General features: G+C 36.8%; 4 protein-coding genes across 23 annotated transcripts in view; 1 reads left to right on the top strand and 3 right to left on the bottom strand.

The window, feature by feature from the left end:
- Nucleotides 1-10450: 10450 nt before the first annotated feature.
- On the bottom strand, nucleotides 10451-24136 carry LOC121430991 (N-acetylglucosamine-6-phosphate deacetylase-like). Of its 2 annotated transcripts, XM_041628442.1 has the most exons (10): nucleotides 23982-24136; nucleotides 21837-21938; nucleotides 20922-20960; nucleotides 17143-17309; nucleotides 16348-16514; nucleotides 15601-15729; nucleotides 13730-13837; nucleotides 12892-13010; nucleotides 11696-11852; nucleotides 10451-11176 (listed from the first exon to the last, which is right to left on the bottom strand). In XM_041628442.1, the coding sequence occupies exons 1-10, from the start codon at nucleotides 24085-24087 to the stop codon at nucleotides 11050-11052; spliced, it is 1221 nt and encodes a 406-aa protein (XP_041484376.1). In that variant the 5' UTR covers nucleotides 24088-24136; the 3' UTR covers nucleotides 10451-11049. The 2 variants fall into 2 exon arrangements, with proteins under 2 accessions (XP_041484376.1, XP_041484377.1); XM_041628443.1 differs by lacking the exons at nucleotides 20922-20960; nucleotides 21837-21938; nucleotides 23982-24136 and adding an exon at nucleotides 20544-20694.
- Nucleotides 24137-26989: 2853 nt separating this feature from the next.
- Nucleotides 26990-53583, top strand: LOC121431326 (fibropellin-1-like). Of its 19 annotated transcripts, none has more exons than XM_041628845.1 (42): nucleotides 26994-27311; nucleotides 27907-28080; nucleotides 30136-30312; nucleotides 31210-31467; nucleotides 31830-32021; nucleotides 32308-32586; nucleotides 34069-34212; nucleotides 34808-35005; nucleotides 35470-35646; nucleotides 36148-36261; nucleotides 36526-36639; nucleotides 36979-37092; nucleotides 37752-37865; nucleotides 38046-38159; nucleotides 38258-38371; nucleotides 38473-38586; nucleotides 38689-38802; nucleotides 38900-39013; nucleotides 39116-39229; nucleotides 39442-39555; nucleotides 39721-39834; nucleotides 40306-40419; nucleotides 40628-40741; nucleotides 42692-42805; nucleotides 42997-43110; nucleotides 43821-43934; nucleotides 44904-45017; nucleotides 45473-45586; nucleotides 45998-46111; nucleotides 46489-46602; nucleotides 46799-46912; nucleotides 47312-47425; nucleotides 47940-48053; nucleotides 48589-48702; nucleotides 49125-49238; nucleotides 49799-49912; nucleotides 50421-50537; nucleotides 50975-51088; nucleotides 51717-51830; nucleotides 52183-52206; nucleotides 52738-52819; nucleotides 53301-53583. In XM_041628845.1, the coding sequence occupies exons 1-42, from the start codon at nucleotides 27200-27202 to the stop codon at nucleotides 53488-53490; spliced, it is 5430 nt and encodes a 1809-aa protein (XP_041484779.1). In that variant the 5' UTR covers nucleotides 26994-27199; the 3' UTR covers nucleotides 53491-53583. The 19 variants fall into 19 exon arrangements, with proteins under 19 accessions (XP_041484796.1, XP_041484788.1, XP_041484797.1 ...); XM_041628844.1 differs by lacking the exon at nucleotides 40628-40741 and adding an exon at nucleotides 42389-42502 and having other exon boundaries at nucleotides 26995-27311; XM_041628854.1 differs by lacking the exons at nucleotides 39116-39229; nucleotides 40628-40741 and adding an exon at nucleotides 42389-42502 and having other exon boundaries at nucleotides 26992-27311.
- A 1896-nt stretch (nucleotides 53584-55479) lies between these two features.
- On the bottom strand, nucleotides 55480-101223 carry LOC121430559 (transcription factor AP-2-alpha-like). The gene is made up of 6 exons (XM_041627879.1): nucleotides 101146-101223; nucleotides 97684-97717; nucleotides 82756-82957; nucleotides 72695-72813; nucleotides 61024-61165; nucleotides 55480-60506 (listed from the first exon to the last, which is right to left on the bottom strand). The coding sequence occupies exons 1-6, from the start codon at nucleotides 101221-101223 to the stop codon at nucleotides 60170-60172; spliced, it is 912 nt and encodes a 303-aa protein (XP_041483813.1). The 3' UTR covers nucleotides 55480-60169.
- Nucleotides 101224-129919: 28696 nt separating this feature from the next.
- Nucleotides 129920-138725, bottom strand: part of LOC121430794 (transcription factor AP-2-beta-like) — a 19277-nt gene continuing 10471 nt past the window's right edge. Inside the window, exon 3 of the mRNA XM_041628197.1 lies at nucleotides 129920-131698. Coding sequence (XP_041484131.1) covers nucleotides 131588-131698 — 111 coding nt within the window. The 3' untranslated portion in view covers nucleotides 129920-131587. The remainder of the gene's footprint in view (nucleotides 131699-138725) is intronic.

The raw sequence follows: 138725 nt of genomic DNA, 5'->3' as shown, positions 1-138725 counted from the left end.
TTCTTTGTATAGATTATGTCATTGTAATCTACTTGATATCACAACTCATGTTCATGTTTTTATGTTTCTGTAGTTCTTGTAAAAAAAAATCTCCAATAGTATTTATAGTAGAAATGTTGATCATGTATTTTGAACGACTAGCGAGTTCAATATGTTATATTCTATCATGTAATGAAATTCCCTCACTAAAATATATATAAGTGAATGAAACTGGAAGTTATGTCAGAATTAAATTAGGCCTACCTTCACTACACTACCTCCTCTTTGTAATTCCTTAACACAGGGTAGGAAATAATCTATATTTTGTAGGGGCTATCTTTTTTTCCACGTTGGGGATGATTGAAGAATTTTGTAGGCCATTTCTTTTATTTTAAGGACCATTTTTTAGGGGCAACAAGAGATTACACAGTAAATGCAAATACCATTATTCTGCTATAGTTAGAATATTAATTTTCTAAATAATCTTGAATATTGCTTGTGACAAATCTTGGGGCGACTCTAGGAAGAATGGTCGCCTACAAGCGTGCATTTAGGGGGAATTTGAGGGGCGATTTGGGCTGTCATGAAGGAGAAATCACCTGTTGCCCTCGTGCATTTACGCTGCCTGAACAGGTCCCCAGTTTGTAAAGTAAAGTGCTATAAAGTCATACGTACAAACAGCTCAATGAAACCCCACTTTATACAGTGTATCTTACCAAGTGTTCAATATAGAGAGGTATAGGTAAAGGTACATGAAATTGAGTTGCAACTGTCTCTTCTTAGCTGTAATCCTTGGCTTCATTCACAAGAAAATGAGCTAGGCTTTAGGGACATGATTTGTCTGAAAAAGCTATGTCAAGGTTTTGAGATACAAGGTCACCCTTGTTTATATTTTAATATAAGTTTGTTATATTTCTACTTTATATTTACAATCACATACTAGTAATTAAAGGAAAAAGTTGTCAGAATTGTCCACAATAGCAGTTTGTATTAAAATGAGGCTGAATAGTGATATCGAGGTAAAATATTTTGCACAATGAATGCTACCTCTAGTAAAGATTGTATGAATTTGTACACCCTGTATACAATGCATTGTATTCACTTCCCTGCATAACATGTGACACTGCCAAGGACAATTCTGTTGGGACCACAGACATCAATTTGTTGGGGGCGTCGTGGTCTAGTGGTTATGACTGTCGTCTTTTAATCTGAGAGACGCGAGATCAATCCCTAGCCAAGGCACTTTTTTTCAGCGAGAAATCTGCCGACATAGTGCTGCACTCAACCCAGGTGAGGTGAAGGGGTATCTGGTAGGAATAAATTCCTCGAATGCTTGAGTGTCAAGGCAGCCCAGCTAAGCCAGGGTAATAATAATAATAGTTGGGCCCGCTGGGAGAACATTTTTTTGGAACTGAAGTGGCTACCATGGGTAAATATGCTGTTATTATTATTGCTATTCTTCTTATTATTATCTATTTGACATATTGAAGCAAAATTTTACTAAGAAGGTGAATATAACCTTTTGCATATTCTTGTCTGAAAAAATGCTTCGAGTAAATTCCACTTATGTATTGTCTACTGTAATTCTTTATCCATGATTCAATTTTTTTTCATTCATGCATTCGCACAAAGGGAGAATATCTCTACACTTCGATGTATAATAATACTAGCAAATGTCACTTTAACACATAAGTCATCAGATAAATACATTTTTTACCAGATGAAAATTATGAAGAAGAAATTTAAAGGTTTTCACAATCCCCTTTTTTGAATTAAAGTATTCATTTTCATCAACATGCCAATAGAATAGGTATATATTGTCTTCAAATGAGTGTTGGATTATGTGCTATTTGAGAAGAAAGTAAAAATAAGTAAATGCTGCAAGTTAGTTTATTTAACTTATGTAGATAGAGTAGCTTTGAATTTATTGAATGATCATGTTGTTTTTAAATGTCTTGACCCCCAAATTTCATGATAGATTGGAATACATGTATGGTTTGTTGTATAAAATAAGATTTATTATTCATAAATGTACTACATGTATGTAATGAAATGTTAAGTTTAGGGTGTGTTTATGCTTCCATTGCGAGGACAGAATCAGCGTTTTGCAAACGTCGATTCAAAACGCCGATCGTAAACGTGTTTGTGGGAGTGCTGTTTATGCTTAACTTTTCAGAGGCGAAATCACGATCTCCAGCTGGCTTTGCATCGTCATTTTCATTGAGCAGGAAAGCGAGGTCAAATTGGGCGTGCCTTTTTTCGAAAGTTTTTTTTCAGAGTGTTTTATTATTACGTGGTGATAACATGTAGCAATGTGACTGTATTTGCCTGCGGATTTTCATCTCACCGGAAGCATGCACCAAATGATGTCATTTAAACATGTTTATGATCGTGGTTCTGTTTATACTTCCCCAGAAAGCCTGATTCTGGTCAAACGAAGTTTACAAACGCACCTTTTTGTGAGTTTACGATCGGCATTTTGAAATAGCGTTTAAATAAAAGTAAGCGTGGACGCAACCGTGTTTTGGACTTATCACGATTGGAAACGCTGATTCTGACCTGAAAAGTGGAAGCATAAACACGGCCTTATTCTTCTCTTTAGTCTGTAGAGAATGTGAATCTGTTTTTTATTCAAACTAAAATGAAACTTTTAAGTCAAATTGTGTTTGTTAGAAGATACTCCTTTAAAAGCTGGAATCAAGTTATAATAGATTTAAGAAAAAGCAAAGAGGTGTTAAGCATTGGAAAATTTAACATGCAATATCTCTTAATTGTATTATCAGGGTTTTCACAAACAGATCGGTTTGATTTATGATTGGATGAAGATAAAGTCCATTCTTTGGTAAATAGTACACAATGCAACTGCATTGAACATAATATTCTCTCTGGGATACAAGCGAAAATATAGATATTGAAACTAAAGTGAATATACATGTATATATGAGCATTGTATCAACAAATATTTTAAACTCATTTTGTGTATGTTCTCTGTAATTGAAAGGCATTTTTTAAAATATTTTTAAGAGACAATAAGTATAATAATTATACTTGCTTCTGTAGCGCTTCGCTCGTACATGTACTTTATCAGAAGTATCTCGGCACTCTACAGTAATGCAGTTAAGTATTGTCAAACTTGAATGTGCATTGGAAAAAAAAATGCATGCTTTTAATTTCATCTCAAATTCTGTACCCCCCAGCCTTGGATGATGGTCTGACCTGGGACCTGTTACATAAATTTGCCAATATGGACATTACCATGGTAACAGGGCTCAGCAGCCAATCACAATCAAGGTTTAATGGTGAAGTTGGAATAGTAGTCTTTATGAAAACAACCCCCTGGATCTTGTTATACTGAGATTTTCCATACTGTTGAAAACAAAGATATACAGAATGATTGAGTGGTTAAGTAAATCAAACTAGAATGTAGTATTTCAGGGTTGATACTTTGTGCCTTTAAGTGATATGGAGATCGTTAAAGGCAGTTTTCAAGGAGGCAAGCAATTAGATCTAAACTTGATTCAAGATTTACCGGTATTGTATATATTGTAAATAGATAGATGCATGCCTTGTGGTATCTGGTATGATATTCTAAATCATAACTTCAGGATCATCAATGTGATGTAAGATTTTTTTTTTTTTTTGGGGGGGGGGATTTTAAAGAAAATTAAGGGAAATGTTTTAACAAATTGATCTATAGCAGAAAAATAACAAAAGAGATCTTGAAGGAATTCATATCTTTGAGGAATTCTCTGGGTGAGGTTTCAAAACAAATCCATGTTACTTGCACAAATATATCTGCAATTCTGAATGTTCATACACATATGACACAAGTTGATAAAGTGTCTGTTTGATCTTGTATGTATTCAACTCAATTTATTGAGAGAGTGGGAGGCTCACTCAATTTTGAGTGTTAGTTTCCTCTTGTTGACTACTTTTAGATTGTTTGTAATAGGTTTGTGAATTTTATGGTGACCTATTGACATAACAAAAACGCCTATATACTGCCCTCTATATAGTTAATGAAACACATTCATTTATTCCATAAGATGTTCGTAAAGTTAGTGTTGATGCACGCAGATTTCTTCACTGATGCTCATCATACCTCGTAAGAAGAAAATATAATTATCTCCAATACTTTTCATCATTTATTGTTAAAATTGAATAAGTTTGTTAAGTCTTTGTTGCCAATTTGCAGACTTGCCCCATTCCTGTAGAGATTTTATATGTGATTCGTTTTAAGGAAATTCCCCTGATGTGCAGATCTCAGGTAGCAACAACAAATGGTAACCCCCCCACCCCCCTGTGCGTTTTATGGGATACAACCAGAGACATCATTGGAGCAACCCATTACCTCACTCCCAGCTTATGAATTGTATCATACTGCTTGTTACAACAAATTAATGATCCTATGCCTCGTACGTCCTATACGAGCTTGATATTGTAAACCGTCTATGCTTCTACTATGTACATAATTATTATTTTAGAAATAAATTTATTATCCTTACCTACATATGTTTAACACTGGATTTGTTTGTTGTCTGATCTAGTTTCTGAATTTTTTTTTTACATATAATGGATTTTTATGAATCACTTCAAAGCAAACTGAAACCCAGTGGTTTCAATAACGAATAATAATGATAATAATGCAATTTATTGGGCGCCATATCCATCTCGTTCGAGATGCGCAAGGTGCACATTTGAAGGGGGGAGGAAAAAAAAGGAATGCAGAAATCATGGATAATAGGAGTAGACGCAAGTTTTAAGCTTAATCTTAAATGTTTCGAAACACTATCTGAAAGCAATAAAAAAAACTTCAGTTTCGACGCCTGAACGGGGTGGGGGTAGCTGCATAAGGCTTTTCATTATACAATTCATATAGACTGGGCTGTGTCAGGTTAATTGAATTTAACTGTGGACAGACAAATATTTAAGAACTATTAGTGAATTTTAGCAGATAATCCATTTGTACGCATTTTGTATTTTTTCCTCAAGCTCATCAGCAAGCTGAAGAACCAAGATAGTAAATCTGACAGCTTGTGATTTATTAAAAAAATGTTGATGAAAAGCCATGCGAATTGCATGTTCAGTGTTTTGAATAGGGGTGGGGATGGCACCAAGAAATAAGGTTTTACCCCCCCCCCCTCCCCCGGTGTTTCATGATGAAGCATCTGGTTGGGTATTTCAACTGCTCTGATTTGGATGCAAGAATTATAGTGGCTTTAATACAGAAAAAATGTAAATTGCCAATTCATGTACTGCCACTTAATCCACTCCCCACGTGGTCTACCTTCATTTAGTCTAATGCCATTCCATCCATCAACATTTCGTCTAACAAGCATTTGGTCCAATCGTCAGTTCGTCTAATCTCCCGTTTATCTATGACCAATTTGTCTGGTAATCGATTTAATATCCATTTTCTTTTCATTCAGTAGTCCAATTAGACCAAATGGCTTATGGCCTAAATGGCTATCGGAAGAACTGGTTATTAGACGAAATGGTGAGTGGAAGAAATGGCAATTAGACGATGTGGAAAGTGGACGAAGTGATGGTAAACCAAATGATAGTAGACGAGTTGGCAAATTGGACGAATTGGCAGTAGACCAATTGAAAATAACCCCCCCCCAAAAAAAAAAAGGTGGTGAAAATGTCTGGCTGCTTTTTTCATAAAATGCTCTCCACATGAAAATTTAGACATGTCCCATGGATTGTAAAGACACACAAGCCACGACAAATAAAATAGATTTCAACTTTATTTAATAATAAGATTTTACCTTTAACAACTAACTTTGCCTCTTATGAAATTTATTTCATTCTCAAGGAAGAACATATTTACAAAATTTAATAGTGCAAAATAATTGCCATCCTTTAAGTAGCTACTATAATGGCATAATAGATTTGAAATAAAGAAAATCTTGTGAAGTGATTATTTTCAACATTACATATTCTTCTCGTACATGTGCAATGCCAAGATTTCCTGGTAATAGATTGTTGAAATCTTTATCTTCTTACAACATAATTTTAAAATCATATCCTTCAAGGCAGAATAGCACAAAAAAGCAAGATTCAAGAGTTAAATCAAAGTAGGAATATACTGAATTATTTCAATGGAAACAAAATTTGGAAAAACATGTATTTCTATATAACATGGCAGTTCAGTCATCAACTTGAAAATTAAGTTAGATCCAACTATGACTAACAATTTCCTTAATTTCCTTCTTTTTCTCACAGAAAATTGTGATTTACACAGTCAAATGAATGCCCAATTCAAAATTTGACTTGTCTGAAAGAGTAAAATTCTGCAAAAATATTAATGCTTGAAATTTACCCCAAAGAAAAAACTGAAAATCTTTGACGGCCTTTAACAGTACAACATCTCATGTTCAAGTGAATTTTAAGCTTCAAACCCAGGCCTTTCCTGATATGTAAACTACATGAAAGTCACACTGAACCAAGAAGTTAGGTGGACTATAAGATGATAAATTGTTTATCAACTTAACAGAATTAGATACCATCATAATGGTAGGGATTAGCTTTTAAAAACTATATGGAAAATTGAAATTTATCTGGACCAATTTATTGTAGATTTTGATTTGGGCAGCCATGTATGTAAGTTTAAGTATGTAACAACACCTTTGAAAATTTAAATTCTTTACTAATTCCTAGAAATACTGGCAATTAAACACCCATCAAATATAATATGAGGAATATGCAAAATGATAACCTAAAAAAAAACTACTAATTTAATTCTTCAAGTCATTAATTCTGTGACTTGTTTTTTTTATATATTCATCCACAAATCATAATGTAATGAGGAAATAAATAATATTTCAAATGATAATTTACATTTTTTTGAAAAGTGGGAATTTGAAAGCATCTGCTAGCATATTGGAAATTCATGACAACAAGTGTACAAATAATTCTTTAAAAAAACCCATAAAAATATGAACATTCAAATGTCAATAACTTTGTTATTCTCCATCAGATCTTGGTGAATTGTCATGTCTCGTTATCTAATAAATATAAATAATTCAGATTAATTCAAATGCATTTTTCAGCCTAACATGCCCCTTTAATTTATCTAATATATAATTTCTAAAGCGATTACAAGCTAATGAGTTGAAGCCTAGTCATAGCACCAATATTTAAGGCAATCTAAATTAATCTGTTGAAAAATCTGTTTTATAGCTATTAAAGATAAAATATGAGTATTAAGCATATTTATCAATTCCTAACTAGCATCTATCCCTGCAATATACATATAGGCATTAATATTACTGTTTATCAAAAATTTACATAAAATCAACACCTAGAAATTCATTGGTAAAATAATTTTTACAGCATTGTTTGGTTATATCACAAATACAATCAAGTATACAAAAAATGTATTTCATCTGAACACAATAAAATATAGTTGTCTGTAAAAAGGCCTCAGAGCAATAAATTTGAAGTAAAACATAACCTCTTCCCCTGAATACTTGATCAAAACAATTGGTGAATTTTTGTATAAATGCAACAGATTGAGTACATAACTAAATAAAGGCCCAAGTCCATTGGAGGTCATTTCGAGAAAATTGAAAAAAAGAAGATATTTTTAAAATTTGAGCAATAAAACAATATTTGGCTAAAAGACATCAGAGAACATCATAAAACAAATTTAAGTGAATATTTTGTATGAACATTAATATTCATGTTACTTGTGGGTGGGGCCTTTTGTCTGGTGGGGGTTGTTTTTAGAATCATATGGACTTCGGTCATTCTTACATTTATATACATGGTAGACTTCTGTAATAAGTAGTAGAAGTAATGAAAGAGGGCGCTATGACATGAATGTCACTCGTACCAGATTTTCCTCCTTTATTCAAGGCATTTCTGAGATAATTTCAGATTTATCATTTATAAATAAGATGAGTCATAGTATAAGGAATAATTTCCCATATTTAACTCAATTTCTTTATATTCAGATACTCGATTATTTGGCACGGTACCCTGGAGACTTGTTATAATAATATATAGTGCGTCCCAGAAAAAAAGAAAACCCAAATTCCATTTCTCTTTAATTCAAAGGCAAATGAATTATGGTATTTCATTTACATAATCATATAATTCAAAAGCAGGTTGCGCAGAAAAATTGGACAAGATTGGTTGAACGATTTCTTTGATTTTTCTGTTTATGCACAAGCCATCTTGTTCCAAAGGTTTCATTATCCTTTAACAAGTGGAATGCCTCTGGCCGTCTCACCTGCATCACGCGGTTCAATATAGCAGCAGTGCTGACTTTGAATACTACTCTAACTCGCACAAGATGTTCAGTGATACATGGTTACTCTTATGTCCACTTTTTATGAACTAGACCAATAAACTTACAGAGATATGATGGTTATTCACCAAAAAACCCCAACATGGCCAAAGTTCATTGACCTTACATGACCTTTGACCTTGATCATGTGACCTGAAACTCAAACAGGATATTCAGTGATACTTGATTACTCTTATGTACAAGTTTCATGAATCAGATCCATAAACTTTCAAAGTTATGATGGTAATTCAACAGATACACCCAATTCGGCCAAAGTTCATTGACCTTGGTCATGTGACCTGAAACGTGCACAGGATGTTCAGTGATACTTGATTACTCTAATGTCCAAGTTTAATGAACTAGACCAATAAACTTTCAAAGTTATGATGGTAATTCAACAGATACCCCGATTCGGCCAAAGTTCATTGACCCTAAATGACCTTAATCATGAGACCTGAAACTTGCACAAAATTTTCAGTGATGCTTGAATACTATTATGTCCAAGTTTCATGAATCAGATCCATAAACTTTCAAAGTTATGATGGGAATTCAACAGATATCCCCAATTCGGCCAAAGTTCATTGACCCTAAATGACCTTTGACCTTGGTCATGTGACGTGAAACTCATGCAGGATGTTCACTGATACTTGATTAACCTTATGTCCAAGTTTCATGAACTAGGTCCATATATTTTCTAAGTTATGATGACATTTCAAAAACTTAACCACAGGTTAAGATTTCGATGTTGATTCCTCCAACATGGTCTAAGTTCATTGACCCTAAATGACCTTTGACCTTGGTCATGTGACATGAAACTCTAATAGGATGTTCAGTAATACTCGATCAACCTTATGGCCAAGTTTCATGAACTAGGTCCATATACTTTCTAAGTTATGATGTCATTTCAAAAACTTAACCTCAGGTTAAGATTTGATGTTGACGCCGCTGCCGCCGTCGGAAAAGCGGCGCCTATAGTCTCACTTTGCTTCGCAGGTGAGACAAAAACTTTTCATGAAACACTCCCTCATGCTTGGAATGGCAGCTTTTTATTAAAGGCACAGAAGTGTATACTCTTTGAATGCTTTCAAAAATAAAATTTCTCTCCAATTAGGCATTGGACAATCATGAAAGTTTCATATAAAAACCCCCAACAGAGATAGTCTTCTTATATATTTACATACATTCCTTATTTCCTTCATTTCTTGCAATGAATATTCAATGTCAATCATTAGCTACGTATCTAAACTTTTAATAGCTGATGTAACCTAACAGATGCAGAAAACAACTGGGCATGTGATTTTCATTTGATTAAAGTTGGTTCTAACTTGAAAAACAGCTTTGTACGCCAGCCAGCTGGATTGCTAGGGTTTGGGATTCTTTTCTAATCAATTTAATCATGTACATGTATGAATGAAATACAAGCTCCTATAATAGAAACTGACAATGGTCCAATATGTATTCCATAAACCTTAAAGTTGTAGTAGAAATTACATCATTTTTTTTTTACATTTCAGTTTTCAAAAATGTAAAATTTGATGGAGCATAGTGACAAAAAAATCAGTGTAAATAAGCATGGGATATCAATGGAGTGAATTAGGCATTCATCATTAAAGGGGAAGTTCACCCTGAAAAAAACTTTGTTGTAAAAATAGCAGAAAAATATTTAAAAATATCGGTGAAGGTTTGAGGAAAATCCGTTAAAGAATAAGAAAGTTATTAGAGTTCAAAGTTTTGGATTTGTGACGTCATAAACGAGCAGCTGCCCCATATGTTATGTAATATAAAATGCATGAATTTCAAATTTTGTATGGTTCCTGATGACTTAATTTTGTTTTCTATTCATGATCGGGTGTGAAATGATTTGTCTATTGATATACAAACTGTATAGTAAAAACCATTTTCAATTTTCTGAGAAAATGACATTTTATTGATTTTTTACAATTCGCTATGTAGGAATGCTGCTCGCATATGACGTCACAAATCAAATAATTGAAATTCTAATAACTTTTTAATTATTCGATGAATTTTTCTCAAACCTTCGGCAATATTTTTTATTATTTTTTCTGCTATTTTTACAATAAACTTTTTGTCAGGGTGAACTTCCCCTTTAAACCCAAGGCCACCAAGAATCATTTCATGTCAAATATGATGTGTGAAGGTTTTTTTCATCAAGTGCTAGGTTTCAAAATATTCTAATGAAAACGGTGAAATGGAGAAACAAAATGAAAATGAAGCTGGCGCACTTATGTCCTATTCAAGTTATGTGTTAACTGAGCCAAATCATGAATATTTCATGCAGAACTATATTGAAGTACTACATTATTCCCTACAAGCATGGGGGGGGGGGTAAATTGGCACCCTCTCAAACTTATTGCATTATCATGTATATGGTAATTTATTCATAATATCATCACAATCAATCCATACTGAGGGATTTCAACCAGGGATGATATTGAGCGTGGTCTTGAGGCCACATTTTGGTTGCCTTGGCCTGAGTCACATGTGCAACTTCTATGGGAGGTTTTCCACTCTGGCGTCATGACTCGGAAGTACCAGCCTTGACTACCCTGATGTTAACATAAAGATGTGATGGGCGAAATAGCACAATATAGTATCCTTAACTTTTCCTTTACAGCATAATTAGGTTACATCAGAATATATGGCAGTGGTTGAACAATCAATGCATAACAACAGAAATAATTGACTCACAAAACTGTTGTAAAATGGAATGCAAAATACCCAAGAAACCTACACTTATCATTTTTTTATTCTTCTCACGTTGCAGTGTATGCGATGTTACCACAGATAAACGTTTTCTTGAGATTGAGGTCAATGTCAAAGAGAAGAAGATCGGCTCGCTTTCCAACTTCAATTTGACCGACTCCTTTGAGTTTGGCGATCCTTTTGGACAGAAACATGGATGAGAAAAAAAGAGAAAAATATTATATATAAAAGTGAATTCCTATTTAAGAATAAGACAGAAGTTGAGTATATAACAGTGTTCTAGAATCTATCTGTCCATTTTCAATACTTTCATCCATCTAGCTATCAATAGATCAGTTAGTCATTCTGTCTGTCCATCAATCCATCCATCTATATATGTTTCTACCTATCATCTATCTATCTATCTACCTACCTACCTACCTACCTACCTATCTATCTATCTATCCACCCATTTACCCACCCTTCCATCCACCCACCCATCCATCCTTCCTTCCATCCACCCATCCATCCATCCACCACCCACCCACCAATCCATCCATCCACCCACCCACCCACCCACCAATCCATCCATCCTTCCATCCATCCATCCATCCATCCATCCATCCATCCACCCACCAATCCATCCATCCATCCACCCACCCATCCATCCACCCATCCACCCACCCATCCAACCATCTATCCACCTATCATTCTTACCTAGCTGGGTTCTCTGCTACCATAGCCACAGCTTTTCCTAATCCAACCTGAAAGACTTTGACTAGGGATCTGAAGGCATCTAGACATGAGCAGCATGATCCTGCTAGCGTCGTTGTACCGCTCACCACCAAACATTTACCATCAGCTGAAACCTGCACTATAGATAAACAAGAACAGATAGAAGAGACATCAGTGGATCCTCTCAGAAAAGTTAAGCCCAGCGCACACTATGCGACGTGACTGCACAAAGATGCGATTGCAACAAATGACAGAGTCTACGCCAACCTACAATGTGCTACAATTACTGCAACCCGCTCTGTTGCAGAAGGATCATAACCAAATCTCAGGTTTTTGACATGTCAAATCTTTCTGCGAATTTGATGATTCAGCCAATCAGATTTCTCCTAGACAATGACATCATGGCCAGTTTGCTGTGCTGCTGCAGTGCAGGCAACATACAAAAGAGGCGCCATGAGAGGCAGAGCTGTTGCAATGGCCTGTGATGCGATTGCACTGAGACAAGATTGGCAACTTGTGGCAATCGAATCTTGGTGCAATCATGTCGCATAGTGTGTGCTGGGCTTCAGAAAGTGATTTTCATGGTCTAATTTGCTCTCAGCCAATCAGACATAAGGATTTTCAGTAGCTTATAAAATCTGTTTAGTGAGAGGCACTAACTCTTCATAAAATGCCCCCTTGTTACGACATCATCAGTGGATAATTTCATGACAGTTGTCAGCACTGACAAACTGTCATCCAACAGTACTAATAGTCAGATAAGCATGTCTCTTGACCAATCAAAACCTAGGACAGTGGTCAGATCTGACAGCTAAAATTTGATGGAATGAATCCCTGGACTTGGTAATACAAGATTTCATACAAACCAGTTGTTGACAATAGCCAATCAAGATGATAGTTGCTAAAAACACTGACCAGGACCCAATCAACATTGTTCTTTCACACTTGCTGACAAAAATTTCACCAACTGAAGTTTGGTGTTCTTTGGGAACTACTATTTAATTCAATACTTCCACATACATTTTAAATCTGAAACATTTACATCTGAAACATTTACATCTGAAACATATACCTCAAGCTGAGCTTACTGAAAGCAGACATATCTCCCATGAATAGATTTCCCTAGATTTAGGACTTGGGAGCCCATTTTAGTTTGGCTTGCTGGTAGACATACTTACTATCTCTATTACTATATGACATCTTCATATTAGGGATTGCTTCAGCAGTGCAGTCTGAAATGAATGCAATCTGACTGTAATGTCTTGCACTTAGTACATTAGAAACAGCAAGTGGATGCCTGGAAAGGAAGTAAGAAAATAGCAAAAATAATGTCTAGGGGATTAAGACAAAACAGTAATGAAATAATAGTCCTATATTGAGGTAAGAAATCAATTTGATACCGATGACTTTTAAGCATGGGGGATGAACTATTGTTCATCCCCCGATTAATTATTGGAGCATTGTGGCCCAGTGGATAAGTCTTCTGACTTTGAAACAGAGGGTCGAGGGCTCGAATCCCAGCCATGGCGTAATTTCATTCAGCAAGAAATTTATCCACATTGTGCTGCACTCGACCCAGGTGAGGTGAATGGGTACCTGGCAGGATTAATTCCTTGAATGCATGAGCGCTGAAAGGCAGCTTGAGCTAAAGCCGGGGTAATAATAATTACAACGTGCCTCGGAATAGAATATTTCTAGATAGATGGCGCTATATAAATGCCTATTATTATTATTATAACGTCATGTATTCATGCTCATGCTTCTGATCAAGTGCATGTATGTACTTGGACTTTATAAGCAAGTATAATAACTTGATATTATCATTAAGACTCTGATAATGATTCAACCTGACATGCATACTCCCTCTTAGGGGTCATAGATATGGCTTTAAAATTTTGTCCAAGTTCCCCCCCCCCACATTTCATCAATATCAATGGGGATTGAAATGGACTCTACGACACCTGATAACATAATATTTAACATGGAATGACTGTAACACAATATAGGAATACTCACACATGACAGAGGTCACCTATGATTTCAATTGTGGGCGGGGCTAGATGATGGTACCCAGGCAACATAGGAAAGCGATCTGTCAGTCCAAAATTGACAAGACTGGGATTTCTGTCATTAAAAAATAAAATATGCGAAAAGCTAATTAGAATAACCTAATTAAAACAAGGCAAAAGCAATTTTGTGCCTCGCCCACTTATGAAAATAACCAGAAATATCGTGATTTGCGAGAGCACGCAGCAGAATTGTCTCGAAACTTCATTGTGAAATGACTGGGATGGAATAACACTTGTCATAAGCGAGTCTTGCATGTAAACTTTAAAGTTGACCTAAAAATGACCTTTGACCTTACCATGTGACCTCCAACTGCAGCATAAGATGCACGTCCCCCAAATCCATCTACCACCCAAGTTTAGTTGAAAAGTGACTTACGGTTGCGGAGTTAGGTGTCATAAGAGAGTCTTGCATGTAAACTTTAACGTTGACCTGAAAATTACCTTTGACCTTACCATGTGACCTCCAACGGCAGCATAATATGCACGTCCATCTTGATGATCTACCATCCAAGTTTGGTGGAAAAGTGAATTAGGTGTCATAAAAGTCTTGCATGTAATATTAACGTTGACCTGCATGTAAACTTTAACGTTGACCTGAAAATGACCTTTGACCTTACCATGTGACCTCAGACTGCAGCATAACATGCAGGTCCCCCAAGTCCATCTACCATCCAAGTTTGGTTTAAAAGCAACTTCCGGTTGTGGAGTTATGTGTCTTTGGTTCGACGGACAGACAAGTTACCGACTGAGCCAACACCGCGTTATATATTGGGCACATTATTAACCCCACCTCATCCCCCCCCCCAAAAAAGACAATTCATTCACAAGGCGCATATTTTCATGCAAATATGAAATAGTCATTCTTTTTTCAATATGATTTGAAAACAGCATGTATTTTCACACTCCTAGTACATGAATACACTAGCATACCCAAGGGGCGGGGGGCAGGGGGAGCAGACGGCCCCCCCTGACGAGTCACACCTGATCCAGGGGACGTACCCTCCCCCCTTTTGAGAAGCAAAATTTAAAATTTGTAATGTTCAAGTGCAAAGAAAACCGATGTGTGCCACTCTTGTGAACTTGAAGACCTTTTTTTTAATTTTGTTTTTTAAAATTTTATCCTGGTATGAAATAATATCCTTTATTTGCGGTTGAAGGCCTTTTTTTGCTTGTCAATTTTTATCCTGGTACGAAATGTCTTTTACTTGCGGTGGATAACATTATTTTTGCTTGTCAATTTTTTTTTCTGGTACGAAATCCTTTATGTGCGTTTGAATACCTTTTTTTTGTTTTTTTGCTTGTCAATTTTTATCCTGGTACGAAATGTCCTTTATTTGCGGTTGAAGACCTTTATTTTTTATTTTCCGCTAGCAAATTTTTTTCTGGTACGAAATCCTTTATTTGTGGTTGAAGACCTTTTTTGTTTCTTTGCTTGTCAATTTTTATCCTGGTACGAAATGTCCTATATTTGCGGTTGAAGACCTTTATTTTTTTATTTTTGTCAATTTTTTTTCTTGTACGAAATCCTTTGTGGTTGAAGACCTTTTTTTTTGTTTTTTATGCTTGTCAAATTTTTTTGAGGACGAAATATCCTCCAAAAAATTTGCTCCCTTTTGGAAAATCCTGGGTACGGCGCTGCATGAATATAATACTGAGAAAGAACTTCAGCCATGGTATGTCTTCTAATGCTCAGTATCTAATATTAGTATTACCTACACATATCTATCAAATATATATTTAAAAAGCATGTGAAATTCAGAATGGCTAAAATAGTAATGGGATGTAGATGATGAAAAATATGCATAATTCATAATTTACCTGTGATGGAAATTGCATACATTAAGGAGATGAGTGATATGGAATTGTTGAGATGTGTCTAATTTCAAAGCACCAAGGATTTCAGCTTCTTTCGCTACCCTGTCATGGCCAAGAGCAGGAACAATACCTCTGCAAATACAAGATTAAAAAGTAAAACGTTTTGAGGAATACAAGCAAAACATACAAAATATAAGGTAATACAGTACATTGGTCAATGAAAACAGTTTTACATATATAGATTTATCTTGCAATGGCTTAAACATGTTTCTCACAGTGAAAGTAGATCCTGGTACAAGAGATAGAAAATATGATATATCGTTGGATCACTTTTCCTGGTATCATCGCAATTTGCTCCACATATTTTTTATGCCTGCTACACAAAATTTCTTTCGGGTAGCAATCTTTTACATAGAACTATCCAGAACATAGTTGAAAGCTTTTCTTCTTACACCCTGAAATGCTGACCAAAGTTGAGAGGTAAAATAATTCCCCGGGTGTATCTTCACAACAGAAAACAACAGTGTTTCTTTACAAAATATTACGCAACAATGTGAAAAAGAAAACCAAGGCCAGGGCCCTGTATCAGAAAGCTAACCAATAGATTGCAAGATTTAATATGAAAGAACAATTCTGATAGGTTCCTCGTCTGCATTTTGAACTGCATGCCTATGCAACAATGATCTTGATTGGCCATTGACATATAGTGATTGATCAAAAACCTCTGTCGCCCATGACCCAGGTTCTAACCTTTGGAGGAGAATCTTTGTTCTTTGGTAGTCGTCCTGAGCATCTACGTGAGGGCTGATGGTCATCATCTTACAGCTAGGCATGGCATCAAGAAGATGGGTGAACTGATCTATAGACATCCTTTGATCACCAGGGGGTAGGCCACCAAAATCATTGACTATAGGACCCTGAGAGACAGAATGGGTGATTTCAAATCTGGTGTTGCCATTGGTGTTGGAATATGGATTGCTTCCCCCAGCTCCAAAATCTATTCCGAGTTTGTAAAACTGATCCAGATCACATTATGGAAACCTCAAGAACGAGTGAATTACTTTTCAGGACCATCTTCATTTTATATTTGGTGTTATACTCATGTATTGACCTAACACCAACACCAAAAGGTCAACACTGAACTTGAAATCACCGAATGAGAGAGATAGAAAGAGATACAGGGGGGTTGATGGAGGGAGGGACAGAGAAAGAGAGAGAGATAGCCATACAGACAGAGTTGAAGAGTTATACTATTACTAATGGTAAGTGGAACTGACAATGTTGATGATGGCAGTGCTTCTGGCTCTTTACATCAATTATATTTCAAATAGAAAATGATTAGTTATTTTGTGAATGATGATAGGATGTCAATATTGACGACACTGTCATCATCGGAAAGCTATACCTATAGTCTTGCTTTGCTATACAGGTGAGACAAAGACAAATAACAAACAATAGGAACCCATATACCAAAAAATATACAGTTGGAATCTCTGCTATTAATGTCATCATAATGTAGTAGATTTCCAAACAATCATTCTCTACCTCTGCATGAATGCCTTCACATGTTGATCCTCGATCCGTCTTGCCAACGATACCCTCCAGAATTCTGAGTGTTTCAAAGACTTTGCCACCCTCTAAGTCCTCCGGAAAGACAGTAGATGCTAGGAAGGATGTCACACCGTACTTTGGCAATCTCTGCTGGGTATACTCTGGCCACCATAGATGCAAGGAGAATGAGGAGAAATAAAAGTCAATTGTTTAACACGTTATGTGAGATATTTGTGGTTTGTTGAACTCTTTTGTTTTTTTTCCATAATAGATAGATTGATAGATAAATGGTATATATTGTTATAAAAATTCAATTAGCAGCCAAAGGCTGAATTACATGAATTTGTACAGAGTAAACCTTCAGTAAACAAACAAGCAAACGGTAAAAAAAAGAAAAAAATAACAAAGTATACTAATGTATAATATTGGAAAGGGGATGCAGAAAGTAAAGTATACAGAGGGAGAAGGAATGTCAAAAGCAGGAATGGGGAAAGGTTAGGAATATACTAAATGCATCTACCTTTAACTTAATGAACATTGTTCAAAAGTAAATACTTCAGGCCCAAAAAACAAACTGGAAATGCAACTCACTGTTGCAATGTCTTGCCAATAATTAATGGGATTGACTGGGTGAATTAGTACCTGTTAAAAGGAAAACCATTGTAATGTCTGAGAATGAGCTGAGTCTGTGAGCAATGGACTATTGTCCAGTATGCGAATGCAAGAGATGGCTTGGAATCTATTTCCATTTTAAAGAAATTTCATGTCTCTACATTCGAACAAGACTGGATGAATGAGAAAAATTTGCATCACTTAACATCCGATGTTCAATTCAAATGTTTAAGCCAAAGTGAAAACAACAAGAAATGTAACATTTTGATTTTCATTTCCCCAACAGAGTTATATTTTTGACAACAGAGTCAGCATTTATGATATGGCTTTATGATAAACTTGCTATTCTTGCTGCAGCTCAGATCTATGTCATAATAGATAAATACAGCAAGCGTGTACTTAGGCATGATATTCCAGTCTGAAAAAAATCAGAAAATAGCCAAGGGTCCCTAAGTCACCGCTAAAGTCAGAGAAGCCCTGGTCAGGGTTACAAGCTCTTGCATAGTACAGAAATCGAAAGTGATTTTTCAAGGTGAGTCTGCATGATAGTTTGATCATTTGACTTTAAAAAAGCAGTAAAAAACAACATGAGAATGTTTTTGGGCAAAGGATTTCACATTAAAAAAATAATGAAAATAAAAAAAAAATCCCCCCCAAAAAAATTAATAAAAAAACAAATTGGGAAAAAAATTATTGAAAAATCAGAATTCTGATTTAAATCGGGAGAATTATTGAAAAATCGGAATTCTGATTTAAATCGGGAGAATATCGTGCCTGGTAATTCATGCAACTGACACGTACACACTAGTGTGTACATCAAGCAAACTACCCAATTTCGCAACTTTAAAGAAGCAAGTGACGTCACCTCAGTGAATGCACCACAGCCGTTTACAATACAGTGCAGTTATATTCCTTGAGGTGACGTTGAAATCTAAATGTTGAATATAATATATGTGATGTGTGCAGCTACATGTACGATCTTGGATGGCGTGTTGACATATCACTGAATTGAATCGACATAATCACACAAAATAATCATCTTTAAAGGTATGTGTATACATTTCTGATCCTAATTCTGCAACAGGTTCCCACAACTGAAATACTTTGTTGATGTTGAATCTACTAAAACTTATATCTTAAGCTAATAATGTGCTATTAAAAAAAGATGGGGGAGAATACAAGTGCATTTTTATTCATCAACATTTTAGAATCTATCTGTGTGGGGTCTGTCACTTCATTACCCTATCTATGGTATCTAACTGCCTTCTATCATCTCTACAACTTACGTCATATCCGAAAATATTTAAGCAGCACATGTACACTGGTCCATGCATTTGTAACAAGCAAGTTGGATTATTGTAATGGACTACTTTTTGGCTTACCAGATTCTCAGATAAACAAATTACAGCATGTTCAAAATGCAAGTGCCAGACTCATTTGTAATTCCCCTAAATTTTCCCATGTAAGGCCCCTACTCAACGATCTACAGCGAATCAAATTCAAAATAATGCTCCTAACATATAAGATACTACATGACATGGCCCCCACCTATCTCAGTGAACTCCTTAAATTAAAACCACCCACCCAGTCTTACAGGCTTCGTAGTTCCCATGACACAATGCTCCTCAGTCTCCCACCATATAAAACAAATATCACACTAGGTGACCTTGCCTTTATCAGTGCTGCACCCAAACTCTGGAATAGTCTCCCTTCCTCAATAAGAAATGCATCCTCTGTCAACTTATTTAAAACCAAACTGAAATCCCACCTCTTTCAAGAGAGTTTTTAATAAAGAAGTCACTTTTTCATGTTTTTGGTTATGTATTTTGTAGAAATAATTAATCTTTACTTATTTTTCTTCGATTAATTTAGCGAACTTAATTTTACTTTTAAAATGTTTGCGTATCCTGTTAATAATTGTTTTTCTGCTTATCTGTTATGTATTGTAATGTGCTGTTGAGTATCCAAATACAAATTGCGCAATATAAATTTACAATTATTATTATTATTAAAAGAGGCAGACCATTTTTTTTTCTCATTGTGAATCATCTTAACCCTAATTCTCCGGGGGGGGGGGGGGGGGGGGGGGGGCATAATGTACAAATCCAATGCAAATTGTGCATTTAGCCAAAATTCATTAATGTATCATTATTTCTACTGTTACAGATCAAACTGTTACAGATCAAAATTAATTTGCCTTGTTTATGATCACAATTAAGTCTGGAACGATTTTCATCAAAAAACAATAAAAAACAAAAGTAAAAAAAACCAAGGAAATACATAAGAAATTGAAAAAACAATAAAATACATAAGAAATTGGTCTTGGTACCAAACTTTTTTCATTCACAATTGTTAGGAATGCTTTAAAGAATATTTTCACAAAAAATAGCATTCGAGGAGCTTTATGTAGTGAATCAGACTAAAAAGTATGATTTCATGAATAAATTAGCATAATTAATTAATATAAAATAGAAATATATGAATTAAGTGAAATTTACCAAAGCAACTTAGGGTTAAGGATACCAGTTGTTTTCAAAGCTCCTTCTATGGTTCAACCCAAATTGTTTTCTAGGTCTTCCAATCATTGCTATATGAAGATCCCCTCTTTAAAACAGGTGAAGTCAAATAATCTAATTAGAAAAAAAAACACTTCTTACATGGATTCATACAGCCAGTATTACATTTACACAATCTTTTCTCACTTTACAAGCTTTACTTTTGTCTTACACTATCTATTTTAGAGGTGCAAGATCCCTGGCGCTGCTAGATGTTTTTGTACTCACCAACATCTTCATTACAAAGATCACCGACATCAATCATCAGCCCTTCGCGCAGCAAGTGCAGTCATGCACAGTAACAATATGCTACGCTGCTTTTGGCTAAATCGGCAGTGGTACAAACATCTACTGAAGTCACTTCACACTGGAGAAGGCGGAGCAAACCTGGCAAGATCTTCAATCAGCAGCCGAAGCGTACGTGAGCTAAGAATCGCCAGATTTTGGGCATTTGGAACGTGACATCTGCGTAATGTTGGTGTCAATGTGCAGCTAGCGCCAGGCAGGCTAGTGCCGCAGCAACCTCTTGAATATGGGGATCGTGCACCTTTGAAATAAGAACAAACCTATTTAAATTACAGGAAAATAATTAATGAAAATGCTAACCAGGATGTTGCCAGAACATCAAAAGATCATCAGCTCCACCTGTATATAGGTAAAATAAAAAAAATAATACCAGTAGAAGTTTGCAAATGGATTGTTATTTATTGCACGTTTTTTTATTGCCAAGATACATATAAAAATTTTTTAAACAAAATATGTTACATTATAGCAATAACATATTAAATGAGGGGTCAATCCTGTTTTAACGTTCTTGGAGAAGTAAACAGGTATCAAATAACAAAGTTATGGATTGCTAAAGTTTTAATTTGCGTTGTCACAAGTAACCAAAATTGAGCATTCATAACACCGGTATATAACATAAGAGGCAAATGCTAACAAGTGACATCAAAAATTGAAAAATATGTAAAAAAAATTCTGAATTTTTGTCACAACATTATGAATAGTTGTTACCTGATATTTTCTTTATCCGAACCAGCTTATGTCAGGATGAGCTACTCCTTCAATACATCTAGATAGCATAATGTATCAACCCTTTTTGTGCTATTTTTATTATAATTATTGGTGGGGGGGGGGGCTGGTCTGGAAAGTGAAAACTGTATAATTGCCATCTCATTGAAATTAAACATAATTGTAAAATATTTTACTCTGTGCTCAGCCCCATAGCCAAGATTATCAATTACGGGGTTTGATTCCTTCTCTTCTTTGGCAATTTGACAAGCAAAAAAAAGTGTTATTAGACAAAAATGAAAAGCAAAAAAATATATATATGTAAAAAAAATGAAAAGGTCATGTGTCAAAATTGTTGGGCATTTCGTCCAAGAAAAACATTTTCCTCCCTATCTTTTCTTGCTTTGGAAAATTCAAGTTGGTTCAGTCAACCCCCCCCCCAGCCTCTGGCTACTTGGTACTAAAGAGAGAGATCAATGATCTTTTAAACATGATCAGAAATTAACCTACCTAATCCATGGTGATGAATATCAATAAATCCAGGAGTAACAATCTCAGCATAATGTCTATCTACAGCTCCTTTCACAAAGTCTGTTTCTTGATCCAAGATCGCTGACAAGGAAAAAAAACATAAATGTAATAACGGCCAGAATTTTAGGTGTTTCTGATTTTAAAGGGACAAAACCATGGATTATAGATGAAGATTTTCTGTAAATAATGATACTTGTTTCACCGTATGCACTAAGAAAAATCCAACAATAAAAGAGTGTTTTCAGCAAGGGCATTATAAATTCATGCTTGAATGAAGCACAGGAATCTTAGAAATCTGCATTGTCCATGGTTTTATACCAAATAACCAAAGTATTACTGAAACCACTATTGTGAATTTTGGGCCAATATGTAAACACATGTGGCATCTTCACTCACAATGTTGGCACCATATCACCAAGATTGTCTCTCCTCTATGCATAATTTTTCCAAGGACATTGCTCAGCACAGATACAACACATTATTTCACAAGTTAGACTAAGACTGCCAAACAGAATTCTACTATAGATCAACAAATATCTGTAAATGAGGCCTTATCATCATTCTGCCTTTCTGTAATCATTTTTTTTTCAAAATTTGATTTGCTTTCAACCAAAGTGGTTATTTCCAGATGCCATTAAATATTCTGCACCAAGTGAACAACTTTAATTTCTTGATTTTATTGTTTAAATTCTGTATTGAGATCCATTTGTTAAACAAAGCGAAAAAAATGTCAATTTATAATTTAAAAAAAGATATAAAAAATAGCTCAGGATTCAAACCCATGCCATTAAATCACTACAATGAAGGATTCTCTCTGAACAAAAACTTTTATCACTATAAAACCAAGACCAATGACATTTACTCTGTGCTTTATTAAAGACTTATTTACCTTCACTCTCAAAATTCTATATCTCTGCCCATTAACTTTGTTTAATTCATACACACCAAGCACCCAGCAGACACCACTTGTTCACTGCTACCACCCTGCCTGTGTGGGGAATCTACAGGTAGGACTATGGTATGCCAATGTTGTACAGAACACACACTTTAAAAAATCATTAAAATATCACTTTTGTGACCAAAATTACTAATTTCCGTACAGTTGCAATTTAATTTTCATTTAGTAACTTGGAATTATTTTTTCATTCACCAGAGCGCTCAAAAACTTGAATTTTGGGCATATATTTGTGTACGCCCTCTATTGGTGGAAAGTAATATGGCAAGAAAATTTTCATTTTTTGATCTCTATTTTTAATTAAGAAAAAAAGGATTTAAAGAATCAAATTTAAATAAGAGCCAAGTTGTATGAATAATAGATGTAATGGAAACTGTCAGTGTAAAAAAATCAAGCATTTCCCCAAAGAAAAAGACAAAAAATAAGCCAAAAATTGCCACCCTTATTTTGCCACACATGGAGATATAACTGAGAACAAGGTTATATTATAACCTTGTTCATTGAATGAGTGGCAGACACCACTTGTTCACTGCTACCACCCTGCCTGTGGGGAATCTACAGGTAGGACTATGGTATGCCAATGTTGTACAGAACACACACTTTAAAAAATCATTAAAATATCACTTTTGTGACCAAAATTACTAATTTCCGTACAGTTGCAATTTAATTTTCATTTAGTAACTTGGAAATATTTTTTGTATTCACCAGAGTGCTCCAAAACTTGAATTTTGGGCATATTTTTTTATACACCCTCTATTGGTGGAAAGTAATATGGCAAGAAAATTTTCATTTTTTGATCTCTATTTTTAATTAGGAAAAAAAACGATTTAATGAATCAAATTTAAATAAGAGCCAAGTTGTATGAATAATAGGTGTAATGGAAACTGTCAGTGTAAAAAAATCAAGCATTTGCCCAAAAGAAAAAGAGAAAATAGGCCAAACATTGCCACCCTTATCTATATAACTGAGAACAAGGTTATATTATAACCTTGTTCATTGAATGAGTGCATCATACTGCATACAGTAGATCTGCACAGGACAACTACGAGGAGCTTACACGAAGTTGAATAGGTGGGCACACGAATTTAAATTCTGCAACTGCAAGTGTTTACGTGGTCAATATTGAATAAAGATACTTTTAGGCAGTATTTCGAGAATAAAACACATACCAGTTATTTTTCCATCTTCTATTATAATGTGAAGATTCCCTTCTTGCACTTCTCCTCCCGGCAGAGCCAACTGTTTACAGGAAATACAAGTGAAATCTTCCTCCATTTTTCAAGTTCAATCGCAACGATTACGGACTGCTATTGTAGTAAAATTGTGGCGTGCCATAGTGTGCTATGCTGACTTAAAAAAGGTAAAAAAAGAGAAGGAAATAATGAATGGATGAATTAATAAATTCACTCATTCATTTATACCAATTAATTTGGTCCACAAGTGTATACACCCAGATCATAGGCTTGAACCCCCAAACTTAAAGAACGATGAAAATAGAACAAACTATGAAATATCAGAAATGCACTTACATGTATATAGTGGATTGGCAAACGAATAAAGTAGCTTAAGGGCCTAGTAGTGGTTATACAGTAGATAACATTGGCGGCGGAAGCCAAAAACTTTAGGGGGGGGGGGGTCCACCTGAAATTTTGGGATGGACACAGGTAAAAAAATTTGACAAGCAAAAAAAGAAAAAAAAAAGATTATCAACAATTTTTTTTGGGGGGGGCGTCCCCCAACCTCAAATTTAGGGAGGGGTCCACCTAAAATTTTTGGATGGACACAGGTGAAAAGTTTGACAAGCAAAAAAAAAGGTTATCAACATATTTTTTTAGGGGAGGGACCGTCCCTAACCTCCAATTTAGGGGGGGGGGGCAGGTCCCCCGTCCCCCCTCGCTTCCGCCGCCTATGGTAGATAAGGTGATCGGTTGATTAATTTTTAATGCAAAAAATAAATGAATGCATAAACAGATATAAACTGAATAAAGAATAAACATTTGTCCGAGTTACCCATATACGATGTATCAAAATTTTCAAAATCGGGAAGAAATTGAATGCTTTCCTATTTTTAACCCTGATGCATGAAAATGATTATCGCCACACTTCATGGGTAATCCCGAACGAGCTTTAATCTGCAAGTTATCTGAGCGATGTTGTTTCGTAAATTTATCTCTACCTGCTTCGAAAACGCCTATCCACCGCTTGATCTACATGTATATTGTCTCAATAAATGCAGCGGTTTTACTGGGTGGGGCTGTGAGGGCGAGGCAAGAATAAATAAACTAAACTAAAGGTGACGTCACTTTATTTCATGCACCACCCAGACCTCTCTTTTTTAATCCCCCAACCATCTCTCACAGTCTCTAAATTGCTATCTCTCCCTCTTTCTCTTATTTCCTTTTCCCCCTCGTTTTATTTTCTTTCATTAGGCTTGGAAAGCTAATATTGGGGGCGGCCGCCCCACCTGACCCATTGTGCTGCGCCCCTGTATCTAACTCTTCTGCATTTGACAGTTACCAATTATCATTCTTCAAATTGGAAACATAAATTGATTCACGGTCTTCAAGTTCGATCATAGTCCGCATTTGGTGCCTTGTGATTTTTTTTTTTCATTAAAATGACAAAATGCAGGAGGGCTAGCTTGATGTTTTGTATTATTATAGGGGCGCAGCGTTGCACGTGGGGTTGGTGGGCGGCTATCCCAACAGTTATTCAAGTAGTGAGAATATTTCAAAAGAAGAGGAAAGGAAGGAAAGAGAAAGAACAAAGAAAATTAATCAACTAAGATATAGAGAAAAAGAGAAATATGGGGTATTGAGTGAAATTTTAATGTTATCACCCCTGTAGTTCAATTGAGATAAGTGACATCATGGTTTCGTCTTGCTCTACCCCTCACAGTCTGCCCTGCTGCATAATTATATCGAGACAATGATCAATGTAAATGAACACTTAATGGATCAATCATTTTAAGAAGCAAGCACAAATAAAATTATACTATGAAGGGCATCATGTATTACGTTTGAGTTGACAGAAAAATGGTCCTATAAGAACGTTACACAAGCTTTGTATCGGTATTGCTACTTGTTTACTTTATTTCAGTTTTTAATACTGACAAATGGTGCTCCGCAGTACACGATTTTACGCCAACCGGTAGGCCTAATACACCCCGCCCCTGCCCAACTCAACGTTTCTTGCATGGCTATACTACCCTGTTTGCCATGATGAAAACTATATAACAAAGGCATAGTCGTACGTAGCGGGAATGGGGGAAGGAGCATGACCCTGGAAGGGGGGGGGGGTGTGCTGCGTGTATTATTTTCCATACTTAGCACCCCCAGGATTTCAGGGGCCTGTTTCATAAAGGACTTGCAACTGTTGTAAATTTACCATCATGGCAACTACAAAGGAAACCTTGATTTTGATTGGTTGCTGAGCCCTGTTACCATGGTACTAGTAGTTGCCATTATGGCAAAGTTACAACAGTTTTGCTTTTCAAATTGGCATCAGCACCCCAGTCAAAAATCGTTTCCATGGCCCTAGGAAGGAGGGACATTTGACACCCCCCTCCCCTCAGAAGTTTTGAAATTACATTCTTTACTGATTTTTTTTCACAAAATGCACAAAAACTGTGTACAAAATCCTTTAATTTCACTTAGTACAAAATGCAAACGCTTTCCCCACGACAAGTTCGGTCGCTTCGCTCTCTCACTTTCCTTGCCCTCTTTCAAGAAAAAAAATTGTGTTTGGTCATGGACGAAGAAGTGTTAACCAAACACCTTTTTGATCCCCCGTTAAATCCCTTTATTAAACATTTCAAATTGCGCTGCAGCAATACCGTCAAAAGAAATATTTTTTAATGATCTTATGAAATGATTAGCCTTCTACAACTTGAGGTAAAGACAAGAAGCAAAGGAAGTGGATCTTATTTCTTTTTCCAAATAAAACCATTATGACTTTGACTTTAAATAAAAAAAACATTTCTTTGTATGTGTAACGGTAAAACTGGTGTTTGACCTTGTTGTTAAAGACAAACATGTCATCATTGATCTCTTATCTTGAAAAACCAAGATCTACTGTGTTTGGTAAACGTGTATAGATAATACTAAGACACGATTGATATCAACTCGGTCACTTTACGTAACACGATTAACAAGATAATTAACCAACGCTAAGAAGATAATAAACAACAATGCTCATGAGCGTGTGCTCAAGCATTTAACTGAATTTTACAGAAAATTATTTGGAAACAAAATGGTCAGATTTAATTCATACAGCTATCAGTAATCACCTTTAAGAGTATGGTTGCTTCTAGCGAAAACGATGTTGAAGTTTATTTGGAATATTTGAAAGAATCTCCTGCTGCGAGCTAGACAATGTTTCCGTGACCATGTTGATATTCACTAAAAGTGAAATGGTGACAAAGACTATGAGAAACGCGACACTATTTCTGTTTCTCCTAGTTACTTTTCTCGGTAGAAGAAGTAACATCTTCGCACAAAGTGAGTATATATGATTTATTGTGTTGAGTCGAATATTATACTTTTAAACATTTAACATTATGATAAAAAAAGTTTTGTTTTTATACCCCCAAAATCTAGAAATTGGTATAGAAATGATTTATTTTTGTTGAAAAACCTTTAACAATGTTGCGCTTGGAAAAATAGATAATGTACTTCAAGCCATTGTAAATAATTTATACATAATTAGACAATTCTAGCACAATTATTAAAGCATAATTTGGATATTTCAAAAGAACAGATTATATACGAATCTTATCTCACTCCTTCTCTCGTGACAGGGTAGTACATTATTTCCATTTAAACCATGCCTCATTTGAAAAAAAAAGAATCCATTACATCTGGAATTTCCTCTATACGACATGTAAGATGAGAAGATTGACCACATGTCAGTGTGTATTTATTCAATACATTTTAAACCCTGTTACAAGCCGCAATTATGAGTATCATCATCGTTGCCATTATCAGTATTAATTTACAATTATCTTCACCATTGTTATTATAATCATCGAATTAAGAAAACATGTTTCATACGAAAAAGCCTTAACATGTTTGATACATTTTGTTGAATCTGAAGGTATTTGTGGTACACCGCCTTCCATACCACACGGAACACATACCATCCAAAATGACTACTATGCTCTTTACAAATGTAACGTTGGATACGTCATGGATGGCGTAAGCGATACCTTCCTTCTCATGTGTGACGCTCTTTCTTCATCCTGGATTGGGACCCCACCTCAGTGCATTCGTGAGTTTATATCTTTTGTTCTTATTATGTGTCTATAGTATACTCACTTATTCATAAGCGGCGGAAGCGTGGGGGGGCGTGTCCCGCCCTAAATTTTAGGTGGGGGGGGGACGATCCCCCCTAAATTTTTTGTTGATAACCTTTTTTTTGCTAGTCAATTTTGTTTCCTGGCCCCCCCCCTAAATTCACGTGGACCCCCCTTCTGAAACGTGTGTGGTCCCCCCTAAAGTTTAGGTTGATGACTTTTTTTTTGCTTGTCAAAAAACTTTGGATAGCCACTTCTAAAATTTAGGTTAATAACCTATTTTTTAGGGGGCTTGTCCAATTTTTTACCTGTGTCCATCCCACAATTTTAGGTCGACTCCCCCTAAATTTTTTGACTTCCGCCGCCAATGCTTACTATTTTTTAAAAAATGTATACGACTTTTGTAAAGCAAATCGGATAGAGCAATAAACACGGATATACTTAAGTTACATGAGTGTACAAATAATCTCCAACAATGGATAAATAAATCGGTATTTAAAGTAAAATAGAATTAAAAAATAATGGCTGCAGTATGGGGGATGGAAAGCTTTAATAGATGGAATTCATAATTTTGATTCTCACCCTTTTCAGTAAATATGTATACAAAAGCGTGTAAACTACCGGGGACATCACGATAGTCCGCGGGTCCGATAGTCCGCAGGTCCGATAGTCCGCGGGTCCGTTAGTCCGCATTTCCGATAGTCCGCAGTGTATGTAAAATTATGATCAGGATATTGAGATCAAATGTCATCGAGAGGTCAAAAGGTCAAATGATACGAGACCATGGGGTTCTATCAGACGCGGATTCATAAAATGGGAAAGGTAAAATGGCAGAGGTAAAAATGACAGAGGTAATAATACCAGAGGTAAAAATGACAGAGGTGTACATGGTCAGTCTTAAACCCCATGCGAAAAAATCTAATAACCCCTCCATGCATAAATAAGTAAGGTTCTGAGAAGAATATTGGAATTATGTTTGGTTATTGGAAATGGTAACATTTTTTAATGATACTTTGGATCTTCTGCACCAAATTAATAACACTTGAGCTGGTATTTCTTATTTTCCCTGGACTAATATGCACGTCCCTCTCATGTCAAATCGCTCTTCTACTATTCAAATTTGAAGCACACTTTGGATCCCAAGTGTTATGCTTAATTCATTACAGGGGAAATTCACATTTATTGTAGAAATAGCAGAAAATAATAAAAATGATATTGGTTAGGTTTTTAGGGAATCCAAAGATTTTAAAAGCTACTAGAATTTTACATTTTAACGGTGACGTCATTTTCGAGCAGTTTTCCCCACATATGGTGCAATAAAAATATCTCACTATATTCTGATCATAACTTTACACACACCGCGGACCATCGGACCCGCGGACCCGCGGACTATCGGACCTGTGGACTATCGGACCCGCGGACTATAGGGCTGTAACGGTTTTGATCTCCGGAATTGTTTATGGACACTCAAAAACTCATAGGGTGGTAGTTTGGTTACAGCCCGACAGTCCGCAGGTCTGATAGTGATCAAAACATTAATTGGGATTGTTTCATCAACATTTTGTCCGACAAGTTGTCGGATTTGACAATTTCCCTTTATATTGATTGGCCGAGGAGCAATGTTACTACGGTTAATGAACGATAACATGGATAAAGCAGACTTTTCGGATAAAATGTCCGACAGACGGGTCCTTTCATGAGCGCTCTCCAGAACTTTCATGCTAGATTACATGCAGGCGTGGATCCAGGGGGGGGGGGATTACAAGGTTCACATGCCCCCTATTAGGAAACACGTTTATAAATAAATATCCCCTAAGCCTGTATGATAAAAAGTGCGACTTTTTTAAACTGATATTTGACAACCAAATGAGGATATATCTTTCTTTATATTTCTTTGTAGCGCCTTAAGATTTGTAATAGAAATTTGGCACGTTTACTGAGTGAAACTATAAAACCATTCTGAGATGACCTTCAAGAAAAGAGTACGACATTTAATCTATTTTTGATTAATTTAATATTTACTTCTCCAGGAGTGAGTTGCCCAGAACCTCCAGTTCCAAACCATGGCTCAGTATTAGGAGCAGGTCGTTACTATGGTGACGTCATCACATTCGTTTGTGACACCAAGTATCGTCTCTACGATTCGTCGTACTCTCGAACCTGTGGCGAGGACGGGACGTGGTCCGGTGAAAGCCCCGAATGCTTCCGTAAGAAGTAGAACAGGGGCCCGTCTAACAAAGAATTACGATTGATCCGATCATTCTTAAGTATATGAAAATCCAACAATGTCATAATTGTTTCTTTAGGAAATCTGCACAATGTGCTTTCAAAACAGAAAGAAGCATACGAAATTGACAAGAAAACAGTGAATGTATGAATATATGCATCATATCTAGGAAATATTTTGAAATAAATTGTATTTAGATGTTGACGTTGCTGGCTTTCCATAGTTGTGATTGATTGAATCAATCGTAAGTCTTTTTTAAGACGGGGCCCCGAGGAGTGCTTCACGAAGCATCTTGTCACTGTCTTTTAATGACAAATTTGCTCTTAATCAATTAGGAGCGACAATTTCTGTAGCTTATAACGCTTGAGATGTGAAAGTTAATTGTTTGGATTGAAAATAAATCAAGTATTAGGCTAGTCACTATTCACAACCAATCTGGATTTATTTCAGATCCTTGATATTTAGTGTAGAGGCCAGATATTATGGGCTCAGAGGTATGAATGAAGATGTAAACAGGCCGTTAGACTATAAAGTTAGCATGAAGTATATAGGGATCAAGACATTAAGACCCTGGAGAAATTCAATGACATCTTATCTTCTTTTTTGTCACCTTCACAGAGTAGTGTTTGGGTAAGTGCTTCAATATACCTTAGTCTTTCTATAGTAAAAAAGAAAGTAACATTCCATGGCAGTGAATTATCTCTGTAATGAGGGTTAGGTTCGTCCAATGGTAGTGGGTTATTCATGTATATCATTTTAAGACTGAGAATCTCCACTTTTAGTAAGGATATTAAAGCGAATATACATTTCTGGCGACATTTGGGGAGTTTCGCCATGCCTGCATGGTCATTATGAATACTTTTGAATTACTTAATAGCTGATCTGAGCAGTACAGAAGTATGCCCATCTGGGAGTTGGGAATACGGAAACGACACCTGCTTTCGAGCGTACAGCACAACCATGACCTGGACGGATGCCCGAGACGACTGCGCCAGTGGTAGTCCCGTAGGCAAACTTGCTATGGTGGCTGATGGTGACGTCCAGACATTCTTGGAGGAGAAGTTGGAAGAATCAGGAAGCACCGATTCGCTTTGGATTGGAGGGTCTTACGGATACGTTTGGTACTGGGATGATTGTAAGCCATCACTGCGTTTTAAATCTAGTTTTCAAGAAAATTTTATGTGTCTAAGCTACTTATGCTCAAACTGTTCTTTGTTGATTCACTGTCCCTATCAGCCTAATAAGCTTTGGTTATCCAGAGCGTCGAAAGCAAACGTATAAGGGGACACTTTCTACCCAATGTTGAAAACGTCATCTTTTCTTTCCCTTTTCCGATTTCTCACAAAAATCTCTTGAAGCTAGCTACTGAGTCATTGCCATTGAGCAACCAATTCTAAATATTCATTACGTCGTAGTTGAGAAGGGGGATTCTTTGGTTGTTTCTCCATGCATGCTGCTGATAATAACGCCTAAGAAATGTTCATCTTCCATCTGCAGCTGGAAACCCACTACAATATTTTTCCTGGGCTTGGGAAGAACCAAGCAGCACCAGTGACACAATCCAGTGTGTCTTCTTGAGTAGTCTGCCAAACCCGAGCGGTGATAAGAATCATGACTATAACTGGAATGATGAGGATTGTACCGTAAATATGGTTTCAGATATCCCAATCTACACTATCTGCGAGTATGGTGAGTTTCGCTCTACTAGCAATCAAACCGTCGCAAGACTCTGAACTGATACAGAATAATGTACATTGGCAATGAATTGAAATCACAAATTGATGTTTATTTCCTCCTCGTTTTGCTGCTGGCTTATTGCCACTCTAATACGAAGCCATTGGCAAGAGCTGGTCCAACTGACTCAGAAAATCAGTAATTATAGCCGGATTAAAATGTAAATGACCACTTCTTTACCAGCTTGTTGTTGAGATTATCTATCCTTACATGTTTTTTCCCTGAATTCTGTCCCACCCAGACTTTTCTTGCTCATCGATGATACCACCGGCTATTTCCGCATATCCAAAATATGAATATGATGGGAAATGCATAGTGTTCGTTAAGGAGGAACGCAACTGGAACGATGGGAGGTCATTCTGCAGTGTCACATATGGTATAGTTGTTGAAATCCACGACAGTGTAAAGCAGAACTTCCTGGTCGAGAAAGCAAGGGATGTAGACGGTTCATCCGGTGTGAACTGGTGGATTGGAGCAAAGCGAAAATATTCAGGAGGCAAAAGTTGGAATTGGGTTGACGGTAAGTATATACCATGGACCTATTACGATAGGTCCATGGTATCTACAGAGTGTGGAACGATTGATATACCGGTGTAGACCGTTCAGCATTGTAAGGGCATGGAGTTTGTGATAGGTCCATGGTAAGGGTAACATAGCTCTTGATTGGAATGCTGCCCATGGAGTTGACAACGTATTGTGTGTGGAAAGGAGCGCAAGAGTTGCGTTTAAACGTAAGTCAAAAAATCAATCGCAAGTCGAAAATGCGCGCTGTTGATTGGTTGAAAATGAAATTGCGCATGATTTTTTAAAGATGTGTTTGACTGCCACTCTTTCTGCAAGGGTCCCTGATGACATGAAAATGATAGCCTGCAGTTCTGTATAGCGCCGAGAGATTAAACCTTTTATTTCTGACGGCGTCCTGTTTGGCAATATAGAATTTTCGCATTTACTACGGAGCCGCTACCTACACTGCACTAATTCCTTTGAAGATGCAAGTGAAATCGCAATTGGGAGCTGAGAGGTTTTTGTCGAAAGTTGGTTGACTGGAATAGCAGATCAACCAAAGATTTGCACCAGACGAACAACTGCAAACATATCGTCCAGAGTCAAGAGACTACGCTGCTGTCATTATCCACCAACTTTTGACAAAAAGCCTCTCAACTTTCCATTGGGATTTGACTTGCATTTTCAAAGGAATTCGTGTCTTTAGTTGTAGAGAGTGGCTCCGAAGAAAATGCGAAAACTCTCTGATATAATTTTTGGAGCGTTGTGGTAAGGTAGTTTCCACTCTCGCCTTTGAAACAGATGCTCTTTGGTTCGAATCCCAGCCATGGCGTTATTTTTTTCAGCAAGAAATTGATGCATATTTTCCGCCTCTCAACCAAAGTGAAGTGAATAGGTACCCGGCAGGATAGATTCCCTTAATGCACCAAGCACTTTATGAAATTCGTTTTTTCCATTCATCTGGAATTTGGTCCAACATCATTGCATTGTAAAAAAAAGGATGTTAGGAGTTGCATAACCTATTGAAAGTGTTTTTTATTCTTCTTTGGAAGACCCCAAGATGGCCGACATAAATTGCAGTGATCTAAAATCGGATTTTCTACAGATTTAGAACGGTAAAAAGCCTGTCATATAGTAATTCCAAATGATATTTCTGTTATGTTAGATTTTAGGGACATAATTTATAATATTTGCCAATTATGATAAACATTAAAATCAGCAACAAATTTAAAAATAGGATGACAAAAAGATGCATGATTTTGTAGTAATCATGATGACCTACAGCAACGGAAATTAATTTTAGAAAAAGTGAAACTTTTTTTTGAGAGATACTATCATGATGGCTACATTGCTTTATCATGTATAAAAACATCTTTATTGTCACTTGAAATATCTAAATTAAGATAAACAAATGCATTGGAAAGTTTAAAGAGTGACAGACTGAAACAACGTGGTATTTTTTTTTACTCTATCCCCATTTCCCATCGACTCTTTGCAGGAAGTCCTATCACTGATTTTCATTGGGGACTTAACGAACCGAGTAATCCTGATATTGAAGAGTGCGTTGATCTTCTTGTGACTAGCGACTTCAAATGGAATGACGATAGATGTATTTTAAGCAGAGATTATATATGTCAATATAGTGAGTATATTAGGAAAACCAGATTGAAATTATGTTTATGCCGCATGCATGTATTTTGATAAAATATTTCACATAACACCGTTTTATGCGCTTGCCTGCAGTCAATATTTTTTTTTCTGAAAATTTAGACAATCAGCTACACAAAGGTTAATTACCATATCATGGAGGAAAAGTCCTTTGAAATTGTGAAAACAGTGCAAGGCAAGTACGTTTTAAATGAATGCATGAAATATGCCTTGAAATAGAAATGTAAGCGGAAAAACTAAATTGATGTATAAAATTTGATGAGGATAAGGACGAAACGATGTATAAATCACCTGACTATCAAAACGTAAAATAAAACGTATATAAATGTGTAAATCTCAAAGTAATTTCTAAAACAATTGTCAATCACTCTCTCTATATGGAGGAAATTTTCATATTTACCTGCTCAATAACTGATGGGTTTACCATGAACATAGATAATGTGTTCAATGCCAGCTCCTAAGAAAAAAAATATTATTGCAAACATAACATTGAACCTTTTAATTGAAAATTATTTCTGCGTTGATATCAGGTACTATCTCGTACAATCGCATTCTGTTATCTCTTTTAGCTGGTCCCAAAGAATCCGAGAGATGCTACGACCCAGGAGAACCAGCGCATGGCTCATACTCACCCTCGAATCCTGATTGGCTGTATGGCTCTCACGTGATCTATTCATGTGATGAAGGGTACACACTTCACGATAACATCAGTCGGATTGAATGCAACCTTGATGGAACATACAATTCACATATTCCAGAATGTATACGTAAGTTCTAAATGTTATACTCCTGCCTGTAATTGAAATTTAATCATCAGAAACAACTAAAAACGAAATGAAGAGGAAGAGAGGAAGCTTAAACCATATAACATATAATAGGAATCAAGTACGACACTCCCATGAAAAACATGAATGAAATGAAAACCAAATCGGTTACATTTATTCATGTTTCATTACCTAATCATGTTAAGTTTGCTTGTACTTTTTTAAACCTCTATTAAATCAATTTTTCCCCAGAGACGAACCTTCATCATGATATTTCATTTAGTATAGGGGCCTGTTTTAGGATATCAAATCTTGGTTCTCGTTGCTTTTAATATTTATCATTCAGATATACATACACATAGACTTTTCTGCTTTAATCAGCGTGTGTTGATTGACTGATTTTTGTGACATGCAAGGTGGTCATTAAGAAAACTTTTAAAATTCCTTATGTTTTCTAAATGTGTTAGCTGTTTCTTGTGGAAGTGTTTATCCTTTATTCGACAACGCAACTCCAAATCCTACTGGATCTGAATTTCGTGACATCGTAGTCTATGTATGTGATAGCGGATACTATCCGGTTGGCGATATGTCCGCGGTTTGCCAGCCTAATGGAACGTGGAGTCAAACAAGTGGATATTGTCAAGGTCTGTGTACTTTTTATAATTGTTTTTAGATTACCTTTATGAATATCTTCGAGAGAAATGCAGAATACTGATGACTATAAGCAAAGCGATTGGACATTTTGAAAACGTGAATATCAGATGGTCAATTTTAAAGAGAAGATAAACATCTCAAAGCGTATCTTATCGAAGGTGGTCAAACACAATCTAATGAATAATTGATATCGCTTTATATCTTGGGCGATTAAAAAGTCTGAAATGTTTTAGAATTCAAAATATAAGTCAGTAATGGGAGTACCATAATAAGAAATTAGAAAGTACCCAGGTGAGGTAAGTGGGTACCTGGCAGGAAATTATTCCTTGAAATGCCACCGCGCTGTAAAAGGCTGCGGGGCTAAAGCCAGGAGCGCATAGGGACGCATTTGGCAGTGATATGCGCTATATAAGCATGTTGGTATTATCATTATTATTTTTTAAATCGGAAATGACATGTTTTAAAAAGAGATGAATGAAATTTTTTTCCAGAATTTGATGAATGCTTAAGCAACCCTTGTCTACATGGATCTTCGTGTTTGGACATGATAGACTATTATCAGTGCGACTGCGTGGATGGTTACACTGGAACAAATTGCGAAATTGGTAAGGCTATATCATTTCAGAGTGATATTTTCGATAAATAGACCGGTCAAGTAACCCAAGGGCAACCTCGAAGTTAAAGCGGAAAAATTGGTGAAAGGACTACTTAAAAAAATAGTTTTGTTATCCATATCTATACAACGCTGGTGAAAAATCACGATCAATATATATATACAGCGGTTGTTGGCACATGTAACATATGTTTCATCACTCTTTTCGAAATCCAATCCCTTTCCGTTACCTTTCCTCTCTGCCGATATGTTACAGATATCGACGAATGCTCTAGCAATCCATGTACACACGGTGCTACATGTCATGACGTCATCAACGGTTACACATGTTTATGTACACCAGGATATGAGGGACCTCAATGTGAAAATGGTAAATTTTCACTTTCTTCTTGAATATGCAAGATATGATTATAGTTATTTTGGGGTCATTATGTTTTAATGATTTTAGAGCCTTCTGTTTAAAATGCCATTGGTTTGACCAACATAACGACAGTATTAAATTTAGGACAAACAGTAGTGAGGTACATACATGTATTTGAAATGATGACATTAAACACAATAATATATAAAAGGAATACAGAATGTAATCTTTTAACTAGAAGTCCAGTTTAAATTATCACCGATTGTAAGGCATCCAAGGCTCCCAGCCTGTCTTGTTCTCTTCATTTGTTATATTAGAAGAATCCATTCTTTCTCTTCTATTTCCCAGAAATTGACGAATGTTCTAGCAACCCTTGTCACAATGGTGGAACCTGCTCTGATTTCATCAACACGTACAACTGTACCTGCCTCCCCGGATATAATGGCTTGAACTGTGACAATGGTAATATCACTGGCGGATATAGGGAGCCGGGGGCCACAGTCGGTCCGCCCCCCCCCCTTTGAGAGGCATAATTAAAAAAATGTAAAAATGTAAAAATGCCGTTAGAACAAAAGTGTGCCCCCTTTTTAAAGGTTAAGACCTTTTTTCTTTTTTTTTTGGCTTATCAAATTTTTTCTCGGGAAAATGTGTCCCCTTTCGGAATAGTTGTCTTTGTCATGTTTGTTAAAATTTATTATTTTATTAAGACAGGAATATGCGCTGTAGTGGTACCATGACTGTCAAATATCTTTTACTAGAATTGTGGCTTCTATTTTACCGTTTTAATCAAGTGGCATTGAGCATAAAGAAACCTCTAAAAAATATGGACAGCATAAACATGATAAAAACATTGATTTCAAACTCATCGACATAGAAATCAAACCAGTTTGTAAGAAAATAGTCCTTAAGCATGTTAAGTTTCTTCTGGTAAACTACCGCATCCGTGTCGAAAAATCCTCTATCAATGGTCGTCGAGTTAATACACTGCTGCGAATTACTTTGTTCCAATTCCATAAGCTAAAAACGACAACCACAACAATCACAATTCAACAAGGACAATATCATGAATATGAAAATTAGCTACATATTTCACATAAAAAAATGCGTGCTTTTTGTTACAGAAATTGATGAATGTTGGAGCAACCCTTGCCAGAATGGCGCTACCTGTCTGGACAATATTGATAACTTCAACTGTACCTGTTTATCCGGCTATGAAGGAATCCAATGTGAATCTGGTAATAAAATTACAGTTTCTTCGATTTGTTTTTATAATCGTGATTCTGCTTTGGTCCAAGGCATATAAAGATTTGTCCGACAAAACTAGAACCAGAGAGTTATTACAAATGATTAATGTACATCCCGATTACCTTCCCTAACTATTATTTAAAGATAACTAATGTTTGGTTTCTTCTCAGAAATTGATGAGTGCTCGAGTAATCCTTGTCAAAATGGTGCTACCTGTTCGGACTACATTTATAGCTACAATTGTACCTGTTTACCTGGCTATGAAGGCATTCATTGTGAATTAGGTAATGAATTATGATTTGTTTGATATCGTACTGTCTTCATTAACATTCCTCTACCCCCTACTTTTATTCATTGATAACTTTATCCGGTTTCGTTACAGAAATCGATGAGTGTTTCAGCAATCCTTGCCAAAATGGTGCTACTTGTTCGGACTATATTAATAGCTACAACTGTACCTGTTTACCTGGCTATGGAGGCATTTCTTGCGAATCAGGTAATGAATAATTTTTTTTTTGATATCGTCATATTATCTTCACTAAGATTCCTCTACCCCTTTTTTTATCAATAAATACACTTTATTCTGTTGCGTTACAGATATTGATGAGTGTTTCAGCAATCCTTGCCAAAATGGTGCTACCTGTTCGGACTACATTGATAGCTACAACTGTATGTGTTTACCTGGCTATGAAGGCATTTCTTGCGAATCAGGTAATGAATTATGTTTTGTTTGATATCGTCATATTATCTTCATTTAAGATTCCTCCACCCCTACATTTATTCAGAGATAAACTTTATTCTGTTTCGTTACAGAAATTGATGAGTGTTTCAGCAATCCTTGCCAAAATGGTGCTACTTGTTCGGACTACATTGATAGCTACAACTGTACGTGTTTACCTGGCTATGAAGGCATTTCTTGCGAATCAGGTAATGAATTATGTTTTGTTTGATATCGCCATAGTTCATTAAGGTTCCTCTACCCCTATTTTTATCAATGAATAAACTTGATTCTGTTTCGTTACAGAAATTGATGAGTGTTTCAGCAATCCTTGTCAAAATGGTGCTACCTGTTCGGACTACATTGACAGCTACAACTGTACATGTTTACCTGGCTATGGAGGCATTCATTGTGAATCAGGTAATGAATTATGTTTTGTTTGATATCGTCATATTATCTTCATTTAATATTCCACCACCCCTACATTTATTCAGAGATAAACTTTATTCTGTTTCGTTACAGAAATTGATGAGTGTTTCAGCAATCCTTGCCAAAATGGTGCTACTTGTTCGGACTACATTGATAGCTACAACTGTACCTGTTTACCTGGCTATGAAGGCATTCATTGTGAATCAGGTAATGAATCATAATTTATTTGATGTCTTTGATAAATATGGCAACCTTGATATTGTTATTTTTATAATTTGGTCTATAGCATATTTGCGACTTTACCTCTCTCTCTCTCTCTTCTTGAAATCCGACAGTCTAAAATATTGTTATTATCTTCAATCCAATTCCTCTACCCAAAGTTTTATTCAAAGATAAAGTAATTTTCGGTTTCTTTACAGATATTGATGAGTGCTCGAGTAATCCTTGTCAAAATGGTGCTACCTGTTTGGACCAAATTGATAACTACAACTGTACATGTTTGGCAGGCTACGAGAGCATTCGTTGTGAATTAGGTAAGAAATTTAACTGATCGATGATACAATCGATGATCAGTTTATGTATGTACCTAGTTCCGAAAATGTCACATTCGCATTTAATGAAATGAAATCTCTGTTTGATCCAGAATATAGGTTAAGTATGAATTTTTACTCCTTCGAAACCTTCTTCCTCTTTTACAGAAATTGACGAATGTTCTAGCAATCCGTGTCATAATGGTGGAACCTGCTCGGACTTCATCAATGCGTACAACTGTACCTGCCTCCCTGGGTATAATGGCATGAACTGTGATAATGGTAATATTGTTTTATTGCTAAAAAAGGGATTATGACATTTTTTCAGTCCACAGATTGATGCTCTGACAGTAAATTGTAATAGGTAGTGTTACCAAGAGTGTCAGATATCTATAACTAGAAGTCATGTGGTGTGAATTTTGATTTTTTTATCACGTGATATTGAGCGTAAATAACCTTCATGAAATGTAAACAGCACAAACAACATTGATTGCTTAAATCATCTGAATATAAATCCCACCACGTTATAACGAAGTAGTCTTTGGATATCTTCTAGCATATCGCCGTTTCCATAAAAATCCATTATCAATGGTCGAGAAAAAAAAACCTGCTACGAATTACTATGATCTTTGTTTCTAGTCCATATGCTAGAAACTGTGCTAAGTTAATCACGACATTCACAATTCAGCAAGGACAATATGAAAATAAGCTACATATTTCACGCAATAGACATACGTGCTTTTTCGTTTACAGAAATCGATGAGTGCTTGAGCAGCCCTTGCCAAAACGGCGCTACCTGCGTGGACTACATTGATAACTACAACTGTACCTGTTTACTTGGCTATGAAGGCATTCATTGTGAATCTGGTAATGAAATTTTAATTTCTCAGTTTATTAGATTTTCCGAGAAAAAAAACCTGCTACGAATTACTATGACCTTTGTTGTAGTCTATATGCTAGAAACTTTGCTAAGTTGATCACGACATTCACAATTCAGCAAGGACACATAACACAAGGACACATAACATAAGCCACATATTTCACGCAATAGACATACGTGCTTTTTCGTTTACAGAAATCGATGAGTGCTTGAGCAGCCCTTGCCAAAACGGCGCTACCTGCCTGGACCACATTAATAGCTACAACTGTACATGTTTACCTGGCTATGAAGGCATTCATTGTGAATCAGGTAATGAATCATAATTTGTCTCATGTCCGTGATGAATATTACAAACCTAATAGTGTTGTTTTTAACATTTGGGGTTTATAGCATATTTACAACTTTACTTCTCTCTCTCTCTTCTTGAAATCCGACAGTCTTAGATATTGTTATTATCTTCAATCAAATTCCTATACCCAAAGTTTTATTTAAAGATAAAGTAATTTTCGGTTTCTTTACAGATATTGATGAGTGCTCGAGTAATCCTTGTCAAAATGGTGCTACCTGTTTGGACCAAATTGATAACTACAACTGTACATGTTTGGCAGGCTACGAGAGCATTCGTTGTGAATTAGGTAAGAAATTTAACTGATCGATGATACAATCGATGATCAGTTTATGTATGTACCTAGTTCCGAAAATGTCACATTCGCATTTAATGAAATGAAATCTCTGTTTGATCCAGAATATAGGTTAAGTATCAATTTTACTCCATCGAAACCTTCTTCCTCTTTTACAGAAATTGACGAATGTTCTAGCAATCCGTGTCATAATGGTGGAACCTGCTCGGACTTCATCAATGCGTACAACTGTACCTGCCTCCCTGGGTATAATGGCATGAACTGTGATAATGGTAATATTGTTTTATTGCTAAAAAAAGGGATTATTACATTTTTTCAGTACACAGATTGATGCTCTGACAGTAAATTGTAATAGGTAGTGTTACCAAGAGTGTCGGATATCTATAACTAGAATAGTGGAGTCATGTGGTGTGTATTTTGATTTTTTTTAATCACGTGATATTGAGCGTAAATAAACCTTCATGAAATGTAAACAGCACAAACAACATTGATTGCTTAACTCATCTGAATATAAATCCCACCACGTTATAACGAAGTAGTCTTTGGATATCTTCTAGCATATCGCCGTTTCCATAAAAAATCCATTATCAATGGTCGAGAAAAAGAACCTGCTACGAATTACTATGATCTTTGTTTCTAGTCCATATGCTAGAAACTGTGCTAAGTTAATCACGACATTCACAATTCAGCAAAGACAATATGAAAATAAGCTACATATTTCGCACAATAGACATACGTGCTTTTTCGTTTACAGAAATCAATGAGTGCTTGAGCAGTCCTTGCCAAAACGGCGCTACCTGCGTGGACTACATTAATAACTACAACTGTACCTGTTTACTTGGCTATGAAGGCATTCATTGTGAATCTGGTAATGAAATTTCAATTTCTCAGATTATTTATATAATCGTGATTTTCCACTTTGGTCCACGGCATATCAATATTTGTCATAAAATGGAACAAGGTATTTATTGATGATCTCTACACCCGATTCCCCTTTCCAAACTCTTAACTTCAGTTCATCGCATTAACCATTTTTTTTTTATTTGTTCTGATTATTCATACATTTTGTTATTATTTGAGGCTCTTAAAAACATCCCCCCCTTCTTTTTAAGCTTTTTCTCGTCATATTGTATATTCTGTTATTGTATGTAATATTCTCATTCTATTTCTATTTCATATTTTATGTATATATCAATATTATGTTGCTTTTTATTATGTTGCAGGGCCCCTTTGTAAATCAGTTTCCTAACTGAAAGGGCTACCCTGTTGAAATGAAAGGTGAATAAATGAATAATAATGTTTGATTTCTTCTCAGGAATTGATGAGTGTTTCAGTAATCCTTGTCAGAATGGTGCTACCTGCCTGGACCACATTAATAGCTACAACTGTACATGTTTACCTGGCTATGAAGGCTTTCATTGTGAATCAGGTAATGAATTATAATTTGTCTCATGTCTGTGATGAATATTACTAATAGCGTTATTTTTAACTTTTGGGGTTTATAGCATATTTACAACCTCTTGAAATCCGACAGTCATGGATATTGTTATTATCTTCATTCCAATTCCTCTACCCAAACTTTTCGTTAAAGATAAACCAATGTTCGGTTTCTTTACAGATATTAATGAGTGCTCCAGTAATCCTTGTCAAAATGATGCTACCTGTTCGGACCAAATTGATAACTACAACTGTACATGCTTAGCAGGCTACGAAGGCATTAATTGTGAATTAGGTAAGAAACTAAACTGAATAATAATGGTACCATCGATGATCATTTTATGTATGTACCTAGTTCCGAACCGTGAAAATGACACATTCAAATTTGATGAAATGAAATCTCAGTTTGATACAGAATATAGGTTATATATAAATCTTTACTACTTCGATCGATTACAAAAAACCCCAAACCTTCTTCTTTTACAGAAATTGACGAATGTTCTAGTAATCCCTGCCGCAATGGTGGAACCTGTTCTGATTTCATCAACGCGTACAACTGTACCTGTCTCCCTGGGTATAATGGCATTAACTGTGATAATGGTAATATACTTTACTTTGTTATACATGCTAAAACTAATCCTTACTATATTTTTGGCATTGTTTGATGCTATGTAAGAAGGAGTTATTATTGTTACCATGATAATTGATATCATTTCTACGGACTAAAGAAGTTGCTTGACATTGTCTTTCCTCTGAAACAATCAAAACATTGGGTTAAAGAAATCTCTACAAAATACTAGCAAATGAAACAGAAACGAAATAACGTATCAAGCATATATCCGACCACTTTGTTATGAAATTAGTACCAGTGTGTTAGTAGTTTAATCACGGTCTCTCCATTAAAATACATTTCCATACCTTAAAATGGTCATAAATGATAGAAGTAAAAGTATTTATTTTCTACTAGAAACCTGTTCTTAACAAAAATGCAAGGACTATTTAAAATAACCAATACTTGCGTGCTATATTTCGTTATAGAAATTAATGAGTGTTCGAGCAATCCTTGTCAATATGGTGCTACCTGCCTGGACCACATTAATAGCTACAACTGTACATGCTGGCCTGGCTATGAAGGAATTAGTTGTTAATCTGGTAACGATGTACATTCTGTTTGAAATCCTTGATCAAACTATTCCTCCCTTTTTTGTTCCATTATAGATGAATGTCGACAAAGATTAATTGCGAATCTACACCACAATTCCTGTCCCAAGCTTTCATTTACAGACATATTTGTTCGGTTTTGTTTACAGAAATTGATGAGTGTTCGAGTAATCCTTGTCAAAATGGTGCTACCTGCCTGGACGACATTAATAGCTACAACTGCACCTGTTCGACAGGCTATGAAGGCATTCATTGTGAATTTGGTAAGAAACCTAACTGAATAAAAATAACTTCGGTAACACGGATGTCAGTAATTTCTTTACTTCGTTTCCGAATGCCAGACTGCCATTTCATACAATTTAATTCCGGTTTCATCTAAAATATACACCATAGATTCTCAGTTCTTCAATATGTTCCAGAATCCTCACTCTCACAGATATTGATAACAGCCATCCACGTCGCAAATCCTATATTTGAGGTTGAAGACCTTTTTTTTGTTTGCTTATCAAATTTTTGGGCGGACGAATTTGCCCCCCCCCGCGCGTGAAAAATGCTAGGTACGCCACCGTAATTGTAAACGGGTGTAACTGTATCTGCCTTCTCCATTCTGGGGATCAACTGAACTGTCATTACGTTAATATTTCTAAAGATTTTCCCTTTCATTCCGATTCTGTGATAATCACGTACATGTAGAAATTATGCATCCAGATTTAAATGATCCTGTGTAATTGATAACTAGATAACATGTAACTTAATGATATGAAAACATGGCAAAGTATCTGTACCATCAGGATGTACTGTACAATTTACGTAAAATGCAAATACTATTACATCCGAGGAAACATATGTTAAATATGAAACAATATACAAAACCTTTTGTTTATTATTGGGAATCATATACATATACCTGTGTAATTGCTCAAATAATTTCGACAAGGAAACGTTATTTAAAAGATATTTTTGTTTGGTTCTGTTCGGACCACACTGATAGCTACAATTGTTCCTGTTTGCCTGGCTATAATGGAATTCAGTGTGAATCTGGTATTAAATTTCAAATTGTTTGATATCTTTGATAGTATTAGGAGCTTGATTACGATTTTTTCGTGATTTGGTCTTTGGCATATCTACAACTTTACCTCCCTCTTCTTGAAATCAGGGGGTCTTTGATATTTATTCCGATTCCTATACCCGAGCGTTTATTTATAGATATACTTTGTTCGGTTTCGTTACAGAAATTGATGAGTGTTCCAGTAATCCTTGTCAAAATGGTGCTACTTGTTCGGACCTCATTGATAGCTACAACTGTACGTGTCTGGCTGGATATGAAGGAAGTCGTTGTGAAAATGGTAAGAAACCTAATTGAATAAGTACATCGTAAAAACTAGATATCATTTTTGTAATTCCTTCTCAAACGTCAAAGTTTCAAATCCATAAAATTCAATCCCAAATAGAACTGAACTGCACCCCATAAATCCACAGTTGCACGATCTGTTCCAGATTAATGAAATGTTATCACTCTTTTACAGAAATTGATTAATGTTCAGCAATCCCTGTTAACTAGCAATAGTACAACCTGTTCTGATGTTATTTATGTGTGTAAAAGTTGTTGCCTTACCGCTTATGCTCCGGGACAAGAACTCTACAGGTCTCTGAATTTATTTCAGTAATTGACACATATTCATTTAATCCGTGTCAAAATTTTATGCGCAGATCTAATCGACTTCTTCAATTTTACCTTTATTCTGTACATAGTGACAAAAGCATTTTCTCTGATATTCGGATAATGTTTTCATTTCTTCAGAAACCGATGAATGTTCCAGTAACCCGTGCATGAACGGAGCTACATGTTTTGATTTAATTGACTTCTACAACTGTTCATGTGTACCTGGTTACGAAGGTTTACGATGTCAAAACGGTAAGAAAGATTTTCGGAAAAGAGGTGTGGTTGTTTCGTTTTATCTGACGGGAAAGTGATCTTAGAAAATGTGCGTGGCTTATGAAATCCAAAATTTTCAGCCAATGAAAGATCAGAAGATTGACATTAGACTTACTCCACTTAATCCGGTGCTATCTATGTCGGGCATTCATTGTGCAGGATTAAAATGAGTTTTTTTCAGATAAATTTTATTGAGAAATATAGTGTGTTGTCTACATTGTTCGGTGTAGGAAGTGTAAGAAATAATTGGAAAAATGATCTTATGAAACACATGATTATACCATGATGAAAATAAGTGTTTTGGTTGTTGCGAAAACATATGATGATACAGTGGTGGAATTAAGTGTTTTCATAGTTGTTGCTGTTTCTCTTTTACATCTTTGTTACCAGAAATTGACGAATGTTCTAGTAACCCCTGCCAAAATGGGGCTACATGTAATAGCTATACTGGGATTTACAACTGTTCCTGTTTAGCAGGTTATGATGGAAGCCATTGTGAAAACGGTAAGCAGATAGCTATTGTGGTAAGTTATCTTACCAGATTCACCGTTGAAAATGTTATATCTTCATTACAAGGTTTAGCAAAGACATGGCTTTATAATTTTACCCTCAAAACCAATGTAAACAGAACCAACCATAAAATCCGACCAAATCTGGGCACAATTTCAAGGAGAATGTCAGCTATTACTTTCTGACAGAACTATCATGAATATAGTAAGACAAGTGGGAGACCAGTGTTCTTCAGTCAATAAAAACTAACCATTCTATTGAAATTGTTAGAGCTGATAATTTGGTCAGGGCTGTGAGCTTTCATGATACGCCCCTATAAAAATGCTGACTTTCTATTCACCATTGTTGTATTTTCAATACATTTTCCTCAGAAATTGACGAATGTTTCAGTAATCCCTGTCAAAACGGAGCAACTTGCATCGATTCTGTCGATTCTTACAACTGCACATGTCCCGGAGGTTTTCAAGGAATTACCTGTGAAAACGGTAAGATAGGCTTATTCATCACATAGATATCATATTTTCTGGGAATATGGGCAATTTCACCCGGGAAATGCGAATACGTAACTTACATTTTAAAAGTTTGGGTGCTTGTTTTGTATCTTGTCTTTCCTTTTACTTTTAATGCAAGGAAACTATCAATGTATGTTCTATCACCCAAACTATTTAATTCATTGTGCAGAAACTGATGAATGCCAAAGCAATCCATGCCTGAACGGAGGTAGCTGCTTTGACGGAATAAATTTTTACAACTGCACTTGTCATGAAGGGTATCACGGAACAATCTGTGAAGCTGGTAAGTTGTTGAGCCATTACGCACTAACGCAAGATTTGATAATACGGCAAGAATTAACTAGAGTGACTTTTAACCTACCACTCAGAATAATTAAAGTCAATCGTAGGTCTACGAAAAATGTCACTGACAAAAGATTTTCTCCGAAACATTAATCGAATATATAATGTATAATCGTCATATAAATATCGCTTGGTCATATTGCTGCAGTCACGCAGTAACAAGACTGATTCTATATTGAAATTTGTATCGCAGTATACAATTCCGGTTGGACTGAAGTCTAGCATTGTTCTTGTTTCTGCTGCAAAGGATGAAACTTAAAGGAATGAGCTATACTATTACCATGATACTGAGATACGCTGGTCAACATATCTATATCGCTATTTTGCCTACAATCCACAGAGGTAAACGAATGCACTAGTGATCCGTGCATGAATGGAGCTACCTGTAATGATTTCGTCGACTTCTACAACTGTACCTGTCCGCAAGGATATGATGGAATTAATTGTCAAAACGGTATGATATGATGAAACAGCAATCAACTTGTAAGAGGAACGTCGACAAAATATCATTTGAGATTCATAAAATGAATTCCCTTGATAAATATCAAGTAATATATGTACCATCACATTGTTGTTATTGTCAAGAAACTTATCGACATGAAATTAACAATCGGCTGAAATGTACCCCCGTTCATCATTTTTCGATAGACGTTTGCAAACTATATATAAAGGAATTCATTCCTCTCTTAGCAGAGAAGTAAAATTAATTAAGTCCGTTTCTGAAATTCTCAATTCATGTTTTATCAATAATGAAAGTATCACCAGCGGATCTTGAATTGTTATCATGGTCATGACTGTGGTTGTACACTTCGATTCAAGTGATATGTCTTCATGACTGTCATGAATTTATATCTTAACTCTTAAAACCATACTGAAATGGATAGGAATATAGTGATTTTATATGCATATGCTAATAAAATTAGCTGTAGTCTTGAGACATCTTTATCAGAATATATCATTTTCAACAGATATCGACGAATGTCAAAGCAGTCCTTGCCACAATGGTGCTACATGCTCGGATTATATCGATGCCTATAACTGTTCATGTAATCCTGGTTTTAACGGTCCTAACTGTGAAAATGGTAAGTCATATCCAAAGAATAATCCATCAAAATGGGAATCCAAACATAACAAAACAACACAAATTCCAAAAAGCACAATTAAATGACAATAAATCATTAAGAACTTAAACATTGAAAAAACTTCTAAAATGAAAATAAATACACAAATAAACATGCACAGTGAAAATGTAAAATATGGCAAAAAGGGTATTGGGTTTTGGCCCTTTATCAATCAGGTTCTTTGTCACCGAATTGTAATATGATTCTTGAGTTTAATATTCCTTAAGCCAGCTTTAACATTGGGTGATTGTAAGACCGTGAATCGCGATATTTTTTTTCAGATCTGTTGTAATGTTAAACTAACAAGTGATGTCCTGTCAAAAATCATGTCTCTAAGCTTCTATCTCCACGCCAAAATGGTCTTCACCCGAATTAATGATTAATTTTTTTTGATGCAGTATATTTTTCTAACCTCCCAATTTTTTTCAATGATTTTAGGTACGAATTTCCGTCTCCCTCTAACTTATTATTTTTCTTAAATGTGTGATGTCGACAGATATCAACGAATGTCTCAGTGGGCCATGTCTCAACGGTGCCCCTTGTTCTGATGGCATCGATTTCTTTAACTGTTCGTGCATGCCTGGTTATGACGGTATCAACTGTGAAATTGGTAAGACATCTTAATCATTGCAGGAAACGAGAAATAGATTCTTAGCCACGAGATAACGAATGTCTATTATTATATTGATACATTTACTTAGTGCATCTATACAATGATATGTTGAAAATATCTTTATAGAATAATGCACCTTAAACCTCTTATTCCAATTCACATAGATAGCCGATCAATCTTACATTCAAAGTTACCATATTTAAAATGAATTTTCTTAAAAATGTGCTCTCTAGTTCAAAGTTGTATGAGCTCGTGTTCAAATTGTAATCGACAAATTCTTCGTTTCTTTGAACAAGTTGAAGGTACATGTACTAATAATACTGTCTTTCAAAATAAATTTCTTCTTGTCTTGTCTCCAAATCCATGCGCGATTCGATGATTTTAATTGCACTCTCATTTTGCCCTTGTCTTACTTACAGATATAAACGAATGTGTTAGCAATCCTTGTCTTAATGGTGCTACCTGCATGGATGAAATGAACTCGTACAACTGCACATGCACCCCTGGATTTGAAGGTGTCAACTGTGAGGATGGTGAGTGTTTAAGAAGTGTAATCACAGACTCTATCATTTTTCTCTTATTCGGACGGATGGAATCTTGTAAAAATGAAAAATATATTTTTTCAATCGGCTAACTTTTGGAACATAAAGTACATTAAGTCGGTGAGGTTTGAATTCATCCATAGTAGCGGTCAATGCTACTTGACGGTATTAAGGTTCAAACAAATGATTTATTCCTAATACATCACATAAAAGTCATGTCAGTGATTTTGAAGGCCATTTAGAATTCTCCATTCACTATATGCATATATGATATATTCAAGAAATGTTCATCACGTAACAATTTGAGCAAATATTTCTTAAAGCTAACTAATGAATGGAGTAATGAATGATCTTTCAACCTCCCTTTATATATATATTAGATATGTAGAATTCATTGAGTGGAATTCACTTTAATCATCAATCAGGCTTAAATTACACAGAGTGTAGACAGTATGATCTAACGTGCATCCTCTATTATTTTTTCCGAACATGACCATAACACAATGTTTTTTGTAAAATGATGAAATACTTGGCCTTTAATTGCTCTACAGATGTCGATGAATGCCAAAGCAATCCATGTCAACAGGGTGCTACTTGCTTGGACAAAATCAATTCCTATACCTGCTCCTGTAGTCCGGGTTATGAGGGGATAAACTGTGAAAATGGTAAGATGTGGATGAGGACTATGTGATAGATCCATTGTGTTAGTCATTAGTTCCTTGGAGTTCATATGTTCCTTTGCTTTGTAAACATGTTATTTATGTCCAAGCAATTGTGCACTGATCTTTTTCATCAGTCCATCCTGCAGTTATTAATAATCATTTTGCTTTCCAAGTTTCCATCATCTAGATCATCGTGAATGCTTTGGCATTCATGGTAACTGTTTGTATGAATAACTTATTTTTTTCAATAAAAAGTACAAAGATGTCAATAATCAAATAGATAGTAATGATAATCAGATGGGTTGTAGTGATAACTATAATGATAGTGATATTGATAATGGTGATGATGACGACGACGACTGTGATGATGATGACGATGACGTTGTTGATAGCAACGATGATGATAGTCATGAAAGGGATGGTAATAATTAGGACCATAATGATGCTGATGATTAATGTCAGAAAAATAAATAATACTACCTATATTGTCATCTTTTTGTTTTTTCCAAAGCATCATCTGACTGTTACAACAGTAACCCGTGTTTAAACAACGGTACATGTGTAGAATCAGATAGCTCTTACAATTGTTCATGTCCAACTGGTTATCAAGGATCCCAATGCGAAATAAGTAAGATGTTGAGTAAAATAGCACTGTGGCAGAATGCTAATAAATAAGAACAACTGAATTTTTCAAAGTAACATTAAAAGTTACAGTACAGTGTAACCTAAGTTAAACCTTGTGGAAGGGGGAGGTAGGCTTTATTAATTTACATTAATTGTAATATCTTTAAGCTAATTGCTCACAAGGTGACCGCCCTGAGCCTGTCCTGTGAACAGTTAAAAATCCGTCCTTTTAGGAGGATAAATTCTCAGAGGGAACACGCTTGTTAATTTGGAGATAACCTCTGTATCTTTCCTAAAATAACATACGGTTGGTAATGACTTAACTCACAATCATTATAAAGGAAAGTTGAATATTCTATCTATGAAAAATTTACAGCTCGATGTGTTTTGAAACCATTTTGCCACACACCGATAAGTTTTTATTTATTTCTTTTTTTCTAGAGATTGACGAATGTCTAAGCAACCCTTGCCACAACGGAGGGTCGTGCTCAGACTCCATTAATCTATTCATTTGCACCTGTCTCGGTGGATATGAGGGGCGCCAGTGTGAAAAAGGTACTAAAAGATTGTAAACATCAATTCAATTCGAAACTAAATCAAATAACTAATTTCATTACGAAGGTAAATATAGCTGTAGGAATAACACACTGACAACTAATTTTGATAAAAAATGCGGTCACTATTCCAATGAACCTTAGCAGAAAAACTGGTTCCAATCAAATGCAACCCCTCCCAATTAAAAGGCAAATGAATGAATAAAATAAAACACAAATAAAAAATTAATGAAACAGTAAATGGAATGGGATAAACAATCAAACTGACTAGAACCGTGTACTTTACATTTGATTTTGTTGAGTTGCGTTTGCACTCTTTCTGTAAGTGACGAGTGTAATAATGATCAAATTTATCAGCAGTGTTATGATGGCAATTACCAACCGGTTTACAAATTTAGGATAATTGTCCCTTCTGTGTAACTGGCTCAGGGAGTTTTATTCTTTCCACTCAAAATTTGAATTTCATCGCATAGTCTTAGGATACCCAAAGTATTGAATGCTTGAATCATAATGAAATGAATTCATTGAGAAAGAATCGGGGAAATCCAAATTTAAAAAAATGGTTATATACTGTATTAGTTATTCACTGTATGCCCATCATTACTACTCCACGATTTCCTCTATGCCAGAAACCAACGAGTGTTCGAGCAACCCCTGTCAGAATGGAGCGACCTGCAAGGACTTCATCAACGGATATATCTGTACATGTCCAAAAGGATTCTCGGGGACTTATTGTGATGAAAGTAAGCTGGCTACAATAACATTACTGCTGTATGCAGATATCGAGAAACGCTTATTCTTAAAGATCAACCGAACGTAACTAGTCAGGGATATATAGTCTCACCACTTACATTACGGCTGAAGAAGTATTTTATTAAAATATAGTGTTAGATATGTTCAATCCTAAATTGAATCTTAGAATTAAATTCGCTTGCTTACAGTACTCAGGCAAGGTGGGATCTAATCTACCACGAAATTTTTTTGGCAAGGGGTATAAGATCTTCCAAAATTCATATAAGCGAAGCTGACGATATGTACCCCATTAAAGTTGGTGAACTGTTATAGATTAAAACATTTTTCACCTCCATTTTTCAGAATCCCCAGGCGACAAAGCTAACGGTGAGTTTTTATATCTTGATGTCTTTTACAGGAACAAATATTTTCACAATCGTTATTAGTATCATAATAATTTATTTTAATTATAGTTATACTATTAAATCTTCATAAATACTGATCATAACAATTGTGACAAAAGTGGTGGCTTATATCAAGATGTAATCTGCAACGTATAACAGTAATGCCGCTACTACAGGCATATGCAATGAGCCATTAATACAGAGTTCGGCCAACCCGATTCAATGTGTTAACAATACAGCGCATAATGCTTGGTTAGGCAAGCCCAACTAAAAATATATTGCGCCATGTCGGTGACCCATTGAAACAGGATTGGCCGACCTCTCTCTATCAATGGCTGTATACATATGTACATAGAATGCAAAGAAAAAAATGGTATGACTGACCATGAACCATTAATCTTTTATTTTATTTTGGTGTGACCTTCTCGTTAAAGGATGAAAATGTATTTTTATTGTAAGCATAATAAATGCAATTAACCTTTTTTCTTTATGTTTTTCCTATTCAAATGAACAGTTGCCCTTATTACCAGCCTGTCTGTCGTTAGTTTTATCTTTCTGGTTGTCATCAGTATCATCTCATGGTTGCTAGTAAACAGGTGGGTATCCTTACACAAACCATATCATATGTTATCATTCAATATTGCTGAAATAGCACTATATGAATTAGAACATTGAAAGGTTTTTTGATAAATAAATATCGGATTTTTTATTCAGGCATATATGCCACAATCACGGCAATAACGACTATAACAATATGCACACAACTTATAGTATTACAAATTGGTCAAAATAGATTGGAGTGTACCACCATATTCTTTTATGTCAAGATGCAAATTTCTCAACCCCATAACAACAGACCCGTTGATAGACACGATAACTAAATGGACTTTGTGACACGTTTTACGTATATTTTCATCTCTTAAGTTTCCACGTCTTCATGTATTTATTAATAGTTGACAGATACCTGACCAAATTACTGCTTTCTTTATGAAATGCAATGAAATAGGAAATGACACTTGTTACAAAATGAATGTTAAATTCTAGATGATCTTGTTTCAATATCTTATGTGGACACAGGGGAACCAAAGTTGTTCCAGACGAGGTCGAGCTCGACCCTTCTCCGAAGACCGATAAGAGTTCGACAGTTGCTTGGGACGAAGCAGGTGACGGTGATCGACCTCCGTCCCCAATGTCTGTCGTAATGCCAAACGGTGATCATGCCTACATTCTAGACGTCGAGGAGAACATGTATGAAAAGTGGATTTGAGAACATCAGGAATGATGAAGATCAGGAACTCTTCGATAACGAGCTTTGATGATATTTCAAAGTGTTTGCGTCATGTAGTTCAATTGTGTTAAATATCACTAACGATTCACGTCTTTTAGGGTGCATTTATTCGACACTTTTTTACCCTAGAATCATGATTAGAATCATGATTCAAATCACGATTCTGCAGAATCACGATTGCGTTTAGTCGAAATTGAATATAATCATGATTAGAATCACAAACATGAAACACGAAAAAAGGGGCGTTTGGAAAGACGTTTCTGCAGAATCACGTACGAAAATGTTCGAATAAACGATATCGTGATTTGAATCATGATTCTATGACCTCACTTTCGGTTTGACTCTTGCCCAGCTCAAGACATATGCTCATTGTATGTACATGATTATGTACTATGCATGCATTTCTTGTCATGTTCAAGTTCTGTGTTGGTCATCGCATCGTCCACTACTTTTTATTTTTTGGTCATGTCTTCAACTTCAAGTTCTAGTTAATGAATTAACTGGACAGACAATGATCTCAGTTGTTGTTATACAGTATCAATATTAAATTGGATCTACGCTGAAATTCACTTCCGAACACCATTTTGGATAAACTAACAATATGAATAGAAGCATATGGACCCTATATGAAGTAAACAAAATGAGGTATAGACTGAATTCTGGAAGCAAAAGATTTTTCGAGAGCCGAAACACGTGCGAAAAACTTCCTCTGTCAAACTGCGCACTAGTGATGCGCACTGGATTGGCCCGAATCTGAGGAGAAACAGCATTGGAATGAAGGTCGTCTAAACGCTGATTCTGTGATATTGTGATTCATGTTTGTGTTTTGAATCATGATTCAAATCATGATTCAATATCATGATTCTGGCTTGAGGTCGCATAAACGCAGCCTTAGACATTTCAGATATTCAATATAGGTCTTATGGCTATAATCATGATAACATTCCTATATTATCCCATTCGAAGGAGGACTTTTGACGCGAAAAATGTAACATGTTTGTACTGGAATCTATTTTATTTGGGATTTTTTTATGAATGTGCGCGCATCATTATTTTCTTAAAATAAAAAGAAAATCGAGAGATGTCTTGATGAAATGTGCATTGCGTAGAAGTTTCTGATTAATCAACAAGTATTAATTCAATTTGGTGAATATCTTGCCCATTTTCGGCCAGTATATTCAAATGAAATATCCAGTTTCCTCTCACTTTAATTTGAGTATTCACAAGGTATTATGCGTACAAGGTACCTAGTGCTTATTAACAAATACAAAAGTGATAGGAAAGAAGCGATTCTGAGAATAAGAAGTTTGTGATGCATTTTATCATCATCATCATCCTCATCATCATCATCACCATCACCATTTTAGCTTGTTTGCACAAATCCTTTGTTGACCAAGCTAACATTGGCTGAATCAATCTGTAATAGCTGGTGATGCATTTTCTAACCCTCAGAAACAAATGGAAACCTGACATTGAAAGAAAAGGCTCGAAATTGTGTGTTGATTATGCTGCGAGAGCAATATGCTGAATAGAGTATACATGTGGTTCAGGTTCTCCTGTGTCATTATAATAATACTAATAGAGGATACTTATTAAGCGCATAATAGCTGGTCTAGTTCTCTATGCGCTGATTATAGTCATCATTTCGTGGTCATTATCGTCATCACAAATGCCATCATCATCCTCCTCTTCATTATCATCGTCAATCTCCATCGTCGTCATCACCATCATTATCATCATCATTCTTCATCGTCTTCATTCATCACCATCTTCGAAACCAATATTATCACTACCATTATTTTCATCATCATCATCATCGTCGTCGTCATCATCATCGTCAGCATCATCATCATTATAATAGATTTTGAGTGTATCCTATTTTGCATGTTCCCTCTCTGTTATTTACACACATCACTAATATGACAACACGACTCTGCATCTAAAAATACAAGAGGTACTCATGGTAAGTCGGTTTTCGAATTTTATTTACGATATCTTTCCTCAGATAGGTTTCAACTCATAATAATCTACAGAAAATGTTTACAAACTACTAGACATATCTGTCGCTCAACACAATAATAATGATCAACCTCACATCTGAATACAACAGAATCAGAACGGCGATCACCGAACGGCGATCACCGAACTCACCGAGTGTTCATTTAATACCACAGAAGCAAATTCGATGACCCCAACATATGATCAAATCCACCACTTTGTTTTTCTTCCAAAATTTAAAGACATACAACTTGAGAGCACATAAAATCGAAGATAAACACACTGCAAAAACAGCGGTGTTCAAACTACAGCAATTGGCGCTTTACCAAGACCGCACGAAGCAAGTTGCTCAAGTGTCACAATTCGTGGTGTAACTTCGACACCCATTATTATTATAACATATCCTGTTTATTATTTCAACGCTGTGTGGTGTCATGGTCAAACTGTATGGTGTATTTTAACACCAGATGGTTTGGTACACTCATAACACCCGACTGGTGTTGTTAAAACACCGTAGTTTTTGCAGTGACGTGAAACAACAGAATGAAAGAGCGTTATAAAAAATAGCATAACACAAAGGAGACGCAGTCGAACTTTTTTGCTGATACCTCTACAGTATTGATAATGGATCCGCAGAGGGACCAGCAAAATTAGATCATCAAATCACTACATTAGGTAGAATACTGATTAGGTTGATGTAAAAGTTTGCGCGTAAAATAACCAGCGATTGTTCACGCGCAATACTTCTTTAACCATGAAAAAAAAATAAACTCGTTCCCTTGATGGAAAAATAAGACAAATATCGTTTTCCCATTCAGTAGTAATTTGTTTCAAACAGAAATCTTTCGAATCATTCATTGTCGATGAACTCGTGAGAGAAAGACGATTTAATATATTGAACATTCTAGGCGAAATTTCATGCAAACATAGTGACCATTGGCAGACACACTGCTCATGTACGATAAAAGCAAATGCAATTACATGAGTACTCAAAAGCATTTTATCACATTTTATTTTACCTTCAAATATAGTTTGGGGTTTTATTTGAATTCAAATTGTTTCTTGAGTAAAATGGAGACTGAAATGAATACAAAAAAAGACTTTGGTTTCGTCTAGAAAAGCGAAGAATGCTTAAAGCAAGCATGCAGAGTACATTCAATGGTAGGCATAAAACAAAGCAATTTATGTCGATATTATGAATAGCAATAATGACAGGTACTAAAAGAATAGGACATGTGGATATTTAACGTGAACAAACATTTTTTCTTTCATCTTCATGTACACATTCATAATGTATTGTCATCTTCATTATTTCCATCTAACCTCTGAATAATTCATTGTACTTTGAAAGCTGAAATGATAAAATCGACAATATTTCGTATGATATAACCATTTTCTACCCGTCATCCATTTCAGTTGAACATGAAGGATTGTTTACAATATGTCTTCTTAATATTTCTTTTGACATTTAATTTCATAATGGAATCAAAGGATGATATACTCACATTGACTTACTCAAAGGAAATATGTAACCGAGAAATAGGCCAAGTTAATATCTTTCTTTTTGACTGAACAAACAGATAATACAAACAAGTTTTAGTCATTCTAACCATTTATTTATTTATTTATTTTTTTTTTGGGGGGGGTGAGATTAAAATAATTTGATTTGGAAAACATGCAGAAGTAAGAAAACATGTCAGAATTAAACAAATATACATATACTTTCCGCTCCAAAATAGGTTAGTTTGAAAGCTTAAACCGGCCACACGAATTGCTGCTTAAATGAATTGTCATAGAAATATGATTGTAAACATAGTGAATATTTAAAATCAGAAACTGCTTGTCCTATCTTATTGTGTCTTCGAAACGAATACTGAGATGAACCGCAATCAGCCGCCATATTTGGAAGTCACATGACTCGGTTCGGTCATTCGGTGGGTACATTTAAAAAAGACACGTGCTCTCTTTTTGCATTTGATAACACTTTGGCAGTTTACGAGACCATTCAACAGTAGAACAACCGATCATCTGCAATTATCTATACAAAGTTCTGTCTATCAAACGAAGTTTGCTAAATATTATTGTCCAGCCATATAAAAGAGACACTGGACCAGATATAAAACACAAACAGAACAAACACCACATAAAACAAGAACACATTGAACTGTATTTTCTTGTGATTAGAAATTAAATGAAATTATATTGACTGCCCTCTTTGGTCAAAAATTTGTAGTCTCTCGTTACGGAGCCACTAGTCAGTGTGCTAGTATTGGACAAAATTATCAACAATGCTCCCTCGTTTCCATTATCATAAGAATATAATAAGCCGATAATGCAATTCTTTAAAAATATATCAAAGATAGGCCTTCTTTATACAGGACGGTAGACAAATGTATTTCTTTCTTAGAGAGTGGCCAATTCGATCATATGAATCATTGTCATATCCATATCATTATTATATATCTTGTTGCATAGAACAGGCAAGATGTCCAATTTATCTCATACGTGACACACCAAATCGGAGAAATAAAGATGAGTAAATTGAAGACATTGGGGAAATACAGGAAGATGGATATTAAGCATTAACAAGGGGACGAAACACAGTTCTGTGTAGTATGGTTGTGTTCAAACATTCACAATCAAACGATACGATACGACAAGACTCCATTCCCACCAGCGTGTTTCCCCCATATCTGAACTTGATCCAAACATTCTCCTGTCGAAGAGAAATGGAACATGACCACGAAATCACACGCTCCATGATAACAGTGAACTTCAAAATTCCAAAGAGTTGGATAAAGTGGGATAAAGTGGAATGCCCCTCACAGGGAATACCGGATGTCTCGAGTGAAACAAGAAAGGATGCATTCTTATTTGGATATGATGTAATCGGCTCTTACTGGAATAATAATTTTCTTTATATCCAAGATGCTTCTGAAAAGACGATTTTTTTGACAGCTTAATCTTATCTGATCTGTTGTAGTCACCTTGAGATATTCTGATGAATTTTATGAGAGGAATGAAAAGAAAAACGGGCTATTCCACCTTATCGCATTATGTTAACTCAAACAGGTTATTAAAACACACGCTTTGCACGACTGTTACTTCAAAATAAAACACTTTGTTATTTCCACTGATACCTAACACTTAACTTGGGAGTAGTACTCCCATAGCAATCTGAAAATTATGTACATTTTCTACACCAGTAAAAACAAAAAAATGATTGTCAATAGCTTAAATTCACTTACATCATTTCGAAAGAAACATCTTCGAATAAAAATTACCGTTGTTATATTCTTGTATCAGGCGTATCGTAACTGTTTCCTTTATACTTTAGAGAAATTGAACACAATAATATAGACTCACATTTCATCGACCCACTACGCATATCTAAATCTCACCGATAATTTCCGTTCCCGTTGAATACAGCGTTGAGATGCTTGTAAAAGCGAAAAGAACAGAATGATTGTCATGCTTCTGTAAAATTTTTATGATAATCTTAAAAAACCTAAACATAATCTTGTCATATAACACGAATACAATACTTTATTTTTTTGGCACATAGATAGGTGGGCAAACCTTTCGTATTATTCCTTGAAAACCCCATGATCAGTTTCATGTCATTGATTCATGGATTAATGCAGGAACATGATCAAAGTTATTGAATGAAATAATCGAGATAAGTCATAACTCTGACTAGCATTTTGCAATACACACAGGCACAGATCCTAGAAATACCTTTGGTTGATGTATGTATATATATATAGTTTTAAGTTTGTGTGCTTTTGTTTCTTGTCGCAGGATCATGTTAAAGATTCGTAAAAACATTTTTGTTTATTTGCACTTAATTTTGACGTTTGTAAGCACGTACTCTCGGTGGGCTGGATGTGAAATAAGCACAATGTAAAAAAAAACCTTCTAACTACTTTGTTTGATTGTCATTTACCTGGTTCAAAGTTCCAGTGTTGAGTTGTTAACGTGAATTTAGTTAGCTATGTGCTATAACAATACCTATTAACCCGTATATTCTCACAATCCATGAACAACGTTAAGATCATCACATGATCACGGAGGAACTATGATGAGGAAGTGTTTTAACCCGCTAGCACAGCGCATGCTACCAAGGAACACCACAGGCAACTAAAATTGCGACGTCCTTCCGCCCCTTAGGTCTTCAGATTTGCACTTGTCCGCGATTATCTTGAAGTTACTACCATTGGCAAGCCATTAAACGGCCACCGTAGGAATGACATCTATATACATTATACCATATCAAATAACCTTTGTACAGGGGGGGATGGGCAGTCAACCGAAACTGAAAAACAACAGCAACAATCTTCTATCTTTTTTTTTCTTCAAAAATCCATCAAACAAAGTTCTTTGACATCTTTCATACACTATATATAAACACATTTAATTTCCATCTTAATTTTGTTAAATGTAAAATGTATTTAACCCTGCCTCCGAAACTGTTGAAAAAAAAAACTCGTCCTGCTGCAAAGAGTCTTTTGAACATCCTCGGCACCATTAAGTCCTGTACGCCACCTCATGTAGTGTGACACTGGTGTCCAAAGTGTTAAAAATATGTCCACATCCGAGAAGTGTTCGTCCTTTTCGCTTTCTTCTTTTTTTTGGTTTCTTTTGTTCGAAAAGTCATTCCTCATACAATGTCCTTTGCGCGATTGTCGTTTTTGTCGTCGCCTTTCGACGGACTGCCGTCCATTTTGTTGACAACGTTGCCACCGGAGCTTGGCGTCGTGGGATGCGGGGGAATACTGTTAGGGAAGGCCTTCTCGATGTACTTAAGCATCTCCGTCAGGCAGTTCTGCAAGGTGGCGAAGGCCGCCGATAGAGCCGGCGTACCGAAACCATGTGAGATGAGGCTAAAGTGAGTGAGACAGCGCTGGATGGACGGCTCTAGGATGGGCTGTGGTCGCGTGTTACCAATAGGGGTACGATCTTGACATAACACGTCCTGTAGCTCTTTCGTGATTTGTCTGTGCACAAAAAACAGACAAGAAAATTATAGAGAAAAGCTCATGGAAAAAATCATGATCACAACTTATATTAAGTGAAACCACCAAAATTTAATCCCGATTCGGAATTTTCTTGCTTGCTTGTAGCTTGTGAAAGACAAATCCACACCAAACCAACGACTAAATAACAATGTATGTTAACAAGTTCAGGTACTAAAACGATTTCACTATCATGTAAGTATCAACGTATGACCTATAAATAAACCGACTCTCTTAAATTTTGTAACCATCTTTAAACATCGTTCAGGAGGGTGTTCTATCTGCCCATGAAATGATGAACCATATGACGTGGCTTTAGATATCCTAATATCTTTTACATATTGTACCAATTTGGCTTCTGACTTTACATGGCTCAAAATTCAAATACCGATGTTATTCTTCAACAGAGACCCTAGAAAAGATGATTGTTGATCATGTAGCCATGGGAACATTGAATTGAGGGTGATGCCATGTTTGAGGGAATTTCCAAGGAACTTACTTGGCCGCTAGCACCATTTGTCTTCTCGTCTGGATCTCCGATGGATCTGAGTGTTGTCTCAAGACGTACTCCGAGACTTGCCGGGCTGGGAATTCTGTCTCGCACACGTAACCAAAATCACGAGCTAAATGTATCGCCTCTCCTGCAGAGGGGAAAAAACAAAATGAACGGGAAATCAGTGTTTTAGTCACTTAATGTTATAATCAAAAGACATGGGCCCCGAAACATATTCTCCTAACATAGACAGTAGACTATAATGTTGGATTTCTGTAAGCTTCAAAGGTGTTCTGCCTTTCACGGACACTCGCGTGAATAAATGGTATGAAGTGCCACGTTATTAACGAAGCCTCTCTATACAGTTTTTAGGAAAACGTTTTCACTGGAGTACCACCATTCACAACATGTTTATTATTCTTGAGCTACGAAAATAACAATTAGAACTAATGCTGTAATTTTTTTTAGATTAGTGTAAGCCTACTCTGGTTCGTGGAATGTGTTTCTTTGCTATAAACACAAACCATAACAGTCGGGAGGGTTCGGATATTTTATGTATCTATGACACCAGACCATGCATTTTACGTATAATACCTGAATAAAACTTTGTCAAAGAACGTTCACAATTCTACTGATATCGTGATGGAATTGGGTCGCAATTCTGAGCATTTATCCGTAAAAGTGTGCCATCTTCCTACATATCTTCTCTGATATGTTCGTACACGATTACAATGTAAATTTGATGCGTTAGCAAGAGGGTATCATCATGAGGATCTATCTCCTTCTTATCGCGCCAATTCTGCCCATCCTCCATCATAATACGAACGAGATAGCAGCGCGATCCGTCACCGTCGCTCACCGTAAGAAAAGAGACCGGAATTATGCATGGGGATATCACACTATCTTGGGGAACTGCTAATCGCGCTGTTCCCAACAGACCCTTTCCCCCTCTCACTCTATAATAATGGGCACACAGTGACCATCCATGTGATCCTATATTCATCTCATTAATGCTGAATGTGAATACATTAAAATTAATCTCTGTCATCATCTCTTTACAGCTAGCATGTTTCATTCATATCATTCCTGACGTGATCGCCAAACCAGTGTCATACAGAGCGTGCATACAGAGCAAAACAATGCTCATCAACCAGTGCGATCAAGTGTTAGAATTCAAGGGCAATTTTGTCCTTGTGAAAATGTTGAATGAACAATTTGGGCTATCAAACATTCTGTAAGCATTATTTATGCCATGTCATCGTCACAATAATAAAAGTTGGTGATTTAGTAAAATATCTCCAATATGCCATGGTTCAATACCGGTATGGCTGGTACACCTGTAAGAGTATTAAGGCAAACATTTTGAAGAGTTTTGTTTTGAACATATACCGCCACTATACAGAATAATCGTATATCTTTCAAGTCATGGCATTCATGTTGCATTCTAAAACAAATTAGACGATTGAACAAAAGAATTCTAAAACATACGGAAATAAAACGATATACACTGTTAAATCCTTAAACAAAAACAAAGTCTCGAGAACACCAAAGATTGCGAACAGAAAAAAAGATTACCTGCTAAAACATTACGGACAAATAAAACTGCAACTACTAAAATCATCAGTGTACTATCATTATATCAGTGATATTAACTAAATAAGCACCCAGACAGTATAGATGACGCTTGCGGCGCTGGACGAGCAGCATTTTGGAAAATGTTCATATTAGGCAAAGCTAATGGAATGATATAAACACTTTCATTTTTCTGTTTTATCGATTAAAACACCAACAATAAATCAACATAAAAACGATACGGTAACTAAAATTGTTTGTATAAATGACAACATTCCTCAGACAATGTCTCGATCAGCATGACTAGGAAGTAGGAAGGAGTGGGGGAGGGGGGGGGGGGTGTTCAAGTATAGTTTGCCCACTTCATGAATATTTCATTAGCCATTAATGGAAGAATGACCGTCGACTAACCAAGACGGTCAACACTGGTCAGTGGTAATGGCGCTCTAGATGGTCTTAAAATGAGCTGGATTGTTATACAGAATAAGTAATATCCAGTAGGTCGATGAAGAAACACACAAACAGGTTGCAAGTGCACGTTTCCTTTCTGAACATCTCGGGTCGATTAGAGACTCAGAGTCAATGTAAGAGATTTTAATCATGATGGATTAGGTTGCTCAAAAGAAAGATTTGCATGCTTAATAGAAAGAAGAAGGAAATAAAAAAAAGTATCAGAGAGGAAAAAATAGATTAAATATTTAAGAGAGAGAGAGAGAGAAAGAAAGAAAGAAAGAAAGAAAGAGGAAGAAAAGAGAGAAAAGGGAGGGAAAAGTCGTGTTTTATGCATGTTTGAAGTGCGATGGTTTACTTTCAAGGGGCATTGACCCTTGATTCAAGGCTTTGTGATAAAAATCAAAATGATATCGAGAAAGCAGGAAGAGTGACGATAACTTTATTTAGGATAGTAATGATGATGATAATTATGGCTATAATGCAAATAATGTAACAATAGTAAATTCAAAATAACGACACTAATAATAATTATATTAACATTAATGATAATGATGATGATAATTATTATCATAACAACTTTAATAATAATAGTTTCAGCAGACGTTTGTAATAATAATAATGTTGTGGAACGAAAAAAAACAACAGAGAATAAGCTTTCATAATTTCGTTCTTGACGATTGACAGCAAATAAAAGCGAAATATCACCATTAACCAAAACATACATTCAAATGCAAAAGATACTCAACATCATATCTATAATCAATTTGACATGAAAGTTTTTTTTTTCAATGAAAAAAAAACAATGTTTGATAAATCTAGGGATCTAGGTCGATATAGATGATGATTAGATGGTTGAGACGAATCGCTTTAGGATTGTCATTCTAAAGATACCGTTAAAAAGAAGTTGTCTTCGGAGGATCATGATTTGGATTCAAGTCGACAACTTCAGGTTATTACGGATGCTTCATTTTACGTTAACTAACCCCCGAACTAACTCAATTTCCCTTGTTAATTTTCTCCCCAAATCAAAGCCATATTTAAGGTGGAATGTAATGAATAATGGGAATTATTGTTCTATTTTGCGAAAAAACTGCACCATCACGGCAGTCTCGTGCTTCTCAGCCAGTGTGCAGAGGGAGGGTTTTGTGCCGGAGGACAGACCCGGAACCTTTGGAGAACGTCAACAATTTTCCTTGGCTCCCAAAACGAGCGAACCCCTTCCGAGACTAAACCGCCCTCTGGCGTTGATGACGAAGAGAACTGCAGGAATACGGTCGGCCAGTGAGATGTGAGAAGGTCATTATCATTAAAGACCTGCTATATATTTACAAATAAAATGGAACAATTTTGCATTTCAAATTACAACTTCCATCCTTGAAATTCTGTTCAGGATCTCCCAGAGTAAAGAAGTAAGCGTAAGGCGAATTGATAATGACGTCATTGTCGCAAACAACACTTGATGAAAACGTTTAACATGTAGTATCCTGCGATGATATACTTGTTTTATCTGTCTCAATTTATTTTGTATGAGAGTCTGGTTACAGTACCGGTTTCGTGCGTGCATTTAATTTGTAGTTGAAATAATGAAAATAAATCATTTGCTCTTCCACTGACGAAATGTAATCAAAAGTATTTACCGTACAAAGTAGGGAATCCGAACAATAACGATTCCTTAGTTCTGATATGCTAGTAATACTAGCCATTATTTTCTTCTTGAACGCAGGGGGCATATACTCAGTCAAAGTGATATGACTCACCCCCATACTGTACGCGCGAACTCAAGTAATGATTTTTAACCACCAATTCACTTTGATTTCCTATTATGTTTTGAAGAAGACTTCTCAAACAAAATGTCCTCCAGCAAAGATCTCAGACGAAGATAATATTCGAAGTTTTTCTCGAAACCCCCATTCCGGAATAGTTGTTATCCCATGTACCAAATGACATCTACTGCTATTATCTGAAAGATTCTGAAAAGGTTATTCACGCCATACGCCATGTTTCCACACAGATTTATCTAGTTATTACGAATGAATGTCATCACGTGTTAAGTAATCGATGCAGCATCTTTGAACAGTAATAGTGTACCAGTGTGGAGAGTGCAAACTATTAAGATTAGTCAACAACATACTTTTACTTTGAGTTTCTGGTTGATGTTGACGAAATAGCCGGTTTAAACTGGCAATGAAATATTTCGATAGTAACAATTTTTTTTTCGAAATAGCGAGTTCAATTTTTTTTCCAATTAAAATGAATTTTCACGTGATACAACATTTCGCTCAGTATTGCCATTTACTCTGGCTTTACCAATTTATTTTGATAACATCGATAATTGATTCTTACGAGTTTGAGTTACCAATGAAAGGCTATGTCTTTTTCGTGTACAAAATAAACAAATCCGTCAGATTAAACAGGAATACATATCTCTCCAAAATTGAAATTCTTTTGTGTACACTCTTCTAGAAAGGCTTTCGAGTTTTTAGATTCTTATTAAAGTCCTGTTTCAAATTCAACCCTTGATGGTGCAGGCTAAACTTCATCATTGTCCTCGTATTCCATTCTTCATCTGGCTTCTTCATTCATCAACTATTCAAGAAAGGCGTAAGACAATGCAAGAATATTCTGGAATGAGAAACTACGAGGTTTAAACCGCTAAGACAAAGCTTTCAGAGGTTTCTGATAGGAGGAAGAGAAAGAAGAGATAAGATGGAGAAGAAAAGTCAGTTCTGTTGTAATATGGCCCGGAGGGCTGTATGAATATGGAGCATGAAAATCATCCGGGGGATTGCTGGGGAGAAAAAAAAATCGCCGAGGAAAAAAACTTTCGATAATCATAAAATCAGCACACTTGTTATTCTTAGATTTCCCATTTTCCTTCTTCAACCGATAAGCATTACGACTTCTGCAAAGATTTTCCTTTCTCTCCGTCTTCTTTTCTCTCTTGCCGTCTCTTTTTCTTTTACACTTGGCGGATTGACAATACCTTAAGGTTAATCACCCACGGAACAGGTCAAGCGAATGGGTGTCAGGGCTTGTTAGTACGCTCAAGACATATAGTTCGCCTTAGGGCAACGGACAAGAAAGCGTCCAACACCACCAACCTCATCATAAATGACTTGGGTAAGCCGCTTCAAAATGCGAAATGAAGGATGAATTGGGGAATAATTTGTACACGAAGATGATTCCTCTTTTCCCATCCATCATGTCCCCCCCCCCTTCTTCGTCCCACTACATCTTTACATCTTTCGCTTTTTATTTTCCTGTCCTCTCTCCCTCTCGAAGAACACTTCGTTAATCCCTCATTGCAGAGAGCAAGGGCAAGGCAATTCGTGAAACAAAACGCCAAAAATTTTGATTTTCAAAAGGCAGTGGGATTGCTTCCGCGTGTAGAGGATGGGACGGTAGATTTAGCCAGGGGCAAAACGAATCTTGGATAATGTGGATCCTCGTACGTTTCTTGTCTTCGTTACCTTGCCATGCAAAAAAAAGCAACATAGCAATCCTTGCGCCCGCTGCGCTGTGCGTTCTAGATATGCGAAAGTAAGGTTGTAGCAGAGATGACGCGCTCTTTTCTTTCCGCTGCAAGCATAGCACCTGCGCCCGGTGGGCAATAGGCGGCCTACGATGCCTTGGAGGGGCTTCAGCTCAAGTTATCTCAAGACGTTTAGACGGGAAGGAAGAATGGGAGAGAAGAAGGAAAGAAGGAGGAAAAAGAAAGAAGAAGAAACAGAAGGAAGAGAGAGAGAGAGAGTGAAGGATATCCAGTAAGCCTTTACTGAAGAGACTGGAATAGTTATGGCGTCGAATTGCAGATGTAGCCCTAGGCTTTGAAAGACGTACAGAGAGGCAAGATGTAAATAGCAAATATAAGATCCAGAATACATTTTAAATGAGCTTTACAAAAACAACGCTGATTTTTTTAATAATTATTTTCAGGGCCTAATATTTCGTCGCTTTCGCAAACCTAACATGTATATAGAGGCAGTCACTCATGATCTATTTTCTGTCATTTAACGTTTACACTCTAAAAAATGGAATGTTAAATCAACATTTTGAAAGGTTGGAGGACTGACAACATGTTCTAAATGTTGCATTTACCACTTTAAATGGTTCTACCCAACACTTAAAATGTTGGATTTAGCTTTATACAAAGTTGGATGTAACATTTGGAAAAGGTTGTCACTCCTCCAACCTTTCAAATGTTGATTTAACATTCCATTTTTTAGAGTGAATATGGTAATAAATAATTAATAAAATAAAACAGAACACACTGTGCTGCACTCGACACAGGGGAGGTGAATGGGTAACCGGCAGGATTAATTCTTTGAATTCACGAGCGTTGAAAGGCATCTCGAGCTAAAGCCAGGGTAATAATAATAATAATAATAATAACACTGCGCCTCGGAGTAGATTGTTTCTAGATAGATGGCGCTATACAAATGCCTATTAATATTATCATGAAGATGATGACAATGATCATTATCATTATTATTACTGCTATTATCATCCATTCTCTTTTACTTTATTGATTTAATCTCTTTTTTTTGGGGGGGGGGGTGGCGGTGTGATTCAAGTAAATTCGAAGGATTCACATTTCCGCTTAAAACTTCCTAATTATAGTGTTATGTATTGTAGAATAATTATGATGTTGCAAACGAGCAGTAGACAGCTTATACGGACAATAGCTTAACACATCACCATTTGGCCTTTGTAAAAGTGAAAACTGAATCAAAGAAAGCTCTCTGTTCAATTTTTATTTTACTTGCCCAAATAGGTTAATGTGAATGCGTGGTCATTGTTGACTATTATCTCTTTCTCATCCTGAAAAATGTGACAAATATATTCTGTTACTAGTATTTTCTCGGCCAACCGATACCAGGTTAATCTACCCCTCTCTCTGGGTGATCCAATGTCCCTCCCCTTCCTCGACCCCCAAACCTTTTATCTTACTCCCTCAGATGCTGTCACCATTGATCGCGGAGAACCTGCCCTAAAACACGAGCGATAACATTGAAATCAGAGAGGAGGCCCTGGCCTTCTCCTCAACGAACTCTCCTTTGTAGCGGCAACGATCCGGCGGAGCGGCCGCAAGGCTCACGGTAAACTCGATACGGACACCATTCGGGTTTCCTCGACGAGAAGTAATGTTAATCACGACCACATCCATGAAACAACATTATGTATGAAGTTGAAAAGAAGCCATAGAGCGCCAAGTTCAGGGGGGAATTTGAAGAGGAAATGGTAAGTAAATGGTAGGAAGCATCAATGAATGATGGTGGCTAGTAGACTCCGGGGGGGGGGGGGTAGACTGGATGTCTCAGGAACGGAGTGGAGGAGAGTGACAGAGAAAGGAAAAGGAGGGGGAAATAGCGTTAGGGGGACCAGGACGGACGCATTTTGTAATGATTAAAAAGGCAATCGTTCCAATTTTACATCTGTTAATAATTACAACATGAATCGGGGCCTGATGGGAGAACAGTTTTTGAATGTGATGTAGCTGCCCTGAATAAATAATAATAATATTATTATCATTACTATCATTACTATATTATCATTGTTATTATTATTATCACTTTTATTATAATTATTATCATTTCATTACTTTATTATAATAATAATAATCATCATCATGAAAATCACTGCTAGCATCGCTTTCAAATGTCAATTTCTTAACGGATATACAAGTCGATTTATGTCATTTACTTAATTTGAGTAAGAATAACAAGTTATGTTCGCCCAACCTTTGGTGACCAAGGCGATAACAAGAACTATCCACTCATAATAATATTCCCCATGGACACAACCTCGAACGATAAGATTAATTAAGTCACGGTTCTCGTAAGACCCACGATTAAGTCCATGCAAATTATTTTGAATTATTCATTAATTTCATAACTCCATTTATGCAAAAATGTAATCAGTAGGTTTACAAGGAAGAGGGCGGTAAAGCCTTAATAATAAATAATGAAAATCATTATTACATGGATCACGTTGAAGTCTACGGTTACTTATTTCTTATTGAAAAACACAAAAATGGAAACATTGATGCCAGAATTTCTTGCTAGAAAATTGTTTTGCTGTATATTTTAGTCAACGTGCTTTATTTATTTTTTTTCATTATTTTATCAACCTTTATTTCCTCTAATCATAAAAAATTATAATTTCATCTTCCATTTCTTTATCACTTGTCTTTTCCTCCCCTTCCTTCCTCTTCATCGAAATCGTCCAAGGAGCCGGAGGCTGGAAAAACTTTAGCGGGATCGAGTGATGACCGAGGAAAGGTGAGATTCGGGTAGGGAATTCGTCGAGCTCTCGGGTTACCTTCGTATTCATGTCGATAGGTTCGCGGGGAAAAACCGCTCTCTTCGTAAATCCTCTCTCATTTGCCCGATTCCCCATACACTCGTCAAGAACTTTCCGAGTTTCCGTGATTTTTTGTTTTGTTTTGTTTTCTCTCTGGGTGGATTCTTAGTTCTCTCCGATCCTGCAGTAACTATACGAATAATATTTGGTGCAAAACACACCGTTAAATGCAACGGACAGTCCCCGTAAAGCTATGTCTTCTTTTGCGGGCAATAAAACGTACCAACAACGTTATTAAACTTCGTGAGGAAATAATTTATCATATTAGACTGAAAACAAGAGTTAGTGGAAATCATACATGGACAATAACTGGTACATAAACTAATCGAACGTTATCGAATGTTATAGAAAACACACTTCCAGTATGATCTAATTCGAACAATGTCTTATCAATTGCATTATCAACAATTAAAATATTTTCAAGAATAACCAGGCGTAATTCCCTTCTTTTTATTGGGGGGGGGGTACAAAAATCTGGAAAGCAACAAAAATGTAATCTTAAATTTACATGATAGTCTTAAAATAGCATAAATAGTGGATTTTTTTTATTATTCTTAATCATAATCGCTGTTGGAATAAAGAAAGAAAATAAGAAGTGTGATATTTCGCTTTATAGTTATATTTATTTGTGGGAAATGTATAAATTTACAAAACCAATAATATTGGCCTAGTGAATTAGTGACGTCACGGGAATCGTGTAGGTTGAAGCAGCACCGGAAGCCAAGCTCAAGCTTAATGTCCTTTTATTGCATTCTTCACAGGAAAAGAGCGCTTAAGAATTTAAAATAAAAACACGCTGCCAAAAATTATTTTCGGAAATGGCCAACGAGACTACTCGAGACACTCGAATACCACTACAGCTATGTTGTTTTGGCCGAAGCTGTAATTTCGTGTTAATTTATCGAAATCTCCCAGTCTCAAGACTACCCCCGAGTGGGGAGAGGAGTAGGCAAGCCTCGGGCAACGCTCGGGGACGGACACGGCGAAGGAGGCGATGACTCAGCCTTGGGTAGCATAACTCAGTGATAAACGCGTTACATCGTTTTGGGAAACCCCGAGAAACGTAATAAAGATGGCGACGGTTTCTTATCTCCATGTTCTCAGATTGATGTAAGTTGGCCATTTACATTCATGATTAAGGAGTGATGTCATGACCTAGCTATCTTAACGTGTCGCTCACGGCATGGGCACGTTTAACTCACTAAATACCTGGACACAATACTATGGGAAAAAAAGTTGTTGAGTTTATGACTACGTGATTTTCTTGTCTATGAATCCTAAACCTATACGGAAAATTTTTGAAAAATATAAGAATCTCTACCATGTCTACAGCTTATATTTGATTTGTTTTTAATATCATATAATTAATATCTCCCTATTGATATTTTGTAATAATGATAGCTTTTCAATGCACAATGATAGACATTTTTATTTTCTTACATTGAACTTGATGACCTACGACGTGTCATCTATGAAATTATAATACATTAAAGAAATTTCAATATGCCAAATATCAAATTCAAAATTAGAAACATCCGTAATTTTGCGGTCTTTTGGAAGGGAAGGTGCCCACTTGTGTCATCGGAATGTACTTTGATACCTCATTTTACTTTAAAGACAAAAATAATCAACCAACCACGAAATGATTACAATCTAACGACAACAGATCACAGCAGCGATAATGTGCAAACGATACTATCTTAGGTATTGGTCTCGCCCAATTAGACGTAGCCGTAGACGCACGTGACCTTGGATGCGATCGATAACGACGGAGTGCCAGGTATCGGTGACATTCAAGGTGACGATAGCTTTGATACAAACCTTGATGTGTAGTCTTACATCAAGGCCGAGGGCAGAAATACTAAGTTCCTGTTCTCGAATATGACACGATATTTATTGTTATCACTTGACCAAATTTACCCCATGCCACATGGATGTAGGTGCCGCACGCAACAACGGATCACGTTTGGTCATAAAGTATATTTACTTATCCCATCACATTTTATTTACTGGGGTATTTTCATTTCCGAAATTTAATTTACCTTTACCACAATAGCATTAAATTTGGGTGGCCTTAGAGTTCATTATAAAGCATGCTTTTAGAAAATATTATTAGCTTTGTTTTTAAATATCAATAATCCAATTCCCTAAAAAAATCATCACAATATTGTTTGTGTAATGATTATATTCAAACAAACAGTTGGTATTTGGATAATTTATCCACAACTTTTATTTCTTTATCATAAATGTCTAATCCTTGTTTTCTCCATATTTAAAGAAAACCTAATAATCTTAATATGAACATAAAGAAACGAAAACATATCCCTGTTAGATAAGTGTCGAGGAGGCATTCCGCTTTACTTTCAAAATCGTAGGAAGAAGGTTGAACTATAAGAAAAATAGAAAAAAAAGAGGACAGAAAATATCTCAAACTAAATCGCCTCGATACTCTATACTATGAATAAATTCAGTAAGAAATTCAAACCGCAATATCGGAATGATGAGTAGCTACAAAGAGAAGAACAATAATTCTTCATACGATAGCTGAAGGATTTCGAGATTTTAAAAAACACCTTTTAAGGGGTTTGCCTTAAGCTCTCTATAAACCCTCAAGGGATTACTGCATTTCAAAAGATTGTCAAACAACATCCATGCCGAATCAAATATTCCATTTTTAACATCAAACGCAGGTGAAGAATATAAAAATTGGATTTGCTGCAATTTCAGCCTTGTCAGAGATTTTCGATTATCAAATTGATTTCTTATCCAGCGGAAATACTTTGGAAATAAAAGGTTTCAAAGCTCGTGGAACAAAATCTTTCGTTGTATCACAGCGAGGATGTATTTTCTTTTTTTTCTTTTTTTATTAGAGATGCATATTAGCACATGATAATCCCATCTCTTTACTTTGCTAAATTGGCACAAAAATGGACAAATTGATTTCGTAACTAACTTGCAAATATCACAACAGCCAATGTACATTTGTTTTTCAAAAAAAGTATTTGTATCTAGATCTAAGTGAAGCAATGAACATGGGATACGCATATCCAACTGAAAAACGGCGAGGTCACCGGTTTAATTCCGGGTCAAATCATGCCCCCACGGATGATGTTGAACGTTCTGCAGTGTTCTGGCGGATGACAGAAAGAACAAATAACTGCTACAGTATAGCTACATAGATTCTTACGAAACATCCCAAGATCAAAGATCTTTGTTACCCCCCCCCAAAAAAAAAGGAAGGGGGGGGGGGAGTATTTCAACTTAATTTCCTCAACCATACACGACCTACCTTCTACTAGTGAGGTAAATAAAGTGACATTAGCTGCTTTTCGTCTTCCTGCCGGTAAATTTAGACCGATCTTCTCCAACCTTTCCCGGAGATATCGACCACCATTCTTTGATTTCGCTCTGAGGATAAGTAAAAAAATGAAGAGGTATGGAGAGGAGAGGAACAGAAAAGAATGAGGGAAGAAATGAAAAGGGAATACAGTGGGGACAAGAAGCAAAGGAAAAAAAAATCAGTAATCAAATAATAATTTTATCATGGTAAAACGCAATAAAATCACCTACTTCCACACACACTCAACATAAGACATTTATGTACACATAAAGTGGTCATATTAGCTAAGTAATTAATGATAAATCAGTAGGAATGGTCAGCATGTGAAAGTCTTTATGTTTATGAAATTATATTGACAATAGAAAAGATGAAAAGACATATTAAAATTACATAGAGGGGTTAAAACGCCCACAAATATGCACTGACATCTTATTTTGATATATGAATCTAACCACCATTGGTCATAAAAAAATACCATTCACTTGCCGCACATTATGTTTAAATCAACAGTTGGCAATGGGGATGTTATCGACCAACCTAATTTAGTCTTGAAAGTATTAAATGTGCGAGTGTGTGTGCGTCATTTTAAATGTATATACTGATATACATGTGTACACATCCACTCACGCACAAACACACAAACATATAATGTGAAAGTACTTCTGCCACGAATATATTGGATGCAACATAGTATAAATTATCAGTGTGACGAAATATTATGTTTCAAACTGAACCTTTATTGTATGACCCTATAGCTAGTGTTCAAAGTGCTTTTATAATGACTGAAATAATAATCACAGACTATTTCTGTTTTTGGTATTCATTCAAAGACGGTTATAAATCAATCAAAACTTATATAAGGTCATTGTAGTCAATATCCAAAGCTAAATGAGAATATTCAGAAACACCTTTCCAGACATTGGTGAATATGGAGATAGCTCGTGTTTTCATACTGGAAATTTCTTATCCAATTCCTCTTTTATACAACTCATAATGGCTGTGATTTAATCGCTGATCATGCACCATGAGCCAACATTACTACTACGGTCAAACAAGTCGGTGATGATTGTCGTTATTAAAACTCGTGTGGTTTTACGCGATTCTCCCTATTTTCAGACAAAAACTAATTCTATTGCAAAATAACAAGGGCAGAGCTTTTTTATGGCTTGCCTCGACTTTTGCTTCTTACTAACAATCTAAATAGAACATACAAGTCAAGAGGCACTAGAGGGGAAAAATACTGTAGCAAAATTGCCGATGGTCATTTTGTGGCCAAGCAAGAAACGTAGTTTTGCGTCTTTTTCTTATAAGCTCCCTCTTCAATTTTCCGCTCATTAAGTTCGCTACAATAACCACAATAGGGATAGTAGTTATGTATAACACTTACACATCTTTCAGAACGAAAATAGACAATGGGCACTTAATAGAAGCAGAAACTGAGATTCAAGTATGGCCCGGTCATTGTCTTGGTTTCTGAACAAAACGCATTCATAATTTCTTCAAGTTATTGAAAGAAGATGAAGAACCATGCGGCGGGAAAGGCCACGCGTAACAAAGTCCCCCTCCCGAAATTATCAATGGAAAACATGAAGCAAATGACGTAATAAGTTCTGATCGCCCATTCAAGAATACATGCGTGCCTTTTCCAGCAACAAAACATTTACGAAGAGCTACTTAACCCTTTTTGTTTGCGTCTTGTCACGGCAATTAGGTTGCGTTTGACAACAATCTTTGGAAACAAAATGGAGAAAAGCTGAAGAAGGATTTGAAGTCCGCGTGAGATGATAAACATTTTCAATTAATTCCTTTTGTGTCACAGCGCTCCACCTGCTCCTGCTTGTCTGTTTCGTATTTGTAAAAGTGAAATTTCGTAAAACTCTCAGTGCATTGAGACTACATGCGATAGGCTGGTGATGAATCTAAAATCCTTATCTCTCACCCCCCCAAAAAAAAACATAATTCACTCCTTGTCCTCCTAGATAAATCGAAATATTATTGCAAATTCAAGATATGACCATCGAATGAGCTAAGAAAATTTGGCATAGCCGAATGGAACGGTTTAAAGTGATTGGTTAACATTGGGTTTGACTTTCAAAAAATCTGAGCTAGAAGGCCACACTTGTCACCCGTGTCTGTGATATGTTACAAAAAATGAAGCCCAGAAAAAATTGCGTTCCAAAATAATTATTTAGTGCTTCAAAAATTGAAATATAAAGTGACCGGAAACACCATCTTAATTTCATCCCATACACCTACGTGTAATATTTGGGTGTCTATAAGACGCCTATTTACAAAATCGGGGTTTGCCATGTAGTTTTAGCTTTTCATTCACAATAATGGTTGTTTTTAGTGTTAATTAGTTTTAATACATGCACTTGTACACATGTTTCATCTTGGTTTGAGAATTTTTTAAATTGGCTGCTCACAAAGTTAAACAATACCTTTAAGCTGTCTTTGAACATCAACTGTGAAAAGGAATGTGTAAACCTTTCATGCTTATTGAATTAACATTGCGGATAACCCAACTCTTTTTTTTGCTTTTATAAATATTCATCTGATTATCTACTATTGCCAGATTATTGCACTTTTGTCAAGTTTTGCCAAATTTCTGACAGAATTCTGCAAAAAATTAAAGATTTTGAAAAGATGTTGGCAGATACAGCATAGCTATAAAAAAAACGTAATACGGTTGGGAGGGGGGTGTATAACTGTTGACTAACAATGTTTTCCTGGAGTGTTGTTAAGAAATTGCAAAAAGTAGAAGCAAGAAAATGACAAAGACAGAATTTTCGCATTCAGTTCAAAGAAGACTTACATAAGACGGATTTTTGAAGATTTGTAACAAAATGGAAGTTTTGGTAATTATGGGATGGGCGGACTCGGGGACTGTTAATTCTTCTAAACCTATAACAGCGCAGTGAATACAAGGAATACAGGGTGTCTTGATTAAAGGAAAATGAAGTGTTGTTGATACACAATCCCTAACATTTTTGAGGTTCTCATGCTAGAACTAGTTTGTGATCATGTAAGCGGTCTGTTGAGAATGTAACATTCTACCTATCCATCTTTCCTTGACAATCGGCCAATAATTCTCTTTATCAACATTAGCAAACGTATGCGCTATAACATTCGATCCGAATGGATCTTAATATAGACATGACAGAGAAGCTGTGGACGGGGTAGGTGACGCCATCTTCTTTTCGGGGGTTCATCGGACGGATAAATATGGCCTAAATTGGATACTTCTCAAGACCACTGACCAGGGTGAGGAAAGTACCTTCAGGTATCTGATAGTCCTTCATGTCAATACAATTTATCTTCATTGCTATGGTGTATTAATCCCCCTCCTGCCTTATTATGACTACGGCGAGAAGCAATTTATCCCCGACACCCATACGGTCTGGTCACCTCCGCCAAACCCTATTTGGGTCAATGAAGTTGTTATTTTATCCCGGAGAGCGGAGGTGCTTATTGGATGAAACTCGAATCGGCCAGTAGTCTTTGGGTGATGATCGCACTAGGTACGGCGGTGGCTCCTGCCCGTGCAGAGACTGGAATCGGAGCCGACGAGACTGCGGCTCCCACCGGCCAGGTGCGAGCGGGATGCGCGCTCTCCTGTAACACGATATGATCCCCCGATGCCGAAGACCCGTTCTGTACCTAGCTGTTAATTTAGGTCGAGGGTTTCCTCCTTCCGACAGAGGATAGTCTGATATTAAGGCTCCCTTTCATACACCATCCAACAGCAGCGAATCCAGGATTGTCAGAAATGAAGAGGGAAATGCTCCCCCCGCAACAATCGGTCATTGCTTACCAAACCTAACTTTAATTTCACCTAATGCAATGACATTCATGTTTGAGAAATCTGAACACAACCTTAAAATTGTGAATACTTCAAGATTTTACTGCAATATATTCACGAAAAAACATCGTCAATGAAAGTGAAATCTATACTAATTTTGCTGCGCAACATTTGAATGTAATGGTCGACCATGACATATATTTCCATCTAAGAACTATGACATTTGGGCATGGGGAAGCATTACTTGTCCCATCATTATTATTTCATCATCTGCAAGCCAATGCGACTGTCTTAATGAAAGCAATCAAAGCATCTACTCGAACGATAAATCAATTCAATTCAATACCCTGGGGAATCCCATCTTTATTCTCCCCATTCATGGCTGTTACATGATGAATGTACACATGCGCCCTCTATGGTGTAATTCCAGTTAGCTTCCGTGAAATCCTTGATTATCATTCATATTTTTTTCTTGTAAGAATGGTCCTCAATTATCATTTTGATTTAAAAGCCTAATGGGAGAAACTGATTACGAACAGCGAGTGAGTGAGAATGCTCGTAAAACATGACACTCGTTCATAGAGAAGGAGATAATGATGATGCTGATGACTCGCATCCATTGCGATATTGAATTTGACCCCTGATAGAGGTCAGGGGTCAGGTAGGTCAGCGCGGAGTCGCCGTGACGAGGAAGCTGTCTCGCCCGTAGCGAGGTCCATTAACCCTCCGAGTTCATCTCCAAATGGACCGCGAACTCCCTCGATTCTGTGGATGACGAAAGTCCGTGGTTGCAATGATTGCCGAATAGCGAACACTGAATAACTAAAGACTCGAATGTTACTTGTGCTCCCAAATATGGATAGTTATGCATTTGTCTTGGGGGTTTATCGAGAAATAATTAATTTCAACTCCCATTAATTTACTTCAGATATCATTCGTGATCAAAGTAAAACACATTCATATTGCTTAATTTCCCGAGGTAGGATAGATGTAGTTTCTTTTACAAATCTCTCTAAACTGATGTAAACGGTGTGTTATAAAGGCCTAGCACCCATCCATTTGGCAGGTTTCGTGGTTGCGAATATATGCAGAGTATTATAAAAGTTAAAAAAAAATTCCCCACAGTCAGCTGTGGACAAATACAAGGTGGAAGGTGATATTGCCGCCGTTAACGGATTCAGCCACGTTCTTATATCCTCATTTGCATCATAGGATGCTTACAAATTATATCCTAATTGTTTAAAAAGTGGAAAAAAACGAAATCAAACTTTAATAACACAGATATGTTCGAACCCATTGTTATCATGGTTTCTATCGTTATGTGTGTGTTATATAACCAGGGGGCCGTTTCATAAAGCTGTTCGTAAGATAAGAGCGACTTTAAGAACGACTGGTGAACCTTTCTTATGCGCTAAACCATCACCAATACAATATACCACTTAACGCATTAAGGGATCACCAGTCGTTCTTAAAGTCGCTCTTAACTTACGAACAGCTTTATGAAACACCCACCAGGGGCCTGTTGCAGAAAGAGTTGCGTTTAAACGCAAGCCAAAAAAATCAATCGCAAGTCAAAAATGCGCGCTGTTGATTGGTTGAAAATCAAGTTGCGCATGATTTTTAGAGTTGCGTTTGATTGCAACTCTTTCTGCAACGGGCCCTAGCAGGCCTTTCCTTTGCTTATATTGTGAAGCGGTCTTCAGTAACTTCTGCAGCAAAATTAAGATAGGTTAACTCTGTTAGTAGATCCATGCTGTACTGATAATAACGCAGTAATGTTGTGGGTCCATTTTTATTGATGAAAAAAAAATTTGGAGTGATTTTTTATATTGCGCCCTCATTGGCAGATTGGTGAGATGAGCAGGCCTTTCCTTTGCAAATATTGTGAAACGGTCTTCAGTAACTTCTGCAGCAAAATTAATATAGGTTAACTCTGTTAGTAGATCCATGCTGTACTGATAATAACGCAGTAATGTTGTGGGTCCATTTTTATTGATGAAAAAAAAAATTGGAGTGATTTTTTATATTGCGCCCTCATTGGCAGATTGGTGAGATGCAAGCAAATTAATTTATAAAAGATTCAACAGTTGGCTGAGAGTTACAAAGAAACATCTGGTTATACGAAAACCATCGCATATCAAGAAACCCAAAGTAAACTACTAGAATTAACACTCTACAAATATACTCTCAATTAACATACGATAGAAAGGGTCAAATAACATTTAAACATAAGAATAATGATAAACTTAAATGTACTTATATGACATGAGGATAAGTATTTTGGTAAACGATTCAGAAGAACACCTGCACTTGTTTAATATAATCGTTATTAAGGTTAGAAGGGGTATGAAACTTTGTTCAAATAGATATTGGAGTAGACTAAATATCGAATGATTGTTAATGTTTAACAGAAAAAAAATGAAGAAAATTTGCTTTAAAAAAAAATCGACAATCGTCACCCTAAGATATCCATAAACGGAGGAATTTTTTTTTAGTACAACATTTAAAATTCTAATAAATTATATGTTCCCCTTCCGTTGTTATATTGAGTAATACTAAAATAGGAGATATATCATACTTAAAGGACAAGACCACCCCAGTAAAAAATGGTTTGAATAAAATGAGAAAAATCAAACAAGCATAATACTGACAATTTTATTAAAATTGGATTTGAAATAAGAAAGTTATGTCATTTTAAAGTTTTTCCTAATTTCACGAAAAAGTAATATTCACATCATGGTCGGTATGCAAATGAGGAACATGATGACATTATCCACTCACTATTTCTTTTTTATTTCATTGCATGTACTATGAAAAAGTCTATTTTTCTCCTCATTATCATTTGAAACGAAGTTTGATTTATCCCTGAACATTTACAATTATCAGTTTTTACATGTTGTGGTTGAAACAAGATGTTCCTTAATGTCATATCTGAAAAAAAAAACCATTGTATTGTACAATTCAAACAGTAAATAACGAAAGAAATAGTGAGTGAGGGACATCATCAAATCTCTCATTTGCATAATACCGAGTTCGGTATATTACTATTTTGTAAAAAAAATAAGCATAATTTTAAAATGTCATAACTGTCTTATTTTACAATCGATTTTGATTAAATTTTCCGTGCTATACCTCTTAGATTTTTCTCTCGTTATTTAGATCAACTTTTATATGGGGTGGACTCGAACTTTAAGAAGGCGGTGATATTCTTATGAATGATTTTCTTGAAGTATCGTGGAATGATAACGGGTCGAATTAGTCATTTTACAACCAAGAACCTGCCACTTTTACATGTATTGATTACGAGAAATTTTCGTACATGTATTTATTTTGGTATCTTAAAAAAATCTTGGCCAACTGGTTAGTGATGTGAAGATTTCATATCGTGTACACTGATGTAAGGCAAAGTAAAAATAATAAAACTCAACCAAGGCTATATTTTACAGAGTGCATGGAATGGTTTTGGTTGTTTAAGCGGTCATTACCTTACATTTTAAAATAAGAAGTCACATTGCTTTTGAGGAGAGGAAATATAGCCGACACATCATAATGATTGCTTCATATTGATAAAAAGGAGGGGATAAATATTCATTTTCTTTTATGAAATCAATGCCATTAGGACTACACTCATGATAGAATCACCTTAAATATCGTGGTTTTTTAAATAATGATTATTAAAAGCGAGTGTACTTTAAGTACAGATTAGAGCAACCACTTCTCCCAACATAATGCCTTTACGACAATAACCGAAGACTTTGGCATAAATCAATTATTGATACCAATAGAGACAACTATTGATTCCACGGTGAGACATGATAAATGGTTATAAAGCTTATTTCTACCCGGGAGGTAAAATGATCTCGAAATTGCAACAAATTCGACTTGCTATTAAGAAACCGGTTCATTTTTTTGCTCTTGACTTTTGTAATCGGGAATCGGATTGCCCATGTCTTTCACAATCAAGTATGAGTATTCGCCAGTCAATACACAGACACTTTTTATATTCGACTTTGATCTCTTCAGTCCCATTCATAGCGGGCATCCATCATTTTCTTTATTTTCTCCTGGAACGATTCGATATTCAAATATTGCTGGTTATCACGGTATTTTCTCGTTGGCTTTCACGCAGATCACTCGAGCAAAACGCATTACTTTTGGCTGCTTTTGTTCGCCATATTGGGACCCATTTTCTACATCTCTACTAAGCTCCCAAATATTCCATATTTCTATTAGCTTTTGTCGCGAGTTCGTCGCACTCAATTTGAAATGGTTGGACGAGTTTCCTTTTCAGAACCGAGGGTCAATCTGCGCAAATGACGGCATGTAATCGCTGCCAATGTCATTGAAAACTACAGTTTACCCTCGTTAGTTTCTCAAAGAACTTGGAAGCTATTTGATCGTTGACAATTAAAACCACGGTATACAATAAGAGGGATCAATAAATGACTTTTTTCTCCTGACGATTATGAACCCGAGGTTCTATCAGCTGCCCATCCCACGGCCCCACCTATAAGTAATTAAGGATGTTTTTCCGAGTGATAGAAAGAAACATGATACCCCCAACACATCCATCACTAGGGAACACCCTGATTATGGTAATGTTTGATTATGACTAGTCTGCAATTTCAATACCATCATGAGGCAATTCAGTGATATTTTTTAAACATCAAAGCGATGACTCACATATAAATTATTGGATTTCTATTACATGTATGTCGTTAAGGCCTTAATAACAAATAAGTAATAATAAAAAAAGTTCACAATATGACGAAGACGTTAGTGTTCCTAATATATTTTACATATGATTTACATTGAAATATCTGACAATTGACACGTTAATCACCTAAACAATTAGGACAATTCTTGCCTAAGATCAGCAAGCCGTCTTCTCATGCTACGTAGTGGCAAATCGGTATTAAATTTACACGTTCTTGTCAGGTCAAGTCCGAAATGAAATCGTTTTATCTCCCGAAAAGCTTTCAATGTTCCAGATATGGCGCCGAATATCTTTGGAGAGCTTAGTATTTGAGGTCGTTGCGGGTCAAAGGAGAATATTCCAGGGCGCACTTGTGAGGCACACCGCGCCAAGTTGTGGTTTTTATATTCGGGTTACTCTTCCATTCAGCGCGTTCACCAGCAAAATGACAAATTAATGGGACTACGTGTGCATTTGACGTAATGCAGCTGTATTATTGGAGAGGGATTATTGAATCCTAACATGGCTTTTACAATTTAATGGTATAGAGAATCTTTCTTGTTTCGAGGCTTGTGGTTTGTCAGAATAATAAGCCAATGAACCTTGTCACTTAGCATTCTTTCTTGGCATTGAAAATTTTCGACAAATGCTACACTTTCTAGACAGTAATAGCCTAGGAATTGTGTTGAACGCCATTCATAAAATACCAGAATTACCAAATATTTTGATAAGTGAGTTCCGCTGATTCGTTTCCTTTGTGTCGTTCATAATATAATTAACATTGAACTTTATCATAAATTCATTCATTAATCATTACTGCAAACCGCGTGTACACACTAGCTCAATGCGTTAGCCAACATCACTTTACTTTGTGAAATTCTAATCCATGCTTTTTGAGGTCATCGCTCTTAAAATTGTTCATGGATATCACACCTTTCTGATATCTCTTAAATAATCAAGATTACTATTTTTGTTTATCACAACGAAACTTCTCATGACAGGCTGTATAGATCTCATCAAACCTACGACCACGAACTAATCTGAAACAGGTTTAAATCTCCAGACGAATATCAGTCTAGGATTTGCTCTTCGAAAGTCTTCAAACTACCGGAATAAAGATTTAGAAAAAGCTATAGATCCATTAGAGCACGGCCGCTCATTCGTCTTGTTTGGCGAATCATGGACATGGGCGAATCCAGTTCTAAATTTGTATATTTGGTACCTGATACACATACATGCTCAATGCTGCTATGTCGGGCAAGTATAAGTAAACGAATAATTATGCACCATGGAAGGGAATAATAATAATGATGATAATAATAATAATAATAATGACATATATAAATATATTCGATTCCCGGCAGAGACATTTTTTTGGCATTACCAATTTTTCCAAAGGGCAGATAGCTCTGGGGAACCTTGATTTAAGCTACGTTCTCTTCATTTGTATTTATAGACTTGCAACGTTTTTTTTTTTGCTATACTAAAAGTTTCAATGATTTTGGTAATTACCTCCTAAGAACACCTCCTAACAGCGACGCATTGAGACATTCGGGTGGTGATAAACGACGTTGCACTTCCGCTACCGTGACCTTATATTTGGACGTTGAACTGAGCAGCGAGAGGCGACCCGGAACTGAACAAAAGACATCGTTCGGCGATGTGACGTTGGCGACGAGACCATCTTTTCCGTTTTCATTTTTCTGTCTGATACCTGGGTTTTAAAAATAAAAAGAGTGTGATGAGTTGAAGTGTACCTGATTACATATTGAAGTCACACATGATAGGTTTCACTAAATACAAATCAGAAGTATGCCCACTGAATTGATAATGAACTATGTGAATCAATTTCTGAATTCAGTTCATGTTTTCCCCCCATTGTATAATAATACTTATAACATCGTCATCATAATTAATGTTATTCTTAGAATATAACATGATCACACTATAAATCATTATCACAATGGTTATAATAACAAAAACAATTTAAGAATGATAATGATAATAGTAATTATAATCAAAATTTAGAATAGTATGCCATGAATACAATGATATTGATAAAAAATGAGAATACTAATACAAGTAATGAAATAATCAGTCAGTATTTTCATTTTAGCAGTAGTATGTCAGTATCACCACCACCACCACCATCATCATCAACATCATCATCCCCCTCCTCATTATTTCACCATCATCGTTTAACTTCATCTGGGACCACAGCGGATGCGACCTCCTCCAAGGAAGCACTATTGATGCCGAGTTTGAGCAAGCTGAGATCCGAGACTAGGATCATTCATTCAAATTATGATATCACCAGTTACGGGTGATATAGATATGTTTGCTGTTCGGGCTGCCCTGGTCCCAGTCCAGCCTCCCTAGTCCGTCCCTGGGGTGGGTCGCCAGGCCGTTACGCCGCTTAAAGCGCAGCTTCCCCAACGAATAAATCGATGGCAAAGGGATATAATTATCATAATGACCAAATTTGTGGTAAGGGGTGGTAGAGGAGAGGAAAATTTGTAAATGAGATTATTTTTTTTCCACCGGACTTTTCCCGGACACCAGAGCACATAGGATGATATTTCAAAGATCCCGGGCCTGTTATTGGTATACAAAGTCTAGAGCGATAAAAACTAAATGGAGTACAGCTTCCAGTATAATGATAATGTGAACGGTAAATAATGAAGGAAAAAAGGAAAACTATTCAGGAAACCGTGCTCAAATAAAATGTATCATATGTTTGATGAGAAATTATGTGAGATGAAGAAAGAGGTAAATAAGGAGTATGATTTACACTGCGTTATAATAGAGAAACAACCATAAAGACTGGTAGAAACTTAAAAAAGAGGAAGTACTCATTGTTTGTGCGGTCTTTTATTTTTCCCCATAGGGCAACTCCTTTCCCAATTTCGTTCTTCAAGTCTAGAGTAGTCAGGACTACAATGGTCCAAAAGCGGATGAATGAGGGCAAAGAGTTCACCGAGGGTACGGGGGTTGTATTTTGACCGGGGTCGCCCCCTCGTAGAAAATGGTCCCGAATATCGGAGGGCCTATTGTTGGACCGGGATTCGCCGGGGGCCAGAGTGATACAAAAGTATACAGCGGTGGTGTTTTCTTCGGGTGTGTAGTGTACAAGGCGAAGCACACCCCTCATGTTCCTGGTGCAAAGTTGTACGATATGCTAAACAAAGATTTTTTTATACGATGCAAATTGTTTAAACTCAATAAAGTAATTAATAGGCAGTCCCAGTATGTATGGTCGGTATACAGCGCATTAATTAAATGAATGCTGCATTTCTATGTAACACACAAAGTTACGCACAGCGCCTTGGTGTCTTGACCTAATAAAACACATCACTTTTTTAACAGTCCCATTCAGCTTGCAGCAAATTGAATTCTTAGCACATAATAATATTGATCGCATAAATGTGCATTAACATATACCCCTTTCTTCTGCATTTACTATGAACCTATCTACCCAGTTTGGCTTGTCATGATATACGGAAGTCGTTTTGTATAACCCAATATGTAAGAGTGACCAAAGGATCCATCGTCACTTCCATTGCTATACACCTATCCTCGTCAGGTCATTTGAGAATGTTTGTATTATCATCTTTAGAAGTTGAGTGCATGTGTGAGTGCAAGGGGGTGTCAGTAAACAGTATATTGAATGGGATAAATTATATTAAACGGAAATTTGTGCTAAGATTGTGACGAACATTGTCTACAGCAGTAAACGCACATGTCCGGAATCTATGCAGTTTATCTGATGTTCTCCTGCATGCAATTCGAATGGTACAAGCAGAATAAATATGTCGTAGGTATTGGTTAAGAAGATTCTCACCAGTGTAATGATTGTTTGAGTGATGATGAGGGGCAAGTGTGAAGGTGGGTATGGTGGTGGTGGTGGGGGGGGGGGGGGTAGGCAGCCGAGAGGTGAGTGAGTGAGAGGAGGAAGGGAAAAACTAGTGAACGGCGCGGAAAAATAGCTTTATGCCCAGCTTCCTTGCTCTGACCCAATTCAAACAAGACAGAGGTGAGAGACATACAGTCCATTTTCATTGCAAGGGGAAAAAGGTAAGAGAGGAATGAAAAGAAACTCGAAGAAAGACATGAGGAGAGGGGGAGAGAGCGGGAGGTGGGGCGAGAGAGATGGAGAGAGGCGGAGGGAGAGCAAAAATGAAATTGGAACTCGACAAAACAGGCCCCGGAGCGACGAGCTTTTCGTTCCTGACCCCGGGTGCTCCCCGATAAACAGTGAGGAAGGCAAGCGGCGGGTAACTATCGGTCAAGCCCGTCACAAATATCACTGCAACGCAATGGAGCACAAATATGTTATTCTGGGTGTCAATTCTATATCATGGAGGGAACCGGTAAAATATAAACGGAATGACTTTGGCATCTCAAAATCTAAGAGAAAAATAAACCATCTTTTCGCATTTTCTTAAAAGGAACCGCAGGATGGTTCATTTTGGTGGCTGAGTGGTCTCGTTGCCGGGTGACCTGGGTTCGAAGCTAAATGGAGACGTCAGTGCTATAAAAGTGGCGAGTAATACTGATCTTCCATGAATCCTCAATATCGGTTTCATACAGGCATTACAACTGTTTCTTCAAATCTTGCCTTCCTACAATTATACAATAGTTCGGCAAAAAATATGCATTCAATACGCTCGACCATTGCCAAATTATGCCATTGAAGAAAAGTAATAAAAATCAGACGAGGCTTATTTTGAAAATTTTGATAAAACAACAGCCTTATCAAGAGATACTTGACTTTAGAGTTGATCGCGTAACGTCACTATTCTTCTTTTGTTCTTGTCATAGAAAAAGATACAAAAAATAAATAACATAAATAAAACGTAATTTTGATCAAAATTGAAATGTCATTAGTCCTTCGCTTCGTGCTCGACATTCTAATTACGTATCGTAGTTAAACGTATTTCCCGCGCCCACTTTTTAGCGCAATGTGCAATTTATTTTGGGAGGATCGATGACAAAATTACTCGCCTTGGACAAATTAATCTCGGAAATTTTCAGTGACATTAATCTGCGGCGATTGTTAACTACAGGGGCGCGCAGTGCTAATCTTTTTAAGAATCCCTTTTTTATGACATATGGCTGGTAGTCAAATCTGCCTCTTTCATCTTATTCCTTCTATTTCCTATACATGCGTGTAACTTTCTCACTTTTAGGCAAACGCATTCGGCGCCTTTTCCTCCTATCACCCCTTAAAAGAATGACTTCGTTATTGGATTGAGGGAAATTAAAATCTAGGCTTTGCGCTCTAACCATCTTCGCGGGCACAGGGTCGTCGATGGACGAAAGAAATGCATGGCAGCATTGGTCGACTGCTAGAGCACTTGTCTTAATTCATTAGCACACCGTATCAATTTCTCTTTTTTGTCACCGATATAGGGTCTCTATTCACGCAATTCCAACACCCTTCTCGCCTTTTGCTCACTTTTCCCTCTCATTTGTTCACATCTCGGTTTTTTTTTCTCACCCGTGCAATACACTCCTGGAGTTGGGTCTAAAGAATTCATCCGATTTTGAGTTAATCCGATTCAATATGACCTACTTGCCCGGTGAGAGGAGATGCGAGTGAAATATAAGATAGAATTGATATCCGAGAGATGAAAATGAAGAGATTGGAATATAGGGAGGGTTTCAGAAAGAACATGACGAAGGAAGAGGGGAATAGATAGAATGGAAGAGAGAGAGAGAGAGTGAGGGTGAAGTATAGACATAATGATAATGAAGCGATACGGGATGTAATAGAAGATAAGAGTAGACGGAGAAAGGGTTGGAGAGAGAGCAGGCAGGAGAACAGCCAGACAGAAAGGGTGAAGAGAGACAGGCAGAGACATAGATGGTCGGAGGTAAAAAAGCTGGAAAGGAATATATGAGGACAAGGTAGAATAGGATTAAGAGCTTTCAGAAAGAGAGGTTCATTTGCAAAAACACGAGTCGATGGCTGGGATTGACTGAGGTACTTAACAGCATTATCTCATTTATAGCGGCCAATGGCCCTAGAGAGAGAGAGAGAGAGAAAGAGATCATGCAAATCATGTCAGATAGGGTTTACAACCGCCCTCATCCCCTTTTCTATTTCATAAATCTGATATGAATTGTCTTGAGGAAGATACAACGGGGGCAATGAATTCTTATTTACATTGACCGATGCCTTGATGAGGAGGGCTGATGGGATTAATTACTTGAATTGCGCCCTCTTCACGTTGTCTGTTATCATTGGTATGCCACCAGCCACCTCTTTAAACGGCTGAAATCCTACTTGTAATATTGGAGAGTAAAGTTGACTATCGAAAACAGGTTGTCCAAAATCAGAATCCGTTTTGTTTTCATGTGTCAAAGCAAGTCATGACTATCATTTCCAATCATGTTCTTGATTAACCATTTGAAATAAAAAGCAATGGAAATGATCCAGTTTAGGCCTACTGATAAAAAAGGAATTAAGATAACAAACCTTTGAAAATACAATCTTGTAATCAAGGAAGGTGAAAATTGACGCATGCACATCACAGCATCGTTATTGGCAAAGTGACGTACTTTAATCAATAAGAAGTATAACATCTCAAATATATTTTCCTACATCTTCCATTTTTATCGTCAATTCTTCATCTCTTCTTACTCTCAGTTTTCCAGGTAATAGGTTCTTGTGGATGTTATTCCCATTTCCATTATTATTTATTTATTCATTTATTTGTTTTACTTTTTCATTTTTTAGGGGAAAAAATATCTTATTACTTCATACAATACGTACGATCATAAAATCAAGATTTACAAAATTAATAAAGGTTACATTATTCAGTTTTCTTTTTAAATTTACAACGCCCAACACACCGCGATGCTTAATTCATTACGAAAAAAATAACACGTTAGAATGATCGATGTCTTCTCTCTTTTTTATTTGCTATAACATTTCACAATATTTCTTGACGAAAATCCTTCAGAGTCAAGAACTACAAATAAATCTGGTATTTCCCATATCACAGTCAGCAGATCAGCCCACACAAACCACGTCCGTATTGATTACGTTATTAAAGATTGGGTGCTGGACGTTTCATTTTGGCAGCAATTACTGATAATCGAAACTAAAACACGTTGGCTTGGTGGCCAACGAAATTGAATTATTTGATCATATTCTCTATGAATTGGATGGCATCACTAACTACAGTCCACCGCTGGAATAGACTTGTTTCGAGGATTATAATATAGTCCGTCTCCTTCTGTTTTCGGTTTTACCATTGTTTTATTGATATGTTAATATGCTAATTTACAACTTTGCTTGTAGTTAGTATTTGGTCACTTGTGGATTACAAGAGATTTCCTTAATATTTAATCACCAAAATTGTAAGGAGCAAACAAAATATATTCAAATGGTTTGTTTTATCAAATTATTTTTTTGGGGAAAAATGGTTGGCATTTTTTTGCTCTTAAGTTCGTATCTTCTTAAAGAGGCGATATTTGTGAGTGAAGTATTTTGTGTGTGTGTGTGTGTGCACGCGTGTGCGAGCGAAGAGAGAAAGAGAGAGTGTGCGTAACATAGAGTATAAAGGTGTACGTATATGGTTTGTAGGGTTGTGTGTTAAAGCATTCTGTGTGTATGCAGGTTATATACTGTACAATATTGTGTAGGAATGGGTGCTGATTCAACCATCAAATCGAAGATCCCAACAGATCACCGTAGGATATAACAAATACGAATTTATAGAGCATGTCATGAGCGTTAAGACAGAATTATGAACAGAAACATTCGAAGGCTTAATTGACGACTTTTGACGTGTTTGTTGTTAGTGATACGTTTAACAAAAAAATAGAAAAACATTCCAAGAAATAGTTTATTGGCAGAGATATAAATACATCACACAGTCAGCCGCTCTAATTCAACCCAGTTTCATATATCTCTAAACAATCTTTCTGACATGGTAATCTTGGAACGGATGGGTGTACTGTTTCCATCATTTGGCCTTCGCGCACCGGCGGAACATACCAAGGGCTGTCAAATAAGCCGGCGCGTTAAAGCTCGCACAAACTCAAGTTCAACTGTTGAATGAGATCTAAAGAATAATTGCGGTAGCAGTTCTCTACCCTCTTGTTAAGCATGATATGGGGCTATAATTCTGAGGCCTCGGGGCAAAGTGGTTAAACCACAACGGCCCCTAACTGCAGGACTCCACAGCAGGGGCAGGGTGAGTGACCGGACCTAGCCCCCAGTCAGTTCGTGAGATGAAGCGATAGATCCTGGTCTTGGTGGGGGCTGTTGCTAAGGGGGTGTGCACGGGTGCAAATATCGTCACGCTCTTCAGGAACCTTTTCTAGGCCAGATTATGTTGGGGGTCGGAAAGAGAATGGGAGCAACCAACGCGGATGTAATGTATCATTGCCAATAATGATGAAGAGATTGTCAGGGTAGGGCGTGGATGATGATGATAGTCAGAGAGAAGAGGGAGAGGGAGAGAGGGGTGATGTAAAAGAAATAGACGGGTGGCTTGCTACAAAGTGGGAGGGGGGAGGGAATACACAGGAAATCATTTATGTTATTAGAGAAAGAAAAAGGATATAAGGTAATAAGACATGGTTTTGTAGCAGAGAGATGAAATGAGAATAAGAAGAAATATATGAGCTGACGACACAGGGAGAATCAAGAAAAGATAGAAGAAAATAAGAATATGTAGACTGCTGAACAAAGACTGTAGGAGCAACTCAGCGACGAAAATCTAATAAAGACCGACTGAAATGGATCAATGTATTTACTTCTCTAAAGAAAACGAGATTGAATAAAAGCAATCCTATTTGGTTGTAAATTACAAAGATCTGTGGTGATAAGAAGAGAGGTGATGTCATGGAGGAAATATTTTAATAAATATCCTGATTGTACCAAGCTTTCCCGTTCCCAACTCAATCATATCAATCTAGGTCAGAAGTGTGAAAATACGCACAAACAAGGATACCTTACCAGCCTTCCCGTGCTCCGTGAACTTCTGCTTCGGTTCTTGTGCTCTTTTGAAGGTGGTAATAAGTGACCCTCGTGCTATCAATCAGTCCAATAGCATCTATTGAATTTAACAGCTATGGGGTACCGATTGTGACAGTGATCTATTCTTCGCTTTGCCTTTCACCACAAAACTACATCGCATTCTTTCCCAAAAACGAGTTATTACGGGGCTCAATATTGCTTAGGGGCATTTATCATTTTCATTATCGGTCCTTTCAACTTCTTCTATAATGTGGGGAGAAGATGCACTCGGCAATGATAAGTCCCTCGACTAAATAATTGGAAAGCATATTGAAATATGGGCAGTTAAATGAGATATTCAAAGATATCATAACGAAGATGTCATACGTCGCATGGTCTCATTACACGAGCTTATGAAATTTGTTACCAAACATACTAAATAGTGTCTATTAACCAGTTGAACTAACCTAATGGATATTTCGAACGATGCATACTGGATATTTTGATTTAGCTTATCAGAATTCAAATTACACTCAAACCCATTCCAAGATTCCATTAGTGCCATATTTTTTTCTCACCTAGAACGAAAAAAAATGAATAAAAAAATGATAAGTGAGGGAAATGGGAAATATGCGCCATGGAAACCCGATAGAGTTTGTGTTTCTGATCAACACCAGATCAGCGTCCATTACTGTCTATGTACAGGTTATCGTTTAAACTTGGTTTTCTCAAGTGCAAACTATTTCTTCGAATACCATGCTCATAATGTCTATGACGACGATAGTGTTATGTTCGATTTTCCTGGTTATGATAGTGTTATGATGAAGGCCTACGCCACCTATAAAATTATATAAATTCAAAACTATTCAATGGAAAGTAAACTATTCCCAGTTCTTCAGTTGATTTTTTAAAGATTTAAACCAGAACTTTGTCGAGACCTGCATGACCCATAACCTGATATTCAATATTATCATGATAACCCCGGTAACTGCTGTGTCATCTTTCAATTTCCAGTAGAGATGGTGTATGTAACGACAGAGACAATCCCGTGTTTGTTTTCCACATTGTTGTGTCATCCTCCTCCAGACTATAGCCCCAACGTGTGAGGAACATCGCACTGTTTGGGGTTCAAGTTCGGACCCTTGGGGGACACCACGAACTCGGTTCGGTTCTTCCACGGTCTAGAGACAAGGGACGCGACCAGTGATTGATACATCATAAGACGATTAATCGCATTTGGAATTCGACCCAACGTTGAGGAGCCTGTTGACATGTCTATCTATTTCTGCACAGTTATCATAAAGAGGGGACTGGCGAGTCAGGCACATGGCTGATTAGCTTGGGGTTTCACCTTTCGGTTGGTCAGGAAATGTGGTATAATTCAATCCTATGAGTAAAAGAAACCAATATTTGGTGCCTTTGGGGAGACGGGGCAAGGAAGGGGCGAGAGACATGAGAACTGAAAGCGTTTATGAAGTTCACTAACATGAAAGTCTGAACCCGTTTAAAATCCCCATCTGGTGATCGGTATACCCCCCTTCAAATATTGGCAAACCATTTTTCATCAAACACCCTTAAGAAAACCCCCGAAAACAAAACAAAAATCCAATGATGAATAAGAGAAAAAAGAAGTTCATTACACAGATAAGTGAAAGAGGATGGGGAGGGAATAAATCAAGACATAATACGGGCATGGATGAACTTGAGAATTCTTACAGCAACCATGTTGAGTTACAGGCGTGTAATTGGATCAATTGGCAGGGCTGTGCATCGACTGTTCGCGGGCTACGTTGCGCACCAGCGAAAATGGGGTTCGTGATGACAGTAGTTAGGCGCCAGTCGGGAAATTATTTCTGAGGTTTAGGGTGCTAGCAACATTTTCGTTATGGTGAAAAAACAGAATTTTGCCTATTTTTTTATAGGAACCAAATGCGTCAGAAGACGCGAAGCAACTCGATCTTCTCGTGCAAACTTGTAACAATTGATGTCTAGACTAAGGTCACATGATAATTAATGTGATTGCAATTAATTCAACACAATTTGCAACGGTTTATACAATCATCAGCGCATCTTTGTCATTAGAAGTAATAATGATATATACCACGTATATGATTAACAGTTCTTTGAATATTCTTAGAATTAGCATCATATTTGGAGCAATACTTGCAAATAATAAAAGAATTAATAATAGCCATAATAATACTAATGATAATAATTACTATAATAATAATGATAATAATAATATAAGTAATGATGAATTTATTGATAACAATGATGATAATAATGATAAATTACAATGATGATAATAAAGATAATGATAATAATAATAATAAAACTTAGAATTTAGCCTTATATCTTTAGTCATTATTATAATTATATTCGTCATCTTTAGTATGCCTAATTGCACTTTCTTTTCATTGTCATTTGTATTATCATTAACAATAATCATCATTAAAATCCTAATCCTTATTTTCATCACTGTCAAAATTATCATGAATAATCATATCAATTATCATGAAATTTCCACAAAAACCGATGCAAATTATATCTGAAACTGAATATTGAATATACGACACTGATCATATTGATAGTGAACATGAACATAATGAAGATAAAATGATCTTGCAATGAGTTAAACTCACCAATATAGCGTTTAGGAAGCAGACAGAAGAATATAATTAAATAGTGAAAATGACGATATAAAGTAATATCCCCTATAATAAGAATATTGAGGTTATCCTAAATCTCTTTCTTTTGACGAGATAACCACTAAGCTTTAGAACTACTTGGTATCATATCAGATCAATAGATTCGTATAGTTCATTGCCTTGGGCAGAAAGTACATGGAACTTGTGCCAATTCTGTAGGTTAACCACTACAAATGAACACACGCACACGCAACACACACAGGCACAATCTCACACACACACCAACCCCCCCACACAGACCCTCATCCAAACGAATACATTAGGCCTACACAAAAAAGACGTTCACAGGGATATTAGTTAGGGTGAACACCCCATTCAAATCGCTAAATATTGGTCATCCGAACGACCCATTCATACCCATTTTCCGCCTCCTCGCTCTTTCTCTCTCTTGTCCTCTTCTTTTTGTTTACTCTCCGTTCCTCCATATCTGTGTGTGTGTGTGTGTGAGAGAGAGGGTGCGTGTGTGTGTGTGTGTCTCTCTCTCTCTTTCTCACTCTCTCTCTCTCTCTCTCTCACTTTGCCCCCCCCCCAGTTGTCCACTTTACGTTTAGGTGAAAACCATCAGCATCGTCAGGGCGGTATTGACTAATGCAAGGCTGACAACTGATGCGGAAGGACGAGTCTGATGACTGGAAGCAGAGAGAAAAAGTGAGCAATTGGTGGTAATTCCAGGAGATCTGCCAACATTTCCTTTAAGATAGATGGTTCATTTCAACCAAAAACAGCAGTATTCTGTTGGTATACCTTATGACCGATAGACATGGTTAATGTTTGTACAAAATTTGTAACATGCAAAATGGCTAATAAGCATGAAGTTGCGTGTCAATCCGAGTAAAAATAATATAAGAAATAAAGAAAGAAAAAATGCTCACATAGTCTTTGATAACAAACAAATGAAGTAACAGAAAAATTGAGAAAAGGGCAAAGAATCGATTAAGGAAAAGTAAAAGAGGTTAAAGGAAGAGCGATTTGCGTCTAAAAAGGTTATTGCCTTAATAAGGCAATATCCAGGGCAACACTAGTATTGCCCTGGATATTGTTTGTGAAAATATGGACTTACACAGGATTTTTGAGAAAAAGATTGACTTAAAACAACAATAACACGTAAACTATGATGTGGAAGATAATCGGTGAAAAGGTCGATTTCAGATTAAAGGGAGCGCGACCTGATTAAAAGTTAAACAGCTGTTGATAGTGAATTGATTTCTTATTTGATCAGTGGCGAGTCGGCAGCCTTTGTGTCATTGTTATTGTTAAATAGAATATTATATGAGACTCTTTCCGCAGAATGATATTGTTTTAATTAGATTCAGACTGACGTATATGGCCTTGTTACAGCCCTATGTCATTATTCAAGGCCGTTGTTATCTTAGGAAGATGTGGACGTAGGATAGCAAGCTATAATTCAAATACTTTAAGAATAAAAAACCCCGGTAAGGTGTTTGATATATTTATATATTTATATATTTCTGACATTTATACAGGCTGGCACATAACATCTATTTGGTGGTCTCCCATGTGGCCCTCTTAACAAAAGAGCAACAAAATAATGATATTAATAATGAAAATATTAGGTAAGTAATGAAGAAGATATACTACAATAATGAAAAACATAATACAGTAATAATAACATGCAGTTATTATACTAATATAATGGACTTTATCGCATTTTATCCAGAAAGTAATTTATTGAAAGGCTTGTGGCCTCGAAATGATAACTGTAACGTTTATGTCAGGACGTTTCCAAATAACATCATTCGGAAAATCAAGCAAATATTTTGTGACGTTAACAACATTTGGGATTCCACAAGAAAAAAAATGTTGCTGCCCATCTAAATCTGGAGTGAACCTTCAATAAATACTGTGTTCCGTTTCTAATGAAAGCCCATTTGCCTCCTGTCAAATGCACCTTAACTACACGGAAAGAACCAAGGGAAATGAACAATTCGATACAGATTAAAGATAAATATGGGAACAAAGGAAGAAGGGGAATAAAATTCAAACCATCACAAGAGCAAACAGCGAATTCTTTATAGCCCGACTTTCAAAGTGATGATTATGGAAGCAAATTGGGTAAATATAAAGTGAATAAGGTGACCATGGTGACTGGTGAATTGAAACCAACTTGGTCTTGGGACTCCCGTGCACATGCTGCTGCACGGTTTAGATCCCTATCGAAATGTGTAATGCCAAACGTAGAAGGGTATTATCACCCTGACTTTGGAATGGGCCGTTCAAGAGCTGGTACACCAGGATTTCAGAGGGTTCATTGCCCGTGGTGAAGGCCCTAGTGGCAGACAAGACAAAAACAGACGGGGTCCCTTTTGAGAGAGGAAAAATAAAAAAAAAGAATAAAAAAGAATAAGAAAACAACCCCTGCTGCAGCACAGGCAGAGGCTCTTTTCATATTTTTGACGAGCGTACATAACTTGTTTAAAATGCGCACAAATGGCCATTCATCAATTTTACGCCCTAGATCACCAGTATGGTACGAGCACAGAGTCGAAATGACTGTCGTCGCACTGAGCGGTAGGCAACGAAACACCTCCCTGAACACATGCTAACCGACATTACCATCCAACATTTAAACTTAATTATGATGGTTTAAAACGCTTAGGTGCGTTGTAAAAAGTAGCAATTAGGAATGTAACATTGGATAGAATTTACTGCATCCAAACAGTTTTATGGACTTTAAATTTCTCGATTAATTGATACAATTCCTGATATAATTATTGAATTTTGCAATACATTTTTCGTGGGACAGTGTGGAGAATCCATTCCAAAAACATTGTAAGAAGTAGGGCCTACAAGAAGTAGTAACTATGTTGTATTACGTAGGCCTACAGTCATGATAAACATCTAGGTTTTTCTTCACACTACCACTTCATAGAAAATTGCCATTCATGGTCTTCGGTAGTTAAGTTAACACATCGACACGAAAAAGCGCGATTGAAGTATCAAACAAAAATAAAATCTAAAGTGAACACACGAGTTATCGCAGAGAGATTACAAACGTCAGATTGACAAACATGTTATGAAATAGGAGTAGGAGTCATCTAGGATTGATTCCTCCAGGGAATCCTATTGTGATTTGTCTAAAAGTCGTCCTACATTCAGGTAAGTCGTATAGGCCTACAGCTTTCTTGGAAAGAAACAAGAATGGAGAAACGTTGTATGAGACTTCTGCAAAGCATAAACTTTTTAATGAGTCAAGAGAGGATTTGTGTAATATTGTGGTTCACCACGGTGCATCAATTCTTGACCGTATGTATCACTTGGTGTGTTAAACAGAAGAAGTGTAAAAAATATTTCATGACTTACACTTCAGACGCCATTTAAGTGTTGGAAGAGAGCATGCTGATGACGTTTCAGTATAGACGAGGCGTGCTCATCGAGGCGTGGTTTTTCTTTTCGGTCACGTGGTTTACAACCACGCGCAACATGCATTCTTTCGCGCGCATTCGCGAGATGAGCTAAAATCTAAATGCATGCATGGTTAATGAATATTTAGTGAATGAATATTGAATGAATGTTGTCGAATGGCGTCTGGTTGTTCTACGAAGGGGCAAGACCGAAGCGTCGACCCCTGACATAAACGGGCATTGACATACGAAAGGGAAACAAGGAGACTTGTGAATGAGGGTAATTTAGTTTAAAATCCCGTTAAGAATTTTTTTCTGAACAAGAGGCACATACCTCGGTGGAGATGGTAAAGGGATTTTCCACACCGCGCTCTGCCCCTACTCTCACCATCGACGGATTATGCGGTACATTAAAAGAGAAGCGGCTATGAAAGTCCGTGTACACTACTCTAATTCCTACGCGTGGGACTGCGGGAGACGCAAAGCACTAGGAATAGAGAAAGGGACGGCATTATTGAGATTATAACGGCGATAATATTTCGGTCGATGTATTTATGCAGTGCGAGCTGTTTACATGTCTACTTTAGTCTTTTGACGAGCTTTTAGTGGCATGTCAAAATGGAAGGAGGATGCAGAGGGAGATCGAAAATGCTAGGCGAGGGGTAAAAAAAAAGAGTAAAAGAATAAATTAAAATCAAGCAAGAGTGAAAAGGGGAAAGAACTTGACAGAGATCGTGAGATGGAGAGAAGATATGATGTGAAGTGGCAAGAGAGGGGATAGAGAAGACTGTGATACGATTTATAAAATTAAGTAAAAAAGAGAGAATATTCATTGATCTCGGGTGTATCAAAACATAAAATACACGCACACCCGCACCCTCACACACATACGGCAGGTAGCTCTGGGAACCTTATTTCAAGTTACGCCTACTGTTGTTTTCTACATCATTTCTTTAACAGCATATTGACATGAATAATTCCTTTCACACACACACAAATCATAAATGTGTATGTATATACACACACACACACACACACACACACACACATATATATATATATATATATATATATATATATACATTTATACATATATATATATATATATGGAATGATGCTTTGAAATCTATATGTCCATAATATCTAATCTAATTGATAAGATCATTGAAAGAAATAATACAGAAAATAATAAAACTCGGAAATAAAGTTGGTACTAAGCATCAAAATGTACCGGGGGGGGGGGGGAGTTGTTCGCCTGCACCGGCGTTAGCATAGAAGTCTAAAAATAAATTACCACCTGTAGTAGTTCATAGGGTCTACGGATGAAAGAAACGGATATAATATGGGTAAGTTACTATCAAAATACCTTTTCTGATGACGGAATGATGATGCTCACCGTGAATATAATTTGTTGAATCGTCGTGTGCACCCTGTATACAAATAAGGAAACAGAAAGACAAATACATTTTAAAATAAGTATAAATATATCTGGATCTAAATTACGAGAAACGTCTGAAGCACATCATTAAGAAAATCTGACGACATATGAAAATAATGTATATAGAATTAAAAAAAAAAAATCAAGAGAACACTGAGATTCATATGAAGAGAAGGCAGAGAGATGAAGGTAGAATGGGGTACATATATATATATATATATATATATATATATATATATATATATATATATATATATATATATGTGTGTGTTTGTGTGTGTGTGTGTGTGTGTGAGGGTGTGTGTGCGCGTGTATACAGAGAGAGAGAGAGAGTAGGAGAACTATATCATAATGAATATCGCCCTCTCTGTTAGACAACACGACACTGAATTGGTCAAATAGTGTTCTTTCTCGTAATATCTCACACTTAATCACTGATTCGCATGACTAATGTCAGCAGTAAATAACTAGTGAAGCTTCTAATTAATGTTGCCATGCAGTAGATTCTATATTCTAGTTTTCTTGATAATGGAGACAGATTTTTTTTTTAATAGAGAGAGGAAAAAACGATTACAGGTATACACCCTTGACGCTAAAAAATTTACTCATATATTTGATTTGAAACGAATATCTTTGAAACAGAAAAAAAATGCACGGCTTGGTTCAGCTCTAATACCACAGTACGACTGTAGGGCATCTCTGGCGAGTGATGAAGCACAGAAACGAATCAACCATCTCATTACACATGAATGGACGACCTCTTTTTGCGCGGAAACATTTTTGGCCGAATCGAGAGCAAGGATTGGGCTATTTTGGGCGGTAGGAATAGGAAGATAGAATATGTGCAAATTTACCACTTTCTGTCTTCGAATTTTTATTCTGTATAACTGGCAATCCCAAAGAAATTCGAAAGTATAGTAGTAAACAACATGATGACAACAAACCCACATTGGAACATATTTGATAGTTTACTAGAGGACAAATATAAATCTATTGAATTAAATATTGCAAAATTTCCGGTCATATTTGAAGTAGGTAAAGTTACAATCCAATATGATTTCAAGCTGGTATTGACAATCCTTATAATACGATTAATGGGGCATTGGCCTTTAACAGGCAACAAGACGCCCTCTAGGCAAACTGTAATCCAATAAAAGAAAAGGCTATTTATGTTTAAGAGATGAAATCTGAGGAAAGGACGAAAATAAAGCACGAGTATGATAGATTGTCAACTGTTATTGTGTTTCAGAATCAAACTGACGTACAAACTATCCCCTCCTTCAAACTTATATTACACGACATCACCTGCGAGTGGTTACAGCCTATATCTGCAAAACTAGTAGATGACGAAGTTTGATAACAGAAGGAATCATATAAAAGAAGAGGTAGTCAAGTCTGACACAAGTATCAATCAAGAGAAAGACCACAAATTAATTTTTGCTTGGTGTAATAGTCTGCGAATTATTCGAATGAAACAAGCAGTTCATATGCTGTAAATCGTACATATCTACAACATTCTTCTCATCTGGCGATGAGGACAAACGGAGGGGGTTGTACCCTCTGGTACCCCCTATTTGCTGATACCTGTGCCCCAGTCGACTGACCGGGGACAGCATGGTTTAATCCTGTACATGGACTTACATCAGCATACACGGCTAAACGGATTCGACATCAGGCTTGCCCTTGTGACACGATTCATTACGAATATGAAATATTGGAACGACGGTGTAGCAGGAATCGGCGACGCGGATGGAGTTAGGGGGTAACGATTAACGAATGTCCCCCTTTGTACCATATTTGATGTTTTCTTCTTTGACAACAAACATGTGGTTTGGGGATTATTTTGTTGAAGTAATGATTGATCAATTAATTTCTTCATGATGGCTGTGCACACAGTACATGTTCGGTAAGCAGTTCAGTTTACAAAGCTCTATTACCTTACCCCCTTTTTTTCAAAGCCACCCCCTTTGATCCGACCAAATACATCCTGCTGATGCCCCCACTACCTCTGACCATTTCTACCTGCTGCAAAATTTCATTACGAATATGAAAATCAATCTTGTTGTCGGATAATGCCATGTAGATTAAAATTTTCTATTTGCCACATGACGCGATAGAATGCCAAGAGGCTTCACCAGCAACCCTATTACTTATCTGTTTTCGTACTCGTCATAATGTCCAGAATCATAGACAGTGGACTTTTAAGCTCTAACTTAAGAAATACGTGTATCATAACTTTTATTTGGCTACATTTCAAAGCAATTCAGACGATATATATATATATATAGATTTCATTGTTGGGCTAGATTGGGCTTCTTTGGATGAATAGTTTCCCCTTTTATTCAAGAAATATGCTCTATTTATCGAAGGGCAGGGGGTTTACTTTCACTTGGCTTGTTGCGTGGCCTCCGAGAAGAAATCGACATCGTTTCGCCATTAGTAAAGACATTCCCTAGACAATTTTGCTATTTTTCCTTTCCCATTCATACCTCACTTTACACATGTTTAAATAAACGGAGGTGTTTAGCCACCACAAGTATTGGGAGAGCACACAGCGCGGTATAATGAGAGTTTATCGACTTCTTTTTAGCCCAATGAAAGCCGCGTGAAAGCTGACGCGCACGGTCAGGGTTAAGTACGGCGGGTAAGCGTACACTAGACGCACGAGAGTGTGTTCGGCTATTGAGAACTGCGCACCGCGACTCGAAGGCGAGTCGGCACCTCTGTATATTTGGTATACATAACTGACAAGAATTGGTAAACATAGCGAGCAAACATGGAGACGAGGTTGCTCAAACAATGGCGGCTGAAATACGTCGGGTATGTAACACAAAAGCTGCCTACCCTTTTACGTCTCGAGTTGAGCTGCACTTTTCTTAGATATTCAACCTATCTATGATGGTGTTATCTTAGCAACATGGATGCAACTAACACTTTGAAACACTCCAAAACCCGGCATGCTTCGCATTGAATCAAATTTATATTCATCTCTCAGAAGAAATCTTAAAGAATCCAGGCTTTAAATTCGGCAAAATAATTCATTTTTAAATATTATTGTAAATAAAAATAATATTAGTCTGCTAAGCAAGCAAAACTTAACAAGTATCTACCTTTCTTTTTAAATTCTGTGTTTCCTGGTAAATTATTTTAATCGAATTTTACCTAATTTGAAAAGACGACATCCAACAAAATTCAAGGAGCAACAACATTGAGATGCAAAGTAAAATTTTTGATGATATGAAAAGAAATCGTAATTACAACATAATAATAAAAGCATATTCGTTACGTACTTAATAACTGATAATTGATTTTTTTAAAAGAGCTTCATTTATTTCAGGATACATCGTTCCAGAATCATGACACAGTCATGGAATGTTGGTTCAGCTGCCGACTACTTCCTGTTGAACACAACACCTTTACCGGTTTCAAAGGGTTAATAAGGACTGCTTCCCCCTTCCTCTGACCTACTCCATCAGGGGTTACGTTGTGTCTATGCATTTATTTGCAGACGGAAGTTTTTGGAAGGGGGATTGTTACTCTAAAAGTTTGAGTAGTAAGTGTGTGATGACGGTTGGGGGAATGGCAAAAATATTCGAGCGCAAATATGAGACTAGACTCTAACCCCCGTGCACCTGTGTTGTTTTAAAACGGAAATATATCAAACCCTATTTAGTATGGAGTTGAAATGCAAATTATATTATTGTCCGACTGCAGCTAGTTTTTCGGTTAAGGAATGAAATCATTATCAGTATTACAACCATCCAGAAAAAGGAAAGATCAATATGTCATAATCAGCAAGTTAGAAAGAGTTTTTAATCACTCCCATCATGTTCATTACTGGAAATTTGTTTTAACCTTTTACTTTTCTGATGGAGATATCGTGTAAGATAAATTCAACAAGTGCTTTCCATTTTGTGATAATTAATCATTCCCCCAAAAGAGAAGAATAATGTAAAAGGGAATAAGCAAATATATACATGAACATTATTATAGAATGTACAAAGCATAACACGGAAATGAATGGGGGCACATTTACAGAAAGCGATTCACACAACGTCCAATATGTTTCTCGGGCTTTGAGATCCAATGCCTGGATGGGGGTTAGTGTGTAAGACTATGCCGAGGATAGGTTTGGGTTGGAATACTTTAAAGAGAGATAGAGGATGATATGATGAGAAGGTGGATGGTTGTGAGACGAACCTAAACCTCAACAGGCTTGGACGATCGCTAAACAGCGTATAAAAAGGGACATCCGATCCGTCCAACTTGAAGCGCTATCGCGACTTCTTCTTCACGGTGTCTTAGAAACGCGCTCTTGACATCTCAAGAAGGTGTGCTATCACAGGAGGCAGGGTTACACTTGAGCAACAGCTTGGCGAGAGCCTTGCGAGTCGAATCGGACTGGAGACGTTGAGATGCTCTATCGAGAATGCATTTTTAAAAAGGGACGAAGGACTTAGTCTTTCACATGTAGGCCCCTTACCATGTTAACCAAAACGTCTTTGGTCAGCTACTGTAAAATTTTGGCAAACCGGAAGACATACTTGAAGATGGATGCTGAAAACGATGTTATCGGGTAATTTTTCGATGATTCGTAATCTTTTGAACTCAATAGTGCTAAAACGGATATTCTGTTCAGGAGCAAAAATGGAAACTGGTTGGATGAGGAGACAAAGGAGATGAAGGAAGAGATATAGACATTTTCTCAAGAGCGAGGTCCTCGAAAAAGCGCGCGCAAGGGAGAGAGGCAGATTACTATCCAGCCCCCCATGTCCACGGTGTCGTCTGTTCGAGAGCGCGCGTGACGCGAGCATACATTGGGGAGGAAATATTTATGTCGTACGTTTATCATGACAAATTCTCTTCACATCGATTTGCCTCTTGGCTTTCAAACGAGGAGCCCCCAAAGTGAAGACAAGATCAGAGGAACGTAAGGCTACTCCAGACATCTCAAACACTCTTGCTTGTCGGAAAAACAAGACATGAGGAATCTGCTAAACAATGGGATGAAAAGAAAACGCGGTGAAGGGGTTTAGAGTGAGATGTTCGCAACGAAGGTGCTATTCACTTGGGAAGGGGGAGCCTTTTAACATAACTGATTGCGGTCCAAATCGATCTGAGCTGTATTTGTCTTGTTTGGTTAGGTATTTGCCCATTGTTCTCGGCGTGTAATCCCGTCTCACTTGGCCTGCTCATTCATAAAATCTTGTGACAAACATCTCCTCGTCTTGTGTTCCCCAAGTACCAATCAATGCAGGTAAGGGGAAAGGCATTCCTTGCACCGCTTCAACAACTGCATTTCTCAATTCAAACCTCATTCCAGGGTCCCCATGTTATTAAGAAGTGCTAATAGAGCAATAAGTAATGAAAGCACTTGAACAATAATTTACACTTCTTAAATGAGTGATAATGTTTTGAAATACCTGAAACAAATGACCATGCCTTGGGGAATGGGATGAAATGAAGGGTTCAGAGTATATAGGGACGAGAAACTAAAAATCCTGTCTACACTAAATAAAAATGAAGTTCTCATAAACCAGGACTGGGGATCTTGACAAGTACGTGCTACATGGAGCTATATTCAACCAACAGGTTATCTATCTTGATTATTATAGATGGCAACTCCGAGAGGGGCCCAGTTTGATAATATGTAAAAGAACCCAACAACCTATTCAAGTTCACCAGAGAATAGAAAGGACCTGCATGCAAAATTCCTCGACATCATTATTTCCTCTTTCACATCTAACCATTAAAGTCTAGGATGATTAATGTCGGAAATTTTTCCTTTACCCTGGAAGCATTTTCGTTTCCTAGATCATGAAGATTATAATGTATGATTGCTTTTGGTCCTGCCATCGTGCTGTCACGACCCTACTGAAATTTCCGAGCTCGCAGCGACGTAAACAACGCAGAAATCACAAAGGCCAAAGAAGCCCGACAATTGTTAACCGGTAAAATCAATTGTAGTCAAACGAACGATTTCTAAAGACGCTCGATTCAATAGGAAAAGGGGCAATTTGAAAGGCTAAAAAGGATTGCATCGCATTTTGTAGCTTTCCAAAAGCTTCTGCTGTTATTGGAAGGTGAGCTGGATGTTTGTCGATTTAGGAGGGATATAAATTTGTGCAAAAAATAGCTCATGACTGTGTGCTCATGGTACCAACGAGGACCCACCTTGTAGTTTATGATTTGTAAGAACAAGTAATTTAGCAAATGAGACAGCATTTTTCTGTCTACTAATTTTAATAAACCAAGAGTCTTGACATATCTTTGTTGTGGCTGGTGTAATATCTATCTAAGGATGTCATTTTACGTCGAGTATGAGTGTATTCATATTAATGGTAAACAGAAATTAATTACAAATAATTAAAGTACCTTCCATGCCTAGCACTCCATCATAAATAATAAGAACACTGAGTGCGTCTAGTGCTATCCAGATCCGATGTGTGTGTGGGTGTGTCAGGAAGGTCAGGGGTTGCACAGACATATATCAATCAGTAATGATTTATAATTCTTGGTAACGACCTTGAATAATTATAAGTTACCACTACGGTGATACGTTCTTGTAATTCAACCACAGACCATTTAGTGCATTTGCAACTCCCAGATAGATTGACTACCATTTGCATTACTTTCATGTCTCAATAGGTCCATGGTATGATCAACACCCTGAACTTTGAAACGACAAGGCCAGTACATCAGGACACAGCCATGGGGACAGCTTCGGATCAGGGTTTAATCGCAACGACGAGGGCGAGGACTGATCGTTGTATTATCGACCAATTCATAATCCCAATACATTAATGGCCCCCTATCATTGCAGGTTCACTAGGGCCGTCTGCACCATCCCGAGTTTTCAAATTAGCGCGCTATTTCTGATCCGGCAAATTATCCCGATCTGAAAAATCTCGAGATTGTTTGTAATGCAGACGCAATTATCGCGCTAGTTCGTAGGATTAATCTCGAGATTGCAATCCCAAGTCAACTCGGGTTTATTTGCAAAATAGCGCGCTATTTACGAATTATCGCGCTAATTCGTAGGTGCAGACGCACTCGGGTTTGGACTCGGGTTAATTTATTCATGACCTTCACTCCATAATGCAATTCGCGTTCCATTTCCGCCTTGGTAAAAACATAAACAGCGATTATACCGAACGCATGCGAAAGTCAACTTTATCATAGCGTTCATCAATTCCCCAATCAGCAACGATGGTGTCAAGCCCCCCGTGAATGGATTTTGGGAGAGACCAGACCGATGGGGGAGGCGCTCATTATCTGACGATGGTCATAGTCAATAACAATACTGACAGCATTGTCGTCTTATTCCTTCGCAAAATGTGAGCAAATAGCATTTCTTTCCTCCCCCCCCCTCTCTCCTCTCCCCCCCCCCCCCCTCTGTCGTTGCCTCGGAGTCCGCCATCATATTAAACGAAGAATACTTCACTCGCTTATAATTATAGCGCGGCTGAGCTGAGAGGATTGTTGCATAACAACGGTCGAATTCGGCGAAAGAGTACATGTACTTGATTGCATATCGCGGGAAGTTATTCAAAAGCGCGGGCCGTTGAAACTCCAAGATCGAAAGTGCGCATGCTCGGAATATCGGCTTGTTGCCTCGCTCGAGCAAGAATCGCTCTTCGTGCGATGGTGGAGACGGGGTTTCTTGAATCTCGAGATTAATCGCGAAGAGGGCTGATCGGGCTAAAATCTCGAGATTGAGCAAACTCGGGATGGTGCAGCACCGCCTACTGTTATATTAGACCACAAACCACTTGGGTGAACCCTTAATCCAAAGAAGGTAATAGGCCTCAGTAACTAACCACTAATTTCAAACAGCATGTCCGAGTTAACCTGATTATAATTACGTGTGCGGTCCATCACTGACATGGTTGATTGGTAAGGTAGCCCTTGGCGGGTTTTTGCGACGCTCCATTTGCCAACATTATCCAAGAAGTATACGATGCCCTGGCAGAAGCTAAATTGAGATCTGCGGGTTATTAAACCCAGCCTAAAAACTCCAACATAATTCGCTAAGTATTATTTTAAACTATGTAAGACAATAAATACGTTACTTGATTTTAAAACTAAGTGTCATTCATTTCTGCACTTTGAAAATAACTGTGGTCCCCCATAGCATCCAAGATCACATTTTCTAAAAAGCTACTGTCCATTTTCTAAAAGAAGTATTGTAAGATTCATATCTAGCCTACAGTTATGACCCGTACTTTTCAAATCACCAACAAGAAAAAAAATAAATACGGTTTTAGAGAGATTACACATATTCAACATGTTCAACTAATTGCAAATGGAGTGTTGAAGCAAGTGGACAACGCAAAATGTCCCCATACCATTGCCCCTCTTGGCGGGTGGAGAGGAAAATGATGGTAGGTGTTGGCTCACTAAGGAGACAAAATTAAATTACTTTTGAACATTTCCATTGGACATTTCAATTCACGTCCGATATTTCATGAGTCTCCCTATATACCTCTTACATGGCTTTTCAAGTCATGTCACTCTATCGCATCCAACCTTTCTTTTTTAGGCTAATGAAAAAACCGCATCCCGCTTCTAAAAAGCAAAGCTCATCCGATATCTTCTCCACCAGATGGACATCACATGACTTGCCATTTAAAAATGGCGCTGTCCACGTGACCACAATCTCGCACCGAATTCGTGCGCTACCGATATCAAATCGGCCTACATATTGAAGTTCATGTTTACTATCACCCGTCTGCGCAAAAGTAGCCCCAAGCCAACTGGAAAACCCGCCTCGACCGACCACTAATAAACAATGACACTTTCTTATTTGCTCTCTCTATTTGGGTTGACGATGAATGCAAGTGAATGAATAACTACGTTTTTGGGGAGGAGAGTAGAAGGTGACCACTTTTTTTTTCTCAGATGTGTCTACCTACGTCATGGGCATATAATTTCAGAAATTTATATACATATATAGTTTTATACATATATATATATATAGCGTGTGAATATCAATCTTTTTAATGATCGCTATATACAGAAATAACGATCGATCTTGATAAACAAAATAATATCATGACAAAAGAACGACTAAAATAATAATGACAAAATTAAATGACAATAATTGCAATCAAAGTATTAACATTCATTTCGTTGCACTAGGCCCTTTCTCGGTATTGCATCGTTGTTAATACGTATAGGTGGTGTTTTAAAGCACATTCTAAGAAGATATTTTTTTGCTTGTTATACTTCATGTTTCCCTTTCTCTTCTTTTAATTTTTGTTACGGGAAATCAAAAGTACAAACAACTTATGAAAATACAAAAGCGCGTCATGATATTCAGAACAAATTAAGAATACATCAATAGTTTCATGACAAAAATCGTAAAATAAGGATTTTATCACTTTCATAACAGTTAACATAACAAGGAATTTGCAATCGTTATTACACTTGAAACATGAAAATGTGAAAAGGGGCAAAAGGCAATGATTGCGTTTGAAATGTGAGAAATTGCAATTAAAGCATACGGAAAGCAAAGACCTAATTTCATATTCTCTACTTTTTACCATCGACATCCCGGTTCGTTTTCTGTCAGTTTGAGCGATCTGTGGTCGACGTAATAACACAACGATGACTTTTCTCAAACATTCCCCGAATGAAATATTCATTTCGATTTCTCGTTTCCTACAACAGTCGTCCGATCATGAGATTGATTTTGAGGAGCATCGGTACGATGTGAAAGGATAAATCAACGTCGGGAGAAAAGAAAATATTCATCGGACTGCACTCACAATCGCCCTCGACCTAGCCAACATGTCTGTTCGACTGTGAATTTAGCGAAACGCTATCCTCGATCTCGCACGAAGCGCCGTGGAAGGCCTTGTGTTGTGAACATCAACTAACACGGTAATTAATATGTGGGACTAGTCATGACGTACAGTGAAGCGCAATCAGTTCTGGAAAATCTCGATTTCGCGCGTTGTTATCTCTTTATGTGTCTCAAATATCTTGCGATTTGAATAAATATTGAGACTAATAATTGAAGAAAAGGTGGAGACTCATTGCTGATGATCAGATGGTGTGTAGAATTACAAATATTGCCATAGTTAATAACCAAGAGGCTCATATAAAATACTGAAGTAATCAGTCTTTCCATGCATGCACTTCAGATGGAGTTGACTTAATACAAGGATAGAATTAAAATAAAAAATGATGAATATGGGAAGAGGGGTCGAAATTAGGCCAAATATCTAGAGAATCACGAGAATTGTCGTTTTCTATCAAATTATAATGATAATAATAACATATCTCCTACACATTTTGAAGAATGATGAATGCAACATGTACATGTACATCATTTAATTTTGCAGGTGGCAGTATTCTTTAACAAGGATTCAAGTTGACCGCTGGAAAATCATGAACAGTATTAAGACACAAATAGCTATTGAGGTCCCTATTAATTTGATCCCATAAAATTTTCTTTGGATACTGCTGCACGTATCAAAATCCCATCAGAAACCAATCAGATTAAAATGAAATTAATCTAAAACCAATTCCATTTCCTCGCCCTCTTGTTCTTCATTCGTCCAGTCAGGCAACTCAGGCCAAACTCCCCTTTTAAGCATCTCTACGGCACTTCGTGTCTCCATGAGCAGAAAGAAGAATAATTTGCAAGTCAAATGTGGACGAGATGTGTTCTGGAGGGAATTGGAAGTGACCAGAGGAGTCGAACGAGACAACCTCTAAAAGACCTTTAGAATTTGAGAAGCCCTGAATGTCCGATCCCTCTTGTCTTCATTGTTCCGATTAATGGACGTTAAGAAAACGTAAATTGGAGGAACGGAAAAATTGTTGAAATCTCTAAATATATAAAAAGGTGAAATAGCTAGAAAGTCAGTTCACATATTCCAGATCATCTTCAACAGGAATACCGATCGAATGTCTGATGAGGATACAAAAAAATATTATGACTATGGTATGTGTTTCGTGAAGTAGCTTGGGTTTAAACTTAGGATTTTTTAAAACGAGGTAGATTTCGGTGATTTTATTTTGGTGTTTGTTATTTTCTCTCAAAGAATTATAGCTGATTCATTATCTCGTCCTCAATTAACATAACCTGCATTTTGAAAATAGATTACTAGTACCAAATATGTATTACAATACCGATATAAAAAAAAATCTCCCGATTCTTTCATCTGCTCTTTTTAGCAATAAACATTGCGAATGAATATTAGCATGAATGAATATTAACATATTAATATTAATGAATATTAATAAAATATTGACGTATGCCCTTTTAAACTACTATGCAGTTATGTGAAGTTTATGACATTACCACGCTTTATATTATTCTGTTCCATCCGACATGATCCATATCTGTTGATAACTACAGAAACCGAATGCATTATCCAATTATAAGACGGAAAAATTACACGGGTGGTGTGGTCCAGTGGTTAGAGCATTGGACTCATAATCGCAAGGTTGTGAGTTCGAATCCCAACTCTGCCATTGTCTCCACTTTGATAAAAAGGCCCAAGAATGATATATGTCGTCTATTACGTCAGCCATTATGACTGATTAACCTAGTCGTAAAATGTTTTTATAGGTAATTTGTTATATACCAGCTTGGCGTTTACCAGCAAAATGCTGTCCTGCCGAGTTCCTACGGGAGTTACCATGAACAGAAAAAGAAACTGAAAAATAAAATAATCAAACGCACGACGGATCTTAAACCAAGATTGTCCCTTTAAACTACTGTGAACCTAGAACGTTGGTCGAAGCATCGAGAGGGAAAGCAGTGGCGACATCCAGTAGAATTGGCGGTTTCATCTTAATTTGTTGGGATGCGTCGCGGAGGTGAAAATGGGATGAAATAGATACGACATGGTCGAAGGAACGATCCGATTCATTTTGAACCTCTTTAGCGTGCTTTATGTTTACCACTATTTTCTATTTGGAGTGAAGAAGGGCGCTGACCGATCGCATGAAGGAAGGTGCCCATTGCCCCAACAGCTTGCATGGATGCCAACAAACCAATTCTACTTATGGGATATTTGAGACGGGGGTCCTTTGACCTCCCCCAGACCGGATGGGGTATCCGAAAAGAGCTGATATCACCTAGAATAATGCAAATTACGTTATTATCCTAAAAGAGAAATAGAAGACGGGCTTCTAGTTAGAAAGAGGTGGCAGTGTACTAGTATCGTTTACACAATCATTCCATAATGGTGGAGATATGCAGAGCTTTCATATTCATTAATTGCCGAAGGGTGAAAGCATCTTTGATTTCTCAAAATTGTGGCTTGATACGCGGTTCAAGGAAGGTCAGTTATCTTCAAGTATGTCAAGATGAGATTGTTATCATGATTATGGTCATACATATTTCCGCATTTATTTGTGTGTGTATACATTGGTCATCATCCAGAATATATGAATAAAAAGATATAGGGGATAAATCTATGCCTTAATACCTGCTGTAGGTCATAAGTTTGACGGCCATTTATTTTGTTTTCTTTAATTGTCTCGAATAATAATAATAATAAATATATAATACCACAGGCATAAGATTGATATTTACGTCATGATACTTTGATATGAGGGAGAAACTTAGACAATCTAAACACGTTTCATTTCTTAATATTGGGCTGCATTTCGGCTGTATTATCAGACATTTCAATTTCCCATGAGTTCTTGAATGTATTCGTAATCGAATTCAGGTAGCCAATTTATATTGACATTGCATCTGACAATCAGTGAATTCTCCTTGAGCATCCATGTTTCACCCATTTTGACAAATTCATTATTTCATCGGCTGCAATATAAGATCCCCCGAAAGTAGTGACCCTTAATGTTTATGACATGAATGTTCAGAGAACCCGAATGAATCATAACTAGCGCGGAACGACTGGGGAAGGAGGCTAGACCAATGGCTTGATGGATGCGTAAGGATGAGTGAGAAGACGTGATTGAGGTAGATGGGTCAGTGTCTCTGATCGTCATTTGTCATGTTTGTAGGGAACGCGCCACAAATCACCCTCTGTACTCACCGAAAACGTGTTTATTATTAACATAATCAACGTTTCACTGCTGAGCTAAACACCGTCTTCAGGACGACTGCAAGAAAGTGGCAACAATTGCACGAACACTGTCTGTGACTCGGGTAGGTGAGCTGCAACCAACTGACGCTTGCAGCGCCGATGCATGTTGCAACTAAGAATATGACGTCATGATGATTATAGCATTGCCTACCGTAAAGGGGACGTTTTGTTATTAATAAGGCTCAAAGATTTATTCAAATCTTCATTATTTTGAAAATTATCACATGATTAATCTTTTCCAACTAATGTGCCTATCGATATGCACTGGGAATGTACTGATTTGTCCATCTATTAAACCATACAGATAGCACGCAAAAACACATTCAAGAAAAAAAATTGAGGTTGGTGCTAACTGCAACAGTTTGTAAACCCTCGATTATGGGTAGTTAAGCATTTTGCTATTCTCATGATTAATTAAGTTCAAGCTGTATATTCTTAAATCATGGTAGTAAAGATTATATAGGCCATACATTAATCATCTTGCTTGCACTACTTAAATAACAATAATGATGTTATTTTTTGAAAGAAGACGTTCCAGGAATACGCAATGTTTGAATCAGTATGAATATCACAATCGACAGTCCACAAGATACCGTAACCTTTGGTCACATTTACGTCACATTATTTCCATTGTCATACACAGGTCTAAATGTACAAGGCCATATACGACTGGCGTAACAGAAATGCAGTGGAAATGCAGTGGAAATGCGATGTGTCACTTTGGCTAATGTATGAAACTTGGGACGGATTTAACTCCATCTACAGGGATTTACTTAGGAATCTTATTCAATCTGATGTGGAGTCGCATCCTACGGCTTGACAATGCTAACACGTCGATGACTTGTTTTATTTTCAGCGAAAGTGGGAGGAGTGAGATGAGACAGAGAGGGGGAAAGAGAGGGGACGGTAATTGGGGCAATGTCCTCTCCCGTCAGGGTTCGCATAGGACTGCCGCAAGTTTGAACTGGATCGTGCTGATGCCCAGGCTTGTCTGAGGGATTATTAAGTAACAAGCGACGTTGTCAGTCATCACTAATCGGGTTTTATGCATCTACACCTTCAACGCGCGGGACACGGGCGAATAAATTGATAACTCGACATCAACAGGGTGAACCAAGTGGGACGTGGACTTCGGAGAGACGAAGCGAGGAAAGTCACGGGAGACATCTTCAGAATGGAATACGAGAGACAGAGAGAGAGAGAAAGAGAGAAGGAGAAGGGGGGGGGGGGTGATGATGGTGATGATAAAGGAGGAATAACATAAGGGTACGTGGAAACAGGGTGGTTAAGAAAGACACAGCGAGCATCTCTGACATGTCTGAGCAGAAGCAGGGACCAAAGATACACTCGGAGCACAGAAGCAGAGGTAGACAGGGTTCAGAAGCGTGGAAAAGATGAAGCAAGTCAAAGCATAAGGAGTGGAAATGCATGAAAAGTGGATCGACCAGGCATAGTGACTGAAGATGGCGAGGTTTATACCACCATCTGCTTTGTCACACTTCATTAGTGGTTACTGGTCGACGTTAATGACTCCAATGTCTTACGCACTGACTGCTTCACTGGGTGACATGTCGACAATACGCAGTTTGTCTTTCCCTTTTTAAATCCAGAACAAATAGCCCATAACGATTATGTCAATGTCACAAGTATTGAGATGAGAGGCGTAAGTCTAAACGAAGTTAATTACTCCACTCATCATCCAAATTTTCTCCAAAATTAATCCATTTGATAATCGTAATGACAGATTAGAAGTGATTAACGGTAGGTGTCTGTAGAATAATATGAAGAGGAAACTTCAATCTCGTTGACAACATAACCAGGTTAATTTGTTACCTGATGACCAGACATGGATTTGAAAACCTCGGACTGTTGACGGAGATGGGTAATTAATGACCCAAGCTGGACATGATTCAACCAGTGAATGGGATGGCATGAGTTGCCAATATGGGATGGTAACCAGGTAGATCTCTAATTACAGAACTAAGAGTAAATGGGGGGAATGGCCAACGGAAATTATCTTTCAGACAGGTTCAGCCCCAGGATCCGGGAGAGGGATCGCCGAAGGCTTTAGCCACTGTTTGCCGTGCACTTTTACGTGTGCACCACACACCTGAGTAGCCCAGGTGTAATGTTTCACAGAGTGGACACGGACAGGTAGGAGGTCATCCGACCTATCCGCGTCTCCTAAAATAATTAGATCTTGATTAAATCATTGGGAAATAGTGAATACAAAAGAACTCCTCCTTTTGGCTCAAGTAAGAATTTACTAATGTCAACAAAGACAAGAGGAAAAAAAGTTATATTTTGTCACCTTTGAGAGTGATCGTTTCAGTGCGTAGACACAGTTATATCGTACCCGAATATTTCGAAATACAAAGTGCATGAATTGGCAGCTTAGTATGTAGCAATGTGCCTATTCCTGCCAAGTTCTTTTAATGAGAAACAAATGCTAGCACACTTGACAACACTCTCCTGAACATACACTATCGTATGGACTTATGACTGACAACGTATGAAAGTGGGACCAAATAAGCTACTTCCACAACTTACAGAAGGCTCAAGAACGATTCTCAAAGCCAACCCGAATTTCCTCTCTAACATACACGTCATTCAACGGAAACGGAACTAGTCGGCCAACAACTTGACCTCACATGACCTCGCACTGCTGGGAGGCATTGACCTCTTGCAACGGTCCGTACTTGACATTCTAGTCGCTACCAGAAGGTAACTCGGACCTTGAATCTCCTCTTCCAAACCTTTACTTCTGTACATTCATCTCGTTCATGCTATCTCGGGAAAACACAAATGAGGTACTAATATGACGTTCATCCTCACTGAAACGACGTATCAAAAAAACCTTCTTTACCTATTATTTCTTTTCATTTTGTGTTTTAGAATGTCATTAGCAAACCTGACATGAAGAGGCCAAGACTACTTCTTCACTGCGTCGCTATGTCGGCAATGTCGGCGCTAACTCGTCCCCAGATAATTCGGCCTAGGTGACGACACATTCGAAAACACCAACACCACATTTCAAGAATTCCTGTTTGATCACTGGCTTAGTATTATTTTCATTCCCGGCGTATTATTTTCCTTCCCTTCTGCAGAGCAGAAGCGGATCCTTATTCTTCTAAAACTCAATGGTGACTACACCAGTGTCTTTAGATCGGTCGTGTTGTCACTATCAACAGCACGAAGCTTTTAGTCCTTCTGGAAAAATACAAGACAAAAATTGATTACGAGAAATGAATCGGAACTAAAAATACAGTTGACCTAGTTTTTTCTGAAATAGCCCTATAAAAACACACGTAGGCCTACACCATGAATGCGAATAACGAAATGCACACCACTAAACATTAATATGTATGCATATGCATTGGCATTCTTTAAATGAATGAATGAATAAATAAATGAAATAATTGCTTTCGTACAGGCATATCCATACCATTTATCAATATGCTATGAACTAAACTTGTTCCCTAGACCACTCATCTTAGCGTTTGATTCATACTTACACTATCAATATACTGAAAGTGAAAATGAATGTTTCATTGAGAGATGAAGTCCACTTACTTCCTACATTTTCATCCTCTCTAAGAGATACATTGCCACAGTCATTGACATTGTGAGAGCAATTGCTGAAAATGATAATGAGATATAGGTTTTAAAATTGAAATTCCCGAGACATACACGGATAAGAGGAAGTTGAGTATCCTACAGAAGAAGCAGATGATTTTGCTAATACCCTTGTAAGTGATGCCATTGTCCGTCAAACACACGCAGGTGGTACTGGCCTACATCGCTTTGACGGGAAACATTTTGAGAATTTCCGCCTTAATTCATCTTTACGAAGGCTCTATCGTCGTCCTAATCGTTCCCCGAACCTGAAAACCCGAATAGAATCCCTCTGAATAATTTACGATGACCTCTTTACTATTACCAGAGTCATCTGAAATGATGCTAATAAGAATGTGTAGGCCTACCCCCAATTCATGATGGTGACTCGCCGTCATTCGGATCATCTCGCACAGGTCGTTGGCAGAAACTAGATTACATCCCAAGCATGCCAAGGGTTTCCCTATATAGTTTATTCGATATAAAAATATCTACCTTGAAAGAAAAATGTAATGTGAAGGAATAGCTAAACAGGAAACACATTTAAACAAAAAAGTTTTTTTTTGATGAATTGATAAGGGTTTCCAATGCACAGATTCAGTTAACAAATGGGAAATATATCTAAAATCTATGATTTGCGTGTGGATCGGGCAGCGGTGGGTACTCTTTGTACTTATATTGTCCTTTATGTATACACTGTATACATAATAAAGTACATAATAATTTATTGATTCTTGTAACAATCATGGGTTTACTTATTAATTAATTCTTTAGATCTTTTTGGACGAACACTTTTCGGAACTGAAGTGGCTACCCTGGGTAAAATATGACGTTATTATTATTATCATTATCATTATTATTTATACCAGTTCTGACTATTTTTCATATTTCCCCGATATAGGCGTAACAAACACACCGGAATCATACCACGTACATGATGGAAAGATGTATTTTGACAGTATAAACAAACTGCCCTCCTCAAAACATGAATTCCCCTTTACCTGTGACGAAGCAACACATGTTCCATCGTGCACGCTCTGCATCATAATTTAGACGTGCATAAGTGGGTCAAAAATGGAAAATATGAAAAGGGTAGACATTTTTTGTTACCATGGGTTCATTAACCACCAGTGTTCGGCGGCACCTGATCCTTCTTCGTGTTTATCACACGATTTGAAACGCTGATTTAAACCATAAACAATCCATCACTCGCCATCACTAACAAGGTTGCTCACTGACATTATTGACTGACTTCTTGGTGAATTCAACTTATGTATTCACTCTTGAAGATACCATCGAAAAGGGCGATCATGGGGGGGGGGGCACTTCCAACGTTCAAAAAGTGTTTTTAAACCACGTGTGTTAAATATCCCTCGTGATCGCTGTATGGAAGGGGAGGGGGGGGGGTGCTGCGCCAAACTGATGAGAGGTTCATGAGTCATCATTCTCACTTGGACTTCCTGTAACTTTTTTGGCCACCTGATTTTCAAACATTTATTTTTGTTCTTTGTTCTTTTTAAGTCGAATAGGCATTACCCAAACACACACCTTTAATTGGGGGTAGTTTCGAAGATGACGTTAAAAAATTATAATTTCATTTTGCAGGTGAGCTGATAGACAGGCTAGAAGGGGTAAGACAAAGTCATATTTTCAATGTAACCGGCTAGATTTCAAACATGACTAATTCAAATTAAGAAGGGGTATACACAATACGTGTATTTGGAATACACCTATTCGGGGTCTGTTTGTTGGTAAAATTCTTTGAAGCAGTAAGGGTATCAATTGGCAATGGAGATTCTCTACCTCCGCCCATCTGGGATATATAGGTCCCTACATCTAAAAACCATCTTATACAACCCCGGGATATGGAAATAACCATTCAGCAAAATGCAGGCCCCATACAATGTTGCCAAAGTTCGTTTTGAACCCTGTAGGCCCATGTATCTAGGAACAAAGTATAATATATGCTGATAGGTGAGTTTAATAGAAATGTGATTGTTGCTACGTCGGTATGCTCGTAACAATACGCATAAATAAACATCCAAGTACCACACGACAACGAACAATTCTAAGGCCATCCTGTAGATTCTATTTTCAGTCTACCCCGGTGATTAAAATGATCCAAGACTTTGTGACAAGACGCTTGGATGATAATGGTGTTCCTTAGACATGGTAGAGAAAGTAAAGAAAAGAACGAATGCATCTATGTCAACAAATCTTGCCTGCCTACAATCAAAAGAAAATTAGATCATCAGAGCCGTTGAGTCACCTCATCACTCATCTCACATCCTTTGTTCAGGGAGATCAAGAAACGTTTGATTTTTACCCAAATTTAATTTGAGATGGTTATTGATTTTTAGAGTTTCGCGGCAATTAGTGAATGGTAGCCCGAATAATATTGTCACCTTAACCATCCCTAAATGAACCATGATGGATGACAAATCCTTCTGAATATGGAAAATTATAGCTGTTTATGCAACAGAGGCCCCGGCTTTTTAACTCCTTGATACAACAGAAACACGAAGAATAAAACGACTGTACAGGGAATACGCATAAAAATATAAATGGAAGAAGAAATGTCCCAATCTATTGAACTTGAAAGGGATAATTAAAGTCAAGTTCATGCTCCGTGTCTTGGGGAACGTTTGTTTTCTGGCGAGTAATATCGAATCGTGGATGCGAGTTAGGGCAATAACAAGGAGGACCCCCATCTTCTTTTATGCTCTAATCATGAATGGAAAAAGGTATTGTCGAAGAACATGTGTCATGAAGACAGACTGATTTACAGACAGATGATGCGAGTGCTTTTTCATTCACCTGCCTCTTCACTTTCAAGATGTCAGATCCAATTTGCCAGATATTGTATCCTCATGGAGATGAATGGATGCGAATATTTCTTTCATTGAGATGCGCTTGTAAAAAGGTTTTCGAAAGGCCCGTGGATCGTCAGACTAAGAAGTAAAACGTCTTTTTTGTTTTTAAAATCAAGAAGGGACAATACATTTGCATTCATGTGAAACACGAATTACACTTTAAAAAGAGAAATGTGAGATCTCTACATACATACATACCCACCCCACAAAAAACACCCTCTCTAACCACGCACACCCACTTTTGCTCGAAAGTTGTATGGAAATATGTTCATGTTCTTCTCAAGGTTTCAAGGAGATCATTGTCATCTTACTCCACGAGATATAATAATTTATTGTGGCCTAGCCTAGTATATAGGACATCATTCATGCATGTCAGCCAAGAGTTTTGTTCTTATATATGCAAAAGGTATCAACACATGATCAACATGATCAAGGAATTGTAATTTAGTTGGAATTCCCTTCTGCGATCTACTCTGTTGCATTATGCATCCTCGCTGCTGTAACATATTCCATGTTCTTGGATATCTAAACTCAAAATGTCAACTGTTTTTACTTATCCAACCATTACGGCCTTATCTCTAAATCATCGGAAAACGTCAGGCCCGCCTTTAAAATAATGCTCGTGACAGGGGGGAAAGATCATTAAAAACAGAGAAAATGACTAGCGAATGATATCGTATTTGCAAGTCAGATTTTGTCCTTTTAAAGCCACGTTGCCAGTCTTAGGTGGAAAGGGATCATTCGGCGATCAGTGTATAGCCACATCTTCCCCCAAACCCCCTCTTCATTCAGAAGAGAGTTTGGTGAAGGATTCAGCCATTTCGAATTACATCGGTGCATTTCTCTTATGAGGCTTTCATTAGGCAAGTCAACAGGATTCCTATCTGGTTCATTTTATGTGATGAGTGTATACAAGATCATGATTGATCGCCATGGCTCAGTTCTACCACATTTTCGTGCTTCAGACGTACAGAGATTTTCCACTTCCAATCTGCTTTGTACTTTAGCAAGAGTAAATCCTTGTGATAATTCCTACGAGGAATTTTTATCGCACATTTGGGAATATAACTTTCCATTAAGGTCCGAGCATGAATTTTAAAAATACAATGAGATAGCGATTTTATTGTTATCATTTTCTTTTTCAATAATGCAGTTAAAAGTTTATGACGGCATTTGTGTTAGGGCTAATACATGCACAAAAGTGGGCCTTCACGTAATTGATTTTATTATTCATTCATTTATTTATCTACTCATTCTTAAACCTATTCATTTATCTAATTATTTATTATGTCGGTTATCGCTCTTATTTATTAATAATATAGCAAAACGAGATTATACTATTTGTTAATAACAAAGGACCACCTTCAAATCATTGTTTTCAAACTGAATGTACACCAGTCATTGAAAAAAAGAAGACACGCTTTCTATTTCAGACTTACACAAATTGCTGAGCGCTGCTTCCACATAACTGCTTGAGTATTTTTATTAATCAAGACAAGCGGACTGGACAATTATCAGCTGTACTCTACGCATTCGTGCTTCATTTACCCATTGTACAACAGTCAACGCTTTGTCGTCGAGACGTAAACTGAATCAAATTGACAAGGACTGAGCGTCTTTCTTCCACTTCAAAAACAAAATAGAATTACAAATAAAACAACCACTGAATTACGATTCATCAACTACTAATTTAAGCGGGGGATTTTCAAACCTCGGTCAACCCGAGGTCGGTTTATATTGTAGTTTCTTCTTTTTATTTTTGAAATAATTCAGAAATGAAATTAATTCTATCATAGAAAATGATAAACGATAAATCTTACCAGTACAGCTGATTATATTTTTGCGATGTTTACATTTTTTAGTAAACATTAACAATATTCGCAATTGAAGCGAACGAGGATGACATTATTTATGACCTCACAGTCAGTCACCAGGTCAAAGGTTACCAGACATACGTCTTGTCATGCATAACGAGGAGGGCTCGTCTGTATAGCCCGAAGAGATACTGCTCTGTCATCACGGAGAGGCCTACAGAGATCTAATGACGTCACACTGCGTTACGGTGTTTGAGAGTCGAAACAAAAAAAGCAAGTGCATCACTTTTTATTTGTCATGAACAGAGATAACGTTCTACTACTCGGGTCCTCTTGCGCAACCTTATCATCGAAAAAGACAAAAAACTATTAAAATAATAGATTAAGATTTTTTTATAATCTAACAGAACAATTCAATTTGCGCATTTTTTGTTACATTCGTCTTTACTTTCAAAGGGTGTATAGGTGTACTATCCCTTTGCTGGCTATATTGGTGGATATACTTTTCTTTATAGCTTTTTCTTTTCTATGTGTAAAACTAGCAGTGCCTGTCTGCGGTTGGAATGGCAAAATGAAGGGAAAACGGTTAGGAAGGGCGCAATGCATGGTGAAAGCAACATGGCGTCTTGCCGGCTCGGATGAGGCCCTTCTGGAGATGACCCGTGTTGCAAGACGTAGCGGATAATTAGAATTGGGATGGATACATGATTGACATAACTGACATCACGATCCATTACCTTTTAAATATCACCCTACTAATGGTTTAAAATGCTGGCCAAAGATTTACAGAAATAACATTTTTTTTTTTTTACATCAGCCTACCTTTCATCGCAAGGACCATCGGGTGACTATTTCAAAAGCGAGAAAAAGTGTCACTTACAAACCAATGTAAGTTTACTTAACTTACCTAATTAATTCTTACATTATCAATTACGGTCTAACAAGAAGAGAAGAAAGGATCAAGGATTGATGATGTATTATAGTATTTTTCCCCTCTTTATACCGATTGTAACACGATAACAATTACAAAGGACCTAGGCCGACGAATTTGGCTAGAAAAGAACATATTGTCGAATTTGTATAATAAAAGACAGTTGCAGACAAAATTGCAGTTGCATACAATTTCATTGATATGCCCTTTTTATGGAACACATAGTATTCCTAATGCTAGAATAAGCCTTATTTTCTGGATTAGGTTAACAATTTGTTTTATTAATTAACTAATCTTTTATTGGTTTATTTTTAAAACGAGTACATCGAACAGTGGTGAACAATAGGTTCAGTTGAGTTACTGTCAAAATATAGCAAGTGAATAATGCCCTTTCCAGTGGCTCTACTGATGTGCCGTTTAAAATGAACACCTTATATTTCATAAGTACGTGTGTATCGCAGTGAATGTTTGTCACATTTTGGTTTCAGAAATGTTTGATTAGGAGTAGGTGTGATAAACACAAAAGAGGGGGGGGGGGGTAAGGAGAAACCTCTTTAATTTGACAACCTTCAAGCGTTGTACCGACCGCTGGTGGTGGGGCATGACAAGCAAGAAAAGAAAGAAAAACATGAGAAAGAGAGAATTCTGAATCATGGAATAAGGTTTCCGACCTCGTATGACCCTCGCCTTTTGCGATAATCAAGAGGGTTGAGCACACACCAAATCGAAGGACTACGCCATAATTCTGAGGTATGGGGGCAGAAATAGAAGGAGGAGGAAGGAAAAGGGTAGATAGACAAAAGAAATGGGGAGAAAGATAGAGAAAGGCATGCCTGGAATATTATTCCTTGCTCTCGTTGGCCGAGACATTTTGACTGTCGTCAACAGATGTGTTCGAGATGCTGAGACTGTGCGTCAACAACAGATTCAGAACACAAACTTCGTTCTACTTCCGGGAGCCTGTTTTTCTTCTTCTCAAATCTCACCCCGGTTCTCTCCCATGCACCCCTACCAAAATCCAACACTTTTCAGAAACCCACTCACACCTTTGGAAATGCCCCTGCATGCACCCAAACAAGCCAATCTACAAGCACACTGAAATGATTTAATATATACCATAATTGCAACACGATAGGAACGGGTAAAAATTCTCCGAGCCTATGCCACTCTATAAGTAACTTCTTTACGAACCGTGCATTTTATATTTTAAATGAGGACATTTATGTTGGCGGGCCAACAAACAAATCCCCAAAACTTATCCAGCTTTGCTACACCGTCAATCAATAGCATTTGGGCTACCTAATATAAATACATTAAAAATTGTTTTCGTATCCTTTCCCTCTTTTAATACTAAAATATATAAATTCAACAGGTATTTATCGAACCAAGAGGGGGATCATCGGCAAATTCTAAATAACATCGCAAAAGATATCTCACATTTTCTCCACATTACCCTTCAAGCTTTCTTGCTCCTTTGTACACGTTATAATATCACGAACACGTCATCCTAGTTTATCACCGAAATATGAACCATTAGTCATATCTGTAAATCTCTGCGATCGTTAGTCATAACTACCATTAAATTGCTATAGGCCTAAAAGATCAAGATTAAGATGTGCAATTTAGACAATGACATTGAAATGGTTTCTAATTTCATTCACCTAAACGAGGGAAAATATAAACAAATGTGAACTAATAATTCAGAATATTCTCTAAATGCATACAAGATTTAGAAAAAAAATACATTCAGGTGGATGTTTCATAAAGCTGTTCGTAAGTTAAGAGCGACTTTAAGAACGACTGGTGATCCTTTCTTGTGGTAAATGGTATATACATTGGCAATGGTTAAGCGCGTAAGAAGGCTCACCAGTCGTTCTTAAAGTCGCTCTTATCTTACGAACAGCTTTATGAAACGGCCCCTGGAGTTGTATACATGATATAAATGATGTACATTTACTTTTATACACCTTTTAGATAATAAGAAACTTCAGGAACAAATGTGTTTAGGCATGTGCATGGTTTATGCCAATTACTTCCTCCAGGAAATAATTGTGATTCTAGTGTTGTACAATTTACTTCCCATTACTTTTTTAGTTGTGAATGATTTCCTGAAAATATTTCAATCTGAACTACTTTCGTCCTTTATTTAAAATGATAAATGAAGTCCTTTGCATGGCGATGTATTGTGACCTTTTCGCTGGATTCTGATGGAATTAAAAATGTGCTTTATACTTTATTTTTTATATACATACATTTTTTATACATATATTTTATACAATAAAATCCACCTAATCAAGAGATTTTTTAAATGCATGTTAACGCCTAGCTGGTAGTTTGAAAGTTATGGACAGATTCATGTATTCGTTTAGAAATACTTAGCAGATAAAATGCATCGTTTCTCTTTGCTGGATTGAAAAAATATAAATTGAACAAAAAATCAAGATAATAGCTGTGTGGTCTTCCGTTGAAAATACAACATTCATAACAATATGCAAATAATCTATTGCATATCGATTATGAATAAATATATCCAATGGAAACTATTTGGAATAACATTCATGTAAGTTAATTGATGCAAATATTCGTATACGCCTCTCTGACAATTTGAAAATTATAGAAACAATGCACCGTGGTTTCTTTTGGTTGGATTGGAAAATAATGATATATTCGAAAAAAAAACAACAACAAGATGTCAACTTCCTTCATTCCAAATACAATATTCACGATGTTATCCAAATATCATATCGTTGATATGAACATGATGAAGAAGAGGGAATGTTACCAAGTGACCAATCAATACTATTGCGAAGAAATCATTTTAGGAAGGAAAGAATAATGAAGTATTATGGGTGTGGAGGACTTAACTGAAGGAATTAAAGAGGAAATGGAAAGAAAATTGATTCATTTCACACGCAGAAGGTGAGCCCAAGTACCTGTATCTAACCTCTCCTTTGCACGCAGTGGGAGAAAACCCCATATCTAGCCAAGTTGCCTCTTGCTGGCTATACTATAGGCAAATTGATTTCCACGCATTTTCTACCTGGCTTCTTTCAAATTAAAACAAGGGGGAAATACTCATAATGGCAATTCACAAATTTCTGGGCTATTCACCAGTGGAGATAAATAAAAGAACACACCAACACCTCTAATGAAAAGGAGCAAACAGCGTGTATTAAAGTCATGCAGTATTGAAATCAATTTCCAACTCCTAAATATGCGTAAATTGTGCGGGAGAAGCCTCCGGCTGTTAAGCGAAATGGTGCGGGGGAGCTACCCCGCTGATACGGCTCGTGCGCGTCTTCCCAGTCCTGTAGCGATAATTGGCACTGTGCACGGATCGTAATAGTTACTCTCTGTGAAGGCATAACTACAAACAGCATGTCCCCTTTCATATGTTTGCTACTCAACAGTAATGAAAGGAAGCCTTTCCTAATATATGGGACATAAAAAATGCATAACCCATATTCGCGTTCCATAAGCCTCTGAAGAAAACTGAGCATGATCAACCATAAAGATCCAAAACTGAAGACACCCAAAATATTACAAGAAATGAAATGTCAAACTTTTCTTTTTTTTAAATCTGATATCTATTTCAGTAATTTATGCTTGTTAGGTGTTTCTTTACTTATCAAAAATCAATTTGCCAAAGGGTGGACTTGACCTTTAAAGAGTTATTTTACAGTGCTGCAGACGGTGCTCTCGTCTCACGTATGCCAATAATTATCACTTCTGCGGTAATTGACAACAAAATAATAAATTGTTTTCAAATTACATCAAGACTGAATTCAACATATTTTATGAAATATATACCAGTTATATCTGAAGCTTTATCTGCGTTTTTTAGTGGTTAATGGTGGTGCTTATAATTCAGGTTTATTTTCAGGATTCTGTTAAAATTGAAAATGAAATCCAGACAGATCAGTCATATTTTGTATTGGCAAGGTCACTCTGTAGGACCCAGTCGAACGCATCCACAAATATATCTTGTTTTGTGAGAGGCATAACCAACAAAGAAGATGAGATTGGGAAATAGAATAAAATAGCCTTTGTTACGGACAGGGTTAAAGCCATAGAAATGACCCTCCCGTCAGCACAACATCGTTTACGCCAAGATGGGTACGATCGTAAACAAAAGAAACACAATTTAGTGGACTCAAGTGTGGTAGAAATATAAAAAACACAATATTTCGGCAACAGGGTGGCGAAATGGTGGGTCATTTTGATGTAGAGAATGAATTTGTGGTAAATATTATATATCTATTTTACTTATTCTAATTCTAATACTTCTACTACACTATGACTGCAATTACTACTACTACTGCTGCTGCTACTACTACTACTTCTACTACTACTACTACTACTACTACTACTACTACTACTACTACTACTACTACTACTACTACTACTACTACTACTACTACTACTACTATCAGACTATACTACTACTACTATACCAGGCTACTACTACTACTACTACTACTACTACTACTACTACTACTACTACTCCTACTACTGCTACTACTTCTACTACTACTACTACTACTACTACTACTACTACTACTACTACTACTACTACTACTACTACTTCTATATACTACTACTACTACTACTACTACTACTACTACTACTACTACTGCTACTACTGCTACTACTGCTACTACTACTTCTACTACTACTATTACTACTACTACTACTACTACTACTACTACTTCTACTACTACTACTACTACCCCTATCAGCAACTACATTATACACCCTAACCATGTTAACTATATTCAATGTTGTCATTCATCATTATTTCATTAAGAATGCAGGTCCCGCTCCCCAAAAATTAGATAGGCCAAATTAAAAGATAAATTATCCAATCTTTTGTCATTCCATTCATTGTGTTTTGTGTTTAATGACGAGCGTGAATACTGGAGGCTAAACGCGACGAAGCAGAACAAGGAAGCTTTAAGTATTAAGCCTATTATTATTCAGAAATATGATAGGCCTAAATATAAAAAAGGAAACAGAGACTGGATACCAATTACCTTATACTAGCACCTCGTTAAATCAAATAGGCTGCAACTTTTTTTTAGACATTTACTATCTTCCCTACTTTCGGTCCTCATTTTTTTCTTTATCAGTCTATTACACGAGGACTGTGAGTAGTAATGAAATGAGATAACCATGGAGCTAACAGCTCTATGAGATAACTATCCACTGATAGATTGTGTTTTTTTTCATATCGGTCATTCTGCTTATACAAGTACCATCTAGGATAGGAGTCTATCCGGTCGGCACAAGGTCAAATTAACGGCCCTACAATTTGATGAAATCCAGGCTTCATTTCAAAAGCCTTTATATATTACAGTAAGGCGCCACAGTACATACTACACACTATACAGTGCGTATAAAAAAAAACGGGACAGATTTGAAAAGTATATAAAATTTTTGTTTCAAATAATGATGTCTATATTTTGGTGTTAATAGATGCTCTAAGGTCTTATCTTTGAAATGCAATTTAAAAAAATAAATTTTAGTCATGCTTGAGCGAACACGGGACGTTTTTGTTGGGGGTTCAAAAAGAGGCTTGCGCCAGAATTGCAGAATATGTGTAATACAATGATCAGACTTCTTGCTAATCAGGAGACTTCCTCTTGACCTTTTCATTATCTGTGCCACAATTTTCGAATTATGCTGTCAAATTTCATTTACAAAGTTATTTATTTAATTGAATCATTTTGTTTTTTCATTTAAACTTCTCTTACCTTTTAATTTTCCTTCATAAGTAACTGAGAAAAGAAGATTTTTTTGTCAACCCAAGCAAGAAGATTTGAATTATTAATTTGGAAAACTTGTGATTATTCAAATCGTTTTATTATGTGAAACAAATAATGTTATGTACCTTAAAAGACATGAATCTATTTTTCAAGGGGTCATTAATTCCTTGACCAAGTTTAATTGCTTGACAGGAAACACAGGAAGGGATTCATGTTTTCAATGACAATGGTGTATTGAGTCAATTTTGAGGGAGCTAGATATGGCAGATCGGGTAAAATGTATTAAAAAGTTGTGAGCGAGCGAAGTGAGCACGCAAATATTCCCACTTTTTTTAATTACAATATCAAATTTTGTGATAGATGTTGACATAATATTCAGAAAATGATATCATATTTTACTTTCTATCTTTCCTTATTTCCTGTCCACGTTTTTTCTTGGTCATGATTTTTTTTTAATTGAGGGGGGGGGGGCAACCCGAGCGCCCGCCCATCTGTGTGGCTTTGTTCAAAAGGCACCACAACCTTTGTAGCACATAATGAAAAGATTTGAAAAAAAATCCATGCTCTCCCATAATTCCGTTGAAAAAAAAAAATTTTAGCTTGAAGAAGGAATATCCAAAGCTAACAGAGAGCATATTAAAAAGAAATAACAGAATAATTCAAGCAAATAGATAGATCTGAAAATGATTTTGACCGCATGATTTGAAAATTATGACAAAGATAATGAAAAGGTTAAGAGGAAGTCTGCTAATTAGCGAGAAGTTCGAACATCATATTACTCATATTCTGCAATTCTGGCGCAAGCCTCTTTTTGAACCCCCAACAAAAACGTCCCGTGTTCGCTCAAGCATGAACGAAACTAAATTTTTTGATAGCATTTGAAAGACAAGACCTTAGAGCACCTATTAACACCAAAATATAGACATAATAATTTGAAACTAAAATTTTATAGACTTTTCGAATCTGTCCCGTTTTTTTCGATCCGTCGGACACTATATACAGCGTTCTTTATGTCTACCTTGGACGCTGACCGTGCCACTCGACGTACATGACGCCGGAGCTCCCCGCGCACTCTACTGCCATGCGACGGCTCATTCATACTTCTCTCTAAGGTTTAGGTATCTATTGCACAAGAGACATTTTTGTCGTGGTGGCAAGGGATGTTGTGCAAACTTCTAACTGATGTAGGAAAGGCTGGGTAAATTTGCGTGCTATTGATATCGAACGGGGGCGGGGGAACCACTATTATGCATATTTTAAGCCTACCTCTAGCTGTTTTAAATGTTTTTGAAAATGTTGCCGATAATGTACTCTGGGATGGAGGGGGGGGGGGTGGGATCGCTGTCCTTACGTGAGCCTCTACATAGAAAACCTTCTGAATAAAATAGCTATTTTGATCGATAATTTTGACATATTGACTGGTTAATCTATTTCACAAAATGGGAGTATCAGTATCTCTATACAACATTTGGTCTACAATGGTCATCTATTCCTCGACTCCTGTCCAGATTTCGCGATCTCTCAATCCTTGCATTTTACAGGCCAAATCCCCAATTTCATCATGCAAAATTCACCATGTTCACATAATGACGAAATAGAAGAATTTTGCTTTCCGGTGTACAAAATTCATATCGCACGTGCGCTGCACTGAAGATAAATCAATATAATTATATTTTCATTTTAGGAACTGATCGATTCATTGACGATCTATTATCCCAACTGACAAGCAAGATTACTTTATCATTTTGATTTGTGCACTAACAAACGGCGTCAATTGATTTCTGAATGTTTCGTCACGACAGAGTTTTGAATCACGCATTGCTTAAACGCTTGACGGATCAAACAGATCCCAGCAATGAAATCAAAGAATTTCTGAGTTTGTTTTAGCAACACAGAGGACAATTGGAGACGGATTCAAATGACGACATATCACTTCGGAGTGAATGGAGACTAGAACGCGCGCGGCAAAACACAAAGTAGGGGCGAATATTTGGTGGTTTGTTGCAACAGCAAGCATGGGCGATAGTGTGGAACATCATTGTTAGACCACATGTTGATTCAAACTAAAGTAAAAGTTAGTGTACATTACTCGACGTATATCATACCCAACCCCAAAATTCCCCTCTATGACCTTTCTTAGAATATGCGTCATTATCACATTGTAAACCCATTGAGGTAGTCAAATATATTCATTTGTCCCCTTTTATTTGGTGTATATACTATAACGCGGAAATTAATGCGTGTTCATTTGTCAAATAAGAGAAATAAGTTTTAAACAAGAATAATTTAGACGATGTTGACGATCGATTTAGCTGAATTCGAAGTCTAGTCCTGTTGATAAATACTCGGGTATTACTTTTGAAATAAATTATGATCGTCGTAATGAATACTTGCACTATATATTCTCTCTGTCCGTGGAAATTAAAATATCTTTGCTCTGGTACCGAGCAAAGGATTCATAAGAATCATTTCGTACTCTAATTAATTTTAGGTGAATATCCGGCAAACGAATATCATCACTAATGGTATTTATTGTATTCAAACAGATATTTCTAATCAATCACCGGAGCTGATTTCATTCAGATGGTAAATAGGCCCCATAATTATGTTAGAAGATGGTTCTCTGTGTCATGGCTTTTAATCCCCGAACGCCTTCGAAAACCGACGAAATGTCAGAATGGCACGTGGTACCCCAAAATGAATTCTCTTGATCAAAGAGACAAAGACAGAGACTTGCAATTAGCACACACCCCCGACGATTTAATTCATACTCTTCTACATTTATAATGGAAATACCACCCCTCAGACGAAAGGCATTCATTTAGCCCAATCATGAATACTTCATTTTCGATCGCGGAAGATAAGAGAGAGGGATAGGCATGATAAGCGATGGTGAAAAAAAGATGGCAGACAGTTGTTGCTTTCGAACAACGCCATTGATAATCACGAGTTGCTTTTCAAATTCATGATTGAATGGAGTATATCTGGCGAATTAAATGGGCTAGGACCCTTTCCTAATCTGTATGAAAAAATAATAATGATCGCCTTAACAAAAAAGTTGTCGTTGCATTCGTTTTGGCTCATTAGGCACCAACATTAGAAATGGCATCTCGTGTGACCTTAACCTTTGACCTTTAGAGAAGATACATATTTTGATGGGAAAGCTCCAATGATTTCCATAAAAACAGATCCCCTGGATAGCCTCACCACAATTAATAAATTGAGTGGTCTCAAAATGGACTTCATGCCATATTCTGGTTTCTTTTCTTCTTTTTTTTTGTAGATTTTCGTCACTAAATGGGGCTGGTAGTTTGAAGATAAGTATAACCGAATGATGAACACATCAAGCCGTCAGAAATCAGAATCTAACCAAACTCAAACACCGTTTATGATTATCCATGATTGAAATTTGATTTCCCATTGTAAAAAGGTATCAAATCTACATTGAACAATGGCAATATTTTTGTAATATGTGTTAATCATGAAAATGCTTACATATCCTCATCATACTGATGGTATAAACCTGAAAAGAACGGATGAACAATGGAAGTGATGAAGACATGGAAGTGAATAACATAGTCATCATGGTTATCAATGGTTATGGATATTAATGTAATTAAAATGTCTAATCAAATGGTAAGTTTATGCACTCTCTTGCAAAATGAAGGGGGTCACTAAAAACATCCCCAGGATTAAAACAGGGCCTAAGTGCTTGATGTTAAAAATAAAGAGTGTCATTAATAGAAGGAGAGTGCGAATCAGGATTTTTTTTTAATATATGAAATATGAAACAAGTACGATGACTCTTAACGTGATTGGTTAACATTGGTTTGACTTTTAAAAATCTGAGCTAGACGGTCACACTTGTCACATGTGTCTTTGATATGTTACAAAAATGAAGCCCAGAAAAAAATTGCGTTCGAAAATAATTATTTAGTGCTTCAAAAATTTATATATAAAGTGACCGGAAACACCATCTTAATTTATCCCATACACTTATGTGTAGTATTTAGGCGTCTATAAGACACCTATTTACAAAATTGGGGTTTGCCTTGTAGTTTTAGCTTTTCATTCTCAATAATGGTTGTTTTCAGGGTTTATTAGATCTAATACATGAACTTGTACACATGTTTCATCTTAGTTTGAGAATTTTTTAAATCGGCTGCTCACAAAGTTAAACAATACCTTTAATACATTGCTGAAGAATCATACAGAGGCGAGGTGTTTCTTGGTACTTCTTAGTAAAAATAGAAATGCCTGTACGAGGTATAGTGATGAGCTAATGGCTGGAATTGATGCTACCATTTTTATCAATCGAAGGAAATTTACTGGCAAGTGTATAGACATATGACCATTGTGAATTGTTTAACAAATTATTTCCATCGTGATTGGTTCCATCACTGGACGTCTTCGGACTAAACGAAAGCTGACATGGCAGGGGTAAATGACCGACATCCGATGACGGTACAGGAGTGTCTTCAGAACCAGACCACTCAGTCATCCCAGTGATCAGTGGCTCTTGTCATTACCTGTTAACTATCAAGATGCTTTGGTAAGTCAATGAAGGAAGAGAGAAGGAGGAGGAGGATGGAGGATGGGGATAAACACGGAGAAGGGAAAATGGCCCAGAAAGCCGTACGGTTGGTGGTCCGTCAATCTTGTCTAAATCCCGTCCATCAGCCGTAGTCCTCATGTGCGACAACCTGGCTACCGACGAGGACTACACTCGTGATGTCAGGCAGGAGTGTTGTAAGGGTGGGGTATAAGTGCGTGGTGAGCATGTTCTGTGGGGTAAAGGTGGCTGATTGTGTGCGTGTATGTGTGTGTGGGGGGGTGCAAAATGAGCAGGGGAAGCAACTAAATGTGTAAATAAACGAAGTGGCTGAAGTTTTGCTGGGAGTTGGTACATTACAACTATACTCAAAATTTAATTGTTACATATCTTGGGCACGGAAAGTTGAGAATTTTCATCTAATGCACGTAATAGTTAATACTATTTCTAATAATGATTGCTGCAATCATGGGAATAGTTTGAAATAAAGGACATGAATAATTCGAAGGTATGCAATACTATCGACTATGCTTAAATTCCACAGGTGCGCTCCTACCGTCTAGACGTGATCACGAATAACCTATCTGATCAGAGAAGAACGCATCCCAGCTCCCATGCGAGACACTTTCAATAATACACACAGGATATTGACCAGATCAGCGTTACATCACTGCCGGAAAATGGGGAAGGGGTTTGGTGTGAAAATTGCCATCTCCAAGAATCAACTCTGAGGTAGCATCTTATAATGACCATGATAGACGTGGAGTTTCAACGTTCACGCACGCGCGCGGACCTTTGGCATGTTTCAGAGCCTAGAGACAAAAATCAGGTTTTTACAGGTCTGCTAATTGGGACAAAATGGCAAAGACACATGCTGCTAAAGCTAGAGACCAAGACTTGATAAAGACGTAAATGGCCCCCTAAAAGAGGACCAGCAAAATGTCGAAAATCGGTTTCACAGGATAAAGGGAATAAATTGCGACCATTATTTTAGGTCGTTCCTCTTACATTAAAGGCTTTTGGATGGATATAATATGAGATTTAAAGCTAGGGTTAATACTTTCCCCATCGACGATTACTCTATCATTATGGGCAAGCGTCTATAAAATATGCCATAGTACAGTATCCCTATTTTTCCCCCATGAATTTTGTCCATACCTAAATATATCAATGCTTTCATTGCTAACATGCAGTTACTGAAATCGTGCTATATGTGGCTGGCTAAGTTGCGTATCCCTAGAAATTAGGATTAGTAATCTGATTTCTCACCTTGGCCGGGAAAAGCGCCCTCATATTCGTGAAATAGTCTCCCTGTGCTAATCTTGAGAAACGTTCATCCGTGGGTATCTGAAAATATAGCCAAACCATGTGAGATGTAGGTAAGTTCTTGCCCTTCATTTTTTACTTCAGTCCCACACTATCAATTCTATGTTTAGATCACTAACTATAATGTAGTCCCTTTCGATCATTTTCATGTCATGTCGCCGCGCATACCCCGACCAGTGATAACTACTAAAGAAAGGAAAGTCATTGCTACTGAACCAATAGGCCTATGATTACTCTTTTAAAAATGCATTCATGCAATTTATGGAAATAAATTAACTATGGTTTACAATATATTTAACAATATTGAAAAAATTGAAATGTTAATACATGTAACCTTAGCCTAAATAATGTTATAAACGAATTTATTAAGTAAAATAAACATTTTGAAAACGAAAATAAAAACAATAAGGAAAATGTTCCACTGGAACTAACTGTATTAATTAACTGTCTGTAGTGCCTTTTCGGGTGCAGTGCATGTAACGTGTTATAATATTGGCGATTCCAATTCACATTCAAAGATACTTTGATCTTCGATGTATATCCTCGGTGCATTAGTAATATTGAAATATTAGATTTCCTAATTGGAGGTTGAAAGTAAATAAATAAATAAGTACAAGATAAAAATCTATAGTGTAAAAATGATTTTTATCACCCTGGATGACGCTTCGATTTAAGATGCTCTTAAGTGAGGCGGGATATAATGTGTTTCTTATAAAAAAAAGAAAGTGATGGAATTTCCAATCTAATCGGTTTTTACGCTTTGCACCCGTATATATTGTCTGTCACGTATTTCCACTTCTTTGAAGCCGGGATTGTCTAAACAATGTGATTTGTGATTCTAAAATAGTGCAAAGAGATAATTGATCTCGATGAAGATGTGAGCGTCGTTATTTCTAATTTATGAGCTGAGCGTTCACTATGACTGTCGGTGAATGTCTTTTCATCAAAGATACCCCCTCCATTACAGCACCAAGCGAGGGTTAATGTACATGGCCACAGTGAGGGAATGATACGAGAGACATTAGCAATTAATCACTGCAAATATTAATGTAGAATGGGTGAAAAAGAGAGAGGGGGATAGAGGCAGAGAGAGGCCCAATAAATGTCAGAGCGCGATAATCATCAAGACTGATGATCATTTTTGGGATTGTCAGCCTAATACCAAATGAGACAATTGAGAATGCGGCGTGAGGCTGAGATTTGATAAATGTCTGTGTATTGAGATAACGTTACGCATGAAAACTGAAATTCAACATGGGATCGATAAGACACGAAGAGAAAGCCGAGGACTCGCCTCATAAATGTTTCAAAACCTCAAAACCTTAACTCCTCCTCCCCTGTATAATTATCTCATTTCGCCATCACTACACGTTGGGTAGAAATTGATGTAAAAGATAGAAAAAGTAAAAAGAGATAATGAAAAAAGGGAAACGAATTCCACTTTGTCAAGCATTTTAAAGGACAGCGTTCACTCTTAAATGTAGGAAACATTAAATAAGATCTAAAATGATAATAATGTTCATGATAGTAATGATAATAATGAGAAACAAAATATATTGAATTGACAAGTAATACAGATGGCGGCGAAGACGACTAGGACGATGATGATAATCATTACAACGACAAAAATGAATAATGCGTATTCCCATGATAATACTCATGATAATAGTAAACATTAAATAGCTAAAATTACGATTGACCTATTGTGATTAAAACCAATTTTATTCTATATTGAATACACTGGATTATTTTATTTGGAAAATGGTTTGTACAACATATTGGATGTTATATTTTGCAACTGCCGTAATTTCAAATTTGAGTGGAAAGTAATATGAATACTTCTCAATGTTTGTGTAGACCTGCTCATTGCATCATTTTTCAATTAAATTTTGACCCATGGGACCCTCAGAATATGTCTATCCACTCTTACAGGAAGGACGCTATGAAAATTCCCTTCGTTTTCTTTATCATTCCTGGACAATGAATCATAATTCATTTTCATATTCGACGCTACACTAAAAAAAAAGGATAAAAAACATGCTACTAAAGCTACCACTTATCAGCTCTTAAGCATGACATAATTTGGCCTTATGAATGAATCAAAGAAAGAACGAATTGTGGCAGAAAAGGGGACACAAAATTACGATAATAATGGCAAGTTTTGATAAAAATTCCTGTTCGTTATGTCAATAAGACGAAGACGCCTCCTTGTCGGGATCTACCACACAGGCTGGGCTCTAGTCTACCAATGGCTATACTGGGTTATTCCAGGTCATTGTGGGACGAAGCCCCGCTTTTCAGGGGCACGTAGGTCACAAGTCAATGCTGTTTTCACTCTTCTCAAAATTCTGCTCTGCTTGTCCTTTATGGTTTCTGATATCGTGATTTTAATGATCATAGCTAATATAATCTATATTTATTCAGTTTTACTTCCAGTAGGTTGCCCGCCAAACTGTATTAGCTCTAAATGAAGGTCCAAGTTTACTTTGAGGAATTGAAATTTCAGAGTTCTGAATGATTCGGATTCTATCAAAAAGTAAGGAACCAGCCCAGTAATGGTGACCGCTTGGAGTCCGATTTGTTCACTTCATTGCACTTGTTGATGTGGTTTTCAAGCTTTCTTTGTGCCATGTTTTAATGAGCCTTTGATTGGAAGGGGCAACGACCTCCCCTTCCCTTCTTTCCAAGCAGGGGAATCAAGTGGACAATAATACCAAGGCTTGTTTGCTGGTCCTTGCGTTCTGCTCTTCTTAACTTTAACATCTCCATCCCGATCTCTTCCCCTATCGATGCTTCGTTCATTCCTCCATTGACGAGATGCTACCCTTCCATCGTATCTTCCATTCCTCTTATGTTATCGTTCCCTTCAAACTCGGCAAGCATCTAGCACTGACTTCGGACCCCCTCCAGAGATTCAATTCAAGACCTCAGCCGCAAATTTGGCGTGGATTATGATAAGAGGTATCGCCTTGCCACCGGGACTTATTGGACTTGATCACGGTGATCAGTGAATTGAGGACACAGTAGTCTAGCTTTCAAACCCCGAGGAAGAAGCCCATTAACCGGTCAATCGTGGTCGAGATATCGACGTTAAGTACCGACTTCCCGACCGCGTCACTCACCATATCCGCCAACCAGTTCAACTACGGAATCGTCCTAAATGTGACGCCCTCATCGTGCAATGCGAACACACCCACGTACCACGTCTGAAACTCTTGAACGTGGTCTTCTATGGCTAGACTTGGACCAGTTCAAGTTCTTCGACCGTGCTGGGTAGCTCTTCCCAATTCGTTAACTCTCGCAAATAGACGGCAGACAAGGATGAATTTTTGAATTCTAAGCTGTCATGTTCTACTTTCTGTCATGGTACGACGAAACGCAGGATGACCCATTGTAACCATGGCTTAAAGGCCTACAAAATAATATACAGGCCTAGATAACAATCACGTGTGTCACTATCATAAGCTGGTGTGTCAGACCTTCTCCTTTTCTGCTATTCTTTATGCAGAACAGGATATTTAATGAAAAATACGTATCTTTATATTAAAGTGCAGATATACATATCTGCAACATATTTTGATAAAAGATTAACAGATTATTTTATCATGTGCACCAACTGCAGACTTCTTAGTTTTAAAAGTAGCATTTGGAAAATATATGAAAATCTACATTATACACACAAACACAGCACATGCATATGCAGAGAGAGAGAAAGAGTGAGAGAATTGGGGGTGGGGTAGGTTCGAGAGGGGGGTGGAAGGGAATAGGGAGGGGCAGTCCTCAAGTATTAGTGAATGTTGTCAGGTTTATCTCAAGAAAGGATCAAGGAGGCTTCCGGGCCTCAAGACACAAGACAAAACGCACAACTGTAAAATGAAATCCACGCAAGGTTCACAAAGAATAATATCTTCCCCCCTTGTTTTAGCAATATACGTAGGATTGTAAAAGGCAAGATGGGGAGGAAATCAGAACCATAATGGAAAAATCTTATGCTTTCGCAAACTTTTGCAACTTTCAAGACAAGACCTTGGGCTATATTCTATTTTCTACATTATCACAACCTGGTCCTAATTTCGAAGTGGATAATGACCCTTCGAACTCTCTTTCTTCACGAATTTCAGGAAAGGCTGGACAGACCCTTTCGCACAGAGTAATAAAAATTGTAAAAAAGTAAAATTGTTGTGCAATTTCACATCATTCTTTGTATTTCATAATGATGAAAAGAATATGAAATCAATAGGCGTACTTTAAAAAAATGGAAAAGCCTAGCAGAAAATGATAATAATGAAATAAAAAATAATGATTTTCTATCATTAGAATTAACGTTCTTAATTTAATGACATATTGTAGGCAATACTGAAACCATTATCAATAACAATTAACACATTTTTAACTTATCACATTGAAGTGACAGAAACTCGTCAAACGTGGGGTTATGCACTTGGCACGTAACTATCGTAAAAAAAATGTTCAAAATCATGTGCGAAATATACCACACCACTACCAGTATACATATTCAGCACGTTGCATTTTTCCAGGAATCGATGCAGCCGTTCATATCGGGCAATGCGACCTTTTTCACTTTTAAAGCTGTCACATACGTCTACCCTGTAGTTTTCATACTTTAAGATTTGCTCTTGAAAACTCTATGCATACTTGTTATTTCGACCTTCCCATTCCCCACTTGAAGAGTAGGCTTATATATTTTTTGTCTAGGTACCACATTTTCACCTTACTGACAAATGAACGAGGCGATGTACTATCATGTATATATATACTGAGAACCTGTGTTTTCTACTTCCATCATTACCGTGGTATTATCATTCCCCCTATTAATTTATCAATGTTACCCCCCTTGCGTTTAAGGCTCTTTTCCACCATTGTGCGTCAACCCCGGTCAGGTCCTGTCAGTGAGGTACACACATGACCGTTTGTTATCTGTCACGTAATGTCTACCTGCTTCGTCCGTGAAAATGTGACGAGAGGTGACGAGTCTGAAATCTGTGCCCGCCACTTCAATTTTCGACTAATTGGTCATACTTGAAAGTACGTTTGGTAGACTTGAAATTTTCTCGGGGTTTCCTGTATTTCACACCCCCTTACGGGTGATCTGTAATCGCTTTTGAACACTGACACATTTGCTTCGTGAACTTACGTTGGACCAATGAGAAGGAGCCCGATATTATGCACTTGACATTAATAGTGATGATGGGGGAAACATATCAATCAATAGATTTAAACAAAAAATAATAATAAACAAAAAAAAATTGTGTACAAAAATGAGATCTCTTAAAATGTCTTTCTGGTAAGAAAAAAAAATGAGATCAGCAAATGCGAACGCCAAATAAGAATGTCCCTTACGCCTTACAAAAAAAATGAAAAAGAAAGCTAATTCCACATCATTCCCGACGGTTGTTGCCTTCGCCCCCCCCCCCCCCCCCCCGCCCAGACATCGCAGCATGATTGAGTAGACCTATACATAATTATGTTGCTATACCTTCAGAATATTCCCTTATGTTCTCAGTATACTTCACACCATAGCCTATCTAAAAACCTGAGCCCCGTCCTCAAGAAGATCTAACCTTAGCAACAAGTGCTATTTATGACATATCGTCATGATTATATTAGAATGACAGTTGCTACTTCTGCCAGACACCTTTCGTATTAATGCCTTTCTTATTTTTGACATTCATTCAGAGTCAAGGTTAAACTGTCCTTGTCAACCCTTTGTCTAAGACGAATTCGTGAGCAATAACTTGACTATATAATGGAATATTTTTATACAGTCATTCTTTCCATAATCACGGCAATCATAGACTCAGCATTAAGAAGTTACATGATTTTAAGCAAAATGTAAATGGTTAGGCTATGCAGTCTAACGCAGAAATAAAACATGTCAAAATTGACAAATCCATGCTTTACAGTTGATGCATCCTAGCTTATCATGAAATATTTTTTTTTCCAAATGCATGTTCGTTTTAAGCCCCAAAAGTTTTCCATCGAATAAACCAGCTTATATTTGTTCGCTGTCTAATAATGTATGCTTCAAAATTGAGCAAAATTTCATTTGAGTATTAGATAAAATTGGTGAAGAAAGTCGATGTACATTGAAAACAAAATCCATAACAGTCACATAAGCTGCTGTTCTTTATTTAAGCGCCTACTTCCAGAATGATTTACACCCTTTCAACTTCAATAATATTCCAACAAATAGTTTATGATGAAATAACCTAATCAATATATAATTTGCAGGCCAAATTTGTTGAATACTGTATCAGGCAATTGTAAATTAACCCATATGTCCCCCAAACAAAATTAAATACAAAAACTATCAAAAAGTCAATACTTTCAAGGATGGATCACACTTTCGGAATACTTTGTATTACCTATACGGGTAGAAAGAGGTCATGACTAGAATGATATCCCTTTTGCTACAGACCGATCACAAACATTCTTTGATGTAAAGAGACGGAAGCGGCCCCACTACTGGATGATTCAGCTTCGGAATGTCTGCATTTTTTCACAAAAAGGTTTGAAATATATCGCCAACATAATCCCCGGACCCCCCCCTTAAAAAAAGAGAAAAGAACGATTTCAAGAAACGGTTCTCTATTTTGCAAAATATATCTTATTTGTTCTCTTTTTCAAGAAGGATTAATTATATAGGCCTAATTGCATTTCGACATTATGAATCGTATCCCAGATAATTTCGATTATCACAATCGTACGTATGCAGTTGTTTTGAATTCAAAGTTTGTGACATTTTTCTCAATTATGATTGTTTTCTTCACTTACCTAATGTCAATCATTTTTATGTTGTCAGGCTTGAATACATGGTGAGTTTAGTACAGACAACACTAGTTTCTGATATCATATAGTAACAAATAGCTAATAAGACATAGTTTGATTATTATGTATATTATTTATAAGAATAATAAAGATAATTTTACAACCACAAATTGGTTAAATAATGTCATCATATAACAGCCTGTCTCAAATTTTCATTGCGAAATATCTGTTCATTTATCTGCGATAATAATTATGATAG

The sequence above is a fragment of the Lytechinus variegatus genome, chromosome 17, assembly GCF_018143015.1.
Source record: "Lytechinus variegatus isolate NC3 chromosome 17, Lvar_3.0, whole genome shotgun sequence".
NCBI lineage: Eukaryota > Metazoa > Echinodermata > Echinoidea > Temnopleuroida > Toxopneustidae > Lytechinus > Lytechinus variegatus.
The sequence above is the reverse complement of the archived record's forward strand: the minus strand, read 5'-3'. Positions and strand labels throughout refer to the sequence as shown.

Excerpts from the sequence above, each read along its gene's own strand:
- LOC121431326 (XM_041628845.1), top strand. The coding sequence starts at position 27,200 with ATGTTGATATTCACTAAAAGTGAAATGGTGACAAAGACTATGAGAAAC. Across the intron at positions 38,803-38,899 it reads AGGCATTTCTTGCGAATCAG|AAATTGATGAGTGTTTCAGC; the intron begins GTAATGAATTAT and ends GTTTCGTTACAG. Across the intron at positions 49,913-50,420 it reads GGGGATAAACTGTGAAAATG|CATCATCTGACTGTTACAAC; the intron begins GTAAGATGTGGA and ends TTTTTTCCAAAG.
- LOC121430991 (XM_041628442.1), bottom strand. The coding sequence starts at position 24,087 with ATGGAGGAAGATTTCACTTGTATTTCCTGTAAACAGTTGGCTCTGCCG. Across the intron at positions 17,310-20,921 it reads GATGTTCTGGCAACATCCTG|AGTATACCCAGCAGAGATTG; the intron begins GTTAGCATTTTC and ends TATGGTGGCCAG. Across the intron at positions 11,177-11,695 it reads GTAGCAGAGAACCCAGCTAG|GATCGCCAAACTCAAAGGAG; the intron begins GTAAGAATGATA and ends TCTGTCCAAAAG.
- LOC121430559 (XM_041627879.1), bottom strand. The coding sequence starts at position 101,223 with ATGCATAGACACAACGTAACCCCTGATGGAGTAGGTCAGAGGAAGGGG. Across the intron at positions 72,814-82,755 it reads TTAGGAGGTGTTCTTAGGAG|AGCGAAATCAAAGAATGGTG; the intron begins GTAATTACCAAA and ends ACTTATCCTCAG. Across the intron at positions 61,166-72,694 it reads ATTTACCTCACTAGTAGAAG|GAGAGGCGATACATTTAGCT; the intron begins GTAGGTCGTGTA and ends TCCCCTCTGCAG.